Source organism: Carassius auratus, chromosome 13 (genome assembly GCF_003368295.1).
Source record: "Carassius auratus strain Wakin chromosome 13, ASM336829v1, whole genome shotgun sequence".
Classification (NCBI taxonomy): domain Eukaryota; kingdom Metazoa; phylum Chordata; class Actinopteri; order Cypriniformes; family Cyprinidae; genus Carassius; species Carassius auratus.
The window spans coordinates 136,229-280,407 of record NC_039255.1 but is presented as its reverse complement, the minus strand read 5'-3'; the positions used below and the strand labels follow the sequence as shown (position 1 = coordinate 280,407).

General features: G+C 35.9%; 2 protein-coding genes across 3 annotated transcripts in view; one reads left to right on the top strand and one right to left on the bottom strand.

Moving 5' to 3' along the window:
- The window catches only part of LOC113112275 (MARVEL domain-containing protein 1-like), a 3,515-nt gene extending 1,438 nt beyond the window's left edge, over nucleotides 1-2,077 (top strand). The window contains exon 1 of the mRNA XM_026277684.1: nucleotides 1-2,077. This exon is cut by the window's left edge and continues 1,438 nt beyond it. Coding sequence (XP_026133469.1) covers nucleotides 1-26 — 26 coding nt within the window. The 3' untranslated portion in view covers nucleotides 27-2,077.
- Nucleotides 2,078-59,944: 57,867 nt separating this feature from the next.
- On the bottom strand, nucleotides 59,945-137,581 carry LOC113112274 (zinc finger matrin-type protein 4). Of its 2 annotated transcripts, none has more exons than XM_026277682.1 (7): nucleotides 137,238-137,581; nucleotides 117,502-117,606; nucleotides 109,343-109,435; nucleotides 100,695-100,854; nucleotides 96,128-96,352; nucleotides 86,313-86,409; nucleotides 59,945-61,703 (listed from the first exon to the last, which is right to left on the bottom strand). In XM_026277682.1, the coding sequence occupies exons 2-7, from the start codon at nucleotides 117,604-117,606 to the stop codon at nucleotides 61,682-61,684; spliced, it is 702 nt and encodes a 233-aa protein (XP_026133467.1). In that variant the 5' UTR covers nucleotides 137,238-137,581; the 3' UTR covers nucleotides 59,945-61,681. The 2 variants fall into 2 exon arrangements, with proteins under 2 accessions (XP_026133467.1, XP_026133468.1); XM_026277683.1 differs by lacking the exon at nucleotides 137,238-137,581 and adding an exon at nucleotides 117,888-117,980.
- Between the last annotated feature and the right edge of the window lie 6,598 nt (nucleotides 137,582-144,179).

Genomic DNA, 144,179 nt, shown 5'->3' with positions numbered 1-144,179 from the left:
GTCGAGGTGAGCAGACGGTTGTATGAAAAATGACTGCATCCCTCACACCCTGCAACAGCGAGACCTTTTGGCAAGCTTTTTCTGAGACTTATAAGTCCTTTTTTTTTTATCAAAGCAGAGGGTTGGTCCTCTTGTCTCAGGCTTCCAGGTTTGTTGCTTTTTATACAGTAATTTATAGAGCTTTTGTACTGCAGTCACACTTAAGTCTATTTTACATTTGTTTGTATGTTGCTGGAGCTCTCTGTACAAGTAGTTTTTTTTTTTTTTGTATTGTGTTACTGACAACTCAAAGAGCAGTTTGTTGTTTGGCGAAACCATGTATTATTATTTTTTTTTTCATTTGATATGACAAAATGTGTACATATGCGTGACTGTTTGATAATCCTAGAATGAATTGCACTGCATCAAAGATCTTTACTTCTTCAGCTTTTAAAGAGGGAAAATATTTAATGCAAGACAAATCAACTAGTGTAATATGTGGTTATTAACAAACTGTTATTAAGAAAGAAATAAAGGACATGCAACTTAATTTCTGTGTTTTTTTTAATGTTTAAATAAATGGTTTCCTAATTAGCTTTGGTGAACTTAGGAATAAAGGGTGTAATACACCAGCCAGACCAACATATTATGTACTCTTGTGTTGGTCTTGGGTCATGTGCAAAGAACAGAGATGTTGGGACAGCGCTACCCTATGCAGTCATGAGTTTTAGGAGGAATACAGTGCAAGTCCAAACCACAAATTGTGTGTGAATGTGTTTCTACATTTCAGAATATTATGTCATAACTCATGATGCTCTATGTATTGGATGAAAAATACAGTAAAACTGTAATAATGCAATTACATACTTATTACAGTATAACAATTTACAGCTATATTCATTTATTTTTATTTTTCCATTACTCTAGTTTCCAGTGTCACATGATCCTTATTTAAAAAATAAATAAATTTAACTACACTAATCAAAAATGACAAAGACACTTGTGGTTTTATAAAATATTTCTATTTCAAACAGATCCTGCTCTTTTTAACCTTTATTTTTAGTAATCACAGAATCCAAAAATGCATCACAAAAATATATTAAACAGCAAAAACAGCAACTTTCAGTACTGATAACTAGAGCCATTATTAATAATTAATAATAACTGGTCTCCTTTTTGCCAGAGTAGGATATTTTCTGCTCATCAATGTCATGCTAGTCTTGAGTAGCTAAACTTTTGACATACAACATGAAGTCTGATCCACTTTCAAGCACATTCTTTTTTATGTGATGTTTAGTTGCAAGTTATAAAAAATATTTTATTACAAGAATCACATCGATAATTATTAAATTTATAAAATTACAAGCAGTGCACAGAAAACCTAAAAAATCTTTGTTTTTTTTTTATAAAATAATTTACCATCCAAAAGCAATAATTCCAGATGATTTAATAATTATGCAATCAGGTATCTACTTTACTTGCTTTTAAGTGGCTAAAACAAAACTTTGTGTCTAAAAGTGTCTTTAAATGTACTTACTCTCTAACCAAAATGTTGGCAAGTCGAACATGTAGTTCTGCTTGAGAAGTGTTCATTGTTTCAACCCAATTGGAAAATTGTATTAGAAATTGCATCATGTTTTTTATTATCACTCTAGCAACAGAGTAAAATATGGTAGAGTGCGCCAGACAATATGAATTGTATTTGTATTTATATGTTGGAATGGGCCATTGGCACATACTCACCATGAAATATTGAAAGATTAAGAATGCATGGACACATTTGTACAACATTCTCTACAAACACAGGCAGGTTATGAAGCTAAATAAATAATGTATAATGATTCATATATGGCCAGATGTGAGGTCAACAAATGATCATTCAACAGGAATCATGCAATATGGTTGCCCAGCTTTCATTATTACAGATGGATCATGATTTGTGGCAAATGCAGGAAGCAGCAGGACTGAAACACACAGATGTCATTAACTGATGAAAACCATGTAAAATATTACTGTATGTGGGCCAAGACTGTAACAAAAATGGCTTTGTAGTCATGACTCGAATACAAACTGTCAAATAAAGCTATTTAGAGACTGACTTCATTTTATTTTCTCATTCGCAAATCATCCAGGTGCCTCTTCCAGTGTTTTGAAGCTGTTGGCTTTGTCTCCTGGGACTAAATGAGTTATGTTTAATCGCTCCATGTGGGTCTTTAATTCGCAGGACAAGTCAGCAGAGCTTCAATGAGAGCAGGCCTGCACATGTGGAGTGTTAACCACATGCTCTGCGTAGAGTGCTGAGGCACGCATTCCTGTGTGACGTGCTTCACATGATGAAAAAAAAAGTAAATCAGTGAATGGACAAGCTAAGTCTAAGGAAAGAAGTATTATGCAAAATCTATGATCTGTGAGAAAATGACGTCAAGGAAATGAGATTATGATTGTATTAGTAAATTTTTCACCAGTGCCTGATGCATTTTGAAGGGCTCTTAAAAGCATGACTTTTTTTCTCGTCTGCTGTTTTTGACGTCACAGCTTAGGGCGGTTGCTACCGAGGGGCCATTAGTGTTGTCATGATGTCATTTCCTTTGGCTCCGTTCATATTAGTTGCATTTGATTTATTGCTCAGAACTTCTGACCAATGAGAATGTGTTTAATGAACTAGCATGAGCTTTTTTTTAGATCCACCAAGAACAAGTTTTGCTGAGTGCTTTTGCTCTTTCACAGCTCTCATAGTTTCCAGATATGCTCTATTTAAAGGGATAGTTCACCCAAAATTGGACATTTTTGTAATTTACTCACCATCGTGTTTCAAACCCATATGTATTTCTTTCTTCTTTTAAACACAAAAAAATATATTTTTTTTTAAGAATGTTGGTAACCAAACAGTTGCTGGTAACCAGTGACTTCCATAGAATAAAACAAAAAATATATATAAAAAACGAAGTCAGTGGCCATCAGCAAAATGATCATCTCATACAGGTTTGGAACAACTTGAGGATGAGGAGACTTTGCCTCAGATGTTTCTTCTGAGAATTCTTTGAATAAAGCTTGTCAAACATGTGAACTCCAAACGTGGACTTTTCTAATGAAAAATATAAAAAATAGGAATAATTTAGAATTAGCAGTTTCTGGGAAATATTAAATTTACAATAGATTTCTGCTCTCCATTAGCTTACCTTAAGATAGGGCTGGACGATTAATCGAAAAGTAACCGAAACCGAAATTTAGACCCTTTAACCGACGTAATTTTCCCATGTCAGTTATTTCCTGTTAATACTTCCCCCTTAAAAGCATGTGTAGCCACATGATTCTGCCAGTCAGTGGCATAAAAGCAAAACACGGAGGTGAACGCTTGTTCAACACAAATGATGGCACGCGAGCGGTGTGCCTTGAGTCATCACTAAACCTTGTCAGTTGTATTTGTTTTATGGTTTGGACGTTCAAGCCATTAGACGATCGGATGTGTATTATTCTATCGAGCTACTATGTTCGCCCAGCTGCATTGTGGCACGAAAAAACATAGCTGTGAAGATCGCAGTGCACAGAGGAACGAAGTTGTCAGCGCTGTCCTGTGATTTATCTCTAAAGTATCTTAGAATCTCAAAACTTATTATAGCATATTTTTCTACTTTTGAAGGAACTAGGCTATTTACAACCCCCAGCTTCACAATAGAGACGGTATGACTAATTTCCACAAGCAATCACTCACACTGGTACTCAGGGTCGTCGCTAGTGGGGTGAAAGGTGGAAACGATGATAGGGGCCCATGGAAGATGGGGGGCCCCCAGCGATCTCAACCTACTGGTTGAGGCCAGCCTAAAAAGATGCTCAGGACAGTTGATGGGTCACTGCTGCGCATCGCCATGAAAGCTTATCTTTTTCAGGTGTTTTTAAGCCTTACCACTTGTCGATTGAAATATTAAAACATCCAAACACAAGACTCGAAAAAGCTTAACAGAGTAGCTGGTTTCTCACGCGCTGTGTTCGATGCGCACGAGAGAAAGAGAGTCGTGTATCACAGACGGCGACACTGAACCGAGCTCTCTTCTGCGAAGTTCTCCTCGAAGTCCCTCCTGCACCTGAACGAAAAAACACAAATCTCGGTTTAACTCACAAAAAAACTCTGTTTGAACAAACAGAAAGATGTGAAAGAGCCCAATTCAGCACCACGGTGTTCTGGTTTTCAGGGCTCACGCAGAGAGAGGCTTCACAAAACACTTGAACATCGAATTTGCTTCTTTTTGCTCCTGTGCTGACAAATACATCAAAATACCCGCCTTGGAAAGTATGCTCGAAAAAACTGTCAGTTATTTCTTAAGTGAAAGTAAACAGTTTAGGAAAAAATGGGATGTGTATTATATTGGATGCGTTCATCATCTCTTAAAGTGACCGCGCCTAATTTAGCTACTGGCTGCTATAATGTTAATCCAGGAAAATAAAATAAAAGGTACAGGACACTATAATACATTTATGTAAGTGAGTATAGCAAAATTAAGCGAACTGTGACATATTATACCCAAAGAATCTTCATACAGTGAACTACTAGTGAAATTGATTAAAAAAAATGTATATCAAAAATTATTCAGACGCGCTGCTCAAGATCCCTCGCCGCTGTGGTGAATCCGCGGTGCCCTCGAGCAGGCGAGGTATGTGCCGCCAGGGACGCTCGAGGCGGTGGGCTGGAGCGAGTTGCCGGGGACGGGCGAGCTCGCTGCCGACCGCCCACGATATGGAGGGGCGGCTGCCGTCCGTGAGGGAGCGGAGGAGTCGGCGCCGTTCGCCAGGGGGCCGGAGCCTGCCGCCTCCGTGATGGAATCTGGAGGGGCAGGGAACGGGGGACTCCTGCCGCTGCCCAAAATCGGAGGAGCCGTCGCCGTCCACCGGGCGGCGGAGGAGTGTCGTGCCATCCGCCGAGAGCCGTCCAGTGCCACAGCCGGGCACCGCGGAGGAGATCACCCAGCCGGTGGAGGGCCGAGCAGCAGTGCGTCTGGGAACCGGATTTTTTTTTTTTTTTTTTCTCTCCCCTCTCTTGTCCCTGTCACTCCTCCTTCCATCTCCTTTTCTCTCGCCTCGTCTGTCCTACCCCCAGGTTCCCGCAGGTCCCCGTGAGCGATCCCCCCCGGAGGGAAAAGGGGCGGGGGGGGGTTTGAGTAGAGCGCAGTCTCGAGGGTACCCCCCGGCCTGCGAGGGGGTACCAGCTTCACAATAGAGACGGTATGACTAATTTCCACAAGCAATCACTCACACTGGTACTCAGGGTCGTCGCTAGTGGGGTGAAAGGTGGAAACGATGATAGGGGCCCATGGAAGATGGGGGGCCCCCAGCGATCTCAACCTACTGGTTGAGGCCAGCCTAAAAAGATGCTCAGGACAGTTGATGGGTCACTGCTGCGCATCGCCATGAAAGCTTATCTTTTTCAGGTGTTTTTAAGCCTTACCACTTGTCGATTGAAATATTAAAACATCCAAACACAAGACTCGAAAAAGCTTAACAGAGTAGCTGGTTTCTCACGCGCTGTGTTCGATGCGCACGAGAGAAAGAGAGTCGTGTATCACAGACGGCGACACTGAACCGAGCTCTCTTCTGCGAAGTTCTCCTCGAAGTCCCTCCTGCACCTGAACGAAAAAACACAAATCTCGGTTTAACTCACAAAAAAACTCTGTTTGAACAAACAGAAAGATGTGAAAGAGCCCAATTCAGCACCACGGTGTTCTGGTTTTCAGGGCTCACGCAGAGAGAGGCTTCACAAAACACTTGAACATCGAATTTGCTTCTTTTTGCTCCTGTGCTGACAAATACATCAAAATACCCGCCTTGGAAAGTATGCTCGAAAAAACTGTCAGTTATTTCTTAAGTGAAAGTAAACAGTTTAGGAAAAAATGGGATGTGTATTATATTGGATGCGTTCATCATCTCTTAAAGTGACCGCGCCTAATTTAGCTACTGGCTGCTATAATGTTAATCCAGGAAAATAAAATAAAAGGTACAGGACACTATAATACATTTATGTAAGTGAGTATAGCAAAATTAAGCGAACTGTGACATATTATACCCAAAGAATCTTCATACAGTGAACTACTAGTGAAATTGATTAAAAAAAATGTATATCAAAAATTATTCAGACGCGCTGCTGAAGATCCCTCGCCGCTGTGGTGAATCCGCGGTGCCCTCGAGCAGGCGAGGTATGTGCCGCCAGGGACGCTCGAGGCGGTGGGCTGGAGCGAGTTGCCGGGGACGGGCGAGCTCGCTGCCGACCGCCCACGATATGGAGGGGCGGCTGCCGTCCGTGAGGGAGCGGAGGAGTCGGCGCCGTTCGCCAGGGGGCCGGAGCCTGCCGCCTCCGTGATGGAATCTGGAGGGGCAGGGAACGGGGGACTCCTGCCGCTGCCCAAAATCGGAGGAGCCGTCGCCGTCCACCGGGCGGCGGAGGAGTGTCGTGCCATCCGCCGAGAGCCGTCCAGTGCCACAGCCGGGCACCGCGGAGGAGATCACCCAGCCGGTGGAGGGCCGAGCAGCAGTGCGTCTGGGAACCGGATTTTTTTTTTTTTTTTTCTCTCCCCTCTCTTGTCCCTGTCGCTCCTCCTTCCATCTCCTTTTCTCTCGCCTCGTCTGTCCTACCCCCAGGTTCCCGCAGGTCCCCGTGAGCGATCCCCCCCGGAGGGAAAAGGGGCGGGGGGGGGTTTGAGTAGAGCGCAGTCTCGAGGGTACCCCCCGGCCTGCGAGGGGCGATGGGGGTATGTGGCGAGTGGGGCGGGGCCGAGAGGCGTGGGAACGAGGAGTGAGGCCAGGTGTAGTGATTGGAGATGAGCTACACCTGCGCCCCACCGCCAGTATCGAGTCCCACGTAGGAGATGGAAGGATATAAAACTGAAGCGACGACCGTGAAGGACGAGAGAAAACCAGGCCTGGGACGTTATTTTATGTGTTTGCTTTTAATTTCTGTTTTGTGTTTATTTTTGAAATTAAAGTTTCATTTTGATTGTGCGCCGGTTCCCGCCTCCTTCTTCCCGATGTATATGGAGTGTATATTGTTACATTGTCATAATAACAGTTGTCTGTAGATTTGGTTGATTGTAATCCGTTACATATATTTCTATCAAATTTATGACATTATCAAGACAAATTTGTTCTGACACAGTTTAACTCTTAAGTTCTAGTCATATTTTAGAACCATTTTACAAGCGATAGCAAATAAACTTTAATAATGTTAGAAATGTTCAAGGTGTCTGAATAAATTTTGGTTTGATTGTAGATTTCATTTTTTACATTGAAGACTATCCATTGAAGACCATTGAAGACTATCTTCCGCTAGGTGTCAGGATTGTATCTTAAATGTCACCGCTGCTGGTGACAGTCAGAAGAACGAGATCATCCACACGCAATGTTTGATGGATAAGGACGGGAATATGCTGTTCATGTAAACACAGTCATTGTTACAAAAACCTACTATAATAACGATAACGACAAACTCTCTTTTCTGTTATCACCTCTCAGACTGCGTAAACCCGGGGTGCTCAACACTACTCCTCGACTGGCGATCGACTGTCCTGCAAAGTTCAGCACCAATCCTAATCAAACACACCTGAAGAAACTAATTAAGGTCTTCAGGCTCACTTAAAAATTAAAGGCAGGTGTGTTTGATTAGGATTGGAGCTAAACTTTGCAGGACAGTCGATCGCCAGGAGCAGGGTTGGGCACCCATGACCTAAACCCACACTGAGAACCAGGGCGGCAGCGCCGATGTTTGCCTGTCGTTACGTCATATGACGCGTCCTCTGGGAAAAGGCGTTTTTTTTGGAGCGTAGCTTAGAATAGGTACACATTTTTCTTAATTTCTGCCCGTGGGTGTTGTTAAACATATGTATTCTTATGTATGTCTTTTTAAATTAACATTTTCATACAAGATTCTGTATAAATTAAGTTATGCAATTAAATTGAAAGAGGCCTTTAAGATTTGTAGACCTGAAGAGGTGAAAAAATTACTCCAGGTACAATAAAATAATTAATAATTGTTATTAATCTCAAAATTTATTTACCATCGTTTAGAAAGCAAATGTTGTGTTTTACTTATTTTTAATGAAGCATTTATTTTTAATTTTTGTGCAAGCCTGTTTCTGCCAGTGAATAAAACATAAAAAGTTAACTCTGACTGTTTGATCTCACAATGCTGACTTTTTTTCACAATTGTGAGTCTATATCTTGCAATCTTTTTTTTTATTTTTTTTTATTGTGTGATACAAACTCACAATTGTGAGTCAGAATTGTGTAATTACTCACTCTTTCAGTACAATCTAATCGCTGTCTGAGACAAAAACTGAGATATTAAAGATTCCAATGAACGTTATGCATCTATCTATTCATAAAATCTCCCCCAATTTCACAATCCATGTCATGCAATGTTCTTGTTTTAGTGAGTCATCGTTTGCGCAAATCTCAAAACCTGGATCCTAGGAGACCGAATTACATTATAGGCAAGATGAAATGATGTCACATCCTGTTTTGGAGCAGTCTGAATTGGTGCTGTGTTCAAGCAGATTGTGGAAGAGGGCAGAAAGGCTTGTGGGTTGTGAGGCCTATTTATAGAGTTCTGGAAATACCAAGGCTTCGTTTTTGCTGCCAGCCCATAGCAGATGGCAAGGATGTGTTATTAACTCGACTTAACTTTGCTAATTGTAATCGGGGCATCACAAGTGATAAAGATATGTTGGATCGGGCTTTATTTGTGGAGAATCCTCCTCAAGTTTGTCAATGTTTCAGATAGCTTTACTGAATTTTGTTCCACGACTCTCTTTGCGGGGAAAAACAACAAACATACGTGTCTAGTTCAATAAATGCAGAGGGAGGCTTTCTGAAGCAGGCCTTTGAGACTTTGGCATGCTTGTTATGGAAAGCGTTAAAGTCAAACAAGCGCCGCTTTGTTTAGAACAGGGACAGACGTACTCTCACATTTCCAGAATATTTGCACACAAATTACGAAAAATTTCCTCAGTTGATCTAATAGGGAGACTGCTTTGTCAACGGATGCAATCCAGTTTTAATTTAGTTTTATAGTATGAAACTTAATTATTACTTTACATGTATTTCATTTTATACTTAGAATTCACTTAGTTACTAACTTTTATAAAAAGCAGTGCCTAGAAGACGCACATATTTCCCTTGGTAAGAGAGTGCTCAAACAATGTGGTTTAAACAACTTTTTCTTGTTTATTCTGAGTTCCTAGAATTGTCTGGACTTGAAGGAACATCATGGGGCAGGGACGTGCCATTTTCTGTACCTGGTTATTACGAGCCTAAAGTCAGCAAATCAAATGTGTTAATTTAGAAAAAGACGGCTGTGGTTTCCCCAGAACTATTATTTTGAAGTGTCTCTTTTTACATTTGTGCTGATGTGTCATATATATTTATACCTTTATTTGACTAAATGCAGCTCCAACACACAAAATTATCTTGGTGTCATTCAGAGGCGTGACTGGACTCAACATCAGGACTGAGTCTGTGCTTCATTTTACATATCTGATTGTTCCAGTTCAATTTTGCACATTGTTATAAACCTGGAAAAAAAAGTAGTTTGTGTGTGTGTGTAATATATATATATATATATATATATATATATATATACATACATACATACATACATACATACATACATACATACATACATACATACATACATACATACATACATACATACACACACACACACACACACACACACACACACACACACACACACACACACACACACAGTTGTGGTCAAAATGTTATATATACTTTGCAATATCCGCAACATGTTAATTATTTTACCAGAATAAGAGGATCATACAAAATGCATGTTTTTTTAATTTATTTATTTAGTACAGATATTGAATTCACATATTTCACATACTGTAGAAGACGTTTTCATATAATCCACAAGAGAAAACAGTTGAATTTATAAAAATGACCCTGTTCAAAGGTTTACATGGGCTTGATTCCTAAACTGTGTCGTTACTTGTACTGTACGATCCACAGTTTTTTTTTTTTTTTGTGATAGTTGTTCATGAGGCCCTTGCTTGTCCTGAACAGCTAAACTGACTGCTGTTCTTCAGAACAATCCTTCAGGTCCCACAACTTCTTTGGTTTTCCTGCATCTTTTATGTATTTGAACCCTTTCCACCAATGACTGTATGGTTTTGTGATCCATCTTTTCACACCGAGGACAATTAAGGGAATCCTATTATATTACAGAAGTATTACAAAAGTTTCAAACGCTCACTAATGCTCCAGAAAGAAACTAAATTGAAAATGAGAGACTATTTATCTGTATCTGATTTTCTTTTAGGATGTTGTCTTTGTAACATAGTAAGATTCCATACATAAGTTTCTTAACATTTAGTACCTGCACACACAATTTCAGCTGCAGAATAAATCTCCAGCTGGTGTCACTATGTCACCTTCATTCCCAAGGCGGTACAGTATCTTGGAGAGATATGTTATAATATTATCCATTTGTCACAGTGGCTGTAGCAGCTGGTGTTTAGATGAATGGGGAATTTTTAAAGAATGGCTTTCTTCATCAATTATAGACCTCCTTGCTCTCAGGTCCTTAAACCTGGACGTGAAAAGCAGCTTTTTAAAGCACTCCAAAACAATTGGGCAATGTCAGGCATCTACTATAATATTAAAAATATATATTTTATTTATTTGTATTTTTATTTATTTCAGATTTAAGTTTAACTTTTAACTCGGCATTCAACCTCATCTGACATTGATCTGTGAGAAAACAAATTCTACTATGATGAAAATTTGCTCGTGAATATCATTTGTGTTGCTTGACCTAGCCTTATTAACATTCATAAGCTAAAGTCACACAAATGCAGTACATTTAAGAACAAAATACTCTTAAAGCTGTTGCTGTAATTTCCCAAGTCTACCGCTAGATGTCAGGATTGTATCTTAAATAAACCCGCTGCTGGTGACAGTCAGAAGAACGAGATCATCCACACGCAATGTTTGATGGATGTGGTATTTGTGGGTTTATGAGCTTTACATGATTATAGAATTGCAGTGTTTGGCTCATCTGCGTGAGCTGAGAAAGATTAGTGCTGTCACGCAGTAATGATTCTGAGAAGTTCAATATTTCTTCAGGATGTTAAAGCATAGAGTCATGACACTGGTATTGCACTTCTGCAGTAAAGAGTGGAAAAAATAGACTTATCCACTTTTTGGGCACTTTTTGTAAACTATATAAATAAATATGTAATCACACATAGACAACATTAATTATTCTATACATTATTATTCTATACTAAGGCAACTATAATGCAAGCAGTGATAAACACTGAAGCCTCAATATCAACAGGAAAACAGGTCCACTTTACATTGTAGTAAAACGGTTGTAAAATTTCTTCCTCCCATTTGCTACATGATGTTTGCTGGGTTTTATCTTACGTTTTATGTTTTCTTGATGCGTTTTGTTATTGCTTATTGGACAGATTTACAGGTTTGCTGCAGAAATTCTTGACGGGGTTGTAAATATGAAATGCTAATTAAATGTTTTGAATCTCATGTTTTTTTTTTTTTTATGGTCGGTAGAATCACCTTGTCTTAACATCACTAAAATGCTAACAAAATGTTTTTTAAAGGTCTTTCAGAACTTTAATTCATTTGAGGCTTTTATTTTTATTTTTGAAACTAGGGTCTAATTCCCTCTTCAGGCACTCAACAAGAAATGTCAGCCATTAAAAACTGGTCAACATAAGAGATTTAATTACGTAATTTATTTTAGTATCATTTAAATTTCAAAATGATTATTATTTTTTTAATTGCACTAATGCTTAAGTCTCCTATTCGGCCCCAGCCCCACGGTTGAGAACCACTGCTGTAATTTCCTCGTCCTCAGCTCTTGGATAATTGTCTGCCTGTATGACAGAATTTGCCAGATAGTTTCTAAGACAAATCCATTGTCTGGTAACACTAAAAAGCCTGGCCGGTTCATTCATTTTGCCTGGGATGAATGCATTTATTCAGGCTTGATCTTTGTCTCAGTCTGTTACTATGGTAATACGAGCAGCACAGAGAGATCGAGGTCAGAGAAAAGGACAAGCTGCAGTGTAGCTTATAAGAAGTAGCCACAGTAGGATTTTGCATATGAATATCTCTTAGCAAGGAGTCGTATTTAATTCTTGAGTATTTTAAGTAGTTCACTGACATTGTGACCACCAGCCTGCTGTTTCAAACACAGCAGGTTATTGATGGTGTTCTGTTTGATTTTATATTGATATAATGATTGCTAGCTAGCGACTTACTGGTCCAAGTCAAAAGAGCTACAAGTTGTTATGATCTTTTGGTGTCTAGATATAGCTTGGGTCCATTTATAATGCCTGGCAGGTGGTACTCATAAACCTTTTGACTCTGAAAAGTAGTAGCACACTTCTCAAGCTGTACAGTCTGAGCATGAATAATACACAAGCTACTCACCAGGGTTTAAGGGTTAGGTATTTGATCAAATCACGTATGAGCAACAATATAATATTAATATTTGACTTAACAAGCACCATAATAATGAGTCCTCAGTTTACCCTGGAGAATGTCCCTCAGACACTTTGTGCTATGGTTCAGAAATGCTCAGTCAGTTTTTTTTTTCTTCTTCTTTAATGATTCGTTTATCACTGGACCATTCAGGACTTTGTGCTCCAGGTTGCATGACATCTCATTTGCTTCCTGCTGTGGGCACAATGTCAGGTTAATGAAAATCCCATGGGATAGCAATGGAGGAGATTAACCGCTAATTTGCTTCTTTTGTCACAAGCGATAATTTTGCCCTGTTGTACAAAGGTTCATTGATTGAGGTCAGTAAATTCTCTTGCCATAGATTAAGGAGAAAAGCCTCATCTGAACTGCTAATGCTCAGAGCGTGCAGAACTTTTGCTTGTCCGAATGAGACATTTGGATGAAGGACATAATCAGAAAAGATGTTAATGAAAGAATGAGAGATATAATCAGGTATTTAGCACATTTATAGTGATCGTTAGGCTTCTTACATGAGCAGCCATTCAAGATCATGTGCTCAAGCAATGTTCTGTAATTTATAGTATTGTGTTTATGCATTATCTTTCAGGAGATATCATAAAGAGCCATGGTTTCTTTTCAGGTTAAAGGGATGTACGTTTTTTTTTTTTTTTGTATGTACAATGCAATCAGTGGGATCCAATATTAATTATACGGACAAAAAGCAACCTTTTACATTTGCGTTCCACATAAATTCATAGTGTAAAAATTAGTAAATGATGACAGAATTTCACATTTCATTTCAATTTATTCATAAAGCATTTTAAATACTTCGCAAAAAGTATAACACCCATTAATTTATCCCTGTTTCTATTGGATGCCTTTAGAACACCTAAACTAATATATGGAGTGTTATTAAGATGCTTGTGTGTGAATGATGACAGAATTTACATTTTTGTGTTAACTGTTATTTTAATAAAAATAGATTTTTTTTTTTTAACTTTTTTTTCATTGTAGTTTACTTTGCTACTGTTGAACTACCTGAGATTTTTTTTTACAAGATGGCAGTGATGTAATTATCACATGATTAATATTGTAATTATGTTTATATGCTAATTACATGTACCACAGACCTGAAATGACACTAATGATTGATTACACACGCCCCTACTGCATTCTAGTAATTAGCACGTGGGTACTTTATCTGCATAAAGAGCCAGTCATGGTCAAGACGCCTGTAGAAAATACAAGGAAACAGTAGCTTGATGGAGTGAAAGTGCTCACAGCATCTGGTATTTTATGCAAAAAGGATCAATAGGTGCATTTGTATTTCCTACCACTTATGAACTCATTTCTCTGCTTACCAGTAATTACACATGAAACCTTCAATCTGCTGACCTCAGAGCAACATATTATGCATTCATTAAAATATTTTCTTCCATCTCGATCAATGAGAATCAGCGCTCATGATTTAAAAACACTAATGCTCCATTCTCTTACCTGCCGGTTGCCAATGTTTAATGCACATTCAGATAGTTGAAGGTATGGGCCTGTGTTCTGAATGTAGGCATCATCGTTATAATCAGAGTTTGTAATACGCAGTCAAACCTCTGTTTGTAAGAAAGCAATCAATGGCAATATCTAAAATTAATAAGGGCAGAAGGGAGGAGTTGTACATGATTACAATGTGCTTGCTCACACACTCTGTCCTCTGGCTGGCTGAAGTTTATTTGATGTGTTTTTGTTGCAAGGACAAGTTTCCTTAGAAATTTCATGGTTAAACTTTATTAACAGCGCCTGCAGCAAATGATCTCAGAAATTTGGGATAAAAATATACATCTTCATCGCCAGTAGTTAGACAGAAGTTGCATGGCTAAAATGGCATACTATTCAAACTTTACAGCTCAAATAACCAATAAATTAATAAAATGCTGTATATTCATTAAAGTGTTTAATATATATTACTGCAGAGTTTATGTATTTTTGTAAGCCAAAACCCATAAATGTGTCAGCATTTTAGCACTTCCAGTACCATTGTCCCCAAGTCAATTATAACATGAAACTATTATTTCTGGATAAATACAAGTTCGTACTCCATAATAATGTCCATCCCCTATTGTCCTCTCACATCAAAATTCACTGATGTATTTGTTTAGATCTGCTTTGTAAACCGTAATTGACCTGTGCAGATGTCTCTTCTGATTCAGACAAGATGATTTCCTGAATGGAGGAAGCAATATTATGGATTATGAACTTTCATTTTTGGCCGAGCACAAAGTTCTAGATCATGTATAAGCTCCTTGTGATTTTTTAAAAGTGACCTTATTTTGGACTTTTTGAAATTACCTTTCATGCAGTGTGTAACACAGCTCTAAGTGAATAAAAACATCCTGCAAAGTTTTAAATCTGAAAGTGCACTGTGTATAAAGTTACTGTCTCTTAAAAGAAAGAGTCGATTCTGAACCATTAAAATAAGTGGTTTTTAAAACGAATCCCAAGCCATTTCATGGTAAGATCAACATGAAACATTAGCATATTGGCCGCACACTTGATGGTAATTTCCACTGGACGGAATGAAAATGCAATTTGATTATTTGCCACTAGGTGCCGCTCTTGGAGCGGTTAAAATAGTGGTTTCCCTGTTAACACTGTACACAAAGCAGCATATTTTATAAATGAATGCAAATTTTAAGCATAGACATATAAATACTTTTCCAAATGACTCAAATGATTCGCACTCCGAACTCCCGAACTGATTCAAATGATTCGCGAACCCGCTCCGAACTCCCGAACTGATTCAAATGATTCGCGAACCCGCTCCGAAATCCCAATACTCACGAGCTGACTCAAATGATTCTCGGACTCCGAACTGAGTAAAATGATTTGCGAACCCACTTTGAACTCCAGAACTGACTCAATATTTTCTTCCATCTCGATCAATGAGAATCACCGCTCATGATTTAAAAACACTAATGCTCCATTCTCTTACCTGCTGGTTGCCAATGTTTAATGCACATTCAGATAGTTGAAGGTATGGGCCTGTGTTCTGACTGTAGGCATCATCGTTATAATCAGAGTTTGTAATACGCAGTCAAACCTCTGTTTGTAAGAAAGCAATCAATGGCAATATCTAAAATTAATAAGGGAAGAAGGGAGGAGTTGTCCATGATTAAATTACTACAATGTGCTTGCTCACACACTCTGTCCTCTGGCTGGCTGGAGTTTATTTGATGTATTTTTGTTGCAAGGACAAGTTTCCTTAGAAATTTCATGGTTAAACTTTATTAACAGCGCCTGCAGCAAATGACTCAAATGATTTGCGAATCGCTCCGAATTCCCAAACTGATTCAAATGATTCGCGATCCCCAAACTGACTCAAATGATTCGCGAACCCGCTCCGAAATCCCGAACTGACTCAAATGATTCGCGATCCCGCTCCCAACTCCCGAACTGACTCAAATGATTCGCGAACCCGCTCCGAACTCCCGAACTGATTCAAATGATTCGCGAACCCGCTCCGAACTCCCGAAACGATTCAAAAGATTCGCGATCCCCAAACTGACTCAAATGATTCGCGAACTCGCTCCGAAATCCCGAACTGACTCAAATGATTCGCGGACCCGCTCCCAACTCCCGAACTGACTCAAATGATTTGCGATCCTGCTCCGAACTCCCGAATTGACTAAGATGATTCGCGATCCCGCTCCGAACACACTAGAACCCTTTGACCACAGCTGCTGTGCTTCAAAAGCTTTTGCAGCAGCTCAACACAGTTTTTTTTCTGAGGTGGTCGGATCACATCAGATTGTGGTTAATCTTGCAGATCAGGACTTATATCTACTCCTCCTCTCCCTGCAGTTTGGTAATATAAAGATTCCTCCTTTGAACTCCCACCTCTTTTGTGGGTTTTATTGTTCTGGGTCTGAATTTGGGCTCCTGGGGTCTCAAAAAAGAAACATTTTCAATCTCCAAGGTGAACGTTATGACAACACAAGTGTTGTGCTAGTTACTAAGAAATATGCATTACTGTTAAAAGTAACTTTTTAGTTATTTTATTAAAGAACTTTCTTTAATGTTCCCATTAATGCGCTTTTATGTGCCAGCAATGGTCTATACAAACACAAAGTAAAACAGAAAGTAATTTTTAAACAATATTTTGATTAAGTCAGACCAGCACAAACTGAATATTGTATATCACAAGGATTTCTGAAATAAATAACAAAACACCTGAATAATATATTCAGAATCAAAAACTAAAGTGGCTTCTGCATCATAAGAGCTGTTGTGTTGAGCCCTTAAAAATGTTCCTTTCACAGCATAAGTATGAAAAATATCAACAATGTACAACATAACACAAAACATTTTAAAATAAATAAATGAAAGCAATCTGAATTATTCAGAATCAATTTCGAGAAACATGCATGCATACAAATATATATATATATATATATATATATATATATATATATATATATATATATATATATATATATATATATATATATATAAATGCTGTTTAAAAATGAAATCTATGTTATCATGCTAAGGAGCTGACTGAAAGCCGGTGACTCCACTGTAAAGTAAAGCTGTATGTTTTCAACAATGTTTCACCTGTATGAGAAAAACATACAGAGAATCACTTAAGACACTTTGCTGTAGACCCATTCCACATAATAATATTCACTAAAACTGTAAGTTAACACGTAGGAGCTTGCTGCATGAATCCGTGCGTAGGCTATAGTTTACAAATCCATGGGACGGGATTGCGAAAGTGTGCGCGCAGATTATGAATTCGCGAGTACAGATTCAAAAAAACGAGGGTACGGTTTACAAAATCTGAGCGCAGATTATGTAGAATATGAAGAATATGTAATATAAAGGGTGGAATAATACAGAATAGACAAAAAATGAAGAATACATTTATAGTAAATTAAAGAGTAAAATAAAATAGATTGAAATGTAATTTTTCAATTATTACACAAATAGTATTTTAAAATTGCATTTCAATCTATTTTATTTTACTCTTTAATTTACTATAAATGTATTCTTCATTTTTTTTGTCTATTCTGTATTATTCCACCCTTTATATTACATATTCTTCTTGCTATTATTAACCTATTGTTGTTCGGTTATTTATTATGGTATTATTCATATTATACATATACTTTTATGCTATTATAAATCTATTATATCACATAACGCTTTTCATATTATACTTTACTTTAAGTTGTACTACACATACTTTTTAATATAACATATCACTTTTAGTATATTTCTACTGTGCACTGTATCAGTGCATGTTTTAATTTTCACTGGATCCATACCCTCCTCAGTTAATTTGTTGTGGAGTTCATCTGTAGGCTATAATGCTATCAAAATGAAAAGCAGACTACAAGTGTGCCACTTTTTGATTTGTATTTACTTGTTTTATTACATTTTCTCAACGATAGTAAATTATTAGTGTTTAAAGATGTATTATTTCGATTGTATCCCAGTATTTCAAAGGGAATGAGCTGTGTTCTGACCTGAGATACGAAGAAAGAGAGAAAAAAAAGAAAGAAAAATTTTGGGATTGAACACAGAGAAAGCAATAAAACAAGTACATATCATGTAATGTACATTCAAATTACATTACATGAATATGTCACAGTTATACTAAATTAACAGATTTGTAAACCAACAAAATCAACAAGTGAGACAAATGTGAGCTGTCAATTAATAATTTTCCAAACCTAACTAAATAACTGGAGGCAAAGTTTTGTTTAAGTTCAAGTTCAAGTTTGTTTATTTCTAGAGCACATTTACTTCCGGATTTTTGCCGACCGAAGTGCTGTACAGTAATAACGACAAAATACATAATGAACCAACAGCGTCACTATCAACAATCAAATATAGTGCATTAAAAGATAAGTTCAAGTAAATTACACATTAAAAGCTAATCCAAACAAATATGTTTTTAGCGCTGTTTTAAACTCAGATAAAGTGGAAGCCATTTTAAGATGAATAGGAAGATTGTTCCATAAAGTTTAACTGTCTATTTACTCATAGACTTGTGTTTATAATCATGCGCTGGCAAACAGTTCTGACTCAAATTCGGAAATGTTAAATAACAGACTGAAAGAGTTGTAGTAATAAGTTGTGGTGAAATTGAATGCAACTGTGGTCATTTATAGCACGTTTAACTTTTTACTTGTGGCTTCAAAATTCACAGAGAACAGACAGCAGACTTTATAGTGTGATGTCCTTTTTACCCTTAACCACTAATAAAGCTGTCATTTAAAAAAGAAGACTGTTCTCTTCGAATATCACTTTATTTAAACTGTCCAATGTGCAGCTAATGTGTGCCATTTAGCTTGCACAGTGAAGGAAAACTAGTTTGAATAATTAACAAGTGCATGATTTCTAAATGGGGCCATGCATTTTAAACAAATGAGACTTTTCCTTCGTGAGAACTGAGATAATTGATAAAGGCAAGAGAATGTCAAATTACAGCTGGAGTTCAAATGGGAGCATAACTATACTGTGTATGCAGTGTTCACACAGAGCGAGAGAAACCACACACAGGTTAATGTGAGAATGATGTAAGGTCATATAAATAAAAAAATGAAAGCTTGCTCACAGGCATTTGATTTATGCTGACTAAAGTAAACCTACATCTGCTGACTAGCTGCTTTTAGGGTGAAGTTCAGGGATAAAACTGTGAGATTAAATACCCTGCTGAGGATAGACCTGACAAATTTGGACATTGTGCTTCAGGGCATGTTATTATGATGGCTGAAAATAGGCTCAGGACTGAATGCACACTACAGGGGAGAACAATTATTTAGTTTGAGCTTGTTACTGTATGTCTTGTTCCTTTAAAGGAGGAGAGCTGTATTATTGCATTTTAGGGCTTAAATGATGTACTTATTTATGTACCAAATGGTCAAGGTTTGGCATATCAGTTTTCCGGTTGAGCCCTGTTGGTCAATGTCGCAACATAGTCTGCAGGCCGTGTAGAATCGCTTAACAAAAAAAAAAGTGGACTGAATGATTGGAGAACTTTAGAATGAAATAATTTTCACCAAAAGGCCCGATTATGACATTTTGATTTAAACATTACAAGGTAATAAAAAAGAAACCTGCACTGATAAATTATTTAAAATTAGATTTTCATTTAGAAAGTAGACTGTGAAATTTGAAAAGCATATTTAAAAACCATATGCACGTTAATTATACAAAACGTTTTGCTTCTTAGTCCCCTAAAATAGTTTGATTATAAAAAAAAATGCATTTAATGACCTTCAATGAAACTGAAAATCATAAATTAGTAATTTATCTTAAAATATGTGATAGTTTTACATGTTTTAAAAGTGACATAAAAAATAATAATGCGCGCAATGACCTCATGGCCCCTGGGCTTGAGGTTATGTTTGGGCCCCATATACTACAAATTAAAAAAAACTATAACATTACTATGGAGTAACAAATAATACACAAATTAAAATATGCTTTCAGGTTCATATACTGTATACAATTAATATGCAACATGGTTGGATTTTATATGTTATGTTAAGTTTAAATACAACATTTTAATGTAGAAATATTAAATGATTGCAAAAATGAAATAATGAGCTACTTTTTAATATATGAAACCATATCCACAAATAGCTGTCAGCAAGTAACTGTCTAATGAGTGAGTTGAATCCTTAAATCTACAGATTCGTTTAAAATGCTGATTCATTTAACTTAGCAAGCAACAGTACTTCTGGTCTGACTGAACCATTTATTAGTCCGTGCAATGTTGAGAAATAAAACACTGTGTTGTTCGGGAAGCATTGATGGAGCAAAGCAGAATTTAGCATCTAAAAGTTACTCAGTAACTGAGTGCATTGCGTACAAACTGTACATTTGCGATTTGTGCAGATATTCTGAAAAACAGGACTTTAGTTTGTGTGATAGGCTAACTCCTATATCGCAGGCATTCAATCATTAAATGCAGGGTTCATTCAACCAATACATTTCCATGACTTTTAAGGCAATATTCACGACCTTATGCTACATTATTTTACACAAATGTTCAGATTTATCATAGCATATGCTAAGGAAAATATATTATTATTATTATTATTATTGCTATTTGTTTGCTGTGCCAGACGTTACTTCATGCAGAGAACATAAATTACATAATCACATAACTGATTGGTGCCTGAATGTTAAGTGTTGTAATTTGCTTAGCCAGCATTATAAATTAAACTCAGGACCTGAATTCCCTTTCAGAAACAGTTGTGGTGGAAAACAGAAATGCTGCAGAAATGGAATAAACTGTAAATTTAAAACCACAAATTCACTGTAAATTAAACAACAGATTAATTCTTAAAATTAAAGTAACAAAAGGTATTCAGTCAAAAGCAAAATGTGCGAAACCTGCGGGAATGAGTAAAACCAAAATGCGCAATCCCACACCGAGATTCAGGTCATGGTTAAACATATACTCTATCATATAGAGCTTTGTTAAATACATTTCCATTAATTTTTCATAAAGATTTTTGGGTTTTTCAAGACCGTACAAAGACTGTAAATGGCTATTTTTATTTTTGTAATCGTTTTGATTACATTTCTGCTCCACTTTGTGTGATGGTAGTGAGACGGGACAAATTCCCTGTAAGATATTAGGGTATTCTATGGCTTTTGGATGGGAGAAACTCTTCAGATTAATTTAGTGGAACATTTAATATAATATAGAATCATCCTCTGTAAAGAAATGAGATGTGAACATGTTAGAATTTATAATATTTCTAAATTTGCTTTTGGGCTAAAGGCTTAATGGAACTGTTTAAAGTAACCATGTGATCACAAATTAATTGGCGATTTGGCACAGATGTGATTTAATAGGCTACATGAGTCCTTTTTCTACAGTATGTGAAAAAAAAAAAAAAGTGTTTGATTAAGGTTGTAGTTGGAAGCTGTTAGCCCCGGCTGGGCCGTGTGCACAGTTGAAATGCGGCTAATAATTTCTGACTGGCACATAACTGAATAAATCAAACGCATATAAACGGGTTTAGACGGGGCCATCGTCCCTGGGCTGCAGCTCACTCAAGCCCAATGGTAAGTCCGGCCATGCCCATCATCAATATGAACTATATAATAATAATAGTAATAATAATAATTCTTTACATTTATATAGCGCTTTTCTAGACACTCAAAGCGCTTTACATAGACAGGGGTATCTCCTCATCCACCACCAGTGTGCAGCATTCACCTGGATGATGCGACGGCAGCCATATTGCGCCAGAACGCCCACCACACACCAGCTTACTGGTGGAGAGGAGACAGAGTGATGAAGCCAATCAGTAGATATGGGGATTGTTAGGAGGCCATGATGGTCAGAGGCCAATGGGCGAATTTAGCCAGGATGCCGAGGTCACACCTCTACTCTTTCCGAAAGACATCCTGGGATTTTTAATGACCACAGAGAGTCAGGACCAGGGGCGGAGCGGGGGGGTGGCTAATGGGGCTTAAGCCCCGAATGTTTTGTCAAAAGCCCCAAATCTTTTAGCTTTTTTAAAATAATTTCAACTTGGTTTCATTTCCTCTCAGTCTCTCAGACTGGAGCGGCAAAAAAAAAAAGAAACAAAAGCTCTATTACTGTGCGTTGTGGCGGACTGTAAAGCATCACGCATCACTTCGCTTGTTTGGCAACTGCTGATAAAAACTAACGAAGAAGAATATAAATCATCTTCTTCGTCGTTGTCATTAGGGGCTGGTGGGCTTTTTATTTCACCGCCGTCGTAGCGAGCTCACTGACTAACCGCCTGAAATTAACATTATGGACATAACAATTTTTTTTAAAAGGAACTCGTAACAGCAAACCTCACCGGCCAGAGAGAGATTCAAAAGCAATATATCCCAATGTATCAAATGCTAAGTTATTTCAGGGCATGTTTTACAACTGTTCTCGGCACATTAGTGGGATAAGAAGATAGATTAATTGAGAAATATAGCTGGAGAACAATTAAATACAAAATAGTTTGTAGGCTCTACTGGGTGAATATTTTTTTTTCTGAGTAACCATCATTTTCCCAGATAGTGTATAGATTTTTAGGCATTCTGTTATCTCAAACAGCCTGAAAAATAGTGCATTTAGCTGACATAAATGGGGGAAAAAAATCTCCCCTGCGGAGTACACCCCTGCAGCCCCCTAGGTTTGGGCTAAGCCCCGAATGTTTACATCTTCTGGCTCCGCCCCTGGTCAGGACCTCGGTTTAACGTCTCATCCGAAGGACGGTGCTTGTTGACAGTATAGTGTCCCCATCACTACACTGGGGCGCTAGGACCCACACAGACCACAGTGTGAGCACCCCCTGCTGGCCTCACTAGCACCTCTTCCAGCAGCAACCTAGTTTTCTCAGGAGGTCTCCCATCCAGGTACTGACCAGGCTCAGCCCTGCTTAGCTTTAGTGGGCAACCGGTCTTATTTTATTAACATCAAAAATTTTACTGAATTAAACATCACTTAATACCCTATACCATTTAAAATCATTTCTGAGGGTCAGGTTAAAATAGCTTGTTAAGATAAAAAACATAAAATAAATCACTTTCAGCCGTGTATAAAGGAGGCAGAATGTCCTAAAGAATTAACAAACTATGTGCAAGCTGAGATGTTATTTTGCATTCAAAGATTGTTTTGTCACTACAAATTCATATTCATATATATCTGGAAATACTGCCTTCTGTGTACAGCCTTTGTCCTTCAGGGCTTTAGCATCCTGGGGAGGTTCATCTTTTTGCATAGCTTTATCTGGAATCTCAAGGGCGAGTTGATTATTTAGAAAATGATTAGATGGCATTAATAAAAAATGTAAATGCACAAATAAACATATCCTCTGGGTGAAAAAAAGGATATCTTTCACTTTCTCAAAAAGGGATCTTAAAGGGTTAGTTCACCCCAAAATTTGCCCCAAATTACTCACCCTCAAGTCATCCTAGGTGTGTATTACTTTCTTCTTTCAAACGACTTCAATCTGAGATATATTAAATATTGTCTTTGATCTTTCAAGCAGTTTAATGCCACTCAGCAGGTGTTGCATGCATCATTTCAAAAGAAGTTTTATATATATATATATATATATTATTTGTTCAAGTTTATTTTATTTTAGTTAACTTCTGTTTTAAATATATTAAAGCTTTTTAAATGGTTTGTCAACGAGGATAACCCTAACTCATTTACAATTTATTATTATTAGATAAACTTGGACGATTAAATTCGATTTTTAAATGTCAGGCCAGGTTAAATCATTCCTTAGAGTAACAACTGCACATTTTCAGTGTTTTACGGAGTAATATATGAAATCCTGCCAGGAATTGAGGGCACACAGCATGAAGAAAGGAAAAGAAATTCAGAGAAGAAGGAAAAAATATCACAGAGAAATGTTTTCTCAATGGAGAGCTCTCAAAACAGAGCATTATGTTTAAGATAGAGGCTCTGACAGAGGGAAAACAGGAAGACTATCAAAGATCTCTGTATCTAGTTCGCTCCTGGATGCTTCAGAAATGATGCACATCTCTACATGAAAGGAACCACGCAGTCTGGTTTATTCTATCCCTTGCATTTAAAACAATATTTGTCTGCAATCTGATACACAACATAAGATTATCTGTTATATGAACTTGCTTTATAGGTTGAACGGAAGGGCTTGCGACTTGTTTGTTAAAATTACAAGAATCTCACTGAATGAACGAAGACTAGTATTAATAATGTTCTATTGAAAAGTTTGCTGGAAAGACAGGAAAGGAAAAATATATAAATAATTAGGGTGTTGTTGTTGAGTTGCAAAAATGTTCAAAGTGGTTGCTAGGGTGTTTCTGAGCAGAATAATGTTTAGAGTGGTTGCTAGGGTGTTGCTATACACTTGCTTAAGTGTTCAGAGTGGTTGCTAAGGTTTTGCAGGGCGGTAAATCCTGATGACAGGAAAGAAAAAAGTGAAGAGGAAAGATAGGATACTAATTAAATAAAGAGGATAGAGGAACCAAGATAAGAGACCATTATGATGAAAGAAATACTGATCAATAAATATTCAGCTTTGCAATGTTTCTGGGATCTGATAATGGCTTGAATCGAATTTCCCCAGCACATCGTATTTTATATTACTGTTTTTCGTTTTTAATAAAACCAGACACAGTTGGTATGCTAACAAACAACAAACCCTGACCTGTGAGAGAAAGAAACAGCAAGAATAAAAGTGCGAGTGGAGACGTGATGCCCTGCGTAGTGCCTGCTGCCAGCACTGGATTCATCTATTTTTTTAAATATCGTCTGTGTGCAGAGAGCCAGTGCTTGCCAGGAGACAGGATTTATTCTTTTACAGCCCTGTCCGCTCTGTCCATTTTAATTTTATTTCCAATTTATTAAAAATGATTCTAGCTTTGTCTTTTTATAATTGCACAATGGCATTTAACATGATTTTACAGTTTAATGCAATTTTGGCAAATTTAAAGACAAATTCTTTTCAAAATAGTCTATTTACATACTATAGTGTCTTCCCTGTTCTTACAGATAATGCCGTATGGTATCTTTGACAATAACTCTCACACACACACGCACACACACACACACACACTATTTTTATTATATTTTCTGTTATTTATATTTAGATTATATATCTTTACATTATTCAAAAATCATTACACTTTAGACAATTTTTATGAGCTCAAATACAGCAGTCATTTTAATGTGAATGCTTTTTTCCCTGTTCTCCAATAAAATGAAACCTATAAGAAAATGTGTTGTCAGTGTATTAAATATGTAGTGCTGTGCCCTTTGGAAAATGTTCAGGCCAAAAGTGGAAGCTATTAATAATGTTATAGGGTGCAGAGAGGGAGCAGTTGTTGTTGGGCTCTATATATCTTGTTTGAGGTGAGACTGGAGTCAGCATGCCCACCCTCTGAGATCAGAATCGGACTTGCACTGGCCCATGCCACGCTGCTAAGAAACTTTACCCTGCAGATGCAATTAATCATAGTGAAGGTTTAATTGGAGATAACCACCCAGAAGAAGAACCTGTTTTTAACCACTAAATCCTGAATATTGCTTAGGCCCCATGACTGTCCTGTAAGAGAAAAGTGATTACTCAAATGCTGAACATCTCTCTCATTGTTTCATTGTTTCGTAACTTTTGAATAAATCATTCTGCCAAAGAGTGGTTTAAGAATAGGGCCACATGTTTTTTATGTGAAGTTTAAAAAATAAGATGCATTTTATGATCACTTCTATGTTTTTGGCTGTACCTGACCGATCTATAAAGTGAATTAAGCTCAACCATGTTGACAATGTAAGAAGAACAAATATTTTGGTAGCAATTTATTTGACATTACTGTATGCGTACTTATACCTATATAAAGTACTGGTAGTTGGTAAGGTTAGGTTTAGGGGTATGTTTAGGGTTAATGCCTAGTTATTACCCAGTTATTGTACTAACCACTATAACTGCATAATATGTACATGTGGACCAGGACTGTAAAATAAAGTGCTACCAATATTTTTAATAACCAAGAAATGTTATAGTGTGTAACACTTTACAATAATAATAAATTCACCAGCTTTATCTAATGCATAAAGTATTGCAAACCAGCAAATTTACAGCATTAATGTTAACTTATGCTAAGGTTAATGTTAACTTATGCTATTTTTTCAAATTAACAATGTTAGTATAAATTAACAACACTTAGATTAATAAATGCTGTAAACGTATTAAGATGTTCAAAATTTGCAATCCTCTTAAAATGAAAAGCTTATGTAATGTTTAGTTTGAAGGTTAACCACACTATTTACTTAATTTAAGTTTTTCAGACCTTATTGTGTAGTATGTTTGTGGAAAGCAGCGGATGCATACTTGTTTAAAGTAAAGGTTTCACTTTCTTCTGAGAAGGATCTTTTCTTTCCCTTCAATTATTCAGCTCAATTCCATAACACAAATGATACGGAGGCCAGATACAGAAAAAGTTGATTGGAAATGATGAAAAACAGGTTGTTCACTTGGTACGTGGGAATCTCTTTTCTTGAACCATGTATAATTAATGTTGAATTTAATGAAATGCTATGTGCCAGAGTAATAAATCAAAAAATGAGCACACAATGCTAGCTAGAAGCAAAGGAAGGCCGCTTAGAAATGGACTAGATATGCTCAGAATACCTTAGCAACCAACACACAGGCAATCACCACTGAAAATGTAGAAATCAAGTTAATAAATATTGCACACTGGACTAGTTGGTGTTTTGGCTGATGTACTCCTCTTGGAGAGCGATGTTTGAAATGGTTGGGCTGGTAATCAGGATTAATTGATTCTCTGGGGTTTCTGAGAAGCAGGGAAGTCCTCCCATCATGTCATTGCGGTTTATGATTTATTCATTACTTTTGAGGAACTGTGTCGGGCTGCAATCTGAGGCACATTTCACAATTTTCTAATTAGCTCAGCAGCTACTGACCTCACTTGTCTGACCTGAGTGGCCAAAATCTGTAGACGATGTACTGTAAGTCACTTTTATATCTGAAAACTAAAAAAAAAAAAAAAAGAATGTCATGTTACCGTATGACTTCCTCCTATTATAAAACATCCTTAAAAACTAAGACACATGAGAAATAACATATTCTGGACCCTTTGTTGCACAAGTAAATTACTTTTATTACTTACTTTTAAATTATTTTTCAGTTTTTACTCCAATTACAGGCACTGCTTTCCCAAATCCAGCCATTCAACCCTTTTACCAAATTTATTTCTTTACTGTATGCAGACCATCTGAATGTCTCAACAGAAATCGAGACTGCTCAGACCAGGCAACATTTTTCCAGTCTTCAACTGTACAATTTTTTTTAAGCTCGAGCAAATTGTAGCCTCTTTTTCCTTTTTGGAGATGAGTGGTACCCGGTGGGGTCTTCTTCTGTTGTAGCCCATCGCCTCAAGGTTGTGCGTGTTGTGGCATCACAAATGCTTTGCTGCATACCTCGGTTGATACAAGGCATTTTCACCCACAGGACTGACTCATACTGGATGTTTTTCCCTTTTCACACCATTCTTTGTAAACCCTAGAAATGGTTGTGAGTGAAAATCCCAGTAACTGAGCGTGCGCAGTAAACCCGTGTAGGAAAATCTGACAGGGTAGGATAAAATGTCAGGACACCGGCCCATCTGGCACCAACAACCATGCCACGCTCAAAATTGCTTAAATCACCTTTGTTTCCCATTCTGACATTCAGTTTGGAGTTCAGGAGATTGTCTTGACCAGGACCACACCCCTAAATGCATTGAAGCAACTGCCATGTGATTGGTTGATTAGATTATTGCATTAATGAGAAATTGAACAGGAGTTCCTAATAATCATTTAGGGGAGTGTATGTGTGCATATATGTATGTGTGTATTTATGCATAAATAAATAAATTAGGCTAAACTATTTTATTTTCTAAAACAAATTATTTTGTTACATCTTATTTTATTTCAAATGTAGCAGAAACAAAATAAAAATAAAAAAAAAGATTTTTGTTAAAAATATCAGATAATTTGAACTCAGGTCGAGGAAGCCAGTGACACCTCAAATGTGAATTACCCTCAAGATTTTCTTGCTGAGATCTTTCTTTCAGACTTTGACATCTGAAGGTTTTTTTTTCCACAGAAGAATATTTCATTAAAATTCATGATGTTGCCGTATATGATGGTTTTGCCAGCTTAGATCTCATCAGACAGATGAGTCTCTGTGTTTCTGTGATTCTCATATCATAGACAGATACGTGTCCTCACAGCAAGAGCATGCACATCTCATTTTATACACTTTTTACAATTTATTTTTAAACGGGTTTTTCATAGTGTTTGAAATTCACCTTTATTCATCTGTTTTAGCTGATTTTCTAATACTTAATAGGTTACTTATACTAATATTTGCTCATCAAGTATAACCTATTCAGGTGCATGTAAAGGGGTGTTCATACTTTACAGCTAGTTACAAAGCAACTGAATGTCATTCATTTGTTATGATGCCTGGATAACCATGTCAGGAATTGTCATTTCCAGGTAGTTCATTCATACACTACTAACATTTTGTTCATAAGCTATATTATGCAATTCTGCATTTTATATCCGAATGCCTTATCCTCCACAGTGTTACATTTTAGCAACTTCTTGTCAAAATGAAATGACATTTTAGTTTTTAGTAAGATTTTTGATTTTGTTTTGGATGTTGTAACCTCCTAAGCTTTGAGGAGTAACCAGTTTTTGCCTTTTTTACTTGTGGCTTTTGTCCAGAAGTAATTTGTATAATCTGGGGTGATTTATTACATAATAGATTGACATATGTTGAATGGAGCTAAGATTAGATTAGACTGGATACAATGGTGTTGCTTCTTCCGTCCTTTCTTCCATCCTTTCATTTTTATTATTATTTTCTCACTCACACAATATTACTATTGTAACTTCCATCTTTTGGTATAAGAAATATGCAAGAGCGTAGCAGCCATCATAAAACACATATATAAATATTTTGGTTGCCCCCAATGATCATAAAATCCTTAAGTGCTCTGATTTGCAGCTTGAATAAAAATAAATACATAAATAAATAACATTAATTAAGACCATTAAAGGCTTAGTTCACCCAAAAATGAAAATTAGCCAATAAATTACTCCCCCTCAAGTCATCCTAGGTGTATATGACTTTCTTCTCTCAGATGAATCCAGATGGAGTTATATAAAAAAATGTCTTTGATCTTTCAAACAGCAGGTGTTGCATGCATCAATTCAAAAGAAGTTAAATAAAAAGCACCCATCCATAAAAATAAGTGTCTCACACGGCTCCGGGTGGTGAAAAAAATCCTCCTGTAGGGATTCAATTCATTTTTGTAAGAAAAAAGTTCATATTCAAAACATAATAATCACTTCAATGTAGTTTGAGGGTGAGTCATTCATAGGCTAATTTCCACTTTTGGGTGAACTAACCCTTTAAGGCTTTGTCAAATTAAATGCAAATGGGAAGAAAAGAAATTGTTAATACACGTTGGATTTGTTCAACTTTCTGAAAAAGGTGGAAATTCAAATTCTGTGGTAACTCGAAGAGCTTTCTGTGCATGGATATACTATCTGAACCTTGCCATAAGTGACTGAACCTTTTTAGCTCATCAAGGATTCAGGTTGTTCACATGTTTGGACACATTTTTAATTGATGAAAAACTGAATATTTAGCTGTTAGGGCACATTCTGATTAATTGGACAAAGGTGTTTATGTCCGTTATTAAAATATGATATTGCATTTTTCTGTGATAAATGAGCTGCATTGCATTCTCAGTGAGGTTCACACTGTGTAACTGCCGAAATATTGCCTCGTTACCTGTTTTTAACAGCTTACTGCGATGTTACGTACTGATTTTGCGGAGTTAGATGTGTTCCTAGTTCAACATATTTTGTTGTTCCTGGAACAACATTTTACGCCAGAAATATATTCTTGACCATATCCCTACACCTAACCCTAACCATGAGTAATCCCTAAAATCAGAGTAAATTATAGATGAATGACACTGATGTACAAGCAACAGACGGTGATTTTAAGCATAAACTTTACAATCTATAAACTGGTCTTCAAATCTGATTGGTTAATCACAATGTTGTTCCAGGGACAACAAAGATGTTGTCCCAGGAACATGTCTCACTTGGTAAAATCAGGTTCTGCGTTACGTACCAATCATGACAAATGACGTCTTAATGTCTGCAGCTTCCTTGCTCTGTTGTTGTGCTAATCTAGTCGAGTCGTGATAAAACTGACTCATTCAGTAACTCTGTGTATCTGTGGTGTTGATTTGATTATAGCTGTGATTCGAAAACCATCCATTGCATTAGTTTCGGCCTCACCACTCATTGAAGCACTGACAATAATGCACACAGAGAGGTTTGTTTAGTCCTGCGGTCTGCTTAACCTTTCACATCCGATTTGACAAAGTGATTCTGCAGCGTTTATTTGACTTGGCTCTCCGGGCTCAAAACAATTAGCACGACCCTTTCACAGGCCAAACATTTCTGTCTTTTTCTTTCAGGAAACAAATCCATTAGATTTGACAATTCCCTCACAGCGAACAACCCCCAGTGGGAAAGTCCCACACAGGCTATGGGACAATGAGTCAAAATATGGTGATGAGGACGGCATAAATGGCTACCCACTGCTCTGGGGCTCACTTCACAATGTTGCTGTTTGAGCATAAAAATGATCTGCAAAGTTCAAAGTCCACTTTACAAAGAGATATTTTATTTAACAGAAATCACTTTTCAAAAGCTACAACCAACGACGCGTTTGGACTTTAATCAATATTTTCCAGGATTTGTGATATCACAAATATCGGCAAATGGGATGAGACCTAGTTGAGCTGCACTAGAGAAGGCAACAAGTGTAATCACCATGTCAGAGACATGCTATCTTTCCAAAAGCAGACAAACTTTTTCGTCGGGTTTAAGTCATGCTCAAATGTATTTGATTTTGATACAATTAACTCAGGTGCAGGCTGCTATGGTAAGGGGAATGATATTTTTCGACCAAGCGCACAGTGCTGCCAATCACATTGGGCCAGCTAACCAATCACATCACATATCATCATTCAGAAGGCGGGCCTTCATTTGATGCAGGAACTATTCGAGCCGTTCATGCCATACTGGGAAGAGAGGTGTTGTAATACTGTAAAATATGTTAAAGATAATGTGTTTTTCGAACAACTAGTTACGAGAGCCTGTTCTAGTACACCCCCAAAATCAAGACTTTGTAAAAGAGCATAAAAGGACCCCTTTAACTTGAATTAAATACTTATATATATATATATAATTTAATTATAATGATATTTTTAGAGTCACTTTGCTAAGTGCATAAATATTATGATTCTATTATTGCAGTAGTTCATTATTATTTTGTCAATTGGCGAAAACATTTAGAAAGCTTATTAGTTATTTTTTTTCTTTTGTGCTTTGAATCTCAGAAATTTTGTTAACTGCAGAAAAATTCAGAAAACCAGTAGGCTGTTTGTTTTCTTTTTTCTTATGCATTTTGTTTTGTTTTGAACCTCAGAAAATATTCAGAAAAGTTATTAGGCTTTTTTAAATGTATTTTTTTTTTTTTTGGTCTTGTCTTGTGGTTTAAACTTCAGACCTAATTTTGTTAATTACAGAAAATAAAGCAGAGCTTTAATCTTTAACCACCATTAAAATGAACGGATGTACTGTTTTACATATGTACTACAATACTGAGGTGCAGATAATTGCCACAGTTTGCAATAGTAAAATTTAAAATTAAAAAAAAGGAATCTATAGTTTTTTTTTTTCACTTAATAGCATATGACAAAAAAATGCTGTAAAGTGTAAATAGCATCTGTCGCTAAGAAAATATGCTATTTACTCTTAGTGCTAGTAGCCGCTGCCTAAAATGAATCTGGACAGGACAACGATATGTGTAAATCCATAGGTTTAATACTGAGAATTACAGCAAACTTTCCATCTACTGTAGGTACTACTGTAGGTAGAGAAAGTTTCAAGGTAAAGAATAGTTTCACTGCTGTTCTGAGAAAATGTTGTTGTTGTTGTTGTTGTGTTTTGGCTTCAGATGTTTTCATTTATTAAATATACCATCTGGTTAGCAATAGGAGAGGCTTTGGATGTTTTATGGATCGGTCTCTAGGCCATTCTAAAAAAAGGAAGAGAGAAATGTAAAAAAAAACAAGAAGAAAGTTTCTGTTACACACGGCATTGGATACTTGATCTGTTTTGCAAAGCAGCACATCTGCTCTATTCAGAGTTTTGAGAACATTATGAAATTGTAATTACCCAGACTACTGAAGGTTTGTGTTCAGAGGCATCTGGTTGTCAGGACCAATAATGTTCCACTTACAATTGTTCAAAGTCCTGTGAGGAGGCTACAGCAGTTCTTCTGTTCAGTGATATCAGACTTCTCATATTCTTATAAAAGCAATAAGCCTCTGCTGAAAGTTTCTATCATCATGTGTCTAATATTGTTACCCATGTCAACAAGATGACTAGTATACCGCCATCATAGTTGAATTAGCTTTGCTTTACCTGATATATCAGCAGCCTGCCTGAACTCCTCGCTTGTCAGTGGTTATGACCCAATGTCAAACCTGCCCAGTAACAATGTTCTGGAGTGGCACTGGAGAGTTGACATGATTTTTGACCCCTTGTTTAGCCTACATATCTACCCTCAATCTAAAAGACTAAGAGGGATATGTACTAAGAACAAACATTTTACAGCTAAATGTAGCTTATAAACCACCCATTCTAAAGATAGGGATTGGTAAGATTAAAACAAAAACTCAACAGCAACGAAAAAACAGTTTAATAGAAGTTTTACCAAAGATGCAAAAATAGTAGTAATGTTAAATATTATTATAATTTAAAATCATTTTCTATTTTAATATAGTTTAAAATATAATTCCTGTGATGCAAAACTTAATTTTCAGCCATTATTCCAGTGTACCATGATTATTCAGAAACAATTTAAATGCTGATTTAGTGCACAAGAAACATACTGAATGTTGAAAACAATTTTCCTGTTTAATATTTTTGTGGAACCACAATACATTTTTTAGGATTCTTTGATTTAATAGAAACAACATCATTCATTTGAAATATAATTCCTTTGTAACTTTATCAATGCCATTACTTTAACTTTTAGCGTCTGGTTAAATTCGATTTCTAGATTTATGCAAAAGTTGCGCAAATGTTTAGTAAAAAGTCAGCTTATAGTACAACCCTTTATTTTATTCGTTTCCTGTTAATATGTCAAGCCATTTTTAATGTTTAATTTGTATTATTTCACAAAGGAGATGAAATCGTCATAGTAGCAATCAATGTATGAGAGCAAGAGGAGAATGGAACAGCAGGGCAGAAGGTGCTGGAGGAGGGAAAAGAGCCCTTCAGTTTTCACAACCATAGTGATGAAATAAAGTGCCAGCCATCTTACTCATTTCTCTGCCCCAGTTTATCGATCGATTCTTTCATCTGTGCATACATTCATTGCAATGCTATTCTTTAGCTTTGCATTTAAACCAAATAAATCCATTAGCATTTCATCTTACGTGCATTTGCTCTATTGGTGCGTGTATGTAGACATGAAAGTATGTCACCTGTTGCTTTAATTATCTTCTAGAAGCAGCCAGAGATTACTTTGACTTTAAATAAAAGTGGTCTTGAAAATGGGACAACCACCAGCTCTGAGCATTAGTAACGAAGACATGTCACCAAACAATTCATATAAGCAATGTGTCTTGTTTTAGATTACGCAGGTCAGCCAAACCGATTTTAAAGTTTTAAACTTCCACTTATGCATCCTCTTCCCAAAAGTGTGTTCCAAAACACTGAAATATTTACGAAACTCAAGTGTTTAAAGACTGCTCTGAAAATATTAATGAGTCATCTTTTGTCAGAAGCACTTGGAGGCAGTAGTACTTGTTTTGGGATGGTAAAATGCTGCCGGTGACCATGAGTTGAAATTTGATTTCCACACCACTAGGGGCACCAAATGGAATTGCAATCTATTCTTTTGAATACCATTATTTGAATCAAGAATGCATTTTAAATTACAGTGAGAAAAAAAAAAGTTAGTCGCTGATTTCCAATCGCTCCACCGGCCTCGCTCCGCTCACGGCTCTCGGACCCGCCCTACTCGCCACATACCCCCACTCGCATACATACCCACTGCGCTCTACCCACCCCACTCCCTCCAGGAAGGACCGCTTAGGGTTACCTGTGGGAACCTGGGAGTAGGACAGACGAGGCGAGAGAAAAGGAGATGCAAAGATGAGGAGCGACAGAGACGAGAAGGGAGGGAGGAAAAAATGATCAGTTCCGGTTCCCAGACGCACTGCCGCTCGGCCCTCCATCAGCTGCATGAACTCCTCCGCAGTGCCTGGAGGTGGCACTGGACGGCCCTCGTTGTACGGCACGACACTCCTCCACCCCCTGGTGGACGGTGATGGCTCCTTCGTTCTTGGGCAGCCGACAGGAGTCCCCCGTTCCCTGCTCCTCCGCATCATGGCGGACGGCAGCAGGCTCCGGCCTCCAGGTGAACAGCGGCGGCTCCTCCGCTCCATCACGGACGGCAGCTGTCCCTCCACATCACGGGTTGATGGCAGTGAGCTCGTCCATCCCCGGCAACTCACTCCAGCCCACTGCCTCTAGCATCCACGGCGCCAGACTGCTACGCCTGCTCTATGGCACTGCGGGTGGCGAGGGATCTTCTGGGAGAAAGAGAAGAGCAGACATGGATAATTTTGAAAAGCATGACTATGCAAAAGAGAAGTCGATTCGGTCCGGTTTTGTGTGCACATTCGAATCACGCACACAGAAAAGCACCTCTCACGCACCGCACAACTCTATTCAGCTCTCTTTCGCATCACATGAACAGAGAAATAGCTACATACAAAACTATGTTGAATTATCAGTTTTGACGAGTATTCACGGAAACACACTCGGATAATTTTTTAAGTGATTGTAAACAGTTGGGAGAATATCAGATGTGTATCAGTATAATGCATCCGTGCATTCTGTATTAAAGGGACAGCAGCCTAATTTAGTTGCTGTTATGTGTCATTAATGATTCGGCAGCACATCCCTTCTTCCTCCCGGGCTTCGGCACCAATGTATCACATTAACAAAGTTCATAATCATCGGGAAGAAGGAGGCGGGAACCGGCGGACCATCAAAATGAAACTTTAATCACAAAATAAACATGAAACAGAAACCAAACACAACTAAAATCCAGGCCTGGCCCTCTCTCATCCTTCACTGTCGTGGCTCCTATTTTATATCCTTCCATTTCCTCCGTGGGACTCGAGACCGGTGAGTGTCGCAGGTGTCGCTGATTTCCAATCACTCCACCAGCCTCGCTCCATTCCCACGGCTCTCAGCCCTGCCCCACGCGCAACAAACAGCATTCTCAGAAATCAATTACTGCACATTTAAAGGGAAATTTCACCCCAAAATTTCAATTATGTCATTAATTACTCACCGTCATTTCATTCCAAACCAGTAAGACCCTTGAAGTTTGAATGGATGGATGGATAGACAGAATGATAAATGGGTAGACAGATATATGGACAAATGGAAGGATAAACGGATAAACAATGATATTCGGATGGATAGATGGAAGTGGCAAAACGTATGTTGTTGATTTTTACATTTACTGTGTCTCTTCACATCACTCAAACTGCCTACACTCTTCTGTGTCAGCAGCGCCACAAGGATGCGCTGTTTCTACGTGTATTTATGCTTTGATTTTGAAAGAAAACAGTGCATCCCTGTGGTGCGGCTGACACAGAAGAGCGTAGGCATTTTGAGTGATATGGAGAGATACAGAGGAGACCGTTGACAAATAAAACAAATAATTGCAGGTTGTTTGCTTGCTTTGGTGCAGCTTTACATTTTCTGGTTCTTATAGGTCTAACTTCAATGAGACTAAACAGAACGAATGTCCCACTTAACAGCCTTCACTGGAGGAACCAGCAAATAAAGATGACTTATTGTTTAAAAATATTTATGAATGTGAGAAGCATATTGTTTTGCATAGATCTGGGCACTAGGCTTCCTCGACTAATCTTCCTCTTAGTGTTGAGAGTGTGTTAGACGAGGGTACAGACTATGAGCCGGGCTGACTGCTAGAGTGTGAGCGAGGACAAGAGAGCAGGAATGTGTTCTGATATGCAGCAGAGAGGAGTGAGAGCTTTCTAGGGTGTCAGGCAGCACGCAATATTCACAGATGAGAGGAAGCAACATTAAATATGGAAGTGCCGAGATGCTCAAACAGGCTGCAACAAGACAGAAATGATGTGATGGCTTTTGTCACGCTCTCTGGAGAAGAAGCTGAGATTTTAGCTTTGGTGGATTTATTCATTAATTCATTCATATTTTACTCCTCTTTTCTCCTCCTTTGTGCAGTAACTCTGTAGTGTGGTTATGTTTCTTCACTGAGAGGAGAGTCTGGGCTGGCCTTCTACACTGCTTTTGGCTGAGAAGGTGTCACAGACTTTCCGAATCACCCTGTCCAATTTGTTCTACTCATCTCTGGGCATTTAAATGGCTGGAACAGTGTCGATCACACAGACGGCCAGTTACATAATGGCTTTAAAAGTGTCAGTGCGGCTTTTTCTCATAGCAGTGTTCTGCCACACAGAGATAGCACAACAGCCGTCACCAACTGCTAACTCTTCAGAGACTGTCCTCACCCTCCATCTGACTCACGCACCTTCTGTGAGACACTCTGGGAATGTTCCAATCGCTGTTAGGGCCATGCAAAGTGGACTTCACAGGGTATTCGGCCAGCTTAAGCGAGATTTCAGAATTGCAGGGAGTGTTTACGCACTGCAAGTATAATAGAAAAACAATTGGAGATTGAAACATTACTTTACAGATGGCAAAATAGACTACCTATATATCTCTAAATCATGTATGTGTGTATAAATAAACTGTGTAAATTGACTTTGTTTTAATGTTTTAGTAATTTATTAGAAAAAATGTAAAGCAAAATATTTAATGCATTTTGTACAAAATTATATAGAATTTTTATTTTATTTACACTACCTTTTAAAATTTGTTTTTAAAACAAATCTTTTATGTCCATCAGGGCTGCATTAAATTTGTTTAGAAATACGATTAAAACAGTAATATTGTGGAATATTATTACAATTTAAAATAAAATTTTTTATATATTTCATGTTTTTTTTTCCCCTGTGATTGCAAAGCAGAATTTTTAGCACCTAAGTTGTCAGTGTCACATAATCCTTCAGAAATCGTTTTAATATGCTGATTTGCTGCTCAATTTCTGTCATTTTTTTTTTTCATATATTTTTTTTTACAGTATTTATATTAGTAATGTACATAGTCAGAATTAAACCCCCTAATCTGTGTGACCAAAATATTGTAATAATAATAATTCCTTACATTTATAGCGCTTTTCTGGGAACTCAAAGCACTTTACATAGAAAGGGGGAATCTTCTCAACCACCACCAGTGTACAGCATCCTCCTGGATAAGTGATGATCTAGAGCTTTCTAAATGAGCAAATTTGGTCCAGTGAAGTTACCTCCTACAGATATCCCCTGCGGAGTGTGTAGGGAGCAGTGAGCACTGTGAAGGAAACACAGCTTTTCCATCTAATGGATGTCACTGAGCTTTATCACATCTATTGTCATGCACAACGCTGGAAAAGGTCACAAAGAGATTTGGCAGATATGAATTATTGACTGATGCCAGCTGGTTCCTGAATCCCTCTGCTCTACTGGGCCCGTCTCCATATACACTGCACCAGCTGAGAGCACAGCGGGCCTCCCCCCATCCATCAGGTTTCATTTTGATGAAACTCTTTGCACCTGAATAAGACTCTGATGCTTTAAAAATCATGCCTGTCCCACAGCAACTAATATGGTAAATTATATCCAACAAAGTAGACATCAAAATAATGATACTAAGAAACTCATAGTCTGTGAGAATTTCCCTAAAGCTGATATGTGATTAGTTGTCGCCTTTTGCTTTGCATTTTGAGTATGGGTCTGCAGTTCTGTTTTGACAGGTGGTGGAAACTGGGATCTACTCTTAATGTGAGCTATTAAGTAATCATGGGGATACTGCTTTTACTGTCTTACTGATCCCATCATGCTAAATTTGATGCAAGGCTTTTTCAGTCTTTAAGCTAGTTTTTTTTACCCTCTCACAGGTGCAGCCAACAGCCCCAATGTGACTCGTCATAAAAAATTAAGCCTTCCGGAAAAAGTCTTCAAATTAATTTAATCAAGTCTTACCCAAGATAGCAAGAGAACACTTGATGATGCCATCTGCATGATATAACCTGCTTTCTGACTGATATTCCCTAGACCAATAAATAAATATTGAAACAGGACGAATCAAATTTGACTTTGACACTTCAACCATAAATTTTTTTTATTTTTTATACATGTAATCAGTGTTATTAAAAATGTATATAGCTTAATTTGCTGTACATCTCATAAAAAAATAAAAAAATAAAAATAAAGTCAATATCTGGGAGAAAGAGAAGAGCAGACATGGATTAATTTGAGAAGCATGACTATGCAAAATAGTAGTCGATTCGGTCCGGTTTTCTGTGTGCACATTCGAATCACGCACACAGAAAATATAGAAAATATACACTGTGTCTATATTGCATGATAGAACTTTAATATCAAACCTATATAATGAGTTTGGAAATTTTTAGAGAAATGCTTAATAAATGCATTACTCTAACTAAACCCATTAGATTTAATCTACTGTAGATTTGTTGAATAAAACTAGACTAAAACTAAAGAATTTAGATGAGTAAAATATAAAACTAATGGCAATTTAGTCGAAAGACTATGACTAAGACTAAATCAAAATTAACACTGCATGCAATACATTTCTCTAATCTCACAGGACTATTTTTTTGCACTTAGATTACTCTTTCACGTCTAAGAAGACTTGATGGAGTGCTTAATTATGCTTAATTTAAAGTTAATTTAAAAGGAAATTATGATTGTCTTTGCTTTTCTATTGTGGCTTGTATCTGAAAGAAATAACTTCTCAAAGGAAAAGTATGATTATGATTACAGGATTGTGGAAGCACGTGAATTTTCTAAAAATAATGATGTGCATGGATAAATCATTCATAATAAACTCTGCAGTGTTCCATAAAAAAATAAATACACTCTTAAAAATAGGCATCTGTAGTTCCTTGAAGAAACTTTAACATCAATGGAAACTTGCACAAAATGTTCTGTATAGTGCAAAAACATCCATAAAATTATTAAAAGGTTCCTCACTCTAAGAATTTTTTTTTTTTTTTCATAAAGAACTGTTTACTGAAAGGATCTTTGGGGAACCCAAAAACTGTTCTATTGGAACTTATATATTTTAAAAGTATAGCCAGTTTTGACTTCATGGTCATTTTATCTGAACTTTAAAGGGGTCATGATATGAGAAATTTTCCTTAATCTTTTGACATATAAGAGATCTTTGTATCATTAAGGAATCTTGCGCAAGTGTTATAGCTTAAAACGAGTGCCAAAAAAAGCACTTAAGCTAGCTTCAAAAAAATGTTTTTTTGGATATTGTGGGATTTGCTACTTCACACAGGGAAACACATTTGCACATGACTGCCACCAGACACTGATGAATTGTTTTACATCATCACAGGTATATAAGCTGTCTCAAAGGCAGAAAGAGCCTTGCATCAAATTTAGCCCCATCCACTGTCATTGTCATTTAACACTGGACGTGTTGCTATGTCTGTAAAGGTTTTATACGGATAATATTTTCAAAACACTTACTGTACATGCAATATTGAGGAAACATAGATACATTTTCCTATGCAATTGCGTCTACAAGTCATATCAATAGCTGTTTACTGGCAATCCTTGAGAAACTTGGAAGACTTTGAGAAATGCTTGAGTTCATTATTCAAATTTTGACATCTGTTTTGGTTTGAGACACTGTTGAGATCTTTTCTGGAACTCGTAAGATTTTGTGACATGTAAAAAAAGTCTGTCACAGGAGAAATGAACAAAAATCCCATTGCTAAACAGTGAGAAATAACTGAGATGCAATGGAGCAGTGAGTGTGCAGAATCCAAATTAACACTCTCCAAGTGCCAAACAAAAGTAAGATTTAACTTGCTATATATTCAAGTTATGTTACATCCTTCTTGCATCATGAACCGTCTCCAGTCAATCAACCAGCCAATGTAACCAAGCGATCATTCAGCAGAAGCTCGCGAGATCCACTTTCCTGTCGAGTATAGCTCCAACCCTAATCAAACAAACCTTCCTGTGATTTTCTAATGATCCTGGAAACACTGATTAGCATTCTCAGGTGTGTTTGATTAGGGTTGAGCTAAACTCTGCAGGAAAGTGGATGTCGTGAGACAGATTTGAGGATCACTGATCTAAGATGTTTTGAACAGGAAATAACTTTATTAAACTTAAGTACTCTCATAATCATATAGTTTTACATAGGTAACCTGTATAATATTTTATATTTAATTTAATATAATAATGTAAGATGTCATATATAATATATAAAAATAAGCAAGTATTTAAGCCACATGTTGATACTGAGTGAGTCTCAAACAGATGGAGTCGGAAAAAAGCAGCACAATGTAAAAAAAAAAAAAATCAATTTGATGAAATGTTTTTTCTCTGGAACATATTTTAGCAGAATAATTAATCCTCCATTTAATGCAAGTGATATTTTTTTATGAGAACAGTAACAAGATAATAAATGTAATGATGTATAAGAGTTCTGTAACATTTACAGGAAAAATGATGTATATGATCAGAGGAGTGCTTTTTATTTTTTATTTATAATTATTCATAATTCAGTATAATGTAGCCAATTATTTGAGTAACGTAGTGGTATTTCCTTCTGCTTGCAAATGTTTTTGAGGATTTATTACTTTTATATTAATGATCAAGATAAGCATTAATTGTAACCATGGTATTTATTAGTTTTAGATGGACTTTGAGAAATGTTATGCTATTTTTCTGTCGCTTTAATGAGAATCCCTTACCAATATTTTTATCAATTTTTCCATGCCATTATTTTATTGTACAATGGACTATAAACAGATTTTCCGTTGAACACATTGTGGTTGTTTATTCTCAGTCAGGGGATGATTTGCTGTCTGTGTGGTCAGTTTTTGGCCACAAGCAGCAATGTGGATCTGTTTTTAGTCCAAGGTGAGACTGGGCCAGTATATAGAAAATAAAATATAAGAGAGTAACAGAATATGTCGTGTCCTAAGCATCATAACCGCCACCATGCTGTGTGTACAGTAAACAGATTAAATCGCTTATCTTCTGATGAAGCAGCTGTGTGTAGTTGCGTGATAATGCCTGTTGTGCATGTATGTGTGTAATGATCTCTCTGCGGGGTGCTTTGAGGCTGCTGTCAGCTCTACATTCACGATCATGCTTTCTACAGGCATAAGAGTTCAGGTGCATGGCCTCATGGGATTGTGGATCAGTGCCTTAGTGGGCAATGCATTTCAACCCCAACACACACACTCAAACACCCTCATTCTGTCATGATTTCCTCTCTCTGCAAGCGTTTTCCCACAGACGCTCTCGGATCAGACAGAATTGGAGCTCTGAGCTCCCTTAATGCTTTCAGAGATTTGCTCTCTTTTCAGCCTCAGCAGCCAAAGGACTGCTCCTCTTCCCAAAACACCTCTCCCCCCATTTTACACACTCTTAAGTACCATTCTCCCGTCTGCATTTCCATCAAATCCTGCCTCTTCCCTAGAGGCCAACTGACTCAATAACCAAACAGACCAAAACAAACATGCAGAACTCATTTATGGTGCAAACTAAATATGGACGCTTTGCAGTGTTCTGAGACACGCTAGTGAACACTAGCGCAGCGAGAAAGCTCATATGTTCCTGACCCAAAAATAAGCTGTTCATAGTCTTCCTGTCAGCCATCCCAATGCCATAATACACAAAATAACTTGTGCCTTAAATGTTTTTCTTTTTCTTTTTTATTATTTTACATTTCATTTTTTGTGTATGTTTTGGAAACTGGTGTTTGGAAACTTTTTTAAATAAAAAAAATATTATTATTAGTAATAATAATATTAATAATAATAATAATAATAATAATAATAATAATGATAATAATGATAATAATAATAATTATATATTTTTTTGTTATCTAACAGTATTCAGTAGTTGTTGTTTTCTTTTATATTAACTTTGTATTTTTTTATTTTTATTTTTTTGTTTCTAAATTCTCTCTAAGGTATCCAGGGTATTTGTTACCACAGAGAAATTCAGGCAATATTATAATTTTTTTCTTATACAAAATAATTATTAGTAATGCTAATATAAATTTGAATACTAGTAGTAGTAGTAAATATTATTGTTTACTTTTATTTATTATCGTTTATGTTTTTTTTATTACCACACACCATAATAAAATGTATTATTATTATTATTATTATTATTATTATTATTATTATCATTTTATATAAAGTTGTAATAAGTATTATTGGTAATACTAATATTGATTCTATAATAATTATTATTATATAAGTATTATAACAATTATTATACAGATATGTATTTTATAATAATTTTCTAGAACAACAGCACTTCTGCTCCTCATTAAAATGCTAACCAGCTCATTAGCATGTTTGAATGTCTTGATTATTTTGGCCTGATTTTGTAAGTTTGTATTGTTCAACTCTGTAAAATTATGGAGAACTGGTGTCTGGTTATTTGGGTTCCAGCACCAGTATAGTTTCAATGGTTGTTTTAAATATATTTGGTTATTGTTTATTAGTATTATAGTATTATCAAACTTATAACCTGCAACCTCATTGGCACATTAAGTTTGAAAAAGTGAAAAGTTTGTTGGTATTAAAAGCATCTAAAAGCTGTTCATATATTATTGATTGGTTGCCAGGGAAACTCATTACATCCAACAGACTGAGAGAACACAGACTATATTTATGGTAGTTTTGAAATATCTGTATATCTTGAACTTCAAATGGGCTTCTAAAAGTGTAATCATTTTAATTTTTTTTTATACATGGTTTATTGTAAATCTAGATAGTAAATCTTGTTTAAAGCTGTTACTGCAGTGTTGTTCAGAAGATAATATGTGACCCTGGACCACAAAACCAGTCTTAAGTGTCAATTTTTCAAAATGGAGAATTATACATCTTCTGAAATTGAATAAGCTTTCAATTGATGTATGGTTTATTAGGATCGGACAATATTTGGCAGAGATACAATTATTTGAAAATCTGGAATCTGGAAGTCTGCAAAAAAAAATATAAATACTGAGTAAATCGCTGTTAAATATGTCCAAGTGAATTCTTATCAAAACAAATTACTGATAATAAATTTTGTTTTGACATATTTATGGAAGGATATTTACAAAATATCTTTATGGAACATTACTTAATATTAATGCTTTTTGGCATGAAAGAAAAATCTATAACTTTGACCCATAACAATGTATTTTTGGCTATTGCTAAAGATATACCCCAGCGACTTAAGACACATATTATCAAAGGTACTGAGATATCTGATGTAAAAGGTAAAATATCCAAATTGTTTGCATTATTTCATTTTGCCACTTCACTGGAAGGAAATTTCTACAAAACATTTGAATTTTCACCAGATTTACTGTCATGGTCAACTCTAGAAGGCATACTGTATACAAAACCCAGCTAAACAGTGAAAAAGACCCACTTATTAGACTAGGGGTATTAATAGAAACTCACTATTAATATAAAAAATAACTAAATTTGAAATAAATTAAAGGTCCCATACATTGTGATCCCATGTTTCAAACTTTAGTAAGTGTGTATTGTTGTCGTTAGAGTATAAACAATATCTGTAAAATTATAAAGCTCAAAGTTCAATGAAAAGCGAGATATTTTATTTAACAGAATAAAACGGCCCGTTTGGACTACATCCCTCTACTTCCTGCAGGAATGACATCACTAGAACCATTTTTTGACTAACCTCCACCCACAGGAATACACCAAAAGGGGGCACGGTCTTGTTGCTCTCCCACGGAGAAGGAGGAAGAGTTGAGTTTGAAGAGTGTGTTTGTCGCCATGTCGTCGAAACGCTGTTATTTTCATCTTGGAGTCCAATCATCTCAGTACACCCGACCCCCAGGAAGTGCGTGCTTCTAATTGACTTTACTTGTCTCCATTGAATCCAATGGGGTCGCTGTGTCCATTTCTTTTACTGTCTATGGTTATTATGACCGTGAAAACCGCAGTATACAGATAAGTTAATTGTGTGAATAATACTGTGGTTTGTTTTTTACAAGCGAAACATGAACACATGTTATACTGCACACTGTAAACACAATCAAAGCTTCCAAAAAACAGGAAAAACGTGACCTTTAAGACTTTTAAGAAATAAAGAGTTCCTGGAATTTCAAATGAAATGTCTCCATAATTTGACACTTTGCACTAACATGGGTATTGTTGATTTAATTTATGCTGTTGGGTTTGGCTGACATGATCCTTTAACCTTCATTCAGTCAAAACAGATTAATGTGCAGACATTCATTTTCCATTAGCAGTGCTGGTTGATCCTGACAGGCATGTAATGTGTTCACTTCTCCATTATAAATGTAATGTAAATTCTTTGCTTGCACATTTATTATGTATGTCCTTAATATGTCCCCCTTGATATTCCAGTCACTTGGAAAGGACTGAGTGTGTTTGACAAGATTATGTCAAAAGACATGTGGATAAATGAAGGTGTCCAGAGAAAAGACTCTACAGTGTTCACTTAAAATCTCCTCATTGTTGCATAATTCCCAGAACTTGCAGTGAGTCACTAATTTCTCTTGTACATAGTTTCCTTCAGCAATAGCTTTTATCTTTCGTGCACAATGTACAAGATATACATATATATCAATATGTGTCACCTTTACTTACTTTGCTGTTATTAGGGTTGCACAGTTTTATTAGTTTATTCAAATTTATTTGTTGTTTATCAATTATTCAAGTGGTAAAAAGTGTATTATATTATAATTAACATAATAAATGCATATTCATTAATATTTATAAATTAACTATTGTTTTAACATTGTAATATTACCTGAATTTGTATTATTATTATTTGTAGAAGTACTAAATAAATAAACAATACAGAATTAAGTGAAAATAGCAGGCTTATATGAAAAGGTAAAATCTTAAATCTCAGTGCGAGAGGATTATAACTAAATGATTTGAATTCCATAAACATATACCCAAACAGATGGTTTCTATGCATGATTTATTTTTGCTCAAGCCAGACAGTATAACTAATTAGCAGTATGCACTCAAACAAACAGTTTATAAGAATAAACCGAAGCTCTATTTGTCTTCTTGATGTAATTTCTTCCAAAATATATTTAATGAAATATGGGATGGTGCTTTTGTGGTTGGTTTAGGTATTGTATCCTCTATTGGACCATGTCAATATGAACACACAAACCTGAGCTGTGTGGCTCAATAATGAGCAATAATGAACTTTTGGGTTATAATTCTAATTTAAAATTGGGTTAGTTAATATTTGACCCAAAGGTTTTTTTTTTTTTTTTTTTTTATGGATTATGGATATATTAATATTATGGAAAAAATATGAAAATGTAATGAAATTTAGTTCTAACTTCATGTTTATTTTAAAAGCCTCTAATGGTATAATTTAAAACATTTAAACACAAGTCTTTTTGCTTTCTCTGACGATGCTACTGCTTTTTTTTGTATGTTGCTGTTTTTAAAAAAAAACTGGAGTCAGCTCTGTTGAGTGCTGTTGCCTGTGGTTAGCAGCAGTAATCAGTTGTCATGGTCAGTTATAAAGCTTGTCAGGAGACTGTGGCTCAACCTTTGAGATTTTGACACTCTCAACCTTGTTTTTGTATGTAAACGGGCCTCTGTCCCCTGAGAGAAACATGCTGATGGACATTAAGGGACATCAAACCTGTCTGTCCTTATATTCATTTCCTATAGTCCTAGACTAATCCAGCAAATCACTTGTCATTTGGTATTTAAAGACCTTTTATGTACATCTGAACCTTTTCACCTCAGTCCCCTCAGTAGCTCTCAGCTCCGTTTCTCACTGTTTGTGTCCTATTGTAAGGTGAACATTTTCAGACTTCCATGTTCAGACTATAGTGGCTGTTGTTGACCCCAAGGACTAGGGCGAATGTCAATTCCTCTTTTTTTATCGATTTGTACACATCTCACAATCCATTGGGTCTTCAGTGCCATTGTGGAGCTTTCAATGGTCAGATAGATCTGACCTGCCGCTCCCCTTTAGCCGAATGCCTGCTGAAATAGGCCACTAATAGAAATGGTCCTTTACTGGAGGACTGTTCCCCACAGGCAATACTGAATCTGACATCCATAGTGTCTTCAGTCAATAAAATCTTTAAGAAGCCTTTGCGAGCATGGAAGGTGAATTAGATGTTTGATTGAGCTAATCATAAAGCATGCTGTGATAGTAGTAATACAAATTTTTTTAACTCATCTGTGCTGGGTTTCTTCACATCTTGTGTGTGCTTTTAGTACAGTGAATTAATAATAATGGAAGACCGTGACTAGGTGGCACATTTGATTTATAATTATTATTATTATTATTATTATTATTATTATTATTATTATTATTATTATTATTTATTTATTATTATTATTATTATTATTATTTTTATTTTTTTTGTGAATCTCTGTATATTGACAGTGTAAATATTTTCACCATTGTTGGGCGGGGGGATAAACAGAAGCATATATGTTTATTTGTTTGTTTATTTATTTTTTAAGTTTGTCTAATTTTTATAATGAGTTATTATTTAATTATTTGTATCATACAATGTTTTATTTAATTATTTATTTGTTTTTTTATTATTTATGTATTATTAGTAGTATTATTATTATTATTAATAAAATCTTTATATCTATTTATAATGATTTAGTTAATTGCTGTTTTTATTCAAATTGTTTTCAGTGAAAACATTTTTTTTAAATGTTTTACTTTTTATTTTATTAAATTTTTTACGGTTTTAATACTGTAAATTTAATAATTAATAATTAACAATTAATTATGCTTTTGTAAAATAATTTAAAAATTCTTTACAGTACAGTACAGGAAGTATTAGATGAAGACTCCATGTCACATCAGTAGCCTTCTAAAAGCCTTTTTTAATTATTATTTTACATAAAGAGGGTGCCTCATGGAGGCTGCCCTGTTGAGATCACATGACTGACTGAATAATGCTATCTTTATTTCAGTAGCCCCCCTAGTGGATATTGGACACATTAGCTAAATACTAGTTACACAAATAAATGACAGCATGTGTATGTGCAGTTAAACATCCTAATTTGCTTACAGAATTCAGCGCGTAGTGTTCTGAGTGTGTTTTAGTCCTGTGGTGTTTGGCGTCCTCGGTTGAAGAATATGGTTTGGGGTGATTTTGTCATAGAATAACAATGCGTTTCTCATTAGCATGACTCCCACGTCGCGCTGTCTGAGATTTGAGCTGCTATGTGATTGACAGAAGTGACATTATGTGAGATAAATGACTTGGGAAGTGTTGACACCTCTGTGACAGCCTCACGGGGTCATTCTACAGGGCAGCTTCAATTCAGAAGCTGCTTAATAGAGGAGCAGCAGAGTCCATGAGCTGCTTATCTGAGGATCGCTGACTGTACGGTTGAGTTTGTGTACTGTTAATGTTGAAGAGCCCAAATTTGACAGAAAATTCAATCTCTCGTTCTGTCGTTATACTGTATATATCGTTATATTGTTATAGCTATCACTCTATTGTTGTCTATCATTATATTGTTCTATCTGTCATTCTATATACTGTATATGTTCTCTCTGATCTATAGATCTGTCTGTCGGTCATCCTTTCTGTCTTTGTATCAGTCTTTCTATCTATCATTCAATCTATCATTATGCCTACAGTATCTGTTGTTCTATTGTTCTACCATTCTATCTGTCATTCATATCAGAATATATCATTCTGTTTGTCTTTCTATCTACATTAACTGTTGTTATAGTGTTTTATCTGCCTGTCCATCATATTATCATTCTATATCCGTGGTTCTGTTTAGAGTTGTTCCGATTCCGATACTAGTATCGGAAATATCTCCGATACCACAACAAATTCTGACATCGGCATCGGCGAGTACATGAACCCATATACCGATCCGATACCATTTTTAATTACAAGACCTAGTTATGACCACTAGCTTTGCCTAACCGCTGCAAGGTTCTTCTTCGCTGCTCAGAATGCATTGCAAACACAGCAAGTTGTGCTGTGTTGCCACAAGCAACCCGTTTAGAGCAGCGAAGAAGAAATGAAAACGCGTTAGCAGCACTGATCTATATATCACTGGATCACTCATCGCATTCTAAACTGCCAACAGACAGTGAAGCCGCTTCTATATTATAGATCAGTGGTTAGCAGTATGTCTCTGTAGTACCGGTAGTTACCGACTCCTGAGTATATTCGGTACCCGCAGCTGCGTTCAGTCGCTTCCGTGTTAGTCAAAGCGCAGGGCTCCAGACAGTAGCCGAATATATACTAGTGTCTGTGAAAATTAAACTGCAAAATACTTTTTAAATATTACTTCTGCAAATTCTACATCTCTGTGGGTGACGGGCGCAGATGTGCAGAAGCTCGCTGTTTTGTAGTCTCTGCTGACTTTGTGTTACAATGTAAGGACACGAACGCATAAACCGTCACTTTATGAGAATTTACCGTTTCATTTAAGAAAACTGTCATATCATAAACACAGACACTCAAAGATCTTCATGGCAGCCCATTAAAATAAATGTTTGGTTTAACATGAGTAAATTAACAATATATTAAGCTACTGTTGTAGCCTACAGTAGATTTAGCTATGTTAGATTTTTGGCTGCATTTGCAAGTTATTTTTCGCTTAAGAAAATAAATAATACCTTCAAATTCATGTCAGGTAATAAAAATACTGTAATGAATACAGTAGTTCACCATGTATTTGTTCATGTTTTATTAAGGGATCAGTCTGAAGCACACCATAGAATATTTCTAGCAATTTACACAGGGCTACTACAGCTGTATCGGTATCGGATCAGTACTCTGTATCGGCAGAGAAAAAGGGTATCGGAACATCTCTATTTCTGTTGTTCTGTCTGTCTGCCATTCTATTGATGTATCTTTCTATCTGTTATTCTACCATTCTTCTATCTATCCATCATTCAATGTCTTTCTGTCAATCTGTTTTTCTATCTACAGTATCTGTTGTTCTACCATTCTGTCTGTAGTTCTAGTGTTTTATCTGTCCGTCCATCCATCCATCCATTCATCAATTCATCGGTGGTAAACCCACAGTTTCTAAGGCTGATGCAGGCAGAGTTTTGAATGGTAAAAATAGCTCACAGTCCTCATTTGTCCCTAAAGAAAAGTGGACTTGAGTTTCATGAGAATACCTGTCCCAGTTTTTCCTGTAACCTGTGTTCTCTTTCCCTCCGTGAAGCAGTGGTGGGGTAATGCACGATACATTCTGCTGCTTAAGGTAATCCGTGAAGGATGATGGAACTCTATCTGCACTCTGCAGAGACTCAAGCATGTAATGTGTGTAATGGAGCCAGACAGGAAGTTCTCTTTGAAGAGTTTCGTCCTCTCAGGGTGACCTGGAAGGTTGAGGAGGACGTGGGGGTGATTTAAATGAAACCTTTTAATATTCCCCAAACTCTCTGACTCATTAATGAATATAGCTCTACAACGTGTTTGTGACTTACATAGTTAAAAAAAATAAATAAAAATAAAAATAAAAGTTCCATATGTAGGACTGGCAGTTGCTGCCAGCCATTGTGAATCATGACAAATACTTCAATTCAATTTCAATTCAAGTTTATTTGTATAGGGTTTTTTATGATTCAAAACAAACAAATCAAAGCAACTTTACAGAAAATTAAGTTTCTACAATATTTAGTAGTAGCTTATCAGTGGTGACTGTCAGTTTATGAGAATATGGCAGAATTTTTCAGACGATGAACTCTATTAACAGCAATTCTTGTATGATGCAATCACACTTGTAGCAAACGTTGGTAGTTCTTTGTTGTTTCAGGGTTTGCATCATCTGATGTCCTCTGAGGGGGTGACATCATCTCTTCTCAGGTGTTCTGGATCCAGACTGAAGTTTGTGTAAATCCTGGTTACATCCTGTGGCAAAATAGAGAAACAGAGACATAATTAGTGTAGCTGCTGTTCCAACAAAGTAAAATTAATTAGTTTAACCCAAGCTAAAGAATAATAATGCACATTTGATCAGATATAACTGCAATTCAAAATTATGAGATGCATTGTTTGAATGCTTGGCCAAAGAGAGGGGTCTTTAATCTAGATTTAAACATAGAGAGTGGGGTATCTCCTCATTCACCACCAGTGTGCAGCATCCAACTCGATGAGTAATATGAGTAATAGGTGCAGAGTGCAAAGTGCAGTGCAGAATTGGGGTAATTTGATCACCAATGAAATATTTCATTAGTTCAAAATAGGAAATAAAAACTTTAAAGCTAAATGATTAGCTATAAAAGCAAATCTCATTTATCCAAAATGAATTATAGGAGTGTATTGAAGGGAACCAGAAAGAGATATGAGGTAGACCAGTTTTCCAGAGAGTCTGGATGAGTTTGTACACACTTATAGGGTCTGATTTTTCTGATGTGGCATGAACTTGTACATTCAAGTGTCCCTTGAATAGTTACCAGTTTGGAAATCATAAATACATGTATGATATGATGATATTTAATATGTAATTTTGATTAGAAGAAAATATGACATGCTTAATTTGCTGAATATTTTTTTTCTTTTCCACTTGCTTATATAGGAAGAGAGATTCTATCACTAATGCAACACATGAAGAGCAAAGGATCTCTATTTGGTGTGTAATTGTTTTTTGTTGTATAATTTATCCTTATAATGCTGTTACAGAGAATGATGGGTTAAATGTAATCATAAATCAGCTAAATAAGTAGTATTTTCTATCAATTCCATGCATATTCTTTGATAGTAGTGTAGCATTATTGAAAAATAGCCATAGAATCTCCAGAAAATACTACTTTAGCTGACTAATGATATGATGTATATTATTATGATAGGAATAACATTTTACGTTGCTTTTTTATTTTGGGGATAAAAATATATTTTTTCTATCATAAATAACTTTTTTGAAATTATGCATATTTATGTAATTTTGACTGGAAGAATTTTTGACATGCTGAATAATTGAAAATTTCTTTCTCTCCATTTCATTAACTTATTTTCTAGCACTACCTACATGCAGAGCAAAGGATCCCCATTTGGTGTGTAACTTATGTTTAAGCTGTCTATTTTATAATTATAATGCTGATACAGAGAATGATGGGAGTAATAAATCAGCTAAATGGTATTTTCTGGGAATTTTATGGCTATTCAATAATCATATACAAACGCATACAAGCTTGTGATCAATATCAGTTTGTTTTCTTGGAAAGTCTGAGCTTAACGGAAGTTCAGAGATAATGGTGGCAGTATATTTACTCAATTTGTAAATATTTTAATTTAACACTTCTTCATTCAGGGTAATTTTGGGTGAACTATCCCTTTCACAACAACCAGATTTTGCTTTAACAGCTTATTAAAGTGCATGAAGGCAGTGCCAGTTTTCATTAGCACTGACCTGCTGTGTTCGTCATCTTAGTGCTTGAAACGCTAAACCTCAAACTCAGCTAACTGGTGCTAGAATGTCATTTTAAGACAAGCCAGTCCAAAGAAATCAAATAAATGTGTTCCAAAAGCTGAGCTCAATACTTACATGATCACAGATGGGACTGACCTATCACAGTTTCATGAATGGACAATTGACAAGATTGTTTTGCCACAGCAGCAATTGATCACTATTTCTGCATCCTGTAGAGATGAAAACAGCACGGGATCAAACAGCAGGCTAATGACTATTCTGGAAAACGCGTCCTGCGGCTATGTGAAGGTTTTGATTTGGCAATCACAAATTCATCACTTCACTTGTTACTTGTTGACTTGTTAGTTGTCCCTTAACAGGCTATTATAAGTGCAATGCAACTTGCACTGTTTGCAGGTGCATTCCTCCTGGAGCAATCTGGGGTTAAGTGCTGGGTAACAGCCGTATTGGATTCTGTTTACTGTATGCATACTCAGGACTGAATCTTCAGCCTTTTGTATAAATTTTTTGGTTTACTTTTTATAGAGGGGTAAACATGTAGGTATTTGAAACTTCACATTTTATTTTCATTTTATGTAAAAGTTAGTCATATAAATAATTCAGCATCACAAAGTAGTTTGATGGCATTTTTGTCTGTGTCCCTTTCAACTCCAGCAAAATTTTTAAAGCTTTAGCCCACTCAAAATATAATCTGAATAATTAGACTTATGAACCTTTTATCACACACTATGCGTCAAATCTTTCCTATCCTTTTTAAAAGCAATGGTTTAATTGTCTTGAATATTTTATTGAAAAACTTTGACTTAGTCAAGACAATACATAAAGGATCTATGTATCTGTTGTTCTGTCGATCTGTCATTCTACAGTATTTATCTATCAGTCTAAAATTAAACATATATGAAAACACTTAATTAATAACTGTCTTAAAATGTCACATGTATAGTCAGGAGGATTTTTAAAGTGTAGTGACATGTAAGAGACCAAATATATAATAATGAAGAAATCTCTGTCTGCTTTCACAAACATCAGTGGTTATTCATAAGCATGAGGTTATATCCAGCCAACACCGAAGACATTTTATCAGAAACTTGCAAGATGATATACCTAGTTGTAAAAAACTGTTTTATAGCATGAAATCTTTTTTTTTTCTTAAGAAAGCAAAACAACTTTAAAAGAAAGAATACATTTTACTTTCATTAAGTGTACGATTACTAGTAAATTCCAGGATCCCTCAACTAACTACTTTTAAGCAGTGCAGTATTACGACAGGCTAGCTGCTGTCACTCACATAAATAAGGAAACATATCTGTAGTATTGCACTTGCCTATTACCAGTGTTTTATTTGCTCCTTGTCCCTGAGATGTAATTTTCTGCTCAGCTGAAATCGGTAATTGAAATTTTGTGACCTTATCTTCACACTTTCACTGGCCTGTAGTGTTGATGTACCACCGGGGGCTTCTGTGACTGAGAAACATTGTGATGGAGGATACAGTAACTTTGTTTTATATAACAAAATATCAAACCAGGAAGCATTTATTTTTAAAGACAGACAGCACAAACAATTTAGGCACAGCATTTTACAGAATAGAGTTTTTTCACTTTGCACAAAAAAAGCATTATTTATTTACAGCCGCCACTCATTTGATATTCTGCCAGTTTTGCACCATCTTTGAGGGTGACATAATTGTCTGAAGGTGTCCTAAACATACAGTTTATTGTTTGAAGTTTTTTATGATTGAATTTATACACACAAAATATATATAAATAAAAATACAGTAATTGTTTTGAGATTGCATAACATTGTAATCCAATGGATAAGTGACCAAATGTGTTATTCTTAGCTCCAATTTTCATACCACAGCAAAAACTACAAACCTAACTAAAATAAAGTGAAAACATTATTAAAGAAGTAAAAATAAGAGTAAAATAAGAACAAATGAATAAATTACAAGCAATAGCACAAATAGATACAACATAACAAATTAAATAAACACTGCTATAATTTGTTCAGGTTAAATAAAACTGCATAGTCTTCAATGTATAAATTAAGATGAATCTTAAGATGTTCCCTTTGTCTTTTGTTGTTTTATTAACATTAATGACAGGCAGGCATTTTAAGCTGCTGTCACTTTAAGACTTAATGCACAGGGGCGGCAGTGGCTCAGCGGTTCATGTAGGTTGTCTACAAACCGGAAGGTTGGTTGTTCAACCCCCGGCTCCACCTGACCAAGTGTTGAGGTGTCCTTGAGCAACACACCTAACCCCAGCTGCTCCCGACGAGCTGGATGGCATCTTGCATGGCTTACACCAAAGCTGTCAGTGTATGAGTGAATGGGTGAATGTGAGGCTTATAGGCGACAGCGGCAATGAACCAAAACTCCATCGGTGACAAAAGACCTTGGGAGAAACTAGGCTCAGTTGGCGGGCCAGTTCTCCTCTGACCAGGCGAAACCAACAGTTCAATTCCAGTCTGCAGCAAAGTCTTCTTGTACAGAAGAATCATCTGTTTCCTGTTGTCTTGTCCTGATGGTCCTCTAAGACAGGGGATCTGTATCTGGGGCTCTAGTTTAAGTGGAAGAAGATGCGTTTGAACTGAAACGTGCAACTGAAGAAAGTATATTTGACTTTGGCCAGTCATTTGGCCCGGTCATTGGCCAGTCATTATTATCTCATTTTAAGATATTTATTTATTTAATGTCATCATGAAATTCCATTTCGCTTGCCTGTCATTGTTTTTATGCCCCTACTGCATAGCATGTATATGTGTAGATATTGATAGCATGCAAAATGTCTTGCATGTGTCAGATTTGATGCGAGTGTTTTGTCAGTGGTGTCCGGTTGTGAGATCTCAATATGAGAAGGAACGGGAGGCCTGCATGCATCTGACAGTGACAGATGATACAGACGTCTGTTGGAAGTGAGCTTATTAGACAGCAAATACTCCAGAGTCAGCGCTGACATTCATTTCAGTCAACCGCTGGCAATTTTAATATCACTGCTAAAAATCTTATTACAATGAGTGACAGCCAGCATTTCATCATCAACCATGAATTGTGGCAAATTTCTTATTGGGGTCAAGATGTGCAACATTTTATCTTCTGATTTGATGGATTTCAGGATATTTATATCAGGTCTGTTTGTGCTCGGGACCGATTTCTTGCCCAATGACCATACTAGGGATACTGAAAATCCAGCCTGTTACCACCATGGTGAGATTTTTTGACAATTTCTATATCTGCACTGCAAGAGAATGATGTGATGAATCAAAAAGTTCTCGTTATAGTAAACGTTATAGTAAATGAATGTCTGCGCTGTAAGAGAGAGTGACAGTTAGCAAAACTAGAAGTGTTTTGCCATTATAATCAACAAAACTGTCTATACTGCAAGCACTTGTAATGGGAGCAGTTTTGTTTTGTCATGCCATACTGACAGAACAGACTGTCTGTTAAACGTAATTATTTAAAATACAATTATTTGTTACAGTAATTAGATAAGTTCCATAATTCAATAAGACAATTTATGCTTTAATTTGATTTGCAAATACTGTCATCACAGATTAGTGCAAAGTGACAGGCATCTGCTGCATATCGACAGTCTACAATGAGCCTGCGTTCCATTTAGCAGTAAGAATGTGTGAGCAAATGGGAAAAAACAACAGCAGCTTGACAGCGAAAACAGAAAAAATAACAAATGGACTGATTGATAAATTGCATTATGTGCATTCAGGGTTAAGGTTGTCTTCATGCAACTGTGGTCTTGTCAAACCAAATCTCCTGTATTCAGCCAGTGTGATTCAATGTTCCAGTATTGTAAAGGATTTGAAACTATAGCGCATGGTTTTCAGTGAACGTTTAATTTGTTGGACTGCTTATGGTACCTTCCACATCAGACAGTTTGAGGAAGTGTGTGTGAAATTCCTGTTTCCTTGTTATCAAGATATTTGATATCTTTCACAACATTCTATTTATAGGTTTAGTATCTCTGCAGACAAACTCTGTCAAGATTTCTATATTCACTGTCGCAGATGAATGTGTTGTTGAATGTGTAGCTAAGATGAAGTTTATTGAAAAACCTTCTCGGCAACTCCAAAACTAAGTGACGGTACCAGTTCTCGGTAACTGAAAGAAAACTGTAATAAAATAAAAATATAAATAATAGATGAATAGCTTAAACAAGAGTTTGACATGTTGCCTTGGAAATGAACTCAAATAAGTTGTGGGTAAAGTACAAAAAATTACTAAAACTAAAACGGAAACAAAAATAAAGTTGGACAAAAACAAAAAGTAATACAAATGAAAAAATCACATAAAATGATTGAAACCTACACTAAAATTAAAATGAAAACCGAATAAACACAAATGAAATATATGAAAAATAAAAGTTATATCATATAATAGATAAAAGCTCAAAACTCAAAATATTAAAATATAAGTATAAAATATATAAGAGGTAATTTGCAAAATGATCTACCGATTGATATCCATATACCGTTTTGATATCTTGTGCATTATTTATTCCTTTTTCTTTATATTTGTAATATTTAATAAAGCACCAAGATCATTTGAAGGCAAACTGCGTTTAAGGTCAGAGGAAGGAAAGAAAATGCCCTTGGAAATCAATTCCAAAGATGCAAATAATGTGAATGACACTTGTCTTCACTGCAGTGTTGTGTTGAAGTGTGTGTGTGTTTGTGAATGCTTGTCTTCTATTGATGTCACAGAGAAAGGTAATATTATTATTGGCTGCTCACTATTGCCAAGAAATGATTTATCTATGGAAGAGCTGTCTTCATCTTTGACACAGGATTTCAAATGAATGTCAATTAAATTCAGCTGTTTTAAGAGTCCGGGTCATTGCCCTTTTGAAAGCCTTTGAAATATTTTCCTTAGCAGGTTGTTACCAAGAGGTGATTTGATTTTCCCAGGTAATTAGATTATAGTGGTACTGTCCTGAATACACCGTCCTCTGAGTGTGGCACAATGTGAAGAAGAGAAAGATACCAAGAATAAATTATGAGTTTGTGATGAAGAGAGCCAGATAGAGTAAGAGACAGAAAAAAAGTTTACATCTTTTGTTTGAATTTAATTCAAATCTCTTGCATTTCATGTGCAAGGTTCTGAAAATAATATGCCCAAAATAAAAAAAAAAAAAAAAAAAAAACATCCCTCATATTGTTGAAAAACTGTGTGGCACCATAGGAGATTTCTAGCAAAATGTTCAAGTTGCTCTTTTTATTTCAAGTCGGTTATATTTGTTATAGTACTTTTCACAATACAATACTCAAGCTGCTTTATAGAAAATCATGATGTTAATGTTTATAATACCTTTATATCTTATATATTTATATATTTACTACTTATAGAATGCTTATAATTTTTTTAATTAGAGTTGGGTGATAATAAATTTCACATTTTGCAACTTTATAAACAATATAGTTCAGTATTATATTTCTACATAGTAAATTGCTTTACATAAATGAACTGTACAGTATGTATCCAGATGAAGCTGGGTGCACTACACATCCAAATGATGACAGCATTTTAATTTTGTTAATGCAAATCAATTCTATGTGCTTATGTATTTGAAAAAAAAAAACACTTTATATGAACTATTAATCTTCAAATGTGGTTGTGCAGTCTCCAGTTCAGCAGGAAAAACTGTCTGTTTCAACCTCAATAAGGTCTGAACATGCAGCAAAGTGCAGCCGGGGGCTAACTGCACACAGACACATTAACTATAATAACCCCTGAAATCTGAAAGCATGTAGGATCAATATGGCAATCGTTTACCGATACCCACAGGCTAAAAAATTGTGTATAATGTTTCTTTCCTCCAAAGCACCATCCTTCAGCAGAAATCACAGCTGATGGGACACCAGCTTACAGAATAATGTCATTGTGACTGTCTTGACCATGGACCAGTTGAACATCTGCTAAATGTCTGGTTTTCTAGCCGTTTGCCTTTTCTGAGAGTATCTATCTATCTATCTATCTATCTATCTATCTATTAGGGGTGTAACGATACGCGTATTCGTATTGAACCGTCCGGTACGACGCTTTCGGTTCGGTACGCGGTACGCATTATGTATACCGAACGGTTCGTTGGACTAATTCATTATATTAAAAAAAAAAAAAAAAAAAAAAAAAAGAGAAATATAATGATATGCGTTCAACAAGGTAGCCCAATAACCCAAACGACGTAACAGGCAACGCCCCTGACACTCCCGAAGAAGAAAAAAAACACCAACTTATATGTTTATGTTAGGGTACTACTCAGCAGGCGCTCGCTCACTCAGTACGCGCTGAAGGCTCGTTGCAAAATGGCCAATGTGTTTAACATACCAGAAAAAAGAAGATCCTCCAGTAACCAACAGGTCTGGTGTTTGGGTGCACTTTGGATTCCCTTTAAGCTATAATGGTGATGGCAAGAGAGTGGTGGATAAAAAAACAACGGTATGTCGCATCTGCAACATGACAGGGTACACCAGCGGGAATACAAAAAAAAAAAAAAAAAAAAAAAAACACCAGCGGGAATACTTGAAACATGTCAACTCATTTACGCTGACATCACCTTATTGTGTCAGTATCTGGGAAAAGACGAAAAAAATGAGAAACAAGCACGCAACAAACTATCCCTGCAGCATTTAGACACCGGTATTATAGCTTACAGGGAATCCAAAGTGCACCCACACCAGACCTGTTGGTTATTTTAGGATCTTATATTTCTGGTCTGTTAAATGCATTAGACATTTTGCAACGAGCCTTCAGCGCGTGCTGAGTGAGCGAGCGCCTTAGGGGCCGTTCACATATCGCGCCTAAAAACGCGTGGAAAACGCTAAGCGCGTCTTTCTCCTCCTTTCCAAAGCGCTCGGGCAGAAGCGCTCATGAGGCGTCTGTCTTTGCTAAGCAACAATGACGTGCTCTCTCCATGAGACGCGGAAATTTCAGCGAATGATAAATGGATTTGCAAGCTCTAAAAATCGCTTGCAGTAGCTCTGCTACTAAATTTATTTCAAAATTGCAATCCATATACAACTATGATCAGCTGTTCCTTCATCTTGGCTGAGTTTTCAACGTTGTTACGGGAAAGGATGAAGCTGATTGGTTAGTTCTTGTCACATGACCCGCGGTGCGCTTGCAGCATTCTGAAAAGTTGAGATGTTTTTACATTTTGCTGTATCTAAAACGTACCGAACCGAACCGAACCGTGACATCAGTGTATCGTATCGAACCGAACCGTGAATTTTGTGAACCGTTACACCCCTAAGCTATCTATCTATCTATCTATCTATCTATCTATCTATCTATCTATCTATCTATCTATCTATCTATCTATCTATCTATCTATCTACATGTCTGTCTGTCTGTCTGTCATTCCATCAATTATTGTTCTGTTTGTTATTGTTCTGTCTTTCTGACATTTCTATCTATTGTTTTGTCTATCCACATGTCTATCTATCTACAGTTCAATGTACAGTTCTTTCTATCTTTCTATCATTCTGTCATTAAATCTTTGTCAGCTGGACATACAGACTTGTTAATATTTTCATGTCACACAAAACAATACTCTGAAACATTCATAGTTTGAAAGTGAAAATAGTCATTATCAATTGTATTTACAAATGTGCACAGTACAGACTTAATTTCTCACCATTTCACAGGAAAATCACAATGCTTTAATTTTACATATATAATTTAATATTTTCTATTTAATATATATTTTTTTCATAATAAATATATCATTTCTAGCCCACAGCATGTACTGACCATAAAATATTTTGTTATCCATTTGTAATTTTTATTGCATTCCATTTCCTGGAAAGCAAGACTGATATTTGAGTGAAAGGCTAAAGCCTGAGATGAGGTGAAACAAGAACTAATACATCTTAACAGCCTGAGTTTGTTCTCAAAAGATCTACATACTCCATACTTCACATTAAATGAATCACACTTTTGTATCTGTAGTGTCCTTTGTCCCAATGCTTTGTGTTTCTGACGTAGCTTTCTGGTATTTTTTGCAAAACCATGTCCAAACGGGTTCCTGTAATCCTGAGTCCTTTACTGTAGCCAACAGCACTGCAACAAATAATTTTATTAATCAGTATTTTTGTCTTGTTTTCCAGTAAATACTGTTTTAGAACTTGCCTTTGAAGGTAATTTATCTTCTAAGTATGTTTAGACATTTTTTACTGGAAACCAAGACATCACATTCAGAAAACAGCCATTCAGTAGTCTAGCTCATAGAAAATGTCAGATGATTTATTTCATAACTTTCAACAGTGACATCATTGGGGTTAAACATAAATACTGTGTATTCAATGGCTGTTAATAGAAATTTTGTAAAAGCCCAAGGGTGTTCAGGATTTTATTTCAGTCGCATATTGATCAGAAAGCAGCACACAAAAACGTTGTCAAGTAGATACTCCACAATAAACACCCTGGACTAGCAGTTGAAGGGTAAAACTAACAATATTGTTATGTATCGATTATTTACAAAAATGATTTTTTTTTAATTTTTTTTTTATTCAACCATACCATGTTAAAACAACTGGCTTGGTCGCTACCATAATACTCTGATTTGCATAAATATCACACTATTCTGATCAAGGCCTCATTTATAAAATGCACATATGATTCCATGCTAAATCCCATGGATTTGCTCCTACATGACGAACAAAATGAAATTTATAAAGAAAATGTTCGCTTTCTGATCAGTATGTCAATGCCCCCTTTTTTGCGCTGAATATTATGATGACATTAGGTGATGCAAATTAGCTACAGAATAAATGAGTGACAACATTTACATTCACATGAATATTATGATATGAATTAGACAAGTCTTATTTAAAAAAAAAATGTCCTACAGAATAAGATAACAGGACGTTTTACCGTCAAGTACACATTTTTGTGAAAATACATTTTTGAACCAGACTGTGATGAAAGTAGGATGGAAATTGTATATGAATTGTAGGAACATTTAGGAAATTTCTTTATAAATGAGGCCTTAGGCCTGTTTTAGTTTAGTAGCTACCATATATTCTAAGATAACAAGAAAAACTCCACATCTGTATTTTTATTCCACATCAAAAAGAAAAGAAAAAAAAAAGAAAAAAAGAGCATTCATACTTGAAACAGCAGGCACTAAGCTCTGGTTTTACAGGCTGTCATTTTGGCATAGATTTAGATAAAGCTCAGAGCCTGGTTCACACATTTATATCCTTGTGAATCATCCATGATTGAGTCGGGGATGTAAAATGCCAACTCATTGTGCCTGGACTCCTTTTGATGGCATATTCCATTTGACATCAGTGTTTAAGCAGCATCACAGCTCTACAGGAATGTTCTGCTCTATGCAATACTGAATGGGGTGTGAATAAACAGGACGTGCATTTAGTCTGTGGTAACATTGCTGAAATTAGTGCTGAAATATTGTTTTTGACCACAACTGAGAGAGATTTCACACAAAGGCAGATGAATTGATTCCTCATTGGCAACATTCACACACAAGTGAGACACGTACTCAACAAAGTCACTGGAAAAAGGTTAATGATCTCTTTTGTCACCGGCATGCCAAAGCCAACAGCTAAAGCAGCTATGTCTCTTTTGAAGAGCAGAGAAAATGGCAGGCCACTGCATAGAGTTTGAAAGGCAAAATAAAGGTTGCAGGACCGTTGCATGTCTGCTCAGGCTGGTGTGCTCATTTTACATGAAGAATATCAATGGATTGATCAGACATCCTTTTGCTTTACGCTCTTGGAAGGATGGATGATATTCCCAAAGTAGATTGATCTTTTAGATTTTGATTGTGAATAAAAACATAAAACATTTGAGATTTGCGGAACTTCAGAGAGTGTAGGTGAGTGATTCCTGTGGCAAAACAAGAGGTCTTTTCTTAGGAGTTCACAATTAGTTTGTGCAGTTCTGTAAGTTCCTGAAATGCTCTGATTCTTCTCTTTCAGATGCAATACTTCCAGTTCTTCATTGCTGATGTTGTTTCAAGCTGAAAGAAAAAAAAAAATCATATTTATGCCATGGCTAGTTTGCTAACTTAAGTACATTTCAGTAGCATTACATCAGTAATGGTTTCATCCTTATAGTTAAAAACAATCCTCCATTAAATGCCTTAATTTGAAACACCATAAACCTGCCAAGCTTGAGGAGGGTGTGAGATTGTTTCAGGATGAATATTTCTTGGCGTGCATGTAATGACACGGTGTAAATATTTACTCTCCTCTATCTAATCCATTACAGAAGATAAACTGTTCCAATGAATATTTCCCTTGCTTTCCTCAAGCATCAATTTGCACGCACAGACACACCTCAGGAGAAATTCACAAGACTAATTCTACCCACCAGGGCTCTCCGTATTAAAATCCAAAGCCTCAGTTCTGTCCTCGAGCCTGTAACAGTGACACAACTGAACTCCTGGGGAAGCTTCAGTCTCTAGGGAGGTCATTCTCAGCACCATTGCAATAAATCTGCTCATCTGCTAGTTTGCCTGTAGAATGACCTTCCCAAACCTGGAGTTCGGCTAACCCACTGGTCTTATAATCCTTATCTAAGTCGTACCGCAGAAGACTGGCTGAAAATACAGGGGGGAATGAATTGCGCATGCTGATAATGTTTATTGGCATGCGTTGTTCTAGCATCTGATTCACTAAAGAGATTATGCAAATCAGGTAATTGTGCAAAGACACTCACAAAATAAATGCTTATAGCAATTTTTCCTGTCAGTAATAATGTGTGAAATAATACCTTTAGTTTGCCACTGTGGCATTACACTCATACGAACACCTTTGCACTCTATCGGTTCCTCTAAAATTAACAAATTAGTACCGGTAATTTATTGTATCTATATTTTATTTAGTTTTTCTTGGACTTTATTCTTGGCAGTAATTATTGATTTATGCACCTAGTTTCTTTGATGGCTCATAAACAAAGACCTATCGTCAATCAGTCTGACAGAAATACAGTTTTAATAGAGCCAGCATTAGAAAGAAACTTTAACTTTCTGCACCTCTCTCCTCAAGACGTTTATTTGCCCATCCTCCCAGACATAAGAAATAATTGTCAAACATCTGAGCTTAGTAAGCCATCAGGAGACCACAATATAAGTGTTTAGAGCAAAGAAGAGAGAAAAAAGTTACAAGATAAACAAGATGATCATTAATGTGCGGCAAACAATTGCTAAATTCCACCACATTTCCCTGCTTAAAATACCAGCTTATCACCCATATACACTACTGATCAAAAGTTTGGGGTCTGTGAGATTTTTTTAAATGTTATTGACAGAAGTCTCTTATGCTCACCAAGGATGCTTTCATTTGATCAAAAATATAGTTAAGGAGTATTACTGTGAAATCTAATTAACATTTAAAATAGCTGTTTTCTGCTTTGATAATAGTGGTTCAGCCAAAAAGGAAAATTTGCTGAACATTTTGTCACCCTCAGGACATCTAAGATGTATGATGAGTTTGTTTCTTCATCTGAACAGATTTAGAGAAATTTAGCATTAAATCACTTACTCACCAATGGATCCTCTGCAGTGAATGGGTGCCGTCAGAATAAGAGTCCAAACAGCTGATAGAAACATTGCAATAATCCACAAGTAATCCACATTAGTCCAGTCAATCAATACACATCTTATAGAGTCAAAAAGCATGCTTTTAAGAAACAAATCTGTCATTAAGACATTGAAATTTTTTTTGTCACTTCTGGCTAAAATATCCATAACCCATAATAACGCTTCCTCCAGTGAAAAAGTCCATCCCCTCTCGTCGCTTCACATCTAAATCCTCTAACATTTATTTTAGAACTCTTTTGGACTGGTTTCACTCATAAACAGTCTGTTCATACTTACCTCCTGATTCAAACAAATCGTCTTTTTTCACTGGAGATAGTAATATTATGGATAGAAGACTTGTATTTTATCTGGAATTAAAAATTCTGGATTTGTTTCTCAAACACACAGCATTTTGCTCACAAGACATAAATTTATTGACTGGACTAATGTGGATTATTTGTGGAATATTATGATTTTCTTTTATCAGTTGTTTAGACTCTCATTCTGACGGCACCCATTTACTGCAGAGGATCCACACGGGTTCGGGGCTATATTTTAAATGGTCAGCTGGGTCCGGGTCAGGTCCCAATCTATTACTTAGGGTCCCGGGTCTGTTTAACATTGTGTGTAATACCCGAGTCGGTTGGACATGGAGAACACCTGGCCATTATCAGAGTCAGTCAGTACTGTGTGTGTGTTGTTTTGTAACTTTTAACTTGTAAAATTAGGATAAGAAAAGTGTTAAAACGGTAATTTGAAATAAGAAAAAAAAAAAAAAGAAGAAGAAAAAAAAACGAGCGTCTAATCAGAAGCTGGGCGGGTGTAGTTAATGCAAATGCACAGAGATACCTTAATGGATAAGTTAAGATAGCCATGGTTAAATACTTCTTGTTGACTGACATGCATGGTTTTGTGTACAGCAGGAATCAGATAATTTTTTCACATTGTTTATTGTATTTCTATATTTTAAATAAAATATTTCAAAACAGCAACACAATCTTAGATGAACTGACATATACATTTTTTTTTTCTATGATGCTCAGAAATTTAATTAAAGTTTATATTTGGCTGCTCCATTTAGCTAACGTGCGCTTCATGTTTCTATGGCCAGATCTTCTGCAAGGCGGGACTTATTCCGCCATACTATGCTTTGTTTCTCCAATTTTAATAATAATTTTAAACATGAACCGTCTGGTTGTTATATCTAAAATTTTTGTTTAGAGAGCACCGAAATGATAGCAAATAAGTAAAGCTAATGTCAGCACTGGACTTTTATTATTATAATCCAAATGGGCAAACAGTCTAAATTATTATGCAAGTTGACTCCAGATACAAAAAATGCAAGTCGCATTTGTCATTCGTCACCGTGATGACATTTCTTTGTTCTGCACGGGCCCAGGTCAAACTTTCAGAATAATAGACAAGTCCGGGTCAGTTCAGTGTAGCATGAATTTTGAGCCCATGTAGACCTCTAGTGTGTTTTAATTAGAAATGCAGTAGCACATGTTTGTGTCGTGTGGATTCTGCTGTTTTAGCTAGTCACGGAGGCAGCTGTCACCTTGGAAACTGTGCCAAGCCTGACATCCCAGGTGAAGGGGAACTGCCATCCCAATCAGCCATTGCCAAAGTGAGTCAGAAGTGTTTGTGTGTGAGGGCGCCAGAGGGGTCACGATCCTCTTGTATCTGCTCCAGTCCGCTGGAGTGACAGCAGAAGAAAGAAGAACTGACATCAGCCTTCCCTTTCAGCATCACTGTGAGGCCAGACTCTTGGGTCCCTATTTACATGAGCTTTAAAAAAACCTGTCAGCTGTTGACTCATCTCTTGAGATCCTGGTGAAGTATTGGTGTGCTTTTGGTTTCTTTTTTCTGTCTTTGGCTGATGTTGGACAGCTCACTGGACTGCAGAAGAATGCACTTTATCCTAAGGCCCCAGGCATATTGGTAACATTTTGAGACTCTGTAGACAGGCAATTTAAGCTTATGGACAGGGGCCATTTTTAGTTCAGTGTTCAATATATCATTGAAATCCATTCATTATAATTAAAAAAATTGAATTTGACAGATAATATATATATATATATATATATATATATATATATATATATATATATATATATATATATATGTATATATATGTATATATATATATATATATATATATATATATATATATATATATATATATATATATATATATATATATGCATTTCGATGCCATTTTTATTGCACAAAAAGTGTCAATGGTTGGTCACCTTGGTTGAAACCGAGTTTACTGACACGTGGCACAGGGAGAAAAGTTTTAAAGTAATTGGAGAGGAATCTTACTGCACCATTGAGCATCTCAAATTATACTTTATCCTTCATGCTTCCCTACAACATTTTTAAGAGTTGCAAGCTGGGCTGAGAGGAAAACAAACCCTGAGAAAGGCCCATGTGAGCTAGAACACTTTAGTTTATTTTCCTCTGTTCTCCCCTGAAGTGAAAGATCTAGACGATGATGATGAGTGCAGAACTACCGAAGGCAATATCTTGGAAGACAATATGACAGTACCTCTGTTAGATGCTTCCCTTGGGTTGACAGCACTGTGTTTGACGTACTGTATGCATTGTGCATTTTCTTTGCCTCAAAAAATAGTCAGTTCAGCCTTGACCAGAGTGGCATTGACAAATAAAGAGATACATAATGTGTCACATGTATCCTAAATAATAGGCTTAGTGTATCTCATAAATCAGTACCTGTCAGGGTACTACTAATAAGTTTGCCATGGAGTCTTGAAAATGACTGCACCATTTAGAATCTCAAAACAGCCATTCCAGGTTATGTTCCTCCTATAAAGTGAACAATCTTGGTGATTACTGAAAGACAATATCAGGGAATGCAATATATGATGGTACTTCTGTTATATCTCTCCCTAGTGAGCACTAAGATGCACTCTCTCGTTTAAAGTGTATTTAGACACTAGACCTAACAAGGTGTGAAATCCAAGCATCATTGCTCAGGATCCATAGGAATCTTTTTGGTAATTACACTGAAAAGAACAATTCTAATATCCAGTGTTTTCATAAACTAACTCATGCATCATAAATAAATGATGAAACTAAAGGAAATATGAGTTGAATTGTTTGCTAATGTGTCTCAAAATCATTATAAGATTAGGAAGCACTCATCTCTCCATTACAAAACTGAACTATACCAGCGTTTACAGAAATATTGGGGGATATTATTTTAGGACAAATAAGTTCTAACTAGGGTTTCACTAAGCGTGGTTTAAGAGGAACAGTTCCGCACAGTTAAAGAGCTCAGTGAAGCTATTTTTAAAGATTTAACTATGCTTGAATGCAAGCTTAAAAGTGACTATTTGCACTCTCATGCTCATTAATCACATTTCAAAGAGGAACAATTGCTCATATATTGTGCTACTAAAAGTTAAGTTTTTAAAAGCTGAAATAGAAAACAGCATTTATTTGAAATAGATTTTTTTTGTAAGTGTAAAAGTCTTTGATGTCTCTCTTGATCAACTGAATGCATCCTTGCTGAATAATATTGTAGCATTAATTTTCGTTAATATAAAAAAAAACACCTCAGACTTTCATATCTTACACTTTTGAATGGCAGTGGATTTTAATGCAGTTAATAATAATAAAAAAAAAACATTTCAAAGACGGGTCACTAAAATTATGCTCTTTATCTGAAAATTATTTTGAAAGATTTATGTATGCTTTAACTTTATGAATGCTAGTGATGTATATACAAGCTTAAAAATTACTACTTGCAGTATCATGCTCATTATTTACATTGCTAAGATGAAAAATGTAACAGATATTTGCATTACTAAAAGCGACTTGTTTTAAAAGGTGGTTTATGTCATTTTTGACTTTACTAAAGCAAAAAAAAATACCATAACGTGTTCTCATACAAATTTCTACAAAAAAAAAATAAATAAAAATAATAATAATAATAATAATGCTACAGCCATTTATTGTGCTTTAAAATGTGCCCTCCATGTTGGATTTTTTTGTTTTGGTCTGTTTGTTTCTGCCCACTGCCAATTTACCCAATAGTATTTTGATACCCAAGGTTGCCAGCTGGCGGAAAACACACATATTGCAGCCACAGAAGAAAGTAAACAGACTCTGTCAGAGATTTGCAGATTCTACTCAACCTAAACATTTAATCTAAAAAAAAGTTTCAAATCTAAAAAAAAAAAAAAAAAAAAATCTTAAAATCAGATATATTAACTTGTGTACTTGTCACCTTCTACTGTCAATTGTACTTGTTCCTGTTGCTTGTCCTCAATCTAGCAACCCTCAAGATTGTATAGTCTGAGATAGAGGAGGGATTTCAGGGACTAGCCACTAAAAAATGATGCACTAATATGAAATCTCAGAATAATCTCTCTTTATTTTGATGCTTTTTTTAAAATGTACCTATACTTCATGAGTTCTAGTAATGTATGCAAGCTTAAAAATTATGATTTGCACTCTCATGCTCATAAATCACATATAGATATTGCACTGCTAGAAACGACTTTAATGTAAAGCTGGGAGTTTTGCAGAGGGGAAAGCTTGAGAGAGCTGAAACGTAATAGAGGAAGGAAGTTAGATTAAAGACCCATGCTAGCCCCTGCTGAAGGACGGGAAGAGGAATCTGTTTTTACAGCCGGACTCTCTTTATGCCTGCGCAGTGCTGGGAACTAATCCTCAGTGACTGTCAGCTGAATACTCGTCACCCCACCTAAGCTCCTTACACGAGTCCTCGTCCATCCAGCAGGAGCTGTTTCTGCATCACCCATCGTCCCGTCGTCCCAAGGAGACGGGATGCTTTAATCCCCAAAGCCACTCTCTCTCGCCTGGCACCCAGCGACACATTAGGCAGCTCATTCCTGCGTTATATAAGAGCAAGATGAGATGAAACTCATTTGTGCCCGTCCATCATGAGAATTCTTCCCTGTGAATGAGTTCCCACACATTGAGTCAGGTATATATACTATATATTGTAATAAAGTAATACAATTTAGTTATATATATAGTAATAAAGTACTGTTTTTGAAAGCACCATTTTATAATTGTCTGGCTCTGGGAAAAGGGTAAAATGTCTTAATGTGATCTTCATATAACTACAAGGTTGATTTTAATAAAGATCTACCATATTTTTTGGGAACACAGCAACATTTGAAATTCAAGCTTGTGCAGCTAGAATCATCTGCGTTTATATACTTGTGTACCAAATAGAGTCCTTATCTGCATATTATGGCTTATTGTAACAATCTTATCCCAATCCCTACAAGACACTGTGTCATTTGTTTGTTACGGGCTGAAAAGGCTGTTAGCCTGAGCTTGTCTCGTCTCAACAGATCAGCTCTTTCCCACCAGAGGCACCACAGTCTTACGGGTTTCCTGTTCGGGGAGAGTGATTACACAAGCAGAGGAAGCCCAATGAGCTGGAACCTCCTACCATGTTCCAGGCTGCCCAAGGGATCGATATCAGGAGGAGAGGGTCTAAACATCAGTGCGAAGGGCTCTGATTACACCACTCTCATCTTATCAATCAGCACAACTGTTCAAGCACTCTGCCGTCCTCCTCCTCCTTCCACAACCTCATTCTTGTACAGTCTCCTTTGATCCTCGATTTCCCTTCCCCCCTTTTTCCATTTTTGTCACGGGGTGAGACAAAGGTATCTTCACTCACATTATCACCACACCCAGAAAATGGGTCACCAAACACTGAATCCTGAGCTCTCACGTGCCCTGTCCTCACCATCTGTAGTAAAACACCAGACTGTTAATGGTCCTGCTCTCGCCTGCACTAAATCACTGACTTATCCAGCTGCTGGCCACATACTAAAAATCTCCTTAAGTGTGATGATGAGCAAACAGAGCTCAGGTGAAAGTTCAGTTGAGTGATGCAGAGAGACCAGAGTCGGCCTGCCTGTAAGATAAAGGGTGTGTAATCACAGCAGGACAGACCAGTGTGCTCCTGAGCTGTAAAGGAGATAAGAAAACACACTTAGCGGGAGGAAAAAAGCAGAGAGCACTGTGACCATGAGTGGACTGGAGCGGCAGATATTTTCCATCCTCAGTCTGAGTGTTCTGTAATCACTCCGGTCCAGCTCCACTTCAGGATTTCTACTATGCATGTCACCGCAGTCAAAGGTGAGAAAAATCTTTTGCTGCTTTCAAGTATAATGGGCCGGTCAAGGACGAGAACTATAACGATAAGTGTAACCAATCATTGTCATTATAGGAGAAAAGGGAAGTCCACACCACAACTATAACAACACAGAAAACAATATTGTTGGAATCAGGGGTGTGTTCAGTGTTTTGGGGACCCTCAGCAAGTGTTCCCCCTCGGTATAAATTGTGTTGTGTGGGGGGCCCCATGGACAGCTGGGCCCACGCAATTGTGTAGGTTGCGTAGTGCCTAAACACGCTACTGGTTGGAAACATTTTCAGAATGATTTTCTCCAGCTGATGAACAATAAAATCAACGAGATCCAATCAGAATCCACCTGACTTTGAAGAGCTTGAGCTTTTTAAGTGGCAGAGTCTGTGAAGCCCTATGCTGTTTTAAAAGTATAGTTAACTTCTATAATGTTTACTCTACTTTTGTACAGTTGCAAGTATGATGCTTTAGTGTTTATCAGTGGCTTTCAACGTGTTTGATTCTGAGGCCCCCAATATATAAAAATACTTCAAGAAAATTATTATAAAGAACTGCATAATTTAATTCCATAATTTCAGAGGTTTCAAGAGGTTTTATGACTTTTCCGTTTGTAATTACAGGGTTTTCCAAATGTATATTTTTTAAAATTATTATTTTTTTTACTCACAAATTTAAATGTTGAATATTTAGAGCTCAACATAACTAAAAATAATTATATTCATAAAAAATTCCATGATTTTATTTATTTTTTTTTTTAATAGATTTGTTCCTTCAAATATCCAGGTTTTCCAAGACTTTTGGAATTCTGCTTCTTAAAGAAATAACAGTTGTTGAGGAAATTACGAAATATCATGCCACTCTGGTCTGTGAATCACATGATCTTTCAATTATTCCATTCAATCTGGCTAACCAAAAAAGGTAAAAAGGTCAATATTTTTTTCTGTATGAACCAAAAATGGAAAGCTGCCATTCTGTAGAGGAATACACTTATGAAATGGAAAGACGGCTTGTTTTTTTTTGTTTGTTTTTTTTTTTGTTTTTATTTTGTTTAACAAATGAAAAAAAAATCTCTCTTATTTTTTATATTGTAAGTTGGTTTATGGCTTCAGTATTTAATTTGTGTACATTGGTTGTGCTGACATTCCCCCTTCATTTGATTGGTCAAACTTGATTGATTGCTCCATTTTCTGTACTACGTTAATTAATTCGCTGATGGAGAGGGTTGTTTATTACATTTATATGTAATAACATTAATTATGATTCTGTTGTAGTCCCTATATTTTTTTCTATGCGCCACTGATGAATGCGACATCACTGGTTAAAAGTGAAATGCTTAGGTATTATTGCACTTCTGCTAAGCCTTTACTGCAGAACTATAAAGAGAGCAATGATAGACTTGAGCAGGACTTCGTCCAGCAAATAAAAGTTTTAAAAGGAACAAAAATATTTTTTAAGCTCAGCAAATCATTAATTAAAGGGTTAGTTCACCCCAAATTGAAAATTCTGTCATTAATTACCCTCATGTCGTTCCAAATCCATAAGACCTTTGTTCATCTTTGGAACACAAATTAAGATAAGATATAAGATATAGACAGCAATGCAACTGTTCCCACGTCCAGAAATGTAGTAAGGACATCGGTAAAACAGTCCATGTGACATCAGTGGCTTAACTTCAATTTCGTGATGCTATGACAATGCATTTTGCACAAACAAAACAAAAATAATGACTTTATTCAATAATTCTTCTCCCTTAGAGTTACCGTTGTCTGACATTTTAGAGAGTGTCACAACGCATTCGCACACTGTCCCCCAAGCGTAAACAATGCTGATTACATTATAGGGAACTCATCAAAATTGAGGAAGACGTAACTTGGGAAGAAGAATAGTAGAATAAATTATTGTTATTGTTTACTTTCCGCACAAAAAAAGTATTCTCGTAGGTTCGCGAAATTGAAATTGCACCACTGGTGTCACATGGACTGTTTTACTGATGTCCTTTTCTGGACCTGGCAACATTACAGTTGTGTTGCTGTCTATGGAGGGTCAGAGAGAATCAGGGTATCTTCCGTCCATTCCAAATCCGTTTCAAATTAAAAAACAGAAAACGAAAGACTCAAGAGGATTCAAGTGAGATAACATGAATTAAATCACGAGAAATGGAAAAATGGCTCGTTTATTCGTTATTCCATCTAGGTTAACAAACGGAAAATGAGTTTTTAACTTGATTTCTCATTTTGTCGTCTTGGGTTTAAAAAACGACTTATGGCTTCAATATTTCATTCGCACTTGTGGGCGGAGCTGAAACGCTTCTTTCATCTGATTGGTCGGATCGATCCGCCTTCTACTCGGGCTCCTCAGTCTTTCAGAATAAGAGTCTTACAAGAGTAATATCTGAAACCAGATGTAGACACATAATTCGCGTATTGTATGAATATTGTCCCACTGTAAATACAGTGCAAATAGTTCTGTCTCCTGGGATAAAAGTGAAGTGGAAATAAAAATCAATAATAGACTGAACATTTCCATGATAATATGTCTGTAACATTTACCACTCTCATCTTTTAAGTCTAATGTCACTAGGTAGGTGTGTGTGACATTAATAATTAATTGTGGAAATTAATATAGTTAAATTTATTAAATAAATTAGAATTATTAGTTTTATTACAGACAAAATTGAATGATGTTTCTCTTTTAGTCTTCTTTGTTGGCCTTGACAACGACTAAAATTTTATTGTTTCACCAAATTCAGCTCAGATCTTCAGACTCGTTTGACTCGTTGCTGTAACTGGTCAGACTTTTTCCTTCTCAAAAAATCCTAGTGACTTTCATTATCTGAGCGATGAAGGTCTTACACTTAAGGTCCACTAGAGGGGGAGACAGGATTTCTGTTTATGTAAGTTTAAATGACAGATAAATACATTAATTTCATGTGTACTACCATGAATATGCCATATCTGTGTAACACAGGTTCTTCAATGATAGATGGGGTGGTAGGGGGGTATACCTTAGCTCAATGATAGCTGTATAATATAAAACAACATTAACTACTGCAGCTGGTACCAAATAAAAATGATTAAGTTTTGGAAAAAAAAGTCAAATGTACTTGCACAAATGACTTGCTGTTACATAATACCCCATATGCGTTGTTGGGGACGTTTTCGTCCACTAGGGGGTAAAGTTGAGTCTTATTTTGGCCACAACTTTCTCTGTGTTGCAGCTAATGGAATGATTGGTGACAAATCTTATTTTGACACTTATTTTGGGAAAATGCTTGAAATATTTCAAAAACTCAACAGTATACTGTGGGTAAATTCACTACCCTTTTTGTTATGTTTGGGATGAAAACACCCACTAAATTAAAATGCTGTAAAAATGTCTCAGATAAAGATTTTTTTTTTTTTTTTTTTGCATAAATCTATTAATCACCCTCAGTCCTGATCAAACTACCAAATGTTTAAAAAAAAATCAAAGATTTTAACTCTTTAATTACCAAGTTCATAAATTATGTCACTGATTTGGGAAGAAAAAACACACACAAAATGACATATTTTCAATATAAAAAGTAATTGTGGACTGTATATTTTTTTTTACCTTTTATGACAGTCTTGGGCATGTCAAAGATTAATAACTGTAGATTAGCTTTGATGTATTGTTAGTTTTGTGCAGCATTAGATTTTAATTTTTTCTCCCTCATTTATTGTTGGTGGCTGTTTTTGTCCCATTGACTTCCATTATAACCACATTTTTTGATTGCAAAGCCATGACACCATATAATCATGCACTCTTGATTGTTGGTGGTTTTCCCTGTTGGGAAGAGGTAACATTTGTTATTTTTACAGTTGATCACTAGGTGGGACCATTAACCCTTTAGGCCTGTACAAAAAAAGGCTTAGTTTCTGGCCTGTATATAGAGTTATATGGAGTTTAACAGCAAATTATAGTGTGTGTGTGTGTGTGTGTGTGTTTGAGAGAGAGAGAGAGAGAGAGAGTGTGTGGGAGAGACCTTTGTTTACTTACCTGGATGTATCTGAAAAAATCCAAATATGCACCTCATGCTCTCAGAACTACATGGACTAAACAATAAAAAAAAAGAAGTGTGTTTATGCACCTGCTGACTTTTGATGGTGAAAAGAACGGAGGGCCTATGTGTGAAATACTTGTCTTTTCTTGATGGTGAAGCCAGTTTAAAACCTTTAAATCTTATAAAAAAAACTACTTTGAACATAATTGATTATGGACCAAAATGCAATACCAACTTCAAATAAGCAGCAACTCGCTGGAGGGGTCAAGCTGCATAATCATTTCTAAAACTCTGGTTCAAGTCAAGCCCTTTCTCGTATTGCTTGCTGCTCTTCTCACCATCAAATGACCAGAAGGATGGCATGCAAGTGTTTAAATCCATGTACTGTTTTTGTTTAGTCTATACTTATCACCACCATTAAAAGGCAGCAGGTGCATAAATACACTTTTGTTTACCCCATGTAGTTCTGAGAGCTGAGGTGTACATTTAGATTTTCTCAAATACATCAAGGTAAGTGCGCAAAAGTCTCTCTCTCTCTCTCTCTCTCTCTCTCTCCTACACACATACACACAATATAATTTGCTGTTATACTCCACATAACTCTATATACAAGTCAGAAACTAAGCTTTTTTTTGCACAGGCCTATCTAAAGGGTTGATGGTCCCACCTAGTGATCAACTGTAAAAAAAAATAACAAATTTTACCTCTTCCCAACAGGGTAAACCACAAACAATCAAGAGTGCATGATTATGTTTCATGGCTTTGCAATCAAAAATGTAATTATAATGGAAGTCAGTGAAAAAAAAAACATCCACCAACAATAAATTAGGGGAAAAAATGTTTATCTAATGCTTATAGCAGTATAATTGAGTGAATGTTTTCATCCCGAACATAACGAAAGGGTAGTGAATTTGAACAATGCACAAGGGATACATAATAATTTTTATTTGGCACCAGCTGCAATTAATGTTGACAGCTAGCAGGAGTGTGGTGGGGTGCGAGGTATGTTTTGACCAATGGATGGAGACCTCAAGGCAGTGGCCTTAATGCTTATCTGAAGATTTGTCTTTATAGATTACAGTTTACATTGTACTTACTGAAGTACACCTCTGCATGCAGACACCCAACTGTACAAATTAATTTATAGATTTAAAACCCAGTCCTGAACCGGGAGAACCATGTTCTGCAGAGTTCAGTTCCAACACACTTGCTTGGACATTGCTACTGATCCTGAAGACCTTGCTTAGCTTAGGTGTGTTTATTTGGGGTAGCTAAACTTTGCAGGACACTGGACAAGTTTAGCTAAGTTTAGCCATCCATTTACATTCAGTGCATGTGATTTATCAACACTGAGTACATCTTAAAATGTACAGCTCATGAAAAATAAAAGTTCTAGATGGACAAACATTAAATGCATGAACCAGTGTGAATAAAAAATATATTAAAATACATTTGGAGGTAGGTTGAAAAAGCCAGAATGGGAAGTTTTAAAGTACAGCTTGAAGTGTGAAGTTTATTCTTGTACACAGATAGGGCATATTCATGGTAGTACACATGAAATTAATGTATTTATTTGCCATTTTACGTAAATAGGAATCCTGTCTCCCCCTCTAGTGGACATTAAGTGTAAGACCTTCATTGCTCAGATAATGAAAGTCACTAGGATTTTTTGAGAAGGAAATTTGGTGAAACATTAAAATTTTAGTCCTTGTCAATTACTCTCATAATAAATGATAATAATGTTCAAATATATGTTGGCTTTCTCAAGGCCAACAAAGAAGACTAAAATAAAAACCATTCAATTTAGTATGTAATAAAACGAATATTACTAATTTATTTCATAAATTTAACTATATTAATTTCCACAATTAATTATTAATGTCACACACACCTACCTAGTGCCTTTTGACTTAAAAGATGAGAGTGGTAAATGTTACAGACATATTATCATGGAACTGTTCAGTCTTTTATTTCCTCTTCACTTTTATCCAAGGAGACAAAACTATTTGCACTGTATTTACAGTGGGACAATATTCATACAATACTATAACCTAGAAATAATTTAAAGGCGTGACTTGCAAGTCACAGCAGCACGAATTATGTGCGCAGCAACATCTGACTCAAATATTATGTTAATTAACAGTGAGCGGTGGTTTCAGACACTACTCTTATAAGACTCTTATTCTGAAACAATGTAAGCTCGAGTTGAAGGCGGAGCGATCCGACCAATCAGATGAAAGGAGCGTTTCAGCTCCGCCCACAAGTTCGAAAGAAATATTGAAGCCATAAGCCGTTTTTTAAACCCAAAACGACAAAATGAGAAATCAAGTCAAAAACTCATTTTCCGTTTGTTAACCTAGATGGAATAACGAATAAACGAGCCATTTTTCCATTTCTGGTTATTTAATTCATGTTCTCTCACTTGAATCCTCTTGAGTTTTTCGTTTTCTGTTTTTAATTTGAAACGGATATGGAATGGACGGAAGATACCCTGATTAGAGAGCCCTCCGATTTTATAAAAAAAAAAATCTTAATTTGTGTTCCTAAAACGAATAAAGCTGTCAAACCAAAATGTAGTTTTCCATTTGTTAAAGGGAAAAAAAAATAGCCATCTTTTCATTTCTTGAATCTATCTCCATGGAACGCCAACTTTCAATTTGTGGTTCAAATGGAAAAAATAAGTATTGTCGTTTTTCGTTTGTCAGATTGAATGGAATTATTGAATGATCAGATGATATATGGACTCACATTTTGAATTTTGTTTTAGATTATTTTAATGCTTGTTTTTGATTTGTATTTTTATATTATTTTAATAGACTACACATGGCCTTTTATACAGCTGTATCAGAGCCCTCCTAAAGCAAGAGAAAACACAGGTGCTCTGACTTTCAAACAAACCACTCCTTGCTCCAGGCTAAATCATTCAACTCCACACTTGTACTCTGTACTGCTCATATACTCCAGTGGGTGGAGAGGGGATCTGGTAAAGAGGATGTGTTTTCAACTCCCAAACGTATGCGTTTAACTCTTCTTGACTTTCACCTGCAGAGCACATCCAACTGGCAACTCATCAACTGAAAAGCATGGCAGAATTTACACTGAGGCAGTAAGATCCATTTTCAACTGCTGTACTGATGGAGAACATTAGAGGGACGGAATGTTATAGATGAGCCGGTGTCTGCAACTGCAGGAGGAAATAAACTGAAATCAGAGAGCTTATTGTCTATTTTGGAGACCACAAGTTCCTTAGGTAACATACTTTAAATGCAAGTCTTGTGTGAAAAATGCATCTGAAAGGCATACTGTTGGAAAGAAAATCTCAAATTAGGTCACTTTAGTGTATCAGTTGTTTCCTGTAGACACCATTGAGCAAATGGAGACTTCTGCTTCTCAAACTTTTCACTTCAGGAAAAGACTGCAGTAATGACATGCATCCTTTAGAGCAGGTGTTTTCACATTTTTTAATACTGACCCTGATATAATCCTTTATATCTTCGACATTATATTTAACACTAAATATAATCTATAATATAATTTAACACACTTCTTTATTTGGTTGTATTGTGCATAATTGCGGCACGTTTCTGTATTTGGTTGTGTTGCGAGTATTTGCGGCACATTTCTGTATCTGGTTGTGTTCGAGTAGTGTTGTCAACGGTACTACAAAAATTAAAATGTTACGGTACCAGGTTTTTTTTAAACTACCAGTGGTACCGAGTACCCGATCAACCCTGAGAGGTGTGCAGATGCGCTCTCTCATTAAAAGTACTGAGACGTGGTGACATCAAAAGGATGAAACCAGAGTATATGAGGAGAGTTGAAAGACAACAATTTCCCCTCTGCGCTCAGAGAATTTAATAATCACTCCACTCCTGCACCACTCCATGCTCACTGATACCAGAAACACCGATCCGTGGCTAAAGTATTTCAGTATGTTTGAAATGTTGTTCATAACGTAGCCTATATTAAACAAAAACTAAAATAAATAGAATAACAGGAGAGTTTCAAAATGGCTTAGGCTATTGTGTGCAAACTATTTTTTCATACCACATGCCAGACTAATAACATGATTGTCAATATTAAAAGGTACTGTAGGCTATAATTGCTGCTTTCTGCTGTGCAAATTTTGTTTGTGATAAAAATAACAGTACATTTTCGTCAGTTATTTTATCTACAGTTCAATGCATTTCTTACAGATTTTTGCTTATTCAAAATCAGTTATAGATGAAGTAGCACTGTAAGATTACATTTGTTTGTTTAGCAAACCAACTGTATCATTATTGCACTCTACATTATTACTATGCGATTCTTCAGAAATCATTTTATGATCTGAGTTGATGCTCAGGACACATTTCTTATTATCATTGGTGAAAACGGTAGTGGTGCTTAATATTTTTGTGATAATTGTTTTCGGGATTCTTGAATAGAATGCTTGAACAACATTTATTTAAAATGGAATAAAACAATTAGAACGGCATTGCATGTTGACAAATTTTAGCCATGCAGGTTCAGTTGTCCATAATCCCACATAATTTGACTCGTTCTGTACCCTCAAAAAATGTTCTTACAAGTCAAACTCAGAGCCTTTTTTATATGAATGCTGCTCTTATTGTTTCTCATATCTTGTCTCATATGTTTTTTATGTGTTCTAAGAAGAGGACGTGTGTGTGAATTTGAAACCAGCTCTGTGTGGCCGTTGCATCTTGGCTGACGTGTTGTGGTGGTGTGAGAGATGGGGTGTGAGCGCTATGATTCAGCAGACTTAGTGTGACGCTACAGGAAATTATGGCCTGATCCTTGGTGGCTGAAGGAGAGTGGCATAATGCTTTTAGAGGACGCAGTGGGAGTGGGCCGCAGATGCTAAACCAGGCAGTCTTCCTCCAGCAATGCACCCTAGAGCTCTTGAGAGAGCAACACTGGCCAGCGGCGGGTAAGCACTGCTAACACATTTTGTCAGCACAGCCTGGCGTGACCCTGTACCACAAGCTCTCTGGTCACAGTGCAGTGAGACAATCACTGGCCACCAACTGTGCTTCAGACACAAACGGAGCAGACAGACTGCAGTCGGGGTGAAAGCCAGTAAACATGATTGCATGAAAGCTTCATCTCTGCAGGTATCATCATTTCTGTGGCTGATGATAACAACCTGTCTTGTCTGGTAATCTGTGAATGTCAGAGGTCAGGATTGGGGACTGTGAGTTATTGCATCATCCACTCTGGTAAATCAGAGCCGGAAGGATGCGCAGACAATCACAGGGTTCCTTGAGGACATAAGAGCACAGCTTGAATCAAACTGCTGCTCATTATCTGCCATACCATTATCCCTAAATTTGGAGTGTGCTAAATGTGCACTGAAGAGAAACAAAATGTTACAAATGCAAGTCTGGGTGCCTGAGTATTGCACTCAAAAAAATCATTCACACATAACGCTTATGCTGATATAGGCTGTATTGTACTACACTTTATTTATTTTTTTCTTTTTAATTAAAATTGAGCAATATTATATGTTATATAGAATGCATATAATGTTTTTTTTATTAAAGCAAGAGGTTAAATGCTGCTCATGCAGAAGAGATTCTGATGATTACGTGAGCTGAACCAAAAATGCACCGGCTTCCTGATACCACTTGTTTATTTCCATGGTGATGAATCCAGGTAAACATTACATTATAAAGTAGTACATCACCACTACATTATAAAGGGGTAGTTTACTCAAAAAATCTAAGTTCTGTCAGTATGTACTCAATTTGATTTGAGAAAATAAAATATGGGTCTGGAATAACATGAAAACCGGGTGACAGGTGAATTTTTTTGACAGGTGACAGGTGAATTCTTTTTACTTCGGATTTAATCAGAGCTCATTCCACATACACAGCAGGGGGTGGCAGGGGGTGGCAGGGTGTGACCGCTCTCCCTCCACCCCTAAAAGAAGGAAGTATCTCTGAAGTTCCCTTCCCAGATAGATAATTATAGCTGTAAGAGTTTGGATTGTCATGGCTGCTTTTCAAGGAACGCATGATTGTGCAATATGAGACAGAACAGTAGAAAAAATTAAGAAAAAGAGAAGAAACATCCTTTAAGTCAGTGCATCCATCAACAAACTGCTGTCTATGCAAAGAGGGGACAGGCTGAGTGTTTAATCTGCTCATTCGTGCCCAATAATACATTTTTCACTATAAATAAATAGGCAATAATGTCTACTTTAAATCCAGTAGTCATTTCTGGTGACAGGCATTTAGAGCACCTTAACGTGCATTCAAAATCCATAGTACCTTTCACACTGAGGCTTTTGTCTGTAGTTGAGGTGCTCAGATCTCCAACCAGCCGGCACAGCTGAATGGGAATTCATGATTCATTTATGACTTATTTTAGACTGCTATCATCATCCTTCCTGGTCTTCAAAAATCAATTTTCTCACACATTAGCAGCAGTTCCTTCTGGCTAAATGTTCCTCTTATTTAATGGTGTGAGAAAAAATGCTTTATGTATGTTGAGCACTGATTCTATAAAATCTTTGTCTGCAATGGAAAAGCCATGCCTTTTTTTAAATGTTTATTTTATTTTATTTGGTGCACTAGAAGCATATTTACAATCTCTACGTTTAACATGATATTTTGCAAATTATCTTAATAATTATTATAATGAATTTACAGATGAGCTTTAATTTTCTAAAGTTTCAGAGCTTAATTTGATAGACATCATTAGATATGGATTTGTTCTCTCTTTTTTTCCAATTATAAACCATTAAATATTGTAGCATTTACTTGATGTTTAATTTGCTTTGTTGTTTAAAATTAGATTTTTAATTTTAGTTCGTTTTTATGGTGCACAAGTAGCTTTTATTTTGCATATAGTTTTTGAACATTACTATTTTTTTTTATTTTTAGATTTTCTCTTTTTTGACCAATTCTTCTTTATTTTATTTTATATTTTTGAATTTCAGTTTTAGTTAGTTATTGGTGCAAAAGTGGTTTTTAATATACATATATAATTTTTACTTTTTAGTAGTTTTTCAAATACCAGATTAGATAAAAATAAATAAATTCATGAAATTTCAACTTATGATTATACACATAACGTCCCCCCACCCCCCGAAAATGCATAATACCTTAAATAACATAAATTACCAAAGTTCAAGTTCAAAGTTTTATGCGATACCAGGCATCCAATACAAGGCAATACAGCATACTGCCGTCAATGAATCATGCTATAAATATGCCATTGCTGAACATTTATCCTTAAATTGTAACTTTGATTGGTTCCACTCAGGTCTGTTGTCAGTTACAGAATGCCCACAGAGAACAATGCTCTCTAATTTACCAAAAAGACAGACACAAGACAGAAAAAATAATGCGTAATGCTGATTTATTGCACAATTGCATTTAATTGTTTCTTTTTCTTTCCGACTCAACTTTAGTAGTTTAGTAGTTTCCAGGTTGAAAACAAAGAAGCAATTGTAGTAAACACAGCTGGGGTTTCTAAGAGCACCTGTTAAGTCTTTGTATGCAATAAAGTTTTCAAAATATGACCTTAACATTGAATTTTTTAAATGAATTGAAAATAAATGTATACAATTTGTGAAGCTGGCAAAAGAAAGAGTTTACCCAAAATTATTGTATTAGATTTCTTAAGACTAATTTTATTTGTATTTTTGGAAATCTTTTGTTCGTTATCTGGCTCGGCGCTGTGTTCATCTTCAGTTCTCTCTTCACAGCAGTTCAGTCAGTGTACTGTTTGAGTAAATTAATTATTCCGGGTTATTGGTTTGTTTTAACTCAGAGGGAGTGTCAGCCACATTAAAAAATTCTAACAGTTCAAGTCATTTGTGGATTAATGCGTATTAGAGACGCAAACCGTTTAAAACGATTCAGTTCGATTTGGTGAACTGGTTCAAAAAGATCCGGTTACATCGAATGATTCATATGTGAACCAGATATCACAAACTGCTTTGTTTTGAACTCTCTCACAACAGACACGAAAGAGAAAACATAGTTTTTGCTATTTTTGGACCAAAATGTATTTTTGATACTTCAAAAAATTCTAACTGACCCTCTGATGTCACATGAACAGTTCAAAGGAGGGACTGAGAGCAATCTGACTACATTTAAAATATCTTAAACTGTGTTCCAAAGATAAACGGAGGTCTCACGGGTTTGGAACGACATGAGGGTAAGTTGTTAATGACATAATTATGATTTTTCGATGAACTAAACCTATAAGTGCTACTTAGGAGTCGCTATCCGTTTATCAAGTGCTGAAATGTCACATTATAAAATGGCTCTTAATTGTAGTACACTGTCGTTTATTGACGTTAACCTAATGCTGCGTTCCAGACAGACAACATAGATATAATAACTATAACACAATACAATATTATATTATAGTCTATAATATTACACTTTACAAAATATATAATATACTTTATATACTTTATTTATATTATGTTAGGTAAAAAATGTAGCCTGAATGCATTGTAAGTCGCTTTGGATAAAAGCGTCTGCTAAATGCATACAATTATTAAAATTTATTTATTTATGTATTTCTATATTTCTGCCCTTTTTAATTATTTCATTTATAAATTAAGAAAACAAAAATAAAAAAATGAGTCATAAAGTGTACAATAAAGCACAACCAAATCCTTATATTATAATCACATTGCGCGTGAATCAAGTTAAAGGACCGTAATATTAAGATCAGTCGTATGATCGTTTTTACAAACTTCTTAGGCTTACGAAGCTTTTGGGAAACCCAGCCAAGACTGTATATGCTAATATTCTGGTCAGTAGTCTTCTTTTGGTACAATATCTCCCAGCATGATGCCAGTTTTAAAATGAAATCAGGTGTTTTTTTTTTTGCTGCTGCCCTACAAACTGAAACCAACCTGGCTGATATTACAGGCCTTTTGTCCATCTGCTGAGTACGTTTGAGCGGGATGGGTTCCTGGAGCTCCTTTGATTAGAGTGTGTGTCTGTCTCAACATGAGAGTGACAGGCTTCTGGAGTCCCTCTGATGGGTGTGTGTGAAGGGAGTGTTTCTCACCAAGAGATGGAACAGCCCCTGTGATGCCGTTTGTATTTCAGTGCACTTCATATGACCTTATTCTGAGAGGACAATGGATGCTGTAATATTAAACCGTTAAAACTGGTGACAAACATAATAATTAGCAATTTTTACACCCCCCCCCCCCATCCCACCCCAAAAGGCCAAGCTTCTTGACTGGCCAATGCTTCTTGAGAAAAAAAGGGCATTTAAAGAAAGAATAAATAAATAAATAAATAAAGTGTAATATAATAAATAAATATCTCTGCTCTATATATAAATTAATTAATTAATTAGTATACAAATTAAATATATACATTATAAAATAAATAATTAGTGGTGGGCCGTTATCGCGTTAACGCGAGACTCTTATCGGGCGATAAAAAAAAAATATCACCGTTAATCTATTCTCAAAGTTGGGTTGGGAGCTGGGTCTATACTAAGCAATCTATGATGATTTTCACCTTGATATTTTATATAACCGACTGGTTGAGGCCAGCCTAAAAAGATGCTCAGGACAGTTGACGGGCCACTGCTGCGCATCGTCACGAAAGCTTATCTTTCTCACGTGTTGTTAAGCCGTACCACTTGTCGATTTAAACATTAAAGCATCCAAAAACTAGACGCGGAAAAGCTGAACAGAGTAGCGCGTGCCATTAGGTGCGCACGAGAGAGAGAGCCGCGTATCACGGACAGCGAGACTGAACCAAGCTCTCCTCTGCGAAGTTCACCTCGAAGTTCCTCCTGCACCTGAACGAACAAATGCAAATCGCAATTTGAACAAATAAAAAGATGTGAAAGAGCCCAATTCAACACCACTGTGTTCTGGTGTTCAGGGCTCGCGCAGAGATATAATTTTTGATATATATATATAGCAAAACTGTAATAATGTGAGAAATGTTGAAGGTGTCTGAATAAATGTAGGTTTCATTGTATATTTCATTTTTACATTGAATACTATCCAGTGCTATTATTTGGTTTCTGTACCTTGACACCAAAAAAAAAAAAAAAAAACTTAAACATTGGTGTGAAACAGGAGTAATGTTGTTTGCACCTTGTGCAATGTGGAATTAGTTTACAGCTTTTTCAAGCACTTTGTGATACATTTTGGAAACAGGAGATGAGTCCCTTTTCTAATGCACCACCTAGCTTTTCAAACCCCTTCTCAAAAACTTACTGTTTGTCCATTTTATTTGGGTAACACATATTCTGAATGCCTTCGGCAGAATTCGAATGAGCCATTTTAATCTAGATTAATTTCAAGATCACAGTGAGATTAATCTAGATTAAAAAAATTAATCTATGCCCACCTCTATAAATAATACATGTAAATTATACACACAAACTCTCTTCATATAATAAATACATAAATAGAAATATGTACTGTAAGTTATATGATAATAAACAATTAAACTAGCATGATTTATAGGACATTGTTGCAAATTTATATTTAAGTAGTTTTGCAATAGTTTGTTTTGCATTAGTTAAATATTCTTTTTTCTACTCATTGGTTAATGCAGGTTGGCAATGCATGCAACTGCTGTGGACAGAAGCGTTTCATTTTTTACAAACAAAATGTTAATGTGTATGTAGCAGGAAGCCGATTGTGTTCTGCACGGATCAGAAACACTGTCCTCCCACAACAGCATCCTAAGCGTGATGTTCTACGAGGGTTACTTAATGCAAAACAGACCCTTACATGAACTTTACCTCAATCAGAATACGCAGAGACCCGCTGCAGCAACAAGATAGGGAAACATCCTCTTTAATCAATGCTCTTCCTGGCTGTCAGTGATTCCTCGTACAAGAGGATGTAGCTCTAATTACAATTAATGATTGTAAGATAGTAGTGAATTGGATTTCAGCTGGAGTCCTCCTGCCAAACCCCAACTCTGTTTGCATGTTAATCAATTGGTTTATTGTGAAGAGCAATTAGGGGTTGCTTGAAGCGGTTGTAGTCGTCTCACGTAGCTCAAAGAAATGGGCCAGCTGCCTCGAAGTGAAGACATTAAAGCGCCATCACCACAGACTCTAAACCTGAAGGTTCCTCGTATAAAGGTGGCTTCATTTCTGTCATCTGTGTGTTATTGGACAAACAGCGGGAGCTCTGCTACCTCTTTTCCTCTCTCCCTCCACTTTCTTGCTCTAAATCATTTTTATTTCATTACGAGGTTGATGGGCATGTCCTGCTGGAGGCGAGTGGGTGTATTTGGAGGCAAACAGGGTGGCAGATCAACCAAACACCACTGCTTGATGTGCAAAGGGCTCTGCCAGATGGAAACAAGAAGTGACTTTAATTGTTTCTAAGTGCTCACAGGTGGTAAGGTTTACCAACCTCGGTCTGAATAGAAACATCACTTTATACCAACCTGAGTAAATAACCAACTTAGTCTAGTATGAATTTCACTTATGGTGTAGGCTGATCTAGATGTTTAGCCAAAATGTTTACAAGCCCTTAGCAAAGCTGGTTGACAAAGTTTTGCTGGTTAAGCTTAGGTAATTCTATAAATCCCACTGTATTATATTTGAAGATTTGTAAAGCCTCTTATTTACAAGCTATCAATATTTCATTTTATTTTGGCCTTATAAATATCAGCAACTGCTCCAAATTGCATATTTTTGCTCTGAATAAAATTGAGGAGTTTTTTCCCCTTGTTGAGTATACTCCCTGTTTTCATACTATATGAGCCATAAAAGCATTATGTATCAAATATACTCAATGAAAAACACAAACAAACAAAAAAAAAAACTTCTTATCACAATCTTATCATAAATGTATTTTTTTGATTATACAATTGAATCATAATGTAATTTATAACAACATATGGGAGCAAAACATGAGGGGGAAAAATCATCAGTATTCACTACAAAAGCTCCCTGCTGCAGCTGTCAAATCAAATACGGCTGTTAGACATGTCATCTGGTTTAATGATGTTTTGTTATGTAGTGTTGCAGACGGGCAGACAAAATTACTAGATTGAGTATCAAACAAAGGATCTTTCATCATAAAGCACAAGTAAAACGACAGAAGGTAGCACACTGTAAAGTAAAACGAGACTGGACCCTGAGAAAAGGAAAAAGATGAATTTAAGTACTAACAAAACCAAGTAAATTTATGACACAGCTGAAACCAAAGACCTAATCATATCAGAATCCATAACTACAAATGACAAGCACGAAAATCAAGCTAGGGCAGACAGGAACAAAAGAATACAAACTGAAATTTCATGAAACTTAAACTAATGGTGACACGTTTAGTCCATGAACCAATTTTGATAAAAAAAAAAAAAAATCATTGATCTGTACCCATTTGAGAGCTAAAGAGGATGGGGAAGATTTTCTGTAAATAATGGAAACGGTTATAAAAAAGATCAGCATGAAGATTCTCCAGAACCACTCCTTTAGTGAACAGCAAAAAAAAAAAAAAAAAAAAGAGAGAGAGAGTTCTCTGAATTAAAAGAAAGACCGAAACTATTTATTCTTATTTTTATATTGTATCCTTGAGTGAGAATGTTTTAATCACAGAGAGAGATTTAAAGGGAAATATGAAAGTGTTTTTTTTTTTTTTTTTGAAGATCAACTGCTGTGAAACAGAACGTATGGGTTTGTACATTTTATCTTTTGTTTTGTTTTTTTGGTTTCATTTGTCTGTATTTATTTTTTTCCTACATAGTTTTAGGAAAACATCTAAGATAAAGCTGGTTCTTACTTAAATGAAACAATAATTATAACTCCATTAAGTCTCCTTGGCTATCAAGAGGGCTGTCTCTTGGAAAGAGTTGAAGGAATGGAATATCATTCAGGACAGACAATTCTCACTCACTTGTTTTGGTGTTTGGAGCCCTGGAGATGTGCGTGATACTGTTCGATTGAATTCAGCACCACGTTGCAAACGCTACACGAGTAACTCCGGCGCAGGCCTGCAACACAAAGCAAAAAAGAAATTCCGACTTTAAAGTAGAATGGAAACAAGTCCCAGCTGAAATGCTTTTAAAATTGTTTTGTCTCATTTCTCGTTTTCTTTTGAGCATTATTGATTGCTTTTTGTTTTTGAGATTGCCTTGGATGACAAAGAGCAAAGAAATCTATATTTAATCCCTGTGGTTTTGCTTGTCTCGACATGACAAGGTTTTTGTTTGAAGACTTCATTCTCCGTGTGTCAGATGAAAGCAAACCAGCTCTTAAAATGGCATCTCCTTCTGCATCAGAAGTATTAGCAATTATACTGTAGTTTGATTTTGTCCTGATGGCCTTTTGATTTGGGGTTATGATTCATGATGGTCTTTTACAGTGGATGGGCGCCAAGTGCATCAGTTTGGGAGGGAGTGAAGCAGATGTGAGCTAATTAAAGGCTTTGCAGGTGGTACCACAAATAACGAAGAGTGTCGGACCAAAAATAGACGGATGTGAAGAATGGGAAAGAAAACAGAAATGCATAGAGGCTCGTTCATCACATGTGGAGAGACCATGTGTGCTCTTTCTGGGCAATATTTCTCTCAGACATCTGCAGAGTTATTTTTGATGACGCTGTTGTCTGTTCCTCGATCTGTTCAAAAATAGGCTTTCCACAAGCCTTACATTATATATTGCTGTTACACTGCACCAAGAGCTCTGATAATATAAATTTATCTCAGGTCAGGAAAGGTAATTACATACGTGAATGCATATGGAATTAATATCACACCAGTCAAGATTTCTTTTATAGATTTTGTACATCAGAAGATTATAATTCATGTATATATCCAACTATTAATTCTGAATGAATGAGCTGCATTCAAAGCTGAAATCTTACTTGTTATTGCAAATTTCACTGCTTAGTAATGTGACAAGTTGCTACAGTACGTTACTCAGAAACTGTAAACAGCTTATAGTTGTGTTGGAACAGTAAATACAAAATTGCTTTCTCTGCTGTGGATTCAAGACATTTGCCAATATGATTAAAAGATTTAAATCTGGAGATAGATTAGGGCAATCTAAGACTTTACATTTCTTTGCCCTGATAAAGTCCTTGACTGAACTGGCAGGGTGTTTTGTGTCATTGTCTTGATCCAATATGAAGTGCTTTCTAATGAGTTTGGCGCCATTTTCTTGAATATTGGTAGCCAAGATAATTTTGAACCCTTCCAAATTCATTCTGCTACTGCAATCATACATTAAATCATCATTAAAATTAAGAGGTCCTGTTCTAAAGACAGCCATGCATGCCCATGCCATGACACCACCTCCACCAAGCTTTACAGATGAGGCTGTATGCTTAGGATCATTTGCAGTTCCCTTTTTTCTCCACAATTTTGTCTTTGTCTCATCGGTCCATCAACTTAGTTACAAACCTCTACTGGCTCACATTTGTGAAGAATCTTGCCTTTCTATTTTTGGTGCTGATCAGAGGTTTGCATCTTGCGGTGTAGCTTCTGTAATTTTGTGTCAAATTTTCCTGTGGACTGTAGATTGACAGAGCATCACCCCAGCTTTTTGGAGGTTGTTGGTTATTTTACAGACATGTATTTTAGGGTTCATTTTCACAGCTTTTATGATTTGTCAGTCATCAACAACTGTTGTTTTTCTCAGCTGATCAGGTCGTCATTGGTTGCTGATGTCGCTAGTTTCCAAACTCTTGATTTCTCCATGCCCTTTGTTTTTCCTATAGTTCTAATTGACTTCCCCTTTTCTTTTAACATCCAAATTGCTTGCTTTTTGTTCAGCGTCGGCTTCCTCATCTTCATCCTGGTTTGTGTGTATCATCATCAAATGCAAGATTAGAATGCAGAAGCAATGGATATAACTGATAAGACACATTCCCTGCTTTTAATATCTGAAGAATTAATGCAACAGGACACAGCTGAACACTTATATGTTCACACTTACCAATATCTATGCTCACATAGAGATGAAACTCTAAAAGTGCTGATTTTCTTAGCTGGTAAAACATCTTTGTGCTGAATCACCCAATAATAAAATGTGAGATTCTTTAGTTTTGTTTCATATTCATCTTTTAATCATATTTATAGATTTTTTGACTCCACAGCAAACAGAAAAATGTTGCATTGACTGTTCCAGTACTTATGGAGGGCACTGTGTGTATATATATATATATATATATATATATATATATATATATATATATATATATATATATATATATATATATATATATATATACTGTAACTGACCCCAAACATTTTAATACTACTAATATATTTATGTTGATTATTATTTATTCGTTTTTTTTTTTTTTTTTATGGGGCTAGAACACCTAATGCTCACCCTCTCACGGCTTAATGGTTTATTAAGTACTCTGTAAATTCACAAGACACCAATTTTCACCAATTTGCTTCCATCAAGGTCTGGAATACTTGACAGGAATCAGCTGAAGGGTCATTACAAAAGAAGACTAAATGAAGACTTCTCCATATTCTTTAGTCTTACCAGGTCTGCGGAAATAAGAGGAAACTGAGCAAGTCCTGAGAGAAATGCTGGGATTTGAAACCTGCTTTACATTTTGATGGATTATGTCATTTAAAGTGGCTTCATCAAGGGCATCTAGACTAGACTCCCATTTTTATTGCCAGTGTTTTGTCACCGTATTGATTTATCCCATATTAAAGGAAAAAACATTTATTCATGACTTCCAGAAGCATTTTAGTGCTTTTATTTATTTAAAAAAATGTATATATATACAGTACAGACCAAAGGTTTGGACCCACCTTCTCATTCAAAGAGTTTTCTTTAGTTTCATGACTATGAAAATTGTAGATTCACACTGAAGGCATCAAAACTATGAATTAACACATGTGTATTATATATGGAATTATATACATAACAAAAAAGTGTGAAACAACTGAAAATATGTCATATTGCAGGTTCTTCAAAGTAGCCACCTTTTGCTTTGATTACTGCTTTGCACACTCTTGCCATTCTCTTGATGAGCTTCAAGAGGTAGTCACCTGAAATGGTATATATATATATAAATAAATTTACTTCATCGTCACTGAAATAGAAATAGAAACTCACACACACATTCTGATGAAGCTTTCTGAATGCTTTCTGTGAGTTGGGAGTGATGTGATGCATGTTCACAGACAGCTTGTGGTGTCAGTACACCAAACACATGGTGACAGCAAGTATGTGTAATGAATCCACAACACTATTCATAGCGAGCTATTAATATGAACAGGATTACAGAAATATTGCACTGAAATTTAACTGACATTTATAAAACACAATTTACAGCCTGCGTAAATTAGTCTGAGAAAAGTTTTTTTTTTTTTCTGTTAAACTCTAATGATACTTTTCCATGTCTCTTAATGAAGAATTTGCGTTTAACTGAAATCTATTCTGCTATTATCTTAATCGCTGAAGAACCAGCCTCTTTCAAAGATTAAAAATGTTAGAACTTCAGAGTTCATAAATAGCTTCACTGAGTGTTTGTTTCTGTTAAAAAGCTCTGTGTGATGGGATTTTCCTTCATGTAGGAACCCTGATGACCTCTTAATGTGCTACTCATAAACCAGCCTTAGAAGATACTGTGGTGGCTTCTAATCCCATTTAATTAAACTGACTGAGATGCCAAAAGAACTGCAGAGAAAGACAGACAGTGAGAAATGTGGTTCAGGGTAAGATGAATGTTTACTGGTAGGAGATTAAAGTTTGCTCCTAACTGCTGGCTTGTGGGAAAGAAGTCTCACTTATTTCCGACAATAGGCCATCAATCAGTTTCTCTTCTCTTGGCCAGGAAATTGATACCAAACAGATGAGACACTCTTAAAATTCAACTAAATTATTAATCGTGGCCCGATCAGAGAGAAAGGCTTGATTGCTAGTGCTATTTTACTCAGAATTTGAGTATTAATTTAGAACTCCAAAAGCTCAAAAAGCATCTCTCAATCATGATAACCCTCATGGTAGTATAAGAGATTTTGAGTTTTGCCGTAGCAAATCTAATGATCATCTAATTATGTCACTCCCAAATTCATACATAATGATAATTCCCAAGATGATTCTTTCAGCAATTACACACATTTTATGGAGGATTCATATCTGCTATGTTCATCAAATCCTACATTTCACAATCGAGACCATATCCTCTGGGTTATGATAATGAATAACTGCACTCAACTCTATCATTACTTTTAATATGTTTCACAGTTATGGCAATAATAATACAGTATGAATGTCAATTTTAGTCCTGCCTGTCAAGGTGCATATGAACGGAGAAGGAAGGAGGTGCTGGCTTGTTCTTGACTTTTTACAGATTCTGTGAAGCACATAAACTGCTCTTGCAATTTTAAACAGGGCAAATCGCTGCACTTTCAATATTCCCCCTTCACGAAATGGCAGGAGGCTCTTCAGCGCTGAGCTGGTATTTACATCCGAAAGCTTGTCACTCTCCATGCTTTTTTGTTTAGGGGGAAATGAAAACCTGGTTGCAGCAGGAGAGGGCTGTGCTGTGCTCCAATTTTCTCAGCAACAAAATATAGACTGAGTTGGAAGGCAATTACACTGAAGTGTTCTCTACAAAAATAGCCAAGAGTCTGGGCCGGGATGCGCTAGCAGTCACCTCTCAGATGAGCCCTACCAATGGCTTCCTAAACCTGATGAGAAGCTCAAATAGTAATGAATAGCTACATCCATGTGAAAGCCATTATTTTGCATTCCCCCAATTTTCTCAGTCCTTTCCTTTTAAAAAAGGACATGTGTGTTTTTCTATATGTTACATTGACCCTGTGTTCGTTTGCAGGCTGCTAATGAGGATGATGAATGAGATAGGGCAGGCCAAAAGAAGTCTTGACAGCTCCCTGAAGGATGACCAAACCACAGGCAGAGCTCAGGAGATCGAGACACTCAGGACTGGATTTGAAGCAAGGCAGTGTTTTAAATATGTTATCTTGCTAAAACCCATGTTGGACCCCCAAGCGGGTCTGTCCTTATTTACTTGTCTCGATGCTGCTATACTTTCTAGTGGAAACCTTTCCATGACAGTTCATTGTGACCTTATCTATCAAACTTCAAAATGCACCAGAAATCAACATTAAGGCAACCAAAATACGCATACTAATGACATGCAGACAAAATATATTTATCATGGCCAAAACTTAAGAATTTGATCCCTTGTTTAATTAAATTGTTGCATAGGTTTTAGTCAGATTTTGTTCCCACAACTTTATTCATTCACTCATTGTAATTTCATCAGTGGTTATGTACTGTAAAAAAAATAAAAAAAAATAAATAAATAAATATTCTGATAGGTTTCTGTCCCTCCACTGAAAGTCCAGGTAACTAAAATGTAAAATATCTGTAAAAGTCTTGTGAAGAGATGGAATCACTTTATGTGATTAACAGAAAACACACAAGCCCCTTTCACACTGCATGTCGGACCCGGCAAATTGCCAGGAACATTGCCGGGTCGCCTTCTGTGTGAAAGCAAACACGTCCTGGGACTGATCCCGGGTCGGGGACTTCGGGGTAACATTGCTGGGTTCAGTCCCGGAACGGGCGCTGTGTGAACAAAAGCCAGATCTAATGCCGTCGTAGTGCCTAAAGTTTTCGACTCTTTTTCGACATTACACGTCACGCCCTGATGTCATGTGCCATTACGGGACCTTTATAGGTTGTGTGTTAAAGCACGCACATATTCCGGGTAATCCCTGGCAGTGTGAAAGTTCAAAAATCTAGCGACCCGGGAACAATTGCAAGGACACATTATTTGTGTATTTGCTGGAATCGCAGTGTGAAAGGGGCTACAGTTCGATACAATTCATTTTTTCCAAAGCAGAAAATGAGGAAAATGTTGTCATATTCCATCTAGGCAAAATAGTTACTGTATTTACATAAGCTACAGGAAGATGATTCAACTCACATTATCCAGCAGTCAAAACAGCTATCCCTTGCGGTCCAAGGGGGGTATGGTTTTGTAGGGATTTGGCATGAATGCAGAATAAAGGTGCTATTTTTTGCAAAACAATGTTTATATTTGAAAGCACCAAAACAAACACGTCCACATCGCATCAGGACCAAACCCCTATTTTGATAACTCTGCCTCACAAGTATGTGCACAACCCTGGTGGAATCTGCTATACCTGCTGGCCGCAGCATATTCAAGAAAAGCCAAAAGAGATTAGTTGTGTGAAAATGCAAACTCAATGTAACTCACCTATCAGCAAGAAACAAAGCAACCTCAGGATTCAATCAGGCCTTCCCACTCCTTAAATTCTCTCCACCGCTGGAAAGCTGCTCCAATATTTACACGGATCCTACATCTTGCCTGATCATAACCCTTATTTTTAATGTTTTGCTCCTCTGAAGTTTTCCCTTTTTTTAACAGCTATCTCTCGCTATCTATAGTCGATCTGCTAATATCCATCCTGTAAACTCAGTGAGTGCTAGACAATCCCAATCATTACTAGACATGCCCTTTACTGCTGATTGGCTGTGAGTTTGTTTTGGGGCTCGGTCCGACACAGTGGTCAAAAGCATTTTTCAAAAATCACTTAGTGCACCTTAAGGCTGAACTAACGACACCTACAGTATACAGAGATGTGATGTTTGTGAGTGAGGAACACCTTGATGAGAGGCTTTTGTGATCAGCAGCATTTCTGCTGATATTTCAATAAGACACATTTACAGAGAAAAGATCCTGACAAGGTCACCCTGCTGTGTCATGGCTGGGGAAAATAATTACCTCTTATGAGAATGTCATGTCATGACATTTTTGTTGTCTCTAGTCTTGACAAACCAGAACAACTGTATTCTACGGGATTTGACTTGAAAGGAACTGTGCTCCTCTAAACCAGATATGTAACACACAACAAATTTGTTCCCCAAGATCTTTTAAATGCATGACTACAGGCAGAGTCCGAAGCTCAGATTACCTTTGGACTGATCAGTTTGCTGTTATTTAAGAGAACATTAAGCCAGTCTTTCTACCCTCACACATTTTGTATCTATGGTTCCTTAATACCTTTGGCATTGTTGGCTACAGAGTTTCTTTTTGCACATGATGTCCAATCTGTTTCCCTTAAAGAAAAAGTTCACTCAAGAGAGCCATTATAGAAGTCAATGTGACTCATTCAATATATTCAATGCCTTCTGATGTGTATACAATAGCTGGAGCTCTTAGGCCTTATTCAGGCTTACATTAAGTTTTAAAATGGCACTTTTAAACACATTAGTTCAGGCCTGATGACAGAAACACTGTTTTTGCAAGTCACTTGATTCTATGGCAAAACACTGAAGATAACTGGTGAACAATCACATAATACATAATCTGATTAATGATAAACATGTAACAAAAAAAGAATGGCAATCATCTTGATCACTCAATCACTGCTTCATGATATAATTTCATGGACATTTTTTCTTTTGCATTCCACTGAAAAAAAGAAATACAAGTTTTGAACAACATGAGGTTGAGTAATGACATTTTTGATTGAACTATCCTTTTAAGATTACTTATTGTGTTTTCTTTGGAATTAAAATAGGACGCTGTCTTCTGTAGACAAAAGACATAGTTCATCAAAATATATATATATTTAGTTTTTTTTAACTAATACGAATGATTATGTAGTAAATATTGCTACTGAACAAAATAAGCCTGAATCAGACTGACTTGTTCAATTCAGTAGCAGGCAAATCCAAAGCAAAGTGCTTTGAGCCTTAGTTCCTAAGGACAAGTGACAAGCTTTTTGCAAGTTTACCTTCGGGAAAGTAACTCTCAAGGATTAAAGATCTACTTTTTGAAATGTATCTGAAGGAAATACTTGACTTGACCTTGTTCAAACCCCTGAGCAACTACTGCAATGTGACGGTTTATTTGAACTGGCTTATGGATCTGTCAGGATTTCTGGATCACACACTGTATGAATATCATGTCTAGTGATTAAATCAGTGTGAAATATGTATTTAAAGAGCACAAAGTCTCCAGGGCTGGAAAGAGTACTTGTCCAAAAAACTATCTGAGCAAAAGAGCAGCTTATAAGAGTAGTGAGCACTGAGCTGCAGATTCTATCCCTTTATAATAAAATCTATACAACATTTAAAAAACAATGTATATACTCTAATTCACATAATATTTTGTTTGTTAGATAGACCCCTAATAAAAACTGTGTGGTGAACCCTTTTTTGGCAGGGTTCCCCTGGTAAAATTTGGATTACAGGCACTAAATATCATGTTACTGGGGTTGTTTCGACCCGTGGACATGAAAAACTGTCGGCAACAGTGTCAAATTAGCCCAATTCTGTGGGGCAAAACCATGGACTTGGCAGCACTGTTTTCTAACACTGTTTGATTTGAAGATAGTTAAGAGACCAATTACTCTCTCCCTATCCAAGCACGTTGATGGATAAAAATTAATTAAAATGTAATGACCAGAAATGGGAGTAAAAACTATAGATACACAAGGACTATAGAATAAACAAAACATGACACTTGTATAGCTTTGAATGGAGGAAAAATTCTATGCTCAACAGCTGGCTCTATCGAACGAAGCCCCTCCTTCTGAGTAAAAGAGCCAATCGCTAATCTGTAAAGTCAGCGCGTCACTGCAGCAGCCGTTAGAAGTCCCAGTTGCCATAGAAACAGTCTTTTGAACTTTTTGAAATAGGTTTTTTGCGCTTAGGACTGCGCTGGCTGATTTAGGCTGAAAAATAGGCTTTTTGAACATTATTTGAACAAAGGAAACAACACTTATGTTCTTGTCAGGTTTCATTGGTGCTTTAAAATATGAAATTTAATCTTAAACTTTGTTAACAATTTTGGAGAATTTGATCTTTCCCCATTCAAAAAGATAGGAGCTGCACTTGCATGCCCGAGAAGTGTTTCAAAGATGGCCGCCAGGTGAAATGATTTGCCTTAAAGGGACTTTGAGATACATCACACAATTAAAAGTACACAATTTTTAAACTACTCAAAGTACAATTTCTGATAAGCTTCTTAAATTACACTATTAGAGTATCTGTTATTTGTTACTTCACACCCCTGAAAGTCACTGACAAAATTCAACTATGGGGACCAGAAGTAGGGAAGATAAAAAAAGTTAGTTTAGTTTAGTTGTTCACTAAGGGAAAAAAGTTTTTAATGAACTGGAACAACAGTCATTGAGATCCAAGTTAGTATGGTTAAATTAGTTGTCTTTCTTTATTGATACTCCATTACAAAGACTGGAGTAATGAAAATTCAGCTTTGTCAACACAGGAATAAATTATACTTTAATATATAAATAGAAAATAAATTGTAATATTTCAGAATTACTTTTACTTTTTTGATCAGTGCAGCCATTGTGACGATAAAAAGCTTGTTTCAAAAACATCTGAAAAAATCTTACCAACCCCAAACTATTAAATTGGTACTTTCTTTCTACTATCTTCTTTATTTTTATTTTAAAAAACACATAACTGTCAATTATTCTCCAAGTGAATTATTTTTGTTGGATGGCTCTTAGTGAGTATAACTTACTTTGTTTTATTTATTTGTCTGCATTAACGTTACTGCTATGTATAGTTGCTAGTGAACTATAGGTTTGGAACTGTGTGTATTATTGAGGCACCATCAGACAGTGTTATCAGTGTTGTCATGACAGTTTCGTGTGACTCCAAATGTGATTAGTCACATGACATCTCTGACTCAGGCAGTTGAAGACTCACCTGTGCTTTCATTCGCATCCAGACTGCCAGCCAGCTGCTCCAGTAATCGCGCCCGTGCCGCATTTCTCTTATGCTTCTTGCCTTCGTAGTGTTGCTGTGCCATCAGTGGGTTGTTGAACCAGGCGCCACACAAGCAGCAGTACTTGCCTGCCTCACCATGATTGGCCAGCGGCTGCCACGAGGGAGGGGGCGGGTCTGTGGTCAGAGGAGTGGGCGGGGCTGAATCTGCAAAGAACAGAATATACATTAATTATCTTTATATATCAATCAATATACCTTCAAGAGCCTATTCAATAAAATATTCGTTTGAGTGCAGCTGAAACTGTTCTGCTGGCACACACTGACGGCTCAAAGCCTAATCTACTGAACAGCTATGCAGGTCAAGAGAGGGTCAGCGCATGCGGAGATGAAAATTCACCCCTGAGTTAGGTTACCCTCCTCCATCTTATGAGGAAAAAGCAAACAAATGGATTGATCGTCCAGGTGACACTCTCGAAGACACCATGGGACTTGTTTCCATAGTTACCAACCCCAAAGGCAACAGTGCCGTAGGTTAGAATGAGCTAAACACACTGTTATTGTTTACTGGACTTTTAAAACCAATAGATGCTGAAAAAAAGATGAGATTTTTTTTTTTTTGTAATTTATGGAATGGAATGGAATATACTTCATTTAGTTCATTGTATTGACAAGAGAATCATGGACATTTTGCTAAACATCTAATTTTTGTGTTCAAATGGAGGAAATGAGAATAAAAAGGGGTTTGGAACTACACAAGGTTGAGTAAATGGGGACAGAATTATTATAATTTCTTAGGGAAACTAACGCTTAAAATGTATAAAAAGTCAATTGTTATTAAATAGAAAATGCAACAGAATCCCAGTCTTTCTCCTAAATGTTGTAACTGAGCATTTACAGAATGGTTGCTTCCTTTTAAAACTACAAATCATCAAAAAAAGTATATTCAATCACATTTTAGTTCAGAAACCAATTCTCACTATTAATTAACTATTAACTACAAATTTTGACTCCATAAACTTCTGATTTGCTGCTTATTGTTAGTTTGTAATGTAGTTCTAAATTCTAAATTCGTCTAAATTCTTCAGAACACTATAGAAGATGTTTTTTTTTTTTAAGAGCATTGGTAACCAAACAGTTTTGCTGACCATTGGCTTACATTGTATGGAAACAGAGATGTTTCTCAAAATATCTTCTTTTATGTTCCACAGAAGAAAGTCATAAAAGTTTGGAAAGACTTGAGGGTGAGTAAATTACAGATTTTTCATTTTTGGGTGAAATATCCCTTTAACTCTCAAAGATCGACTGTAGTAAAACTAATACTCTATTCAAATCAGTAGAGTAACACTTTTTTAAAAAGCTTTGGGTTATAATAGCAGCTTGAATTCTAAAACGTAAAGTTTGGCGGGAAAATACATTGAATCTACCAGCACGACACAACAACATGACACCTCTGCCATCTGTTTTGATGAAGATTTAACAATATCCTTATTCTTCTAGAGTATATATATATATATATATATATATATATATATATATATATATATATATATATATATGTGTGTGTGTGTGTGTGTGTGTGTGTGTGTGTGTGCGTGTGGTCTTTGATGGTTGGGTGTAATCTTAAATTTGACACTGATTGCTAAGTTGATTTGTCATGGTGTAGCAACCAAGAACACTTACAGTAACTACACCTCTCTGTTCTCACCACCCACATCTCACTAACATGAGCAAAGATGATTAAAATCACTGTGCAACTTTCAGTGGTTTGACAAAACCAGCATACACACATTAGGAAGGGCTCCAAATTGTTGATTAGTGCATCTTTTTATCCTTAGTTTAAAAAAAGAGAGAGCTTCTCAAAATGGATTTTTAGCATGCTGACAGTGTGCTACTGCTGAACAGCCAGCACACTAAAATCCTCTCTGATAAGTTGCATCTCTAAATTCATGCTCTTTAAGCACTACCGCTACACCCATCAAAGCACTACTTTTGTACCAAATTCACAGCATTCAACAATACATTTCGAGGCAATTATAAGTGTTTTTATGAAGATGTGTTGAGTGAAAAAAGGTTCAACAACTTTTAAAAACATGTCTTGAGACCCTTGGATTTTGTTTCATTTTGTTGAGCTCATTTTAAAAGCAAAAGTCAATGCTATGTGAACATCCTTTAGTTTTAAAACCATTTTGAACATTACTAACACACATCTGTATGTATTCCTGATGTGCATGATGTGCAGAGACAGATGTTGCAGATAAACCCTTAAGCAAAAAGATGGTTTTAGAACTGGAGTAACACGATGAGCAGGAATAGACGGGGGATGGGCAGGTAAAGATATCAAGGGCAACTCCATCACATCCGCTTTGACTGCCAAACACCGATCCTCATCTGATGAGTTTTCCTGAGGGAACAGCACTCTGGATTTTCACGAAGGTTACTTTTGACTCTAATCTATCCTGAAACGCCCGTTCCACTTTTTCTTAAAATTTGTGAAAATGTCCTTTCATATTGCTTTGCTAAAGCCGTCTACTATGTGATCTCATCTCATCTGTGTGTCATGAAAGACTAAAAAAAAACAAGACAAATAAAGCTGAGAGTGAACCATGATGATTGCATGCTCACGCTCACCATCAAGCGCTTGTTATAATATCCTACTGGACATGGAGAACCAGGAACATTAGTGAAATTAGTCTGGAGGGCTGTAAGAAAAACCAGCCTGCTTGATTGAAATCATTTCCCTTATGACAGGAAATGAAATTCAATAGTCATTGACAGGCTAAAGATAGAAACACATATCTCTTGTTTGTCCTGATGCCTGCAGTAGACATCTGTAATGTGGTTAAGATCATTTTAAAGTGAAGCGTAATCAAATATGTACAGAAAGACTGAAACGTGTTAGACAAATTTGCCTTGACACTGAATACAGCAGCAATTTGAATCCAAATTTAGTATTTATTACCACCCACACTGATGACTTTCCACACTGGCACACATTCAGAGAACAAAGCTCAGGTGATTGAAAGTGTCCATCACAAATCAATTTAGTTTCACAGTGCAAAATCCAATTGAGAGGTGATTTGTTCAGGTCAATACGCTGATGGAAATGTGTGCTACTGGTCAATTCAATGTCTCTAATAAGTTAAAAGTTGGTAACATCTGTAATATCAGGGGTCTCATTTATAAAACTCTCTGTAGATTTCATTATAACATTTTATGTAGGCACAAAAGCTAGATTTTGTGTATGCCCAAAAGTTTTCAGATTTATAAAACCATGCGTACGCCAGAGCCTGCGCATAAAATATCTTTATAAATGACAGTCAGGGGAAGATTGTGCGTACGTTAATAATTGTGCAACTATAGCACTCCTCGCTGTCATTAAAACATAGCATGTCACAGGAAAATTCTGTTTATTGTTAATGAAATTATGTAATTATGTTGTTTGTAAAATTATGTAAAATTGTGTTTATATATATATAAATAAAAGTAAATTAGTAAAAGTAAAGAACTTAAATAAATCTAACAACATGATGTTGTTTCTCAGATCCAGATCTTATTTCCATTGGTCTGTAAACAACCACAGTTCTGAATTATTCATTGACACTGAGCATAGATAAAACTATTTGTTATGATTGTGAATATCATCAGAGACATAAATATAATTTTTTGGTGTCATGAGTTTATTACTGCGTTTTCAAGGCTGCACTGTATTCATATTCCTCAGGCATTTTGCTTAATGCTCTGTTCGTAACTCCAAACCCAGTGTATTAAATTCATGCAATTCAATTCAGATGAAATCCATTCAAATGTTGTTTTCTTGACTATTTCAGCCTTATGCATTTTTATGTGATTACGTGATTGCAATGTGGTAATGGTAATGTGGTAAAGTTTATTGCATTTATTTAGTTGTCCAATAAGTTTCTACATTTAATTTAAATGCAAGTTCTAGACTGACTAGTTTTTTACACTACTTGTGCGGGCCTTAATTTTTTGACTAAGTTTGAAAGCACTTTAATAACTTTAGCATTAGAAGCATTAGATTTAGCAGTGACACATGAGATATTCTAGATCATTCTTATCTCATATTCTGCGCACATGTGATTGTCTGCTTATTGTATAAAGGCTTCCTTTCCACAATTTTGCACATTTAACAGACAACCACTCTGCACGACTCCACAGTGCAATCTTACAGTGTTTCTTGATGTCTTGTGTCTGTGTATCCCTGTAGTGTTCTAGGACGCTCACTGTTGCTTGTGTTCATAACCACTGCACAAACAGCTGGGCCGGTGGGCATAAACAAAGCCTGTCTGACAGAACTGAACTTTAGGTTGAGTTTAGCGCTCTGGGCTTCATGCATGAACCAGTCTCTATGTTCCTACAGCTCTGATTCATGACACACCTCTGGGTCTAATCCACTACTGTATAGTGTCTCTACTCTTAGTAAAAGTGGAAAAGGACCAAAAAACAAGATTATTTTTAGCATATTTTTTGAAGTAATATCTAAAGAAACTAAACAATACTAGAATGCATTTAGCTGAATGTTTTTTACCTGTGGATGCTGGCAGACTTGGCGTTTCCCCCAGCACCAAGCGAACTCTTTTAGCGTGCGTTTTGCCCTGGTAGTGCGACTGAGCCACGATGGCAGATGTGAAGAACATGTTGCAGAGCGTACAGCATTTGTTTCTGTCCACCTCATTCTCTGCGCTGTCCTAAAAAAAGATAGAAATACAGGACGTATAGCACATGAATCACATACTGTATAATGGATGTCCATAATATATACGACATACATTGTCACATTGAAAAGTTTTGGTTATTGATGTTTTAAGGTATGAACAAATTTTTATTATTATTAGTCGTTGCTTGTAAATAAGTATTATTGTATTTTTATTTCCCATGTTCATTGTGAAAAAGTATAGAACATTATTTAATATTTTAAATCTAATGTATTACCTAGCCATAGTCTCTAGGAATATATATATATATATATATATATATATATATATATATATATATATATATATATATATATATATTTGTGGCAGACTTATTGCTCCAGTTATTTCTCATATGCTAGATTGATTATTTTTCAAAAATAAAAAGTACAATGATTGTGATTCTGAGTCAGTAATGTGAAAAGTGCAAACATTTTAAATATTTTCCAAAATTGTGGTAGTCATCATATTTATTTCAGATGGACAGTAAGAAATCAAACCAATAAACTATTCAGCCAGGGTTCTCTGATCATCAAAAACTGATAAGATGTGCTTCAGATTCCAGAATCTAACAGCCAGAAGATATTTTGAATTTTCATATGCCAGTAAAAATGCACACAGACAATAGAATGATTATGGACACATTTTGTGTGCTGCGAGTGACTTGAACTGTCCTTCACGTGTCTGGAGACTGGACTGTGGATTACAGGGCCACTATCAGTTCTAGCACAGACGGGGCCCTTGGCATTTTCCCAGGCCCCCCGCTCTCAGTCAGGTCCTGATCCAATCCAGCAGGAAAGAGACAAAGACAAGCCAAGAACTGTCCTGATCAAAGCAACAGTCCAGCTTATCATCTCTTATACACACAACAAAATCAGTCAGTGAACACACCAAACACTCCTTTAGAGCAGTCTTAGATCAGTGGAGCCCAGACAGAGGTATGTGGAGCTTAAGGGATGTTTAAACAGGTTGTGTGGGGAACTTGGAAAGATTTTGGAAATACCTACAAATAAGGAAAATCTTTAAAATAAAAATATTAGATCTGTTTAGTGATACAAATAAATATTGTAAATAAATGAATATTATGAATTGTAATAATGAATGTTGTTATTACCATATATGTAATACATTTTTCTTTTCATGTTTCTATATAGTCCAGCAAGATAAAATCAGTAGCTGCTAAGTGCAATTAGAATCACAATCTTAGTGAAGAGCGCAGAACTTTAAGAAATGACTGACTGATTCCTGTTGTAAAACTGAATATGGTGAAGTCTATGTGTGAGATCTTTCCAGACTGAAAACAGAGGAGATGAGATGAGGAGTGGGAAACCTGAGAGCATAAAGGAAGCCACATGGAAAAAAAGGAGAAAAAGCACCAAAAAGTTGTCTTGTGAGCTATATTTCAAGTCATCTGAAGCTATCCAATAGTTCTGTGCGAGGAAGACATCAAAATGTTAAAGCAGGGGTGAAATCAGGTAAACTGAGACACATTTTGCCATTAAGATGACTGGGTAGAAATGTCCCAATTAACCTCAACTCACCTACTATGCATTTGTGTGTGTAAGGTTTTTTAATGATGAAGAAAATCACTGAATGCACCTTCAGCACTGAAAAAAATAAATAAAACAATAATAATATTAATAATCCAGTTTGGTACAACATAAGTGTGAGTAAATTATGACAGATTCTGGGTGAACTACTGTTGTTGACACTGCAAATAGCATCTGCTCGATCTGAATCAGACATTTAAAAATAAATCTGCCATATTTTCATTCCAGAGTAGAGAAAAATTTTGGCTTAAGCATGTTTTCTCAGACATTTTCCCCAGTATTAGGCCAGGTTTGCATCTGCATTCTGCTCAACCATCGCTGCTGACATTTCTGCACTTAAAAAAAAAAAAAAAAAAAAAATTATCTGAGATGCACTTCCACTGGAAGGTGTGATGGTCTGTTTCTCGTACTGTATCCCTCTTTCTTTCTCTCTCTCACTTCTCACAGCATCTTGGGTCTGTGTCTTTGTAGATATTCTGTCAAATGAATATCCAGACAGCTCTCTCTGTCATGCTCCCTTGGGGCAGCCGTCTCGTTGACTTTCGGTGCCCATGATAAAATCTTAATTGTCATTGACAGCTCTGTTCCTCCTCACCTTGTTCAGTGAGACAGCATGTTGAAGCAGCAGATGCCTGACCACCACAGCTGCTCTGCCACAACTCTATAACCTCACAATTGTTTCCCCTAAAACGAATAGAGCGAATATGTGGGGCAAATGGAGACATTTGCCTCTTTCCTGAGTAACAGTATTTTCTCACCATTCATCATTCTCAACATTTTTATCATCAGTTTTGAAAACAGTTGTGCTGCTTAATTTTTTTTGTGAAAAATGTAATGCATATTTACAGGATTCTTTGATGTTCAAAAGACAGTGAAAGTCTTTACTGACATTTTTTACTTTTATCATGCACAAGATTGTTTCTCTGGAATATGTTCACATATAAATATATGTTTAGACATAAAAAAAACGTATTTAATATACATTGTCTGTTTAATTAAAGTACTTAAATAAAACTCTGTATTGATTTCACGGCAACAAATGTATCAGTTTCTCTCTGTTTTTTTTTTATTTTTTTTAAGGATTTTAGGAGAAGCATCTGAGATTGTAGACAATTAAAAAGAAACAAATGAAAGCTCTGGTCCTCTGAGCCCTGAAAGAACAACCACTGAGCAATTCAATGCTCCTCTGAGTCCTGTCCTACAATATCATTATATAAACCCAAACCCCTCAGCTCCATAAAACGATACTTTTAATCTTTTAGTGTGATTAAAGTTGATGTATCAGACCTTGCAATGACAAACACGAGCTCAGCTGTGCTCTGCTTTCACATTCATCAGATTAAAATCAGCATTTCAAGGTGAGGCCAGTCATATAAATGAGCTGCTTGCAAAGTAAATAAGTAAATAAAAAAATAAAATAATAATAATAATAAAAACCTTTATAACTCAGCAGAAATATAGACTTATTAGTTAATGAACAGTGCTCTCTTCCACCCTCAATACCCATGGCTGAAGTGCCCTTGATCAAGGCACTGAACCCTCAGTTGCTCCCCAGGCACTGGATGTATAGCTGCCCACTGCTCCGGGTGTGTGTTCACGGTGTGTTCACTTCTCACTGCGTTGTTTGTGCACTTGGATGGATTAAATGCAGAGCACCAATTCTGAGTATGGGTTACCATACTTGGCAAATGTCATGACTTTCACTTTTATTACAATAGTCTACCCTGCTGGTAATAAAGGCATGAACAAGTTTATCCAAGTCTTGACTGGAAACAAAATGTCTAATTCTTGTTTTTGAGATGATACTATGCTGATTTATTTACAGATTTGACATGACTTCTGAAACTAAGGTCTGTCTCCATAATCACACCCGAAACATTTCTGACTTGATTTTTAGTTTTTTGACCCCTAGAGTCAAGGTATGCAAACACATCCTGTTTTTTTTTTTGGCACATCCAACTGTTAATTTCATCAATACACTGGCAAAGTGATTTAATGGGGCTGTAGTTATTTGGTGATAAGGCTAGGTAAATCTGGGTATAATCAACATAGCTGTGATAGGAAATTTGGTTCTTTCTCATTATCTGACTTAGTGGGAGCATATATAGTTCAAGCTAAACAAGAGCGGTGCAAGAATTGAGCCTTGTTGGACTCCGCATGTCATGGACGTCCACTTAGACTTATGCTCTTCTTTACTCACATAATAACCTCTCCCTTCTAAGTATGACCTGAAACATTTGAGTACAATCCCAGAAAGCCTGACCCAGTTTTCCAGTCTTTCTAGTAGTATGTTATGATATACAGTGTCAAACGCAGCACTGAGATCTAGTAGTACCAGCACTCATATTTTGCAAGAATCAGAATTTAAGCAATTATAATTTGTTATCTTAATGAGCGCTGTCTATGCTGATTATATACACTGTCATTCAAATGTTTATTAAATAACTGCAGCCTTGATAAGCATAAGACGGAGACAAAGAGAGAAAAAAAGCAATACAAATACAAATCATATTGATCCCAAACTTTTAAAGGGCCATGTAGCCATATACATTTCCGCACAGTTCTCAAGAATTGTACCATTGCCGAATGTGAAAGTGACGTGACATACAGCCAAGTACACACACAGCAGTGAACACACACCCGGAGCAGTGAGCAGTCATTTTTGCTGTGGCACCCAGGGAGCAGTGGGGGGTTCAGTGCCTTGCTCACAGGCACCTCATTTATGGTATTGCCAGCCAGACTCGAACCCACAACCTTAGGGGGAGTCAAACTCTCTAACCACTATGCCACAACTTCCCAGACATTCCAACCTACAGTCCTCTGCTCTACCAGCTGAGCTATCGAAGGCACAAGGCACATAACGTGCATTCATGTTATACAAGAAATGGTACATAGTGGCACATTTGAGTGAAACGTGAACCTGTTCTCATTGCACTCTTTGTCACACAGGAGCAGACTCTCTTTTACACATCTGGGCCAGAGTGATTGTGTCAGAGCTGTAGCTCTGTGTGTGTGTTTGGGACCAGAGTGTCTGCCATCACCTCCCTGCTGAAAGAAAACACACAAACAAGTTCAAACTTCATGGCCTAGTTCTGTTTCACTGTGCCTGTGTGACCTGATTCCAGTGAGCCGGCCAGTGAATGTGTGTTCTGACTGCTGTTTGCAGGAGAGGTAAGGGTGTAGCGCTCTGAGCTCACAGACGTTTTTTCCCATCCCAGCGCTGCTCATTTCACGTAAAATGGGCTGTTTGCAGTTCACTGTCACAGCATAGGCTGTGCTCATCACTGTATGTGAGTGTGTACATGTGATGTGTGTTTTAGTGCTTCATGATCTCTGTGCAGTGCATGCAACTCATTTCAGTTGTTTTGGAAGTGCAGTCACTGTGCACACTGCATAAAGTATGACAGTGAGCTATATAATATATATAATGTATTTCTGATTATGTTTTTCACAATATGTAAGGAACGAATTGATTATTTGAGCATAAATACAGTTTTCCTGTTCATCACTATCAGTTATTGATGTTTTTTTCTTCTATTAATTAAAACTTTAATACTTCTATTCAGCAAGGATTCATTAAATTAATCAAGTTGACAGTAAAGAAAAAAAAAGAAATTTATTTAAATAAATGCTGTTCTTTTCTACTTTCTGTTTATCAAAGAATCCCGAAGAAAGCATCATTAACAGAATAAAAAACAGAACCCATCAGGGCTGCTGTGGTCCCCAGCGAGGACTGAAACCATTTGAATTAGAGAATTTTGCTGGTAAAAGCTTGTTTCCTCATGATTTTTGTTGATTATTTGCTTTTCAGGCATGTGTATTCGAGTACAAGTTATGAATATGTGTAAGCATGTGTGTGTGTGATGCTCTGGCAGTGTCTGGTCCCATTCTGTTGTTAACAGAGCATTTAATTAGGAGTCTGTTTATCTCTCTCCTCCACTCTCTCATTCCTCTGTTGGAATGTTGGGAAGGGTGCAAAAACAAGCTAAAAATAAGAGCCCAAAGGAAGAAAGTCACAGAAATAATAATTGTGGCGGTTAAAAGCGGCATACAAAAAATAGATTTAAAAAATGAAGGAGAATAGAGAAGGAGAAAATTTTTTTTTTAATATTCTTCAACTTTCATTCTACCTGATGGAGAGCCATAAAGCAAAGAAAGATATATTCTATATATATAAATAATATATCAAATATAATATCACCAAGCACCTTTCCAACCTACTTTCCTCTTTTGTTCTCCTGCGAGTCTGTGTACTTCTGCTTGACATTTTTGAAAAAGAAACTCAAACATGCTTTCCACAGCTTCAGTGTAACTCACTTCCTTTCTTATGAAGTGGACGAGTTAGGAAAACAAGGCGTCGGGGATGTCGTGGCCTAATGGTTAGAGGGTTGGACTCCCAATCGAAGGGTTGTGAGTTCTAGTCTTGGGCCGGATGGAATTGTGGGTGGGGGTAGTGCATGTACAGTTCTCTCTCCACCTTCAATACCACGACTTAGGTGCCCTTGAGCAAGGCATCGAACCCCCAACTGCTCCCCGGGCGCCGCAGCATAAATGGCTGCCCACTGCTCCGGGTGTGTGCTCACAGTGTGTGTGTGTGTTCACTGCTCTGTGTGTGTGCATTTCGGATGCGTTAAATGCAGAGCACAAATTCTGAGTATGGGTCACCATACTTGGCTGAATGTCACTTCACTTCACACTTCACTTAAGAGGTAACTGGAATGTCTCCATTATAAGAAGCCTGTTTTCACCTGAATGTAAAAAAAAAAAAAGTAAAATGGTAATCATGAAGTAAAATGTAGAATTAGAAATAATGTCACATTGCATGGTACAAAGCCACTTTTAGAGATGCAAATTTGCAGTTGTAAGATATAAAAAGTCACAATTGCCATTATTTTTGGTCACAGGTGGACATGTTTGGACATGCAACATAAATTTTATTATTTAATTAGTGTTATTATCATTAACTAACTAAAAATGTAAACCATTAAATAAAACATGTTTATTACTTAAAATAAAATTGAACAGAAATAAAATATTATAATACAAACTTTTTTCAGCTAGTTTCCAATACAACATTTTCTAATTTTTTAAGATAATGTATATAAACCAAACTAACAAACACTAAATTAACTAAATAAAATAACTTACTAAATTTTTTTATAAAATAAAAAATATATAATTTAAATCTTATTTAAAATACTGACAAACTATAACAGTTTATTAATGATACTGAATAGTACATTTAATTGATATTTATGTTTCACATAACTATCCACTTTGTCTCAGATGTTTTCCACTAAAATACCTAAATGATTAAAAAACAAAAACACGTTTGATTTCATATTGACTTACAGACTGATTAACTGACTTTTTACTGTAGACTTTGGTTTCTTAGCAAATCTTCCCACTGTTTGAGACACTGATATCTCTTTTGAAACTATAGGGTTTAACATGTCTATGAGGGTCTGTTTCTCAGTACATGGCTGTCTTATAGAGAAAGAGTGATGTGAAAAGAGATCTTGTGTGATTTTCTGTCCTGTGGGAGACATCATTGACAGGGCACATGATATCTCTGACTGATTCCAGACCGATAACTGAGCAAATGTGAGAAAGATCTGCTTCAATCCCTCTATTCTTGACAGATAAGTCCTCATTGACTTGTGTGGATGTGTGGAGTGGACAAAAGTGTTGTGAAGTGACAGACTCAAAGTTTCAGTCAGTGAAAGATTGACCAGCACTGGTTCCTTTAGTCTAGAATCTTGTATTTTCCTCGTTTTGTGTTTGGTTTTCATTTGTGACTTGTCTGCCTCAGTTTTCCCAAAATGATGTTTGAAAGTGACAGCACAGTCATCGCCGAAAACGGCCTTGTACCAAGAAGAATTATTCATAAACTGTTCAACTAATGAGTTCTGTATAAGAGCACAGACTACAGATCAAACACAATGATAACTGGACGGTTTTTACTGAATGCCAGTGATAATCTAACTTCTCCTAACCTCAGACACCCTTCTGAAAGCATTTACAAATGAGCAGGCACTTTATAACCAGTCAAAACAACCTGTATGAGTCTCTGTTTCAAATCATCGATACACACTGGGATCATTAAGATTTTATGGTATATTTAGAACTGCCAGAACTGCCAGAAAAGAATAAAAAGCCTTGAAACTCTTCATCGCCTCTTCAAGTTGTCTATCTAAATCCTAACCGGCTTGGGTTAATCATGGCTTAATTCAGAGTCCATGAAGACATTAGATGACTGCTGTGCCCGTCATTTGCCTTTTGGTGAAATGGAACATTAACATTCTGTCTCTAGTAAAAAATAAAAATAAAAAAAACATTCAAGGAAAAATCAAAAGCTCAGTCCCTGTGATCTCCACTGCCCTCATTTAGCATTTCACCGAAGACAAAAATGTCTCTCTTTAGGTTAATCAACAATTATCACAAAGAAAAAATATTGCTAAGTTTTTTTTTCATATATGTTTTCATTTACACTATGCTAAAACAATTTTGTAATATATAGTAAGAATACAAAATTAAGGTTTATGTAATAGCTCAGATTTTAGATTGCAGAGCACACATCGAGACACAGCAGTCCTAAACACTGTTTGGGAACTGAAATTAAACATGCATGTAATTCAAATATATGACTTGTCATTGCATTAGACAAAATATTAAACCACATGTCATTTAGTTAAAAAAATAGCACATGGGCACTTTTCAAGTAAAACACTGCACAAAAATACATGTTTTTTTAGGCTTTATAATATAAAAAAATAGATCATTCGCAGATGCGACTTGGCTTGGAATTTCAATGAAATTACATTATGTGTCTCCAGATGTCCAACAATACACTGTATTATTAATAATGTGCATAAGAGAGAGGGCAACTATAATCTAAAGTGGAATTTTATTATACAAGCTTTAGAAAATACCGGATTGTCTGGTCTCAGTCTTTTGGATGGTGGACCTCCATCTTCTGGGTGGAGCATGTAGAACAGACGTACTTTGTTGGCGTGTTTCTTGCTCTGTTGTGTGTGAAAAAGAGACAGAAAGACAGCACATAACTGAAATCTGAAGTGTTCTCATTTAATTTGAAATGAATGTAACATAAATATCCAGCTCTGCAATACTTAACATAATGCACACATTACCAACAATCCAGTCTGCAATGGAAAGGGTTATTTGACTATACAATAAATACATTATGAATTAAAAACAGGACATGCATCATTTTGATCCATGCTTTTGGATCCTGTTGTGTTGAAATAGCTGAAAGTTTTAAAAACAAACTTTGGGCCCTATTTTAACAATCTAAAAGCAAAGTATAAAGTGCACGGCGTAAGTGCACTCAGGGCATGTCCAAATCCACTTTTGCCATTTTAACGGCGGAAAAGCAGTTGGCGCGCCAGGGCGCATGGTCTAAAATAAACCGATTGGTCAATAAACCAATCAGAGTCTCATCTTCCACCATATATATATATATATATATATACATACAGTATAAATATGTATATGCATATCTTTTTTTATTCATGTCATCCACATTGAATATTATCTGCTGTCTTTTGTTTCTCCACCCAAACACTTTGATTATTTCATAGGAATCTAAGGATAGTTTGGCAGTCACTTGAATTTTGAAAAATGCATGTGACTACTTAGCTTTCAAAACATTTACAGCCAGGTACATATCAAATAATCGAGGTGGGTCGGGAGAGCAAAGCCCCAGTGACCCAGTGAAAGCTAACATACCCGCTTCAAGATTCAGTACTGTCCAGGCTTTGAATGTTTCACTCTATGGTGACTTTTTTTCTCCACTTGTACTGCAGGCCTCTCGGGAAACAGTTTTCAACCTGCCCTGATCTGACACTGTATTACATGTATGAGATCAGGCAATATATGAGAGAATTTGAGATATAAAATGTGTCCTGTTGGCAGTCTAACATTTTTTTTCATATCCCCCATTTAATATAAAACTTAAAGCTGCATATAAAACTTAAAGCTGCTCTGCATTTTCAAGTTGGGCTGCGTCAAAACGCTCCACTTCACACAGTGTTTATGCAGAGCCGTTTCCTGAGCTCACTGAGGGAGGATATCTTTCAAAACACTGCTTTTAAAATGTAATGGTAAAATGAAAGGCTTGCAGTATGACATTTCAGTTCTGTTTCTATAAAATCACAGAATATATTTATTCAGTCAATTACAGTGATGTGATCCTACAAGCAGAAGTGTTTGTATTAGCAGAACATGTAAACTAAAGCATGGTTTTATTCCAAAACGTAGTGAAGTTGACTATTCCAAACAGTAAGCAGCAACATTATGCTGCCTTATTAGATATTTAATTTTGACCAAAATGAGAGGCAATTTTGTATTGTATCCCTCACTGTTGTTTAAGCAAAAATACAGTAAAAACAGTAATACTGTGAAATATTACTATACATTTTAACTGTTTTTATTTTTTATTTTAATTTTTTAGTTCTGTGATGCAAAGTTGAATTTGTAGCAGCCATTACTACAGTATTCAATGTTACTTGATATGCTAATTGAATAATATGCAAATATGCTGATTTACTATTATTATCGAGATGCGCTGCTTTTAAAAAAGAAAAAAGAAAAATACAGGATTCTTTGAGTTCAGAAGAACAGTATTTATTTAAAATCTCTTAACTGTTACTGCTGATCAATTGAATGTGTCCTTGCTGTATAAAACTATTATTCAGAAATCTTACTGACCCCACAAACCTTGAATGGTAGTGTGTAAAAACTGTTTAGTAATAAACAGTAATTTAACACTGAAAAATTATAACAAATTATTTTAAACTTAAAATGTTTCTGTTTTCATATTTCGAGTAGTCAATTAAAGTAAGACATTATAACATTGCACAACAGAATAGAGAAGAGTGATTTTTAAAAGCTGGATTATTTTTAACTCATCACATCACTTTTTTTGTTTTGTTCAAATTTCATACTCAGGACACTCAAAAATGGCGCTAATTAGTTGTTAGCGGTTTGGTCTAGCATCATAAGCCCTCTACATTAAAAACTGACCATTTATCTTGTATTCATATAATGCTCATTTAAGTTTTGTACATTCAGGTTAGTAACACATGCTAACGGCAAACTCTATTGGAATCAGTTGTGAGTCAAACCTCCTGTTTGTTTTTAGTGAAAAGATCTATTTCTGTGGTGTTGCTGCATTTATAGAATGTTCATAATCACTCACAAGGTTCTGTTTCAGGTAGATGTCTATGCAGGCAGTATGCAGCAAGCCAGCTCACTAGATTTTGGAGTACAGCCACATTTGCATAGATAAGTAATCAAACCAGGACAGATTGTTAATGCTCTGATATCACCGTGGGTTTGAGATGAGTACCTTGAATTTGTAATTTAATATGCAGTATGTTTGATATTAAAAACTGGAATGGGAGCATCTGCAGGTATTCAGCAAGTGATTGATATAAGTTTAGACTTAGATCAGATTGCAGATGATTTCTGCTGGTTCAGGGAAAGGCTTGGATGATTGATATATATAATATTTAGAATATTTAATTTTAAGTTTCAGCTTTATTTTAATTTACAAAAACTGTTTTAGTAGTTTAGTAGTTTTAATTGACAACGACAACACTGGGAAGACATATTTTGTATCTGGTTTTAGAAAATCTTCCATCAGATGAACTGCAATGGGCCGTTGGTTATTAAAAGCATCAGAAAGTTATCAGGCTTGCGATTGTACACAATAGATTTTTTTTATGTTATTTAAAAAGAAGTAAATACCCATTAAACTCTCAGCTCTCCCAAACGAAACATTCTAATACACCGTTGGTGATTGTTTGAAATTAGTTGTTGATTTCATCAAACAAGTAGTGATGCTTAACAGTAAAGGGAATTTAAAGATGATACTCTCAGGTAGTTTTTATCAGTCAGTCAGACTCAGGACATTAAATCCCTCTCAAAGAGATTAAGCACCACAACTTAAATATATAAGCTATATATTTTAGATCACTCTCATATATAAATAACGCTAAGCAGCTCTTTCCACAGATATCCCAAATATATCTGCCATGGTATAAATCGCATACTGTAGCATGATTTCTACTGGTGGACACATTTTTACTGTCCCACAGTAGCTATATACTGTACTGTGTGAGTGAGTTAAAGACTCTGTCTGACTTGGAGGACAGTGAAGGCACAGCTGGGCTCAGGGTGAGTTCAGTAAGATGTTGTCTGTGAAGCAGTCAGACTGGATTACATTGGTCCAGTGAAGAGCTCAGTGCTGAGAGCGGATGAAAGATGCTATTAGGGCCTTTCACACAGTGGGAACCTTTTCATATAGCAGAACTAATTGCGGAACTACACCCTTTTTCGAGAACCAGATTAGCTCCTATTCCAGAGCAGGGTCTAACCAGCATAACTGGCACTACCCGTGACTTAAGTAGACATTGATTGGCCAGACGCGTTCAAAAACACCCTCTCCCGCCATGAATTAAAAAGCTGTGTAAACATACTGTAAACAATGTGACAACTTATTTCGTAAGTATGATGAACCGCGTTAAATGGACTGACGCTTAAGTGCAGGCAAATGTACAGTAGCACTGCCAGTTGTCGCCTTTTTGTTCTTTCAATCACTTTACTTATACGTCAACATTCCATGTCCATTTCTGTACAACCCGCGAGAGCAAAAACACAGCTCCTCCATCCTCCAGTTGTTTACGTTGTTCTTCTTTGTTAACGTTGCTGAACGACTCACACAAATGACATCGCTGTCGACCTGATTACGATACCTATGTGCTTCAGCAAATTGTGTTTTTAGCTAAAAACTTATACTTATCCCAGTGTAGCTATTTCCCCCAGTTTTATTTTTTTATGCAAATGCAAGCAAATCAAGATATATATCGAATATCATAAAAAAATGGACAATATGGTAAAAAAATGGACAATATATATATAACTTTTTTTTTTTTCTTTTTAATATATCGCCCAGCCCTACTGTACATTTAGTTCTGGAACTAAACAGTGCAAAAGGCCCTACTGATACACTCAGAATGAGCTAAAAACCAGACAGTGAGGGGGAGAGAGGGGCAACACTTGGTCTGGGAGAGATTTGATTTGAGAGTTTAAGAGGACACAAAGCAAATGATACAGAACTATTAAAAATACTGCATTTTGGGGTATTTTAATGATTTGGAAATTTTGCAGTGCCATTAGTGCAGAGCAGTATGACTGTACAGTATGTACATTTGGCAACAGAAAGTGTCTGAAAGTGATTGAGGTTGTGCTATACCATTCATAACAGCAAACTTTTTGATGCCAAGTAAATCTAACTATGAGGATCCCCTTGCAATACAATATCAGACATATAATTTTTATGTATAAAGAGAAAATAAATACACACTATATTACAACTAATTGGCTTTTATACTGCCATTGCACTGATGCCAAAGCAAATATATTAAAATATTAACTGAATAATATTTACCTTGTTTAAATTGAAAGCATATAATCTTTCTTAGCCACTATAAGTAATGTTAGATCTATACAGGTGCATCTCAATGTTGTTAGAATGTTGTGGAAAGGCTCATTTATTTCAGTATTTCAACTCAAATTGTGAAACTTGTGTATTAAATAAATTCAATGCACACAGACGGAAGTAGTTTAAGTCTTTGGTTCTTTTAATTGTGATGATTTTGGTTTACATTTACCAAAAACCCACCAATTCACTATTTTAACAAATTAGAATACTTCATAAGACCAATAAATAATAATAAACCAATAAAAAAATAAACCAATAAAAAATAAAAAAACACACATTTTCGGAAAAGTATGTTCATTTACTGTACATGTACTCAATACTTGGTAGGGGCTCCTTTTGCTTTAATTACTGCTTCAATTTCGGCGTGGCATGGAGGGGGTCAGTTTGTGGCACTGCTGAGGTGGTATGGAAGCCCAAGTTCCTTTAACAGTCGCGTCCCCTTGGAATTATAAGGTTCTATCTGCGTTCTGAGTAGTTTTGAGATATTGAGCTTTAAAGTGTTTGTGTTCCATAGACTTCTGTAGATAGAACCTTTTTGTTTTTTCAATAAGAAATCCCAAAATGTACACAACTTATATAAATAAAACATCACATAATGTAAATAAATTGTCACAGAATAAGAATATGTGAATAACTCAATTTTGACAAAAATGTCAGATAGAACCTTATAATTCCAAGGGGGACGAGTGGTCTTCAGCTCATCTGCATTGTCTGGGCTCTTCTTTCTCATCTTCCTCTTGATTCTCTCTGGTGTTCAGGTATGTTGAGTTCGCTGGCCAGTCAAGCACAACCAAAACCATGGTCATTTAACCAACTTGTGGTGCTTTTGGCAGTGTGGTCTTGAGTAATAAAGGTTTTAATGTTAATATATATCATTATGAATATCTGAATATCTTCTCTATTGTTTATTAATTATCTATCTTTTTGTTGATATAAAAAAAAAAAAAAAATTAAGACAAGCAGGGAAACTGAAATAAACAAGTGAGAGCAGAATGGAGAAATTGACAGGACAGACAATACAGAGTGATATGGAGAAGACAGAAGTGTCCAATCCGGACGGTGCAGGGCAGCTGACAGGTAATAAGGTTTTTCTCTAGACTGAGATGAGACATTAAACCTGAGCTTTTAGTATATGTCCATTAGCTATCCATCAGATTATCAGCCATGCGTGCACATGCTCACACGTAGCATGAGAAATTGAAAGAGGAAAAAGCTCCTAGATATCCGAAAGTCCATTAAAGTTGCTCTGACAGGGGGAGAGAGTTTGGTGTTGTTCAGTCCCGGGAAGGGCTCAGATGCGTACTGTGCTGCGACAGACTCATGCTATCACACAGAATGTCTCTATCTGTCTATCTGTTTTTCTCTCATTCTCTCCCTTTCCTTCTATTAAACTCTCCAGGGAAATGGCCAGTTGATCCAGGTCCTGAAATGAACTTTTTCTTAGAGTACACAGCAGTCTTTTTTGGATACTGGGGAAATATTTGTTCCATTGTTTCTCATATCAGGTGTATAGTTTATAGGGATGATGGATCAGATATTTTTTTTTATTAATAGCATTTCCACAAAAAAAAAAAAACATTCAACAATGTGAATATTGTGATTATTTTAATTTACAATCTTGTCTTTAAGTGTCATTAAAAGCATCCCAATAGGCCAGTTTCACACTGTTGAAATTATTCCATAATGAATCCTTTTTTTTGAGAGAGAGACTGGTGTTGGACTACCTAAATGACATCACTGGACCCTTAAAGGACCCCCTGAAGTTTGCTTATCGAGCAAACAGGTCCGTGGATATCCTACCACATCTATATAAACCAGGTACTTATGTGAGGATCCTGTCTGTGGACTCAGTTCGGCTTTCAATACAATCATCCCAGCACTCCTCCAGACCAAACTAACCCAGCTCTGTGTTCCTGGAGGACTGTTCGGACTGCTGAAAGGATTATTGGTGTTCGCCTGCCCACCCTTCAATAACTGTATATATCCAGAGTGAGGAAAATGGCTCAGAAAATAGCTCTGGATTCCTCACATCCAAGCCATCTCCTTTTTTAACTTTAAATGACACAAGAAAACTTTCTTTGCCTTGCAAATGTTCTCCCCTGCTGTTCAATAAAAGATGTGCAATACTATGTTTATTTACTTAATATAATCCTAAAACTTATTTCATTTCATTGTAATTTATATTCTATTTCATTTTTCATCTATATACCACAGGTGTAAATACACATTTTGTCTACTTCGGTTTATATATACATATATATAAAGGACACACACACACACACACACACACACACACACACACACACACACACACACACACACACACACACACACATATATATAAGTTTCTCATATATTTCTAATATTATTAGTAGTAGTACTAGTAGTAGTATTAATTATTATAATACAATATTATTAATATAAATATTTATAATGTAGAAATATTATATTTTTAGAAAGCAAAATATTTTTTTTTTGATAAATGTAAAAAACATTTTTATTAAACATTGTTTTGAGTGTCTTGTTTTTAATATTAGTAGTAATAATAATAATACTTGTTCATGAATATTTACATTTTGTCTATTTTTTTCACATTAAAATGTCTTATTAAAAAGTGTGTAGATTAATACAGTATAGTTTTTTTGTTGTTGTTGTTCTGTTATATTAGGACTTTTTTTCTTTCCTTAATTTCAATTCAATTCAATTCAATTCAATTCAATTTTCTGTGAAGTTGCTTTGTAACGATTTGTTTTGTAAAAAGCGCTATACAAATAAACTTGAATTGAATTGAATTTCCTTAATTTAATGTAAAGTGTTGTGTAAAACATGACTTGGTTATTTTGAAATAAATTTTAATGTCAGTTTACTTCGATTAGTCATTTTCAATCGGCTTGGCAACAGCTGGTTGAAAAGACAGTTCCTCTAACTGGCAAAAAATAACTCTTTTAAGCCATCTGAGGGACAGTATATAATTATATTTAAATAAATACAAGTAAAATCAGCCTCGTTTAAGCGTAATTCAGGACATCAGCCTAACGCTGTGACATCTGAGAGTGTTTTCTCAAGACGAGAGATCGCAGGGATCAATGACAGAAGAGCTAAAGTGTTACTGCAGCACTGAATATAGCTCACTGGCTTCTCTTTGTAAACCAATCTGGCCAAACGATCCTGTTGAACAGACATCTTCCCTCATCTACACTGATTTTGTGCACGGGAGTTTGTCCTCATTAGCGTGCTCATTAATCTAGTCAATGTGTACTCCATGGTCTCAGGAACCGTACGTGAGAGATGTAAATAATGCAGGAGGATGATTATTTAATGGTCAATCATTGGGTTACTTATGAAGGGGTTGTGGGTCTGAGGAAAGGTGCACTGCATTACAACTTTAAAAGCAGTGACTGAAAGATACATGAGAGAAGCATTTAGGTTACAAATGATTATTACATCCATGATGATCAATTGATGAGTCCTGCTTTTAAAGTAATGTTTGTCACTGCTCTCTCTCTCTCTATGTTTGTGTGTGTGTGTGTGTGTGTGTGTGTGTGTGTGAGTCTACACACTCACCTCATAGTGTGCCACACGCTGGGACTCGGAGATCAGCTGAGCATTGCAGATGTTACAGTAGCTCTCCGTAAAGAGTCCTTCATCACCAGCTCCGGCAGACTTCATCTGGTCAAACACACACACACACACACACACACACAGAAAGAAAGTATAATGAGACTCACAAAACTCCTGTAAAATATAAAAAATTAAAAAAAAAAAAAAAAACATTTATTTTGAGTTCAAGTCAAGACAACGTAGTTTGTTTGTGATTTTTCTGTCATTGCAATTGCATGTGACAAATTCCATAAATAAGGCAATAAATAATGTGTATACAGATGGAAACAAAGATATTATAGAGCTATCAGTGCTGAAATAAAAATCGATTAAAATCCTGTTGCTCTTACCTAGTCAGACAAATCTGATTTGTTGGTTTTTTAAGGGGGTTTTGGCCACTGGTTAGTTGGTCAGTCTATTAGAACAGTTGACTGACCAGCAGCGCGGCACAACACGACAAATCCCAGACAGTAAACTGATGCCTCGTTCTATTTATGATGTCCTGACACAAAGTTCAAATGTGCAACGGTCACTTTGTTCACACTAAGGATGACAACTATAACAATACTGATTGTTAAGTATTCTTTGAAAGAACCATTTTTTAAAGTAGACATTTAATATTATTATTATATAAATCATTATTTAAAAGAATAGCAGAGTTCATGCCACAACTATAAACTATGTTGTGTACTTTTACTTGAAACTATGAATTCAAAAGTAGTGTTTAGTGCACTTCTTTCATTTAAAAGAACTTCTATATGAAAAAAGGGCAATAACATTTTGTTAGCAAACACTTGTTTAGCAAATAAGGTCTTTTTTACAGCAGTATTCCTTTTACATACATTAGTAGCAGTTAGCGCTGAACTTCTGATTTGAGCAGTATGAATGCGTGAATATTTCTAGGCGGCTAAAATGATAGATCTGTAAAGCAATATATTGTGAGATGTCCTTGTGTGTTGCTGCATCCCAAACGACTTAGAGTAATAAACCACAAAGTTAACAAAATGATGCGCTCCACTGTGCAAAAAGTTCCTATTTCACACTTATGAAGTCGTGAGCGCAGTCTTAGGCCCACCCCAAATGTACTCATTGGTTGAGACGCGGGATGACACCCATCCCAAGCCAGTACTGATCAACATCCCACCCCTCCTGTGAACCATGGTTTGTATGTATGTGTATTCAGAGCCAATGAGCAACAGACTTTTGTTATAATAAAAAACTGGGTTAATGCACGATAAAATAATTGTCAGCGTTCATCAATTAATGCCCATCCCTAATATATATATACTCCACTGTGCAAAAACTTGGCTTTTTTTTTTACTGTTTAATTTAGTGTTGTCACGGTACCAAAATTTCAGTATTAGGTACCAATACCAGTGAAAATCCACGGTTTTCGGTACCAAAGCAAAACACAAAAACAAGCTAATTGTGTTTGAGCAAGGGACTGATAAAACATTGATCAAAATTAAGATACAATTTAGACAAAACGAAAATCTTTTAAAAAGAGTTTTCTATAAAACAAAGTTTAATGAAGTCGTCAAAATCATGTTTTACCAAAAATAGCGTCTTCACCTTTTCTCTTGCTGCCTCCATCTCTACGTGCAGAATGAGCTCGTGCATCATCTTCACGCCAGTTATTCAGCCAATAAAGTGTAGTCCTATGTATTTCAAAATTGTGTCTAGTACTATATTAATTGCAAAGGTTTAATTGGCATCTTTATTTCAAATGACCCGACCGACCACGACCCGAATATCATTAAAACATTTTTTAGATTACTCGTAACCGCGGGCAACCACGTACCCTCAGATACGGCAAACCTATAACATTCCTTTGGACTTTTTTCACTGATCTAATTGCTATTTATTATGAAATTGCTTTATAAATGAACAATACATGTGATGTCTTAGAATCAGCTAAAGTGCTTTCTAATATATGCTGCAAAACTTTAGGAAAATATTGCATCAGGAACACATGACACTTTAAAATGTTGTCGATTCAGCTCACTATGTTGAAATTTGCAGTTTTATACTATTTCAGGTAGTGAAGCTATTTTTCACTTTATGCAGAGAAAAGGTGTGCATGCTTGTCATTTCTTGGCACAAGCTACTGTTTGCAAAGAGCTATGTAACTTGTAAAATTACCTGCTTTTCTCAAGGTCACTCATACATTCAGAATTTGACCAACAGTATGGAAACATGGGATTATTTCACTCTCCCACTCTGTTATTAAAGAGAACAACAGATGTTGACTGAACTAGGCTCAATATTCCTCAAGAATGAATATGATATTCAAAGAAACCACCCATCAAACCAAATCCTTGCTATATAATTGAAAAGTGAAGAGTCGTGAGAATTCAGCATCGCTCTTTTGCCATCTGTGAGTGAGGGCGATTCTGATGTGCAGAATAAATAATTCATAGTGTTGCACTTGTGAAATTCAACTGTGGTCTAATCTTGATTCTTGAAGAGCTGAGGAGTTCAGGTACAGTTAGTGCACAAGGACTGATGGGTACACATCAGCCTGACACCAATGACTCAGAGTGCCCGAGAATCTCAGATATAGGCCAAAATAACCAGGCACCGAAGGAACACGGAGCACACAATCAGATATCAGATTGTCTTTATTATGACAGCTGAGTATATAGTGGAGCTTCTGTATACTGTTGAATTTATTTGACTATGCTTATTACATCAGGCTATTACTTTTGTCGTTTTAATGCAAATGTAATTTGATAACATTTGAACTTTTTTCATGAAATAGCCTATATTATATTCTATAGTATTTTTTTCTAAATAATAGGACTTTACAATTTAAAATGATAACAAATCATTAGTATTACATTACAGCATTATAATGTATGCATGAAAAATGGATATTCAAATTGATATTTACCTAAGATTAAAATTCCAGAACACATTTATTATTGTTAACTAAAACCAAAACTATTTAAACATTTTGTTAATTAAAATAACGCTGAAATTAAATAATACATTTTAGATGAAAAACTTAATTAAACTTAATATAAAATATGACTGGAAGAAGTTTAAGTAGAAGCACTAAAATAACTGCTAAACAAAAACTACAATGGAAATGTAAAATGTATCACAAACACTAATATTTATAAAGATGAAAAAATAATAAAAATGACAAAAGCTCATAAAATTACTTTACAAAAATATTAAAACGAACACTGAAAATATAAACATCTACGTCAAAATATTAAAGTAAAAAGCTATTTGGAAAAATAATTATATTATAATGTACAGTATATATAATCCAGACACAGTTTAGTCAAGTACAGTTTTGACAGTGCATACAGTATGTGGTGATTGAGGTGTCTGTTTCATCCTTCACAACCTACAGCAGCATTAGGAATCAACCTGTGAGCTATAACATCATTTGCAAACTGTGTTCAGCACCAAATTTGTACTTGTTTTTCATAAATCCTTGAGTTTATCTGGTTGTAAAATAATACAGACAATGTGTGCAAATAAACAACATTTATCAGCAAGCACAATACATTCTTATCGAATTGCTCCCTCAAGAGTGCTGTTTGAGTCACTTAGCAGCAACTATATGAGATCAGATTTAGCACACACATATACTGTATTCAACTTTTAGTTTCGGATTCAGGTGTCCTTAAATAACATACTGTGTTTGGTCAGTTGTCAGTCACGTGGGCTCTTTCTATATTAATGGTTCAAACTGCAAAATGAACTGGATTTGGCCAGTAGTCAAACGCTTGGCTATGGGAGACTAATGACTGAACATTCGCTTTTGCTTCGTGGAAGTTTTTCTCTACTGAGATGCTGATTGTTAGAATCTTGATTAAAATAATCGGGAAGGAAAATGATCCTGTGGCATAATAAAGTTCCTTTCTGATTCACTCTGCGGTCTTGTTAAAGACTTCTTTCTATCTGAGCACCAAAAACAAGCCCTCCGTGTGCATTCAGACACAAAACCTGTTTCACACAATTTAATTTTCTGTGATTATAATTGTATTGTGACACTTCAGTGATCTCTCACAGCGCCTCGGTGGCAGTCTAATTTAATATGCTTACATTTTTATTTTCTTAGAATGACACAGAGCCCTTTAAAGGTTTTTTTTTTTTTTTTTTTATGCATTTATCTGTGCCTTTCTCTCAAGGAAATGACCACGAAAGGAATGAAGTCTACACATCTTTTAGGTGTGGGATACGACTGAAAGCTATTATAGAAAATGTCTAACTGTGCACATGTTAAGCTGTTGCTTTACAGAGGTGCAATATTCCTTTGCTTAATAATGCTATCACTGATGTGAGTCTGAACCAGTTTGTTCACATGAGAGAGGAATCTACAGCACTGTCACATTCCACTACTTACTAAATTGATAGCCTATACTGTGAACATGAATTCAAGCTCTAGAAAGTTCTTTGATCTACTAAACATTTCCTGCAGCAAGATAGGGATCTGACTGAAGCACACCATTTGCAAAAAGCAAAACCTTACCACCACAATGCTAGGATGTCCTGAGCAGGATTATGTATTATTTTGAAAGCTTTATTAACAAAATATAATTAGGTAGCCAACAGGCTGACGCATTCTGTCATTTTTAACTGGAAAAGCAAAGTACTTAAGTTTAAAAGTGTAGTAGAATAATGTTACAGATAGATAGATAGATAGATAGATAGATAGATAGATAGATAGAAGCACTCGTATAGCTGTAGTTAGTAAATCATCTCACAATTTCATGATTACATGGGCACAAATACAATACTCTCACAAAACAGCCCACAAGATGTTTCTTTCCAGACTGTGTCCACATTTGCTTGCATAAGTGTAAAGGTACCACACATCAGAGATGCTTGATTTCGTTTCGTGCTGATTCCCGTCTGTGGGACGTGACGCATGTGTCTAGAGCAGTTCACTCATCTCACTCAGAGTCCTCCTCTTCATTCTACCTCCCTCTTCCATCTGCCTCCTGACAGCTGAATGTGACTGTGTGGAGGTCATGCTATCATGACATACAATACAGTACATGCTGATGTTGCCCTGTTTCTGTCACGCGGTGAAACCACCAACAGCTTAATATTCCTCCACTACAGCTCTCTCTCTCGCTCCTTACATCTCACCTCATGCAACTGTCAGACAGAGGACAACCACACTTGTTTTCTTGATAAAGTGTGGTTTTCTACAGAGGAAAAGGCAGTGGTGAATAATGGGAGGAAAATGGGCCACCTTCCTTTGTAGATGCAAAAGTTCATGCATCGCTTTAATCAGAGAGCATTTGCTCTTCAGAAGAACATGTAGGTCCAACAAAGTAAGAAACATTTCATTTATCTTCACTGCAGGTGGGCTTCAGTAGCTTTTTAACAACATGGTCACACCTGCTCACATTTTTTTTAAGGTCAGGTTTTAAAATATAACTTTGGATTTGTTTCAATTTGGATTCCTAATTAGTCCATTTTATTATTGTTAAGTTTAAATAATAATATATTTTTTTTAAACTCCATAAAATGTGGTCTATGAAATGTTTTGTGGATGCACCAAATATTACAAGTCAGTGTTTCAGTTTTTTTTTTTGTATTATAAACAGTTATATAGTGTGTGTGTGTGGGTGGGTGATATACTGGTTTACACTTTATAAAACTTTATATGAGCATACAGTACATGCTAGTAGATAACATGTTATGTTGAAAGCCTAAGTCTACCAACCAAGATATTTTATTGTAAACAATAACATTTTGTTTGTACAGTAAACAGGTTGTGTACTGTATGAGAGATCGTGACATTATCGTGACATCGTTTTAGTTTTTTTTTTTTGTGATAGTGACAAGAATTATGAAATTTATATGGTATTTTCTTATTTAAAGCAAAAAATTGTTATATTGTGATATATTATCATTACTGTGAAATAAAATTACTCATATCGTGCTACAAGATTCTTGTCTGGTTTTGTTATGTGCCTTTGTTGCTATTGTTTACTTGTCTATTTTTACTGATAACCCTATTTAGCTTTAATTTATTTCTGAGTTTTAGTTTTAGAAAATTGTTTTAAAGGCTCACTATTATATACTATAGTATAATTAAATATATACTTTGTGTGTTGTTATAGCAAAAACAAACAAAAAACTAAGAGACCAGAAAACTCGAGCTTATGAAGCACATGCAAGTTCACTATACAGTATGTGACCCTGGACCATAAAACCAGCCTTAAGTGTCAATTTCTCAAAATTGAAATGTATACATCATTTGAAAGCTTTTGAATTTTTTCATTTAAAAATCTGGAGAGTGCAAAATAAAATCTAAATACTGAGAAAATCGTCTTTAAAGTTGTCCAAATGAATTCTTAGCAATGCATATTACTAATTAACTTCTGATATATTTACAGTAGGAAATTTACAAATATCTTAATGGAGCATGATCTCTACTTAGCATAAAAGAAAAATCACTAATTTTGAGCCATAAAATGTTTTTTGGCTATTGATAAAAATATACCCCAGTGACTTAAGACTGGTTTTGTGGTCCAAGGTCACATATTGTTATGCATAATAATATCATGATTTGATCACTGTATTAAACAAAACTGTGAAGACAGAGTCAATCTGTTGTTTCAGTTTGTCTGGCACTGTTTGTGTCTGTCCAGTTCTGTGTATCAGGCAGCTTTGACTTTTTTCATTAACTGAACTGTAGAAAATCATATGAATTAATATAAAAATGCCAATACAAGGATCTGAGGTATGGAAAAAGTGTCAGGATATATGATTGTATCTACTTAGCCTTCATGAGTGACCTTTAGAGCTAAACGAGAGAATGGCGGCAAACATCTGCTGGCACAGTAAATGAGTTTTCCACCACCTGATATCAATAGGCCTCTTTAAATAAATGTGCTTTTAACTGCAGTGAAGAGATACACATTGACAGTCATTCTGACCGCTTTCCTTGTAATATGGTGATCAGCACTATTACATGTTTTAGTGCTCCAACTTTATGGACTGGGCATACAGTATCAAAGATCATTGGTTTCGAAGTCTCCCATATCCACCCAGCAGAACATCAGTCTCTACATGGAAAATACTCTTATGTAAAGGTAGAGAAATGTATATGTAAATTATATTAATTTTGGCAGGCTTGAAATCCTCAGGCCCCCACAAATGGTACTGAATCCCACAGCCACGTCTCTTCGAAGTGACCCTAAAAAGTTGATGAACACTTCTTCTTTTTTTTCACCCATCCGCCAGCACGAGGGAAGCATTAAAAATACATCAGCTAAAAGACTTAAAGAGATCTTGGCCTCGGTTCTCCCTTAGTGATCTCGTCCCCCATATTGCTACAAACACTGTGGGCCTGTTTCTATCACTCCTGTGTGGTGAAATAACAGCTCCACTAAAATGCCATGTCCAGGTATTTGAGGTATTTATCTGCCGCATCAGAATAAACAAGGAGAGACAGAAACACAGGTAGTGTTCATATACCGCTTGATCTCTAAATTAATGTCATTGGCTGAGACTTTTTAAATTATTAGTTCACTTCCAGAATACAAATTTGCATCTTGAACTAGCTCTGTGATGCACATCCACAAATTAACACATTACGTATACTAATCCTTTAAGGGCAAAGAAATTATAGAGAAAAATAGCTTATTTATATGTTAATAATGTATTTTTAATTGCATAAAATTGTCAAATTAAACATTTCCATTTTCTTTGTATTTTCATACAGCATTTACTGAATTAAAAAAAATTATTACTTGTAATTAGATTATATTACATTTTTAAATAGTTCCTTTTTATTGATAACATGATGTCATATTATTATCACAAATTCAGAATTTATATAATCTGTCTAATTTGTCTTTTAAAATGTTTGTATATTTTTCAGTGAAATGAGACATACGTCATGGGACATTCATAAACCTGGAGCAGTATGTGTTAAATTATGTTCTTTGTCATATTTATAGTTTATAATTTTTTTTAGAGTCTTGTGCATGCTTTAATTTTAGTGTAACTTATCAAGGAGACACTAGGTTAATATAAAATGCAATATTTTTTTTCTTATTGAAATCAGCTAACTCTATCAAAAAGCAGTGACATTTGCAGAGCCACAAATACAATGCACTGACCCACCTGCTCATTAAGATGTTTGAAAATGCCACCTAGCCAGTGAGCTAATATAGATTATTCCATCTCACTATTTGCATAGTCAGATACAGTGCTGTATTAACTGAGGACTCCAGCAAGCAGTAATCTACTGTATGCTTCCATTTCAGAGGGTAATGGACCAGAACATTAGCATCACAAGCTCATTTACAGACTACAGACAGCCCCAGAAGAATGCCTCAGATGGACAAAAACATCAAGTCCTCAAAACACATAAACTGCATTCATTACCTCAAAAATACAAATGTACAGAAAAAATAATCATATATGCTTTAATGATGCAGTGTACTGACCCAGTAAATCTTGCCCCCTGACCCGAATTTACAATTTACACAATTTACACAAATTATTGTATTTATTTATTTTTTTTATCCCATGGTGGAAATAGTATTCCATAGTAATAAATAAATAAATAATAATAATCTTGAAAATGTATTAGTAAATGTTGAGAATAACATTTTGCTCATTGTTAGTTCATATTAACTGAAGTAGGGCTAATGTTAACTACAAAAAGCAACTTTGTTGTAAAAATGTATTCATTTCAAATGGAGCAGGAACATGAGTTCATACTGGACTGAAAAAAAGCCCAAACCCAGAGAGGGACTTTGCCTCTTCATTTCTCTTCGAGTCTCCCACGTATCACTGCTACAGACAGTCAACAGTCTTTGACCTTTAAGAGAATCCCACTGTCCTTATACCTGCCAAATCTAAGCCCACAGTGGAAGCCCTCTGTGAGATTGGCCATTTCTAGCAGAGATGAGAGATGAGGATGGCACAGCAACAAAAGCCTCCAAGCTGGATGAACAACCCCCAACAGCAAAGCTGGAGCATGTCAGTCCAAATAGAAATCAGAGCCATGAGAAACCCTCTTTCAAACAGCAAGAGACACCAAAAGAGCTAATGCCGCTTTGTTAAACTTGCGACTTAATGTTTTGTGCAGACTGTTAGTGTGTAGCACAGATACTAGTGTGTGGATCCATTATTCAGTTTGTGCACCTCTGCTCTCCAGGGTTTTCTGCTTCATTTCACAATGCTCTGGCTCTGGATACAGTCTGGGGCTAAATGTGGGCTGCAGCTGATATCGTAAGAAAAGCCTTTGAATAAATGCCTATTTACCCCACTTTCAAGATGACAGAGGATTAGCCCTGCTTGCTAAACCCTCTCTAGGAATGATAGGACACACACATCCGCTGTTTATTAGATACATGCTCTCAATCAATAATGCTGAAATCCTGTTTACTCATGTATTTCCCAAAAGGAAACATTTACTTGCACTTTAGCTGAAGGGTATGTTCATTAGAGTCTTATATAATAATAGTATAATAATGACAGAGAAACAAGCTGAGAAAAACTGAGGCAGGTGCTTCTGAGAGGGTCATGAAATCTCAAACCTCTAGATTATACAAATATTGATTTTCACATCAACACTGACTTCTGTTCACCAAGAGTCGGACGCTCTAAAATGCCACGCTCTTTCTCTACCACACGTCTCTTGAGATAGAACCTTCAAATATGAGCAAGTCGATGTAAGCCATTTTGCTAACTTTCACTGACTTGGCCACTGTATTAGAGCACATTCCCTTAAATTTCCATCCTGTGAACAGGTCAGCAAAACTAAATGCACAAAATGACTGATATATATATATATATATATATATATATATATATATATATATATATATAGAGAGAGAGAGAGAGAGAGAGAGAGAGAGAGACCGTTTGGCTAAACAACAGCATCCTGCAGTCTCTTTTCTGATGAGGGATGTCAGAGACAGGTGAGATATCTCAAGACAACTATTTCTGCACATTTTGCATGATATTATAGAAGAAAACCACAGCATACTTGACTAAATATGCTTCTTATCGTTATAAAATGCGTTATGAATATGCAATCTCCTATCCCTATGAGACTCCAGGAGCACGGTTTACACCCCTCAAAACCTTCTCTATTATACGGTTCATATTCTGTGATACCTCCTAGTGCTTGGTTTAGTTTATATACAATGACAGCTAAATGTTTTTTTCTGGTCACTGGGTTAAATCATGCTTTTACAGGTATTAAATCTGAGATGTCCTTTCAAACAAGTTTATACTTTTTAATTATTTTTAATATATATATATATATATATATATATATATATATATATATATATATATATATATATATATATATATATATATATAAATACATATATATATACATACATATACATACATACACATATATATGTATATATATATATATATATATATATATATATATATATATATATATATATATATATATATATATATATATATATATATACACATACATATATATATATATATATATATACATATATATATATATATATATATATATATATATATATACACATATATACAGTATATATATTAACAATAATAGTTTCAGTGAGATATGCAGTATAGGAAGTAACTTTGCCTTTGTGGTTGTGTAATTTTATGCATCTCAAACCTGTACCACACACTGACCGATTCCACATATTTTATCCTTACTTTTTAAGAAACTGCATTTCTTTACACTGCATGCTGTAATTTGGTCTTTGCCAGTTATTTTACAGCTATTTAACCATCTCAGAACCTGCTTCATGCATAGATTTACATGCATAGCTGATAGAAAACAAGATGCACACTGATTGTCATGACAGCAGCAAAGCAGCTCTGATGTGGCATTTAATCTAGGAACCAAAGCCTAAAACCTTTAAGACTATACTTTTGCTACCTTGCAAGAACTGGTATTTCATTCAGGAAATGCAAACTAGTCAGTTTTTGTATTATCTGCCTAGTACATGCTTTTATTTGAATGGTCATTTATTGTTAGGGATTTATCCTAATTAGGATTAAAGCAAGAGCATGCTTTATTTTTTATAGCCATCATTAAAGAAAAATTACAGCAACACTCATTTCCACACATACTGTTCCTTGTGTACTGTCCTTTTACATCAGTCTGTTTTTTTTTAATGACCTTATACACGTCTTTATTGAACGTGCTATAATACTCAATATCATGAGAATATGGCATCAGTCAGCATGCAATGAGACCAAAAATAGCTGAGAAGCAATAACTGCAGAGATGCATTTCAGTAAAAATTTCATTTTCTGTTCTTCATTGAAGCACCCTGTCCTTGTTTGCAAACCTGTCAATCACAGTTCTTCATTTTCCCCTCCTCATTTCATGCTTTAAAGCCAAATATATGACTGCCAGATGCCTGTAATGCAAAACCACAGTCATGTGTGTCACTTCCTGCGGGGCATTTTGTGAATTTGCATTTCCCTTTTATGTAATTCTTGGAAAGGCATTTGGGAATGAACAAGCTATGCCTACAGGATACCAGCATATGAGGACACATTCCATGATGTAGCGAGAGCAGAAAGACTGTGTCTCCTGCTGGGGCACTGGCGCATCGGGCTCCTCATGTGCTAGAATTATGGGAGGACCTGAAGCTTCATGTCATTGGTTTTAGCACTTACATGGTTACCCTTACTTGTACCTGGGTTAAAGAAAAAGTTCACCAACAAATAACTATTCTGTTATCATTAACTCACCCTCATGTCATTCCAAACCCATAGAAATCCCTTTCTTTCCTAAAATACAAGTTAGAAACTCTTAAAGCAACAGTTCACCCAAAAAATGACAATTTGCTGAAAATGCATTAACCCTCAGGCCACCCAAGATGTAGATGAGTTTGTTTCTTAATGGTAACAGATTTGGAGAAATTCAGGATGACATCACCAGTGGATCCTCTGCAGTGAATGGGTGCCGTCAGAATGAGAGACCAAACAACTGATGAAAACATCACAATAATAATAATAATCTACACGACTTCAGTCCATCAGTCTTGTGAAGTGAAAAGCAGTGTGTTTGAAAAAAAAAAAAGAAAAAAGAAAATCCATCAAAGCAAGGTATCAAGGTATTTCTGGCCAAAATACAGAGTCCATAATCACACTATCTAAAGGTAAAATGTCCATCAGCCTGTTGTCCTTACATCTACCATCATATCTGTTTAGAACTGTTTTCAACTGTTTTCGAAAAGGGGTGCGTGATCGATGAACTTTTCTCCTGATTCTGACTCCGATTGAGATGACCTTTTCACTATATCCATAAATTATTAGAGGACTTGTATTTTAGCCACAAACAACAGTTTGAAATTAAAAATGTTTTAATGATTAATTTGTTTCTTACAAACTTGCAGCGTTTCACTTCACAATATGTTAATAGATGGGCTGGAGTCATGTGGATTACTTGTGAAGTATTGTGATCTTTTTATCAGCTGTTTGGATTCTCATTCTGATGGCACCCATTCACTGCAGAGGTTCTAATGGTGAGCAAGTGATATATGGCTAAATTTCTCCATTTCTATTCAAATTAAGAAACAAACTCATCTACAACTTGGATGGCTCAAGAGTAAGTAAATTTTTAATATATATATATATATATATATATATATATATATATATATATAATTTTTTTAAAAAAAAATTTTTATACCCTTATAAGCAAATGTTCCAGAAGAGGGTTTTACTAGTGACGCAAAAGAAGAACCTTTTTTTTTTCTTAATATGAAGAATATTTCAATAATCTGAAGTACCTTTCCCCACTATAAAGTATATTTGGTGCAATGAATATTCAACGGATGTTAAAAGTTCTTCATGGAACCATAAATGCCAATAAGAAACCTTTCTTTGGTGTGTATATGGTTTGAATTTATTATATTTTTATGGCACTTTTGATGTTCATTGCTATTACATTCTGTAACATTTGTACAGTTTTACAGAGAAAAACACCATACAAGTCTGAAACAACATAAGGGTGAGTAAAAATTAACAATCTTTCAATTCATTTATTCCTTTTTAGCATTCGCTGCTCACATTTCTACAAGAACAAAGAGATGTCCTTTTCCGCCAGCAGCTATGGTATGGCATACCTTGAAGTGATATCATTAAAAGCGTAAACAAAACATTAGAGAGAGAGCGAGATGGAGAGAGAACAAACAAAATCCTGTAACAAAGGCAGACCCACATTCATTTTATCCTGTTGGTTGGTTCACACCAGAGCATGCGGTCTATGACTCACAGCCTTATGAGCTCTGGCTCTCATTGGACATTTGAAATGCAAGTGACAGAAGTCAGATAGCAGACAGACCCGTCAACCCAGTGGATATCACTGCTGCACAAGTATCTATAGACTCAAACTCAAATACACAAAGACACGTTTGAAGCGCTGCTGAAACTAAATGAAATTCAGAGAAGCTGAATAGTCCGTATGTGTGCAATTTAGTAGCTTGCAATATTGCTTGTACTTGGGGTTTGTTTAATGCCACTAAGTGTGAAACTCAATCTGAACCATTTCATAATGGAGATAATAAATTAATATTATTGTGTGGCATGTTGAAGATAATTCTTCTGTATCATTTATATCATAGTGTAATTTAATTTATATGACATACACATGACAGGTCTTTTACAGTGCAGATGGCTTCATTGATTAGGAGAAAATTCGTTTTTACGTTGTAACTGTACATTGTGATTGTAGGATGTTTATGGTTGCATAGCAACATCTCATTAACACTAACATGCTAACATAATGAACTGATATAAAATTCAACTGGTGTAGGGTCAGACTATTTTACAGTGGCTTCAAATGTGTCTCAAAGTGAAATAATTTTCATTTACCAACTTATTATTCATCTGATATGAATAATCTTTCTATTTGGTTTGCATTCATTAAGTTATAATGAGGTATATACGATCAATTATATAAGATCATGTCTCTTTCATTCAAACATCTAAGTCACTAGATTATGATTAATAGACATTAATGCATGGTAATGTAATGTATAAAAAATATGGGGTTGGAAAATAAACTATGGGATCACTTTCATGTTTTTGAAAGAAGTCTCTTATGATCACCAGGACTGCATATATTTGATCAAATATACAATAAAACAGCAATATTATGAAATATAATTTCAAATTAAAATAGCTATTTCCTGTTTGAATATGCTTAAATGTTATTTATCCCTGTGATGGCAAAGCTGAATTGTCTTCAGTGTCACATTAACTTAATAATTTGTATTATATATATATATATATATATATATATATATATATATATATATATATATATATATATATATATATATATATATATATCATATAAGTTCTAAAATCACTGTAATAGCTTTTGGTTACACTCCCCCTAGTGGATAAAAAAAAGCTACATTCTTAACTATTGCATTACAACCTACTTATTATATATATTATTATTATTATTATTATTATATATAGTTATATTTCTAAAATCACTTGTACTGTAATAGATTATTCTGCCCAAATTGGTAACAAAAAATCTCATTTAGCCTACAAGCAAGGACATTAGAGACAATAAAGACAAAAAACGACTAACCCCCCAAAACGACTAAACCCCCAAAAACATCCTTGAAACCAACTAGAATTCCCTAACAATACCTATTCTCTCTCTCTCTCTCTCTCTCTCTCTCTCTCTCTCTCTCTCTCTCTCTCTCTCTCTCTCTCTCACACACACACACACACACACACACAAATGTACTCTAACAGTATGTTCATCTTAGTTACTAAAGGAACTTACATCTGAAGCAGAGACAAACACTTATATGTCTCTGGTTAACAGCATCTCCAAAGCCTTTTTACACACCAACACATTGTCAGAAGCCACAGAATAGATTTTCAGCATGATAGGAGAGCATTAGTTTTAAAATAGATGTTGTTTAATGTGCAAGCTTGGATTGCAGACTCAATGAGAAAAGATCAGATCTATCATTTACACAGGCTTTTCATCTACATCTACAACAACATATCTCATAACGATAATGTGGGGGGTTGTAAATGATTAAAGTGTGAAAAGCAATTAATGCAGTTCTGGAGATATATCAAAGATGCATGTTTTTTTTTTCCCTGATGGATCATCATGCCTGTTGCCATGGAGCAGTGTTGAGAAAAAAACACAACTAGAGTGCATGGTCAGAAGATCAGCCTGTCTTAGACAAGAAAAGAAAGGAAGAGGCACATCATTATCATTCCCTCTGAGACGGAGCAATTATGTTGATTAGGCAAAAATATAATATTTAAAGGAGGCCACATGGGTTTTGACTCCACTTATTATATTAACAAAAAACAAGGAAAATCATTTGCTGCTATCTGAACTTCATTTAAGCACACATGGGGATGGGTTACGGTGATCTAGTTTACAAGTGGTGAAACAACCAACTAACCTAACTATCTAACCTAATTATCCTTTAACCCTCTAGTTGATATAAATAAAATATGTTGTTTTGCACATACTAACAAGTTGCGGTTCTGCATGCACACATGCACACACACATATTAAAGGTCTGTTTTTTTTTTTTTTATTGAGTCTCTACACAGGAGAGTCAATGGCTCGTGTATTGGATATTTCAGCAAAATCATCTGCTCCATAAACTTCCCCTGTGCACCAGTACCAAATCTATCATTCAGCGCTGACGGGTGTCACAGCTATAAGAGAATCCCTGCTCACCAGAGATAAAGCACAGCGGGCACAGGACAAATATATCTTCTTTAAAGAAAACCCCATGCACCTGAGGTGTAAAGTATTAAACAATACAGCTGAACCCAGAAAAAACAAAAAACTAAGCAGATTATAGAAGACTGGACTGTTGAACAGAGCATATGATGAACCTGTACATTCCATACAACATAGAGATTAGGGACCAGATTCACAAAAATCTTCTTAAGATATAAATTTCTTAAGATAAATTCCACGAAGTTCGTAAAAATGTTGTTAAGTGCAATTCTTGAAAAATTCTTAATAAGTTCTCAAATATATCCTTAAGAAGAAAATAACAGCTGTTATCTGAATGAATACATGACGCACTGCTAAACTCGCACTATTCTTTTTGCGCTTCCGGTAGATTACCCTAATAATCATAATAAGAATGCACCATAGATTCAGCTTCACGTTTTTAATGCGGCCTGTTTTTGAACAGTTACTTTTAAAGTAGCCTGTTTGAAGCTGCAGCGATATGTTTCATTCATTTTTGTGCCGTGTTTTTAGGCTCTCATCTGAGTTAACGCTTACGGTATGTGAGTCCGCGCTTCTACAGCAAATGCGTCCACCACATTCATATGTGCTGAATACTGCCAAAGATTATGTATTTATAAGCTAAAATGAACAGCGTTCAATTAAAGCTCCCCTTCTGACTCCTTTTAGAGTTGATAATGAGTGTTGAAGTCAACAAAAAGCAGTCACACATAGGCTAATGATGAGCGATCATTGTTTACATTAACAGTCATCGCTGTCCCTTCAGAAAACATGTGCACATCTCTAGTCCTCCTATGTATTATATGTAGCTATTGTTGTAATGATTAAAGCTGCGGTAGGTAACTTTTGATGCTCTAGTGGTTAATAAACAGAACTGCTTGCGTCTTTCAGAAGAACATCGTAGCCGGAACTACTTCTCTCTGTTTATGAAGAATCACAAAGGTACTGGGTTTCTCCACCGCGGTACCCCCAAAGCAATCTAAAATAGTCCGAATATAAACACTTATTATGATGTACCCTAATTATTCAGGACAAGCTAAAAACACAGTTTGGAAAATGGATTCATGGTGAACTCACTTATTATATACATTTTTCTACATTTTGAACACAAACAAAGTTACGGACCGCAGCTCTGATTGGTTGTTTTTTACCGGGAGCGGATGACTTTCTGCAAATGGCAATAGGACACTGGGAGGAGCCAGAGGAGCTTGATTTTTTCACAGATTATCTGTCTCATATTCTACTGTCAGGACATAATGACAGGTTTAACAAATATGTAAAAAATATATTTTTACAAAAGTTACCTACTGCAACTTTAAATATAACAATTAATGTGGAATGATTTTTTTGGGAAAGAAGATTTTTTTGGGAAAACAAAATATTCTAATCTTTTTTCTTAAAGAGAAATTGGCAGTTCTGGACAGATTTGGAGAAATTTAGCAGTGCATAACTTGCTCACCAGTGGATCTTCTGCAGTTAATGGGTGCCATCAGAATGAGAGTCTAAACAGCTGAAAAAGCAATATTATGGATAGATGACTCAGCCTGAAAGCAATGATTTGAAGTTAAAAACGTCTTGAGGGATTTATTACAAACACAGCTTTTCACTTCCCAAGATGTTAATTGATGGACTGAATTTCTTCTGAATAACTGTGATGTTTTTGTCAGCTGTTTGGTCTCTCATTCTGACGGCACCCATTCACTTCAGAGGATCCATTGGTGAGCATGTGATGCAAAGCTAAATTTCTCCAAATGTGTTCTGACAAATAAAAAAACTCATCTACATATTGTCTTACTCACCTGAGGCTAAATATATATTTTCTTCTTTTTATATCTTCTTCAAAAGTACTCCAGTTCTCTTTTTGTGTGGTTTTAATAATAATAATAATAATAATAATAATAATAATAATAATAATAATAAACGGCAAAGAGGTTTAGAACAAATTGTGGATGAGTAAATAATGACAGAAATTAATTTTTTGTGTGAATTTTCTTGCACTGTATATATGACTTATTGTTTTATGGTTGTTGTTTTTTTTTTTTTTTTAATTTTTAGTTTTTTGTCTCAGGAAAAGCTGAAACCCTGACCCAGGAAAGTGAAACGAGAGAGGGAGTACATAATTATGAAGCAACTGGATTAAAGAGAACACAAAGAATGTTCAATTGTAAGTGTTTTATCTTTCACACGGTTGCTCAGGGACGAGTCTTAAATACTTTGTGGTAATCAACAGCATTCCACACATGCAGTCAATACATCTTCAGTTATATATGACCCAGAGCATTCCTTTAAATGTGATACAAATCCAGGGACTGAACATTTCTGCCCTTGACAGAAATATTTTCAGCTAATATCCCTGTCTATTATCAGCTTAAAATATACTAAAAGTAATAATAATAATAATAATAATTAAAAAAACTGACCTTGCTTGCACTTTTGGATGATGTTCACATTCCATAATATACTACTTTTATAAAACAGTAGCAAAACATGATAAATCATACCATTCCTGAATGCCTGTATACAGATTAAAAGCAACATACCAAATTGGTAGAGTAGTATATTAACATAGAATGTGTGTTGATAGGTTTGGGTTTATCAGTACTCTCCAAGGGCTTTGAACATGGCTGAACCGCACAGAATTTTGTGTTGTGATGTGCATTTTTTTATTTTCGCAGATGATACAGTTAGTGTACAGTTGGATTCTATCTAAGCATCTATGAAATTCATATATAACTCAGTTCACCCCTGGCTGTAAAGCTCCTCTGATCTTTGAATACCACATAAGACAGTGTGAAAGTTTATGAAAATAGATCACAGAAGGTATAAGCAGCAGACAGCAGGTCCTACAGGACTGTAACAGAATTCTGACCCGAACTCAGTAAAACACCCACACTGGACATGCTTCTAATAAATTTAATTTAAAAGCAGAGATGTTAGAGTGAGAGCATGTAGTGTGTTGTAAATAACACTTGTGCGTGTAATGTTGGCAGGAGAGTGCACTCTAAACACTATGAATCAACGTGGCAGAGGTTGAAGATGTCAGCACGCTTCTATTCTTTCAATTAATTTCAAATGCTCATAAAACACACCTTACAGCACTCTAACAGTATCTATCTGCCTGAATATTCAGTGTCCTGTGATAAATGGTAAAGTTCACTCACTGCTCTTACCAATCGACGGCTGATGTTGACAGTTACGACATATGTTTTGCATCTTGTTTAAATGAACATGTTGTCAGCACTCTTGTGGTAACATGACACTGACAGGCAGCTCTAATCTGCGGAGGTGCTTATAAGAGTATTAATGGATAAAGATCAATGAAACTTACATTTTAACAATCTCAGGTTTCTCAACAACTTTTTGCTACAAGTTAGGACAGAGTCTGTTTTTATTTTTTTCTCTCTAACAGTGGTTTAGTACTGTATGTTGGTTTCAAACACCAAATTCAAAACTGTTGTAAATAAGGATATTTCAGTGCATTGTACAAACTAAATTCAACAAAGGTAGATTTTAACTGAAAATTTTAACTGTTTGTTGGCCAAATAATTATTTTTTCGTCAATTTTGTGTCACATAATTGTTTTGCTGTTTCCATTTTTTCTACTAAGTATGTTGGGGAAGATGCCGTATCTTCTTTAATATAAATATTATGTCATATTTCAAAAGATGCATTCATCTTAATTCGGTGTCAATAAACAGAATGTTCCCATCGTGGCATCTACTGTAAATGTGACACCGTGCCCCGCTGCGAACCTGCTTCAACGAGCGTTTTTACTGTGCAATAATTGTTCGACATCTTTTGGTTGTTCAACACTTAAAATGTGCTTCCGAAATGCTGAGAAATATTTACTTGAGTAAAAAGTGTAACTAGTCCCAGTGCCTTCTATTTCTCTAAAGAGCATCACTGTTGCTGTCAGGGTTCTCCTTCACTGAGAAAACTCACCAACATGCTCATTATATTAGTGTGTATCTGAGCTCACCTTGCGCTAGATCTGATATGATCTACTGGAATCCGGCCGTCCAGATCCGTGTCTGTGATCATTAGCTGGAGTTAGAGAGAGATCGCACCTGTATCTGGCAAACTTCTTCTCTTATCTCTCACGGCTCGGTTCGGAGCTCACGCAGTGACAGTTTCCACAGAACACTTTGGCTTAAATGTTGTAGAACCAACCCCGACAACGTGCTATCATAATATCTGGTCCACGCCGTCCATAAACCGTCAGATGATAAGCGATTATCGAAGAACACAGAGAGGAGTGCGCGGCGACGCCATCAAACTGCGCGTAAAGCGAGAGCGCACAGATATAAGAGCGCGTGCACACACGTCAGTAACCCAGAGATACTACTAGCAGAGATATGGATTAGACGCGCGCGCGTTATTCGTGTCATTCTCACAGCTGGTTTGCGATATTCTGGTTGTCCTTCTTGTGAAGTGACTGTAACGAGTTACTTTTGAGGTGTTTGTTGTTGCGTGACGGTACCATCATGGTACAGTGATGGCAGCATTTGGTATACCAGATGCATCGCATGGTACTTGTATTCGTGAACCTTTGTATTTACAGTACATGGTGCTCCAAGGAGTACAGTTGCGTAAAACCATAGTAATAAAATTTTTAGTCCCAATTAGCATATTCACATTATATGTCACACTCACATTACTTACAAAATTTTGATTAATAATTAAAAATGTTCCACAGAAACACTTGTTATGGCATCTCCCATTTTACCAGATGCCCTTTCCTGAACTCACCCTGCCACCTGAAAACTATTCTATTCTATTCTATTCTATTCTATTCTATTCTATTCTATTCTATTCTATTCTATTCTATTCTATTCCCACAGTTATGTATATACTGTATAGCTATTATAATCTTGTATATGCCAATAAACAGGTATTTCCATCTTTCAGACTCTAAATCAGAAGTGTGTCTTCCTCTAAATGAAGCATATTATAGAGGCCTAAATGTGTTTCTGTCTTCACAGTTTATTAAATCCATATTGAGACAGCACTGTTTAATCACACAAATCTGTTCGTGGAATTGCCGTTTTTTTTTCCTAGACACAAAGACTGCATTGAATCTTAGAAATGAATGTCCTATTATAGTGTCTCAGCAGATATGACAGCTGCTTTTGTGGAGCATCCAGACACTTCCATCCCATCCCAATGCACACGCAAAGAAGACAGAGGGAGCCAGTTCATCTGAGCGCCTGGTAATCGGTGATGCCGCTGTTCATTTGTTTCAAGTGTCATATGTAGGACCACATTCTGGCACAAGCAGATGCTATTCGTTTTGTTACATTTCACGTTGAACTGTGCACATTCTCTCTCTCTCAGACTCTTTTTATTATAATGTCAAACTGCATAAGACTAGACACAATATGTGTTTTTATGAGAGTATATATTATATTAAAAGTCCTAAGTTGTCAGTCATATAAGCTGTGGTATTTAAAGTCTATATAAAATACTGTCACCTGGTCATAATTGCAAAATAAATCTTGACAGAGATGATTTATGCTTGAAATTAAGTTGTAAAAAGAAAGAAATTAAGTGGAAGGGGTCTTGAAGACTTATTTGTTGGCTTGTTAAAAGAGTGTTAAAGTGTTAAAAGAGAGATAAAGAAAGAATAGTTAGGAGATGTTTTTTTATGTTTTCATGGAACTGGAATGTCCCTGAAACATGGATGTGACGCCATTGCCATTAGTAGTGATACAGGTATTTGGTTTGATGGATTGTTTGCCACTTTACAAGACGATGCTTGATCAACTGGAGTTGTATGGGATACTATGTGATTTTATCAGCTGTTTGGACTCTTTTGGCAGCCATTCACTGTAGAGCATCCATTGGTGAGCAAATGATGTAATAACAAATTTACTTGGATGGTCTCACCATAATAATAACTCTACCAGTGAAGAAGTTCACCCCCTGTCCTCTCACATCAAAATCCACTGACATATTTGTTTAGAACAGTTTTTGTTTGCTTGATCTTTGTATAATTCACTCCTGATTCAAATAAGATGACTTTTTCATTAGACACAGACATTGGACTGGAATGACTGGAGTCATGCGGATTACTTATGGATCATTGTGATGTTTTTATCAGCCGTCTGGAAACTCATTCTGATGGCACCCATTCACTGCAGAGGATCCATTGGTGAGCAAGAAATGTAATGCTAAATTTCTCTAAATATGTTCTGAAGATAAATAAAATTATCTACATATTGTTGGCCTGAGGGTGAGAAATATATTTATGATACAGTTTGGCTTTAAAGTGTTATATTTCTTTACAAGTGTAAGTGTGCACATCCATGTTGGTTTGACACCCTGAAATATCCTTGGCGTTTACTCTCTCTATCTCTTTCTCTCCTGGTGTCTCTGAATCAGCAGAGATGAGGCCGTGGGTCTCTATGCTGCAGGACAGATCCAGAGGTGGAAGCCAGTCTGTCTGGACAGTGGCTGAAATCTGATGACAGCTACTGAGAGCAGGTGCTGCCGAAAGCCGGCTCGCTGCCGAAGTCAAACAGGACTCGTTACATGTTGCTTGTATCCCGCCTTACGTTCCTCAGATCTGACAAGACAAGCATCCAGGCACAGCTCATTAGACTGCAGGATAGAGAGAGGGAGTTCTCATCCGCTCCCATTCGGCATCTAAAAACAAAACAGTGAGCCAGTGTGCTTAATGGACTCTGTGTAATAGCTGCAGGGCTGCAGCGCACTACTGTCGATTACACAGATCTATTTTCATTTTTTAGCAGTTTTAGCAAATGAACTCACTTGGTGGCACTGACATCTCAGTGCTTGTGTGGTGCAACTTCTTGCTTGTTGGCTGTAGCTGTTATAAATTAGTTTAGACCATGTATCAGTCTTCATGTAACTAAAAAATAATAATAATTTATAACTCAGTAATTCTTATTAATTCTTATAATAATGTTCAGTCAGAATAAGTGATTGTCTATTAACTTCTTCACTGAACCTAACCAGAGCTTCTAATCCTGACCTAACATCAAGTGCAGTAAAGTTGGCTTTTTTTGTAATTTGCACAACTTATTCTGGGCATGCTGGGCAATGCAATGCTTATAATTTAATTAACTTATTTTAATCAACTGTGTTTGAACTTGACAGCATGCTGAGATCTATTTTCATTTTCAGCAGTTTTATCAAATGAACTCTCTTGACGTTACTAATGTCATGATGCTTGTTTGGCGCAGCTGCCTGTTTTTTTTTTTTTTTTTAGCTTGTAGCTGTTTATGTTTAGATAAATTAAATTATAACTTTTTTAGATTTACATTTTATGTTAGTCTTTATATTATAAAAATTTAACTGAAAATTGCACATGCAAGTATGTTTTTTTCAACTCAAATCAAAGATTATTTATAGAGCACTTTTACAGTATTGTTCAAAATAATAGCAGTACAATGTGACTAACCAGAATAATCAAGGTTTTTAGTATATTTTTTATTGCTACGTGGCAAACAAGTTACCAGTAGGTTCAGTAGATTGTCAGAAAACAAACAAGACCCAGCATTCATGATATGCACGCTCTTAAGGCTGTGCAATTGGGCAATTAGTTGAAAGGGGTGTGTTCAAAAAAATAGCAGTGTCTACCTTTGACTGTACAAACTCAAAACTATTTTGTACAAACATTTTTTTTTTTTTCTGGGATTTAGCAATCCTGTGAATCACTAAACTAATATTTAGTTGTATGACCACAGTTTTTTAAAACTGCTTGACATCTGTGTGGCATGGAGTCAACCAACTTGTGGCACCTCTCAGCTGTTATTCCACTCCATGATTCTTTAACAACATTCCACAATTCATTCACATTTCTTGGTTTTGCTTCAGAAACAGCATTTTTGATATCACCCCACAAGTTCTCAATTGGATTAAGGTCTGGAGATTGGGCTGGCCACTCCATAACATTAATTTTGTTGGTTTGGAACCAAGACTTTGCCCGTTTACTAGAGTGTTTTGGGTCATTGTCTTGTTGAAACAACCATTTCAAGGGCATGTCCTCTTCAGCATAGGGCAACATGACCTCTTCAAGTATTTTAACATATGCAAACTGATCCATGATCCCTGGTATGCGATAAATAGGCCCAACACCATAGTAGGAGAAACATGCCCATATCATGATGCTTGCACCTCCATGCTTCACTGTCTTCACTGTGTACTGTGGCCTGAATTCAGAGTTTGGGGGTCGTCTCACAAACTGCCTATGTGGCCCTTGGACCCAAAAAGAACAATTTTACTCTCATCAGTCCACAAAATGTTCCTCCATTTCTCTTTAGGCCAGTTGATGTGTTCTTTGGCAAATTGTAACCTCTTCTGCACATGCCTTTTTTTTAACAGAGGGACTTTGCGGGGGATTCTTGAAAATAGATTAGCTTCACACAGACGTCTTCTAACTGTCACAGTACTTACAGGTAACTCCAGACTGTCTTTGATCATCCTGGAGGTTATCATTGGCTGAGCCTTTGCCATTCTGGTTATTCTTCTATCCATTTTGATGGTTGTCTTCCGTTTTCTTCCACGTCTCTCTGGTTTTGCTCTCCATTTTAAGGCATTGGAGATCATTTTAGCTGAACAGCCTATCATTTTTTGCACCTCTTTATAGGTTTTCCCCTCTCTAATCAACTTTTTAATCAAAGTACGCTGTTCTTCTGAACAATGTCTTGAACGACCCATTTTCCTCAGCTTTCAAATGCATGTTCAACAAGTGTTGGCTTCATCCTTAAATAGGGGCCACCTGATTCACACCTGTTTCTTCACAAAATTGATGACCTCAGTGATTGAATGCCACACTGCTATTTTTTTGAACACATCCCTTTCAACTAATTCAACTAATTGCCCAATTGCACAGCCTTAAGAGCGTGCATATCATGAATGCTGGGTCTCATTTGTTTTCTGAGAATCTACTGAACCTACTGGTAACTTGTTTGCCACGTAGCAATAAAAAAATATACGAAAAACCTTGATTATTCTGGTTAGTCACATTGTACTGCTATTATTTTGAACAATACTGTATAAAACAACCATTGTTTTCCAAAATGCTGTACAAGCATAATCAAAGTGAAACAGTTTTACACAAAACATAAATAACAAACGATAACACTAACCATTTTTAACCATTATTAGTCATTTTAGTTGTTATTGTTTTTTTTATTTTTATTTAGTGTGGATTTCTGTGCTTGTCAAACTAAAATATGATAAAAAAATGTGCATTTTCTTAAGCGCTTATTTCTATTGAAAATTCACTGAGGCTGCTATTGAATTGGAGTGTACAGGGGATGGTGATGATATTACATATCAATTACCAGCCAACACTTTCATCCGTCTGTAAAACTGAAATATGAGAGGTTTATGTTAGTACTTCTTGACACCTCTGGTCCAAAACTGAATGTCTGTCATAGTGTGGTCACCGAAAGCTGTGATAAATCTAATGCATTAATCTCCATCAGCTGTTTGGGTTTAGAGCTCTTGGCAACACACATGGAGAATGACCCACTCCAGCAGACACCTGATAGAGGAATGAGACCTGTCAATCACCTGTCTACATATAAACTACCTGAGCTCTGAGATACGATGCTGTGCTGAGCGAATGTGTGTGTCTGTGTTTGTACTGAAGAAGCTTGATATGTAATTCAAGCTTCAGGCCCTCATCAAATGCGAGTCCCATTTAAAGAGAGAGAGAAAAAATTGATTCATTTAGTTCTGTTTCCTCACACTGAGTGATAAACATGTGGACAGGAGAGAAAATTAACACGATTTCAACTCACGTCGTGAGTTTCAAGACTCTCACAGTAATGCAAATGCAAGTCTTGTGATCCCATCCTATTCCAGTTACACCCATTAATGTGAAATATACATTTTCAGTTGAAATTCATGTATTGTCTAGTAACTACTTTACTGACCCTAAATAGGTGTTTCAGGCCTTTGCAAGGAGTCCCAGGTTGGAATCCCACCCTTATTGGGCACTGAAACACTTATAACTGTATACAATTTAGGCATTTTTTTTTATTATTATTTTTGTATTGTATTGTATTATTATTTTATTTTTATGACATACTGTGTATATAATAAGACAGGGAATATTTAATAGAGTAAACAAGGCCAGTGTTGACTTTAAGTGCACTTTGAGCTGCACATATGAGAATGACAGATATTTATGAAAGCACTGTGTTGGATGTCTGTAATGCAGCTCAGTAAGCACTGGTGTCTTCTTCCATCTAGTGGAGAGATACAGCAATACCAAAATACAGCTAAAGTAATGTTGATAATAAAATAATACAATTTGATATTAAGTGTCAATGGGGTTTTAATGTATTTATTTATTTATTTATTTATTGCAGTGTAATGACAAGCCTATTCAGGAGGGACTCTAAAACAGCTCAAATGGGCCAGCCCCACAAGACATGTAAAATTACGCCATTGAGACTCACGCATCTCTGCATTTCCCTCTCTTGTCCTCGTATGTGACTTGTGGGGGAAAAGAGAAGAATAGCAGTTTAAGAAAAGGAAATTGAAAGGACAATTTTTTTTTTTTTTAGCACCTAACAAAATCTTGCTGATATTTATATAACCAAAAAGTAGGATGAAATTCTGATTGATTGTAATGTGAATCAGTGAGATTTTTATAACAGTATAATAGACTACTTAAAATACATTAAAAATTCAGTTGTCACTATATAATGTTTCAGAAAAAAAAAAAAAAAAAAAAAAAAAAAAAATATATATATATATATATATATATATATATATATATATATATATATATATATATATATATATATATATATATATATATATATATATATATATATATGCTTAAATACTTTTATATATGGATACTTTATACTTTTCAATGGCTACAAATGGCAAAATTAGCAGTCACATTTTCTAATCACTGGGGGGAGCTAGAGAGCTT

Coding starts and splice junctions, on each gene's coding strand:
- LOC113112274 (XM_026277682.1), bottom strand. CDS start 117,606: ATGAAGTCTGCCGGAGCTGGTGATGAAGGACTCTTTACGGAGAGCTAC. Junction 109,436..117,501: donor AGCGTGTGGCACACTATGAG/GTGAGTGTGTAG, acceptor CACACACAACAG/AGCAAGAAACACGCCAACAA. Junction 96,353..100,694: donor AAGTCTGCCAGCATCCACAG/GTAAAAAACATT, acceptor TGTTCTTTGCAG/ATTCAGCCCCGCCCACTCCT.